The following is a 144179-nucleotide window of genomic DNA, read 5'->3' as shown; positions in this document are numbered from 1 at the left end:
TGTTTGTCCTTCAGCTTGACATTCCTAGTGGCCAGAAATATATCAATGCAGCTTTAAATAATAAATTATCAGGGCAAACAATGTGGTTGTGCAATAATGTGGCTATGGAGGGTGGGGGGGTCAGGTGGTCTCGATCACCCATGGCTGGCTGAGAGACAGTAATGGCCCTCCATGTTTTCCTTTGTGCAGCCTGTCAGTCTGTGCTTCATTAGCTGTCAGTCCGTCTCTGCAGTCGTTTTGTTCTTCTGTCATTTTTAAGACTCATTGCTTTTCTCCTCACCTTGTCATATTATCACCTTCACACCATGTCACGCTCGATTGTTTCTTTTCACTCTCTCCTTCTTTTAAAATGTCTCTCTGCTTTTTCATGCCCCGTTAGCACTTAGCCACTAACATCAGCACGCCACGGTGTAGCTGCTTAGAAGTGTCTATATAAAGCCTCTCTCACCCCTTACCCATCCCTCCCCCCCTCCCTCTTCCCCTTCTTCCCACAATCCTCTCCACCTCTCAACCCAGCCGACCGACGCAGAGTTTCCTGGCCTCGGTTCAGGAAACTGCCGCTCCAAAGAAGGAGGAGGAAAAGGAGGAGGAGGATGGAAACTTAGAGACGGCTGCTTTGCCTTGGATACAATAATAAAACACACACAAACACACACACTGACTCATGCACACATCCAGAGAGAGAGAGAGAGAGAGAGAGAGAGAGAGAGATAGAGAGTAGAAGAGAGAGAGAGAGAGATAGAGAGAGAGAGATAGAGAGAGATAGAGATAGAGAGAGAGAGATATATGATAGAGAGAATTGAGACAGCGAGAGAGAGAGAGAGAGAGAGAGAAGAGAGAGAGAGAGAGAGAGAGAGAGAGAGAGAGAGAGAGAGAGAGAGAGAATGCACACACTAGCTGCCTTTATAAGTTAGTCAAAGTGTCTGGATGTCTCTGTTATCAGAACATAGTGTGGGAAACTCAAGACGCTCAGATGAACAAGGGAAGGAAAGGCAACATTTAGTTTCTGTTCTTCTCTTGTTGCCCTTTTCTTGCTCTCCTCTCTGATTCTTGCTCACCTCTCTTTATCACTCTAAACCTTTTCAGACATGATTTCTGTGACACTGCTACAGCTTCAGCTACCTGTTAAAGTAATGCTCCATTCAAACTGAATGTAATGTATAAAGCTCAATGCTAATGGAGGATTAGCACTGATGGAGAGTTAGAAAGTAAAACTATTAAGAAGCAGGAGTCTTCTTAGTCCTATAACATATCATAAAAGTCCATATTTATTAGTAATAATATAGGATTATGCTACTTATTAACCTACGTATAGGTAAAAATGACAAGATCTTAGGTTTTATTTAATTTTGCTCACCTTGTAGCCAAACTGTGTGCTGGACATTGTGAGCATTTGGCATGAATGAAAGTTGCACTGTGAGAAACTTTTTTAGAGTTTGATCTATGGTACGAGTCCCCTGCCTGTCACGTTGCTCCCCTGTTTCTCTTTATTAACACTCTCTCTGCCTCCCCTTCCCTCTCCCCCCTCTCTCCCCAACCTCTCTTCCTCCTGGTCTTGTGGTCCTCCACGGTGAAAGAAGAATTGCGTTTTTCCTCTCTGGTGTTCCTCAGTTCTGGTGACTCAGTCTTGCCTTGAATAACAGAGTTCCCTTCTTCCTTTCTGTAAAACCGGCCAATACAGTATGTGTGTTCTCAGGTCCCTTCAACAAAGAGAGAAACAAAAGAACAGTGTGTGAGCTTTGGTTTAACTGTGCAGCATACAATTATATAATATAATATATAATATAAATATAATTTAGAGAGTGTAAAAATGAATGTGTCTCAGGAGTTGCATCTTGGACATGTTGTCAATGCTCATCTTTGTTCTAATGATTTAATCTGAAAGAGTTGTCTTCATCCAAAATCCAAATCAGCCAAATCCTGAAAATCTAGTCACCTAAATAAACTTTTGCTTTGTGGAAACCTGGACATCTGAAATAATGAATAGTAGTACTACTACTACTAGTAGTACTACTACTAGTAGTAGTACTACTAGTAGTACTACTACTACTACTAGTAGTAGTAGAAGTAGTAGTACTACTACTACTACTAGTAGTAGTAGTAGTACTACTAGTAGTAGTAGTAGTACTAGTAGTAGTAGAAGTAGTAGTAGTACTAGTACTAGTACTAGTACTAGTACTAGTAATAGTAGTAGTAGTAGAAGTAGTTGTTGTAGTAGTAGTACTAGTAGTAGTATTGTAGTAGTAGTAGTAGTAGTAGTTGTAGTAGTAGTACTAGTAGTAGTAGTAGAAGTAGTAATAGTAGTTGTAGTAGCAGTAGTAGTAGTAGTAGTAATAGTAGTAGTAGTTGTAGTAGCAGTAGTAGTAGTAGTAGTACTAGTAGTAGTAGTAGTAGTTGTAGTAGTAGTAGTAGTAGTACTAGTAGTAGTAGTAGTAGTAGTAGTAGTAGTAGTAGTAGTAGTAGTAGTACTAGTAGTAGTAGTAGTAGTAGTAGTAGTAGTAGTAGTAGTAGTAGTAGTATGGATATTACAACGATTACCTCAAAACATAAGATTTCCCATAGACACATGGAGGTTGGGTTTTCGGTTTGGTTTGTTTGTCCGTCTGTCAGCAGGATTATGGAAACTACCGGCCCCATTGGTGGAAAAGTTCAGCATTTACCTTGTAAAATAAGGCATCGTGCTGCATTCATTTGATGTCAGAATAATCTGAAAAATGTGTTCCCAACAGGGAAAATTCAAGTGATCGTGCCCTGAAGTCGGAACAACCACTCAGACACAGTAATCGTCTTGTTTAAAAGCTCTGAGCTATGAAATACAACATCTACTTTGTAGCGTCCATGTTGTTTCCACATTACGACTTTGCAACCTGGGAAATAGGACCATCCGAGGAGCATGTGAACGCACCATTAGCCTTAGCGGAGGTCTGCGCTCTCCGAGTGCTATTCTAGTTTCCACTGGTCTTCGTCTTGTTGTGTGGGGTTTTGATTCTGGCGGTTGGTGAGGAAGGTAAAAGGAAAACGCATCATATCAGCTTCATGTGCTGAAGCAGGATACACAATATAGCCAAATGGGTACAGTAGCTAGTAAATGAAACATGCATGCAAGATTTAATTTAGTTAGTAAAGTAACAAAGAATCATCCGTGGCAACAAGAGGAAGGCTTTGGTGACAATGGTTACTGGAAGTGTTCTTCAACCAGTCATCCAGCAGCGGCCATCTTTAGTTCTTGGTCCTCACATCTCACCTCTCTGATGCCAACTGGGCTTCCTCACTCACCATGACAGGAAACCACAAGGCCTGGGTCCACACTTAACTTCTGAAAACTCTTACACACATGCAGACACCAGGACAACGAATGTGAAGCAAGTCTGTACGAGCATGCATCCTCTCTGATGCACGCACAGTGCTGTCGCCAAAAACACACCAAAAATGTATACTCATCCACAAACAAAATCCACTCAGATTAAACATAATAACCCCCCCCCCCCACACACACACACACTCTATAAAACCACAATGCATTGAGCCAGAATACTCTGCAGATGACGTACGTCCTGCTCTGCCACACATACCCCTCCAAGCTCCTTTTCTGTCATCACTGGTCCCCCCCCCCCTTTCCCCTCTAGTTGTACGTTGTTGGCAGCAGGTTGCTATGACAACAGTGGTAAGGAAGTTACATAACTCAGGGATGACTGTCCCCCCTCCACACACACTCCCCTCTTTGCCGGTTCTGTGGGTTTGGATACTGGGCTCTGGGACAACATGGCTGACTCACACCAGACGAGTTCTGATCCAAAATCAGAGGAAAGAAACGTACTGCTAAAAGCTTCTTTATAGTTTACGGGCCAGAATTATATTATTTAACAGAAAATTATTCCTAAATGAGGAACCTTGTTGGAATGTGAAAGTTGTGAACAGAAGAGAGATGAAACTGAAGAGACTTCCAGGGGTTCTGGGGAGGATTAGTCACAATATATACACTGGACTCAACAATTCAACAATTGGACTAAACAAGTAAAGTAGTCCATGGCATAGAGACTACTTTCTGATACGAAAATCCCACAATGCAATGCTCTGCAATTTATAGATATGAAAATGAGTGACTCAACAGCTGTCAATGATGTTGCTAAATGCTGATAAGCAAGTGTACGAAACCTCCATTCCCCGCTCACAATGTGCGTCTATGATAAAGGGAGTGGTGAACGAGAGTCTGGTTTTCCAAAATTAACAGAACTACATGTTTACCTTGCAGAGAAAGCCTGAATGTGGCTAGTTCTGACTTTACGTTGAGATAATATTCTGGAAAAACAAAGAAATTCCACTGAGATTCAGCAGCTGGACACAACCATGGTAACGACTTAAAAGCAAACAAGGTAAAAAATAGACTTAGCAAAGCTTCCAAGTCATCAGTCAGTCAATTAAAGAGTGATCCAGGTGCAAGTTTATTACAGTATGTCTACACGTTCCAATCGGGGTATACTACATCATAGCGAGCTGCCTTCATTTTGAGCCATAAGTAAAAAAGTGCTTGACAGCGACTGTAAACATCTGCTCTGCTTTAAAATGAAATAGAATTGAGGAAGAGAGGGGAGTTACTTAGTCTCATTAATTAATACAGAGAACAGAAAACCTTAAAGTCAAAGAACCTGAAACAAGCAGCTTTTAAGTGCCATACATTTTTGTTTTGGACAGTTAAAGATTGTAATGTGCCATCATTCATGATTATAATACTTACACACTCTTTAGACCTCTGAAACAGAACTACAAACTTTATATTCACATCTAATCATTCAGATCTTATGAAGGACACGTAATAATTCAGGAAGTCAACAGAAAAAGTGCAAAGACTGGCGATGTCGTCTGCCACATGTGAGGGAATTCCGTAGGATGTAGGAGAGTTTGTCAAACGCCTGACAGGGAAACCCTATCATCCCATGAAATTCCTTCCAAAGCCTCTCACCACACACACACACACTGAAATGCACAAACATATGCATTCAGGAGGCCTCACACACACTCTTTCACATACTCATGCTCTCTTACACATACCCAATATAATTCAAATGAAAGACATGCTTGACAGTAAATGTAAAGAGGGAAAACCCACGGAGAAACAGACTGGATAGAGGCAGCCGATTAGCTAATGGGAACGTCATGATCCCTGCCTGAGGACACCCCTATGGCCACGTGGTGCAGTCCAGATGGGCGAGTGAGTTTAACATGTATGTCTGGACACGTATGGGTTCGGGAGCAGGGATTTCCTCAGCCTGTTAGTGGAAAGCTGCTCTGCTAATGGGGCTTCAGTTGATGTGTGTAAATCTGTCCATGAGCCCGGTCATGCACACACACACACACACACACACACACACACACACACACACACACACACACACACCCTCATCCTCTGGCTCACATTGTCCCATGTCAAGAGTATTGTATGCCGCCTGCTAACAGAGAGGATATGACGGCATGTTTTGGAGCTTTGGAAGTGAAAACGATACCCCTGAGTGTTCTCTTGTTACCCAAATAGGCCTCAGCTGGCTGCTTCCGTGTATTGTCACCACGAGAGGAGTAGAGGAGAGGGGGGGGGGGTACAGTGGAGGGGCTTGACAAGGACTCCCCCAATAGATTCTCTTCAACAACTCAATCAGGAGGGAAAATATCAAAACATAGTGGGGGAAATGATCCCAGAGGGCGTAAACTACACTGTGTACTTTTTCCTTTGAGCTGGCAGGGGAAGCGATGTCATGGATTCCTATAAAGGTTTGATGTGATTGGACAGGCTCTCCTTGCTCCTGAAAACAGTCATCGCAGAACAATCTGTATCCTAATGGCATAGCCTTGCAGGATTTCCTCTGAATGGTTCCATAGATATAGAAGTCAATGAGAAAATGACCCGACTTCTCACTTGATTTATTACCTCAGTAAACATTTTCTTGAGTTTATGATCTCAATCACTAGTTTCAAGTCTTCTTCAATGCAGCATGATGTTCATTTGGTAAATTATGGTCCCATTTAGAGTTAAATAAAGCAGGGTATGCTTTCGGGCGTGGCCACCTTGTGATTGACAAGTCCTGTCTTTGGCTTTGTCCAGTCAAAGAATGAAAAATGAAAGAGAAGCTCAAACCCTGCTTCCTTTCTCACCTGCACACCTGGTCAATCATTGTGTGACGTGAGCGTGCTTGACGGAACGTTCACCCAATTCCAACATTAAAAAGTTGTGGGGGAAGTTATTGGCTTTTTGACCATCCAACCCCCTTGTTGACAACTTAAGGTTTCTGCTACACTGAGTAGCTATCTCTTAACCTCTTTACCAATCTGAAAGTGGAACAGAGAGTAAGCACACCTGAAAGGTTAATTGCTCATTCCATGAAAGAACTGAAGTACACAAAGTACAGCAGGTGAAAGTTGAACCAGGAGTTCCATCTGCAAAACATATCTTTAATGTTTGCAATGGTTTCCTCCTAAGAATACGTTGGTGTACAACCTGTCTGATTATGCTTCTTGCAGTCTCACCACGTCCCAGACCTCAGCAATGAAGTTATTGAATCAAATGTTTTCATAAATGACCAAAACTCCAAAATAAGTTGGAATAAACTATTTTTGGACACATATCGGTATCAATGTCTAAATGACTACTCAATACATTTACACTGGATAAACACAGGTTGAAAACAAGCTATGGCAGCATGAGATGTGGGTGTACCCACATGTGGTCGAGATCCCCCGTCTCTCTTGTTAGTGGGGTAGCTGGCCTCAGGCCCAGATCAGACTTGGTTTCTAATTAATTCACTTACTTGGTTAATCTTGTTCTGCTTATAATCTTAGTGTGGCCTGGTGTCCCCAATTGACCTGCTGATTTACTCAATGTTGCGCCACAACCAACAACCAAACTTCTGGAGGTAATTTGGAGGTTTCCATTGCTGGATAATGTCTTCCTTTTCTTCTGCGTAAGTGCAGGGTATGGGAAATTAAAAGCATTGCCTTTCTGTTACCATAAGTTAAGATGTGCATTTTCTGGTCCAGGATATATAAAACTGTGACATATATTGGTGAAACAGTTTCTGTATATAATTAAGCTGAAATTCAGTTTTGAGTTGGAGTAAACCAAACACATTGAACATTGAAGTTGTGTTTTGTCCTGTAGCGCTGACATTGAGTGCTACACGTCAGTAACAGATCTGAGTTCTTCTCCACCTCTGCTGAGACTCGACTTTGAGCTGGGACTTGATTACAGACTTTATTGGCAATACCTGAATCTGGATCTGAGTTGCTTTCTGAGAAGGTTACTAATGATTAGTCTTTTGTTTGGAAGAATCACATTGGTGCTCTAGAATCTATGACACATCAGCAGAACTTTGTATCCCAGACTGAGGGTCACACCAGAGACGACCAAACTACTGCAGACTAGTGACTAGAAAATGGAAGAACCATAAACATGTGCCGTATCTGAAGACGATACAACAGAGACAATCCTAGAGGAAGAGAGAGAGAACAACTCTGAGGTCACCTGAACCTGAAACATCTATGCAGTCGGCGGATCCTTTTGCCTCTGCAGGTTGTGAGTCTACAACCGAGGCAGAAAGTGAGAACCAGTTCTGGTTGTTTGTTACTCTGCTGACGGTGAGAGTGATGACCAAGTGTCACGCTCTCCAGAACCGCAGCCAGGAGGAGCGGATCTCCCACACTAAGAGACTTGGTGAACCAGACAATGGAGGGACTCACTATCACTGAAGGCTTCTGCCCCGAACGTGAAGAGCACCAAAGAAGTGTGCGAGGCTGTGCTGAAAGACCTGCAGAAGAAGTTCTGCATCCACAACTGGATCCTGTAGTATTGTTACAGGATCCAGTTGTGGACGCAGCCGTCGTCAAGTCTATACAAGCCCAAGTCAAACAAGTCTGCCTCCCACTGTTGGTGGAAAGATGTCCTCCAGGTCATGGCTTTCTCTGCAGGTATACTGGTTGCCTTCTTTCTCATTGCACCACACCAGCAGCTGCAGGTGGAGGAGGTGTGCAGCAATGAAGGGAGGTTTATAGGGCTGAACACAGGTTCAGTGGTTAACTCTGTGGCCTCAAAGCAACAAGGTCAGAGTCAGGTCAGGGTTTACTCCAGGTTCCTGCCACACTCCCAGATTGGACCATGAAAACATTGAATTGTATTTTTGATGTCTGAAGAACTTGAGAACTTGAGAAGATTTTCTGAAACACATATACGATGTTGACTGAAACAAAAAACATATTTCGATAAATGAAGATTTCTGTGATTATCTCAAAAAAGTCAATCCTACTAAAAACTATCGAAGCGTAATGCACTCACTTCAGAAAAAGATATTTGCTTGAAAACTTGAAAACATGTCCCTCCTGTTTAGTTTTATTTTCAGACTGGCTACGTGGTGACTCAAGACACAATCAGGCAATTGCGCCTAAATTGCACTCACATCGTAATGCATAATGTTTTCCTTTTTCCCCCAGGGAGAACTTTTCTCATAATTCAGAGATAATAATCCTGTTAGATCAGAGAAACAGAGCAGATTTTATTTTATTTTTGAAAACGTTTCTCAGAATTCTGACATAATCTCTTTAATTCAGAAAAAATGACGAATTCAACCATTAGCTACAAATAAGCCAAACCAACAACTATAACACTATTGTACACATGTAAAGAGTCCCCTGTGCGCTCCATGTTAGATGAGCATATGTACCTGACACAAACCTCGTGTGGTGGAATGCAGAGAATGCCCTCGACTGACAGACTAACAAGCTGCTGAAATAATAGAGGTGAGATAACATCATGGAAGACACGCTCACCAGCTTCAGTCTGCTGGGTTCATCTGGAAAGCTTTGCGTGGTGGGGTGTGGCACAAACACTCATTCACACACACACACAATAGGTGTAAAGCATTTACACACACATTCAGGATACATAAACAGGAATGAAGACCCATATGCATTATTCACCACCTTTGCATGCAGGTCCACACATACAAACATGGATCGAGAGTGCCCGCAGTCTGAACCCCACAGTGAGAAGCATGCTTGACCTCAGAGACTGCAAGAGGAGCTACGGGCGTTAATTCCTTCCATGGCTCCATGGTGCTCCGCATTGTCAGCAGACACGATTTATTACAGCGAGAGGGGCCGAGTGTATTCTCCAGCAGCCACACAGAAACAGTGAGGCTCCTGTTCATGTGTCATGTCAGAAGAGAAATGGTGGAGGCTTTATAGTGGAGCTAATAACAATCCCATCTCACACACAAGCATACATCGTGGGAAAAACACAGGGTGAGAGGGACCCTCACACAAAGAGGGGCAACTAGCTATCTACATCTTTCTATTTAAGATCCAAATACAAGTCAGTTGAAAGCATGTTGTTCTGCTTAATGTAACCACTTGTTGTTTCTGATATCGCTCTAATTTGATGATTATTTATTGAATCTTATGTTTTACTATATGTGTGTCTGTTCCGTCAGTCAAGCAGTGAGTACATTAATCAAACATCACCTTTGGTCTACTGTTGACAGACAAGAGATTGTATTTAACACAGAATTCCACTTTTAATGTCTGAAGTGTGGCGATTGAAGATGAATGTGTGATTGAGAAGATATCAGGATCCACACACACACACACACACACACACACACACACACACACACACACACACACACACACACACACACACACACACTTGCGTGGGCCTGCACAGCTTGTGCTTGACTACCTTCCCCTTCACTCTCCTGTTGTTGTAGTGTTGTTGCACCTGAGTGGATAAGTCTTGGTGGTGACTTCTTTCATTTCCCAACACACTGTAGCTGCACATCTTGAGCAGAAGTCTAGTTAAGCAGAATAAATGTGTGCATGTTTGCAGTTATTCAGTTTCTTTGTAGTCCCAGGTTAAATAGTCTCTGTATGAATTGAAATGTATTGAGAGTACATGTTTGCACGTATGCCTGTGCATGCGTACAGTACCCTCCGACCCCTCATTCCAGAAAGGTAATTTGAACACTGCATGGAATATACTCGTACCAAAAGTACGAGAGCAATCTGTTCAACAGTGTGAGATAACAGCTGCATCGTTTCACCACCACAGCTGTCCACCTAATGATAGTGATATGTTAGGACGTTCCTAATCTGCCCGGTCCATCCCTGAACTAGGACGTCAACAGACAGTACCATCTCGAGACAGGGAGAGGAGAGAAAGGGCAACCCAAAGGCAGGGTGGGAGCGTTAAATTCCTTGGTACTGATGATGTTCTATGTGTACGGATTATCTTTTGCATGGTTTTAAATCCATGAGTACATCTGGGGAATACCTTTTATAAATAAATCAGAGGGGTTACAGTAGAACTGTCCAGTGATGTACGGTGTTCCAGCACAAAACACTCGTTATCTGACTCACCGGTGTCCACATCAATGCGTGTGTTCACAATCACAGGGGGGGGGACTGTTTTCCAAACATCACTAGAGGATGGAGCTAAAGTACAGCAGTAAATCATCATAATGCACAGTGTGGACATTCTACAATGACATGTGTCAGTGTTTGTGTGTGTGTAATGGCTCAACACACACATTATACTACTATAGGTGTACATGTGGGATTTCCATGCTTTCATGCCTCAGTGGCTTTAATTGAGTCCAATCATGAAAGGAGAGCCCCACTTTGACATGAATCAGTCCATGACAGTGTGGAAAGTGTGTTGCTTGGCTGAATAGACGCCTGTTTTCGGGGACACCAGGGGGTTGTAACGGGCTTCAGAGCGCTCGCTGTCCGTCTAGACGGCTGGTTGGGAAACACATGACCCAGTCAGAGCAGGAGTCAGAGCAGGAGTCTGCCAGGGTCGCCTTCACACAGATCCGGGCTCCAGATCAACATGTGAAGCAATTTGTCACGTTGAGTGAGATCTATTTAGAAAGAGGAAACATTTTTTTTGCAAAGTGCTTCAGCAATCAAGGACTTAAATACAAGAGGAGTGTAAACACATTATTAAGGAAAATTACGTTGTTGTTATTTTACAACTTGGGTCTTATTTGTGTAGTTCTGGCCTTTTAAAAAAATGTCATATCCAATTACAACCCTTGCACTACATGAACAGTCCATTAAAATCATCCATTGCACAATAAAACTACAGCGGGGGCAGTTATTCACAAAGTTGCTTATAAGAGATTAATAGTTAAATTGCCTTAGTTTAAAAATCCAAACTGAACTTTGCGTGTCCGGCTGCTCGTGTTTGTCAGTTGTCATGGAGCCTATTTTCTTGCAGTAAATTCCTTGATTCAATGATGCATGCTGGGAGGAACTGATCATCTGATCAACATTTAAATGAGTCGTGAACTTGTGATGTTTGAGAAATGCTTATTCACTTGTGCTTGAAGAAGAAGGAGTGGTACGGTTGCAATAGTTGTTTTTGATAATCAATAGTAACATGCTGTCAACATCTAATATCTAGATACATTTCCTGCTCAGAGATTTCACAAGAGAAGGTTACAAAACCTCTGAGTAAACTAAGCACGATCTGTTGTCTCATCATTGTTACTAAATGAATAGTTAAAGTTGTTGTCTGTACTCTCGATGCCTTGAGGAAGTTATGCAGCCGATGAAACTCTAAATTAGAGACAAGCTGAGTTCTGCCCATCAAGCCTGAATGTGTCCCGACGATTACCCAAGTCACAAAGAATGGGAGGTAGGATGAAAACCGCTGCCAAGAGAAACCTTTTGATACGTCTCACCTTGATCAGAAAAAGAACAACTCTCAAGACACAGAGAGATCAAAGCAGAGCCTGGAGGATTAACCCTCTATTGTCTCAGTGATCTGGCTTCCTCACTCTGACGTCAATGTTTTTAGTTCCTGGTACTAAAACTACAATATACTTTCTGCCTCTTTGCAGAAAGGCCAGAGGTCAAACTCTTCAAAACCCTGCTTTCACCCCAGAGAGCTTCAACACACTTCCTTCACGTCTTGAGTATGAAAGCTATGCGAGAGGAAGTCAGTGTTTGCCATCACAGCACTGACAGATGATGCAGAGCAGGTAGGTCCAGATCTACAGACAGCCGGAGCTCATCACATATAAGACACTTTGTAAACATGAGAGGCATGCTCAGAATGTGAGCTGAGGAAAAAGGTGCTGTACATTCACTTAAATTAACCTCTTAAAGATTCATTTTGTGTTATTTGTGTGCTTGCAGCTCATGACAATATCATTTGTTTTAGATATTCTGCTACTACAGAACAATATTTTCTTATAATAAAACTTAAATAACATCTATAAGTAAGGATCCTGGCCAAAAATAACCCTAACCCTCATTCTGGGGCTGTGTCCAAAGTGCATCTTCATGCTAAAATGATTTTTACATGCAGATTACTGGGTGCTTCCTGTCCAGTTGTAAAGGACTAAAAGGGTCTTCAGAAGTGCAGCTACCTGCAAGAGACACTGACCCCATGTGCACCTTGTGCCTCATGGGCAGATTAAAGAGCATTTAAGAAGCATTCCAGGTGTGCGAGTGAGACCCTCCGGAGAAGTTTAAGCAATCAGATTTCAATTGAAGATGTTTAAACCTAAAATGGGCCCAACCTAACAAAAGTTAATAAGCGTACAAAGGCTTAGACAGCTCGGTTAAGGGGAAAACATATTTTCTTTTCAAGAACTTTTTTTGGTCATGTGAGTATGAGGATCAGTCCCTGTGAACATGTTGAGGTAGACGAGGGAGGCAAGAAATCAAATTGAAATTGTTTTAGTGACCCTAATGCCTAAGCGATGTCCCTCTGCTTAGTATAGTTTATATCTAAAAAGGCTTAGGTTGTGCATTACTAGGGGAATTAAAGATGTGTTAGTTTGTATCCATCTTTTCCTCCTGTCAAGAAAAGATGAGCTACGACATCCACTTCTCAGGTGCTTATTGAAGGTCAAAGTTCAAGGATCCTCGTTATTTTTTCTTGCTTCGGGTCTTTGTTTTCCTGATATTTTCTATCAAAGGAAAGACTACAGTGTGCAATAACAACATTCCCATGAACACATTCTTTCAACAAGTATCGACCGGCACACCAAAAACCACACATCACGAGTCAGACCCAGGAGCCGGTGTTTGCAGGAAGTCACGAAGATAAGCAAGTGTTGAAACAAGTCGATCATTTTGATGGGATAATGTCTAAGGATTACATCCTCGAGATGTTCAGCAGGCAGTCGTGTAATTATGAAGAATTAATCTCTTTCACAGACGTTAATTGAAACCCTGTACTCATGCAAGGAAAATGAGAGATATACAAAATAATTACAGAGCTAATAGTTTCCTTCAAGTCTTCTTATCTCTGTACATTTCTCTCCATATGCTCACAAATTATTGATGAATGAATGTGGATTTGTTTTGTTTGACTCATGGGAATTTCCTGCAGCTATCCATCAAAGGCAGCAACGCTGGGCTGTGCATGGAACTGTTCCCTCTCTCAAACAAGAGAAGTGTTGCTTTTGGCACTGACCAGCGGCTAGGAGGGTGGGTGTGGTCAAAGGTCAAGGGTCACACGGTGAAAGCCGGGCCAGGGCTTACACCAAACCTCGCTCATGGAATTTGTGAGTGTGGAATGATGAAATGAAGTTTGTCTTTCAACTTCCTCTGATGAACAAATAGATGATCAAATAAAAGAATGGAGTAATGAAAGCAAGGAGGTTGTAGCTGATTACTCAACCCTGAAGTCAGCATTAAAACAATGTACATATACTTAAAGGTTCAGTTGGTGGTAATTTACAACGTGCATCAGATGGAGATACACAGATGAGGTTCCTCTGCTTCCTCCCGTGCTCCAAATGGTATTTACAAGATTCCACTGCGGTCAAAGGAAAATAACCAATGAGAGGCGAGGAGTCTCTAACGCAGGGTTGATCTCTGCTCGTAAACTCCGATCAATCTGTCAAACTAGGCTCATCAAAGGTTACTGCATTGCATATTTCTCGCCTCAAATGTTATCAGGAACATATTTCAGTGTAATGTTTAGCTGTAAAATTAGATAGTTTGTAACCTAATATGTTTACAAAGTTCCTAATTGGCCATAATTGTTCTCATGGTTTAAGTTAAGGTACCGTAAGGGGCTCGGGAATGAATGTGACCAACAAAATGTCCCCATACGGACAACAAGACAGGAGTGTGTTTGTGTGTGTTGTGCAGAGAGGAGATACAGAAAAAATGATCTTGAACAGATCTGTAAACATCACACTCTCCCTACCACTCGGCCTGCTGCTCACTCACACACACACACACACACACACACACACACACACACACACGCACACACACACACACACACAGACACACACACACACACACACACACACACACACACACACACACACACACACACACACACACACACACACACAAACAGCTTGGTCTCGGACCAGATGCAGCTACTCACTGATCTGTGGGAGGGTTGATGAGGCACGTATAGGCATTTTTTTACAAAGATCAAGACAGCAAGAGTGTATGTGGGTCCATGTGTGTGTTCTATAGTGTATAGCTGACCTCACTTACAACTGAGTTTGTTTGTTTAAGTGCAAAGCAGAGATTGACTCTCACCATTTCTCTAAATCATCTGGTCTGCTTTCACATGTGTTTACTACAGTTTCCATTCGTGGTGCGCTCGCTTCCTTATCAAAGTGTTTACTACTGTTGCCAGGAAATCATTGGGAGGCCCATTCTTTCAAATATAGGCAAAACCAACCGTACGTGGGTGGAGCCAGGTAGTAATGAAAGAAGCGGGGCTGTCTGTACAGGTTGCAAAGAAATGAACAACAAGCGACACTCTTCCACTACCCTGGGTGGAAAGAATATCATGTTGGATCTAGTAAGTTATTTCTCCACATACATCTGAGTCATTTTAGCTTTTGTTTTAACAATGCAAGAATGCCACTAATGATATTGTCATGACATGAACATGAGGATCTGTATTCCTGCTGGAGTTTGGAATGTGTTTTGAATGCAGAAAAACAGTTCCACGGTTCACTGCAACAGACCACCTGGTTCAGGTGCATCTCTGAGGTGCTTTGCTGATTTAAATCATTTTGTATTATTGTAATAATGTTAATAATAACATATTTTTTATGGGTTCAAACAATCAAATAAGTGATCACATAACACCATTTAAAAGGCTGTGTTGTTGCCCCTGCTTCTGATTGTCTTCAACCTATAGCCTACTTGGATTAGGCTACAATTAATTTCTATCTCTTAAGGCCCTGTCACACATATCCGTATGACAAAAACGTATATGCCGGCGCATACCAAATATCAGGTAATACGTTGATATAAATTAAGGGTAAGTTGTGATCGTTTGAAGGACGCAAACGTTACGCCGAACACGCCAGACACACGGCCCTGTCACACAGCTCCGTAAGGCTGTGTGACACAATGAAAATTAGCTAAAAATGTGTCAGAGTCCAAATACGTCCAACTTTTCCACAGCGGTGTTGTAGCTGACACATACATAACGAATACATAACTAATTATTATACGTATGTCAAACATTGATAGCGTATCACTTACCTATTTAAAACGTATTAGAGCGTCTGGCCAACGGAGCTGGAAAAGTGCCATCTGGTTCACGCCATGCTGATGCTGGAGAACGGGTAACATGCTGAACGCTAGCTGTACTGTAGAAACACGTTTAATAAGTTACTCCATCGTCATCATCTTAACATCGGGTAGGAATAGGTTATCCACTCGTTATCAATAAGTTGGCTGATTCACCGTCAGCCGACGTAGCCTATATCTAACGTACCTCTAACGTAGTCACGTAGGTATTCACGTACTGTATTTACGTAGGTAAGTATTCACATACTATATTTACATAAGTATTCATATACTATATTTACGTAGGTAAGTATTCACGTACTGTATTTATGTAGGTAAATATTCAACTACGTATTCCGTATTCACGTATGTCTAACGTAACGTAACGTCTGCATATCTTATGAAGCACACGTTGGGTACGTCCGGTAATTTTGAACATGCTCAAAACATCAGCGTTCAACAACGCACCCCAGCGTAACACCGCCTGCTCTTAAGGAATACTACTTATACCTTACCTTATATCAACGTACACCAGCGTGTTGCCGATATTTTGTATACGCCATATTTTTGTATACGTTATGCATTCGTTGGGTATTCGTCTGATATATTTTGTATTGAGAAGTGATACGCTATCAATAGGTTAGACATGCGTATCTGTATATGTTCACTTTTCCGATCCAATCCGATGAAAAGTTGGACGTATTTGGACTCTGACAAATTTTCGTATGCGCGACATGCGTTTCTGTCATACAGATATGTGTGACAGGGCCTTTAGCCTACTGGTTAAACCAATTTCAGTGATTTCATTACAACTTTAGTCCAAACTTCTGACCTTTTTATGAGGTTGTTAGCTCAACATTAAGCTCAAAGAGGTATCTAATGCTGTATATAACAACAGTGAGGGGCACTTAAATGCAAAAGCTAATGATTTAGTGAGTGAGAGTCACACCAGCAATGAACATGTCCTTGCAAAAATAAGATTGGTGACATCGTGGCTGTTTGAGGAGTTAATTTGTGAGCTATTGCAGTTGGCCAGTTAAACGTTAGCATGCTAGCTAGCAGTAGCCTACATGCGGGCACTAGCTAGGGCACTAGCTAGCAGTACATGCAGGCACTAGCTAGCAGTAGCCTACATGAGGGTACTAGCTAGCAGTAGCCTACGTATGCAGGTACTAGCTAGCAGTACATGCAGGCACTAGCTAGGGCACTAGCTAGCAGTAGCCTACATGCAGGCACTAGCTAGCAGTACATATGGGCACTAGCTAGCCAAAAAAACACTTGTAAAGTTAAGTCAGCAGTTTGGAAGCTAGCTCAGTTGCTAACCTGACGATAAGTTAGCAAAGTTTATTCAAGAGAAGTTATGCTATTTGTCCCATTTACTCCTGTCTCACACCTGACTACAGACCATGGTGCATTTGTGTTGTGGAGCAACCAGCAGAGCAGGTTTATATAAAAGCAGCTAAAATACAACCTTCCTCCATTTCTGTCCGGCTCGCCGTTCCATCAAAGGAAAGCACTGTCAACATGGTTTGCTATTAGTCAATAGTGCAAATCCGCAAGCACACAAAGAAGTTCACCAACGTAAATGCAAAAGCTGTGCAGGGATTTACTTGCCCCAGTAATTGAATCCACTGAATGCAAAGGGTCCATTGAAATTTATTAATTTTGGTCAACAATTCTGCTGTTATCAATGCTTGCGTGTGACGCTGATGATTAAGTTGGTTGAGGATTTATGTTCTAGACATGTGGACTGGCATCTTGAATGGCGTTCAGAATGAGCATGCTAAATCTTTAGGCAAACCACTCCCAGATTTGGACTTTGGCTGCCAGTGGGAAATATATTTTCGAAAAGCTGCCTTGTCTTTGGCTTGAGTTAGATAGCTTTTTGAGGTTATCAAATATGCACTTTTAGAAGGAATTCATCAGCTAAAGGTTTGCTGAACTGTCTCGAAAGTAAAGAAAGTGGTCCTTCAACTGAGGTTAGTTGGACAAATGTATCGTCCATTTGGCGTCCATCACCCCAACCTCTAAACTTTGATGGGAGTGTTCAGGGAACCCACCCTTTATCGTCACCTCCTCCTCCACCACCCTGCCTCTGTGCTCCTCTGTGAAAGTGTATCAAAACCAGCCTAGGTCCTCACAGGGCAAAAAAAGACACGGGTGAGTATAAAAAAAGAATCAGCAGTCAATTCTTATGACCATACAAGGCAGCCCCACATTCCTGCCTCGGACATTTACTGGCTCTTAAAACTCTGTTCCTGGTGCTTGCCAAAACTCTGGGGAGGGATTCTTATCTAGCTACAGTACAGGAGACATTTATCCTTTTTTAACTTTAATGGAAGGAGTTGTGGGAGCATGGAAGGAGGGATGAGTGTATGTAAAAGGCTAATGGGAACAAATCAGGGTGGAGAGAAAATGAGGTCAAATAGATGTATGGGAGTGTAAGTCTGGAATGAGAAGTTTCCTCTTAAAGGCCTACTGACTCGGATGACTAATTGGAGTTAGTGAAAACACGCTGCATGTGTAGATGATGATATATATCTATTGAAACAGTAGAACGAGGATTGTCTCAGAGGTCTGCAGAAGGCCAAGAGCTCCTACTATAGGCAATGCATCCACACACCGGAAATCCTGGCATAAAGAGTGATTTAGGATTGGTTTGAACACAATCAATTAGATTTTTTAGTATTTATTGGGTGTTTCTCAAATCCCACAAAACTTGATATCATCCAGATAAGATTTATGAAATCTCTACTTGCAACACCCCGTTTAAATCATCTTCATTCCCCCTATTTAAAACAATCCTGCATATTTCCACACTTTCCCATGAAAATACCTTTTTTCTATTGATTTACAGGGACCACAATCTTCTGTGCTCACACACATGTTAGTTATGGCTTTTTTTAATGATGTCAAAAAGGTCATAATTTCATATATGCGTGTCAGTAGGTTAATCCATGTTAGTTTAGAGAGAGACGCTGGTATGTCAGCTTAAACTCCCCCACACACCTCTTCAGTATACGAGTGCTGTTCCATGTCATGAGTTAAGAGTCTCTTCTCTGTCTCTGTCTGTGTGTGTGTGTGTGTGTGTATGTGTGTGTGTGTGTGTGTATTATTTTCCATTGCTCTGTTCTGCTCTGCCTGGCACAGCAGTGGAATCCCCTCATTAAAACCAGATGTAAAAAAAGACAAAGCCAACAGCCGTTTATACCGACACACACACGCGCACACACACACACACACACACACACACACACGCACACACACACACACACACACACACACACACACATACACACACACACACACACATGAAGGCATTTGTGTGCAACTGGCATGCAAGTATGCACCTACAGTGAGTTTGATGAAACCTGTTGCACCTGTTAAGGGAAGACACTTTCTTTTTTGTTTGTTGAGTTCTGTGACCTTATATAGAAGCCCGTCTTGGTCAGCGCAACTTCAACTTGAGGTCGAACACCTATGTGGGTATACAGAGCCATCTGAGTTAACTACCAGCACTTAGTATTCCTTCATGTTACACCGCTGCCTGCTTCATAGTAAATGTAACCCCCTTCAACGCCCCCGCTGTCTCTTGTACTGGCATTTAGGTGTATGTGAAAATTAATTTCTGCACCAAACAGCAGAATTACAGTTGCCTACTAGCCAGTGAATACAATGGAAGCAGCTAAGGGGCCAAATATTTTTGTTGGGAGATCAAACTAGTGCTAAAAGGACAGTAAATACTGCACTGCCATTGGTTAAGTGGACAGAAACACGACTCCAAATAATCACTAAGGTTGCTCTGTGTCTGTTGGACGTGGAAATAGACTAATTTCTGCCAACATGTTGTAAATCCTGCAGTAACTTTCGTTGTTGGCCACTAGGGGGCAGTGAAGACACGTAAACACAACACCGACATATCATCACTTTTAAGGTGATAAGGTGAACTTGTTAGCAAATAGTTTCTTAATTCCGAACATCAGCTTTTGTTCTACTGTTGCAGCTAATGGTTAAAACCTTGGCATAAGAGTCTTGACTGAAACAAAACTATTCGTAGAGGAAATAAGGAACACAGAATGTTCAGCCATGATAAATGAATGAACTTCTGCTGGCACTGGGGGCTCAGGGTAGTGTATGGAGATAGATTTGTGTCATAATTACACTGTGTAGTGCTTTGTGTATGTTGAAACCTGAAAGAATAAATTAAAAATAAAGAGTTCACTACTGTCCCCCAGAGGCTAGATAGGCTAACTGCTAACTGAAGAAGCATGGAGCCCATTTGCTGTTTTCAGCATGTATTGGTATTTTCTTTGTGCAATCAGTTGGCAGTTTTCATCCGGACTTGACGTTAGCATCCACCAAACGCGGGTAGAATTTGGCAGCTGGTGTGTCACTAACAGAAGCACTAAACTCCACTTTATTATGGGCCTTTCAAGCAGCGGTTGAAAAAGTTCTGCTACTTTAATTGGTTGAGTCAGAGCTACAAATTAAAAAACTCACAAAACCTCACTGTTGCATCGTAGTGAATATAAGTTTACAAGTAATGCTTTCAGCTTTCGTCCACTTGTAAAGGTGAAATTGTAGATACTTACAAAACTGCAACAGAACTTGAGAAAAACCCTTAAAAATCAATGTTTTTATAAAGGCAATTGTTGTTTCTTTTGAGCAAGCTGCTACTTTGACCTGAATTAAACTTCAGTGTTTGGGGGAAAAAAGGATAGTAAATGTGTAAGTGGTTGGAATGAGTCATGCACATAAAGTAAGGGCCGGATACCAACCCCTTTGTTCTCTCAGTTGCTGTTGTTATCCACCAGTTAATTACAAATTCCTCAATTATATTTAGTATTTACTACGGGATGGAAGTCAAACCCGTGCGGATACACTGTGACGGTTATATATTTATAACAGTCTTCAATTAAAGCTTTTAAACAATCATTTTTGTTGCGTGCCCTCTAATCCAGATACAGTCGTATCACCATCATCATCATCATGTCATCTTTTCATATTGTAACCTTGAGTGGAGCACTAAGTACCTCTGTGAGAATTCAGATGCAGCTTTTTCCAGCGTACAGCGTTGAAAAGAGGAAGAGTGTGGTTGACAATGGCAGGAAAGGGAAACTTGTAAAGAGAAGTTTATCTGCAGCCAAGACATTAGCGGTGAGGACAGCGCAGTGGTAGTAGGGAAATCATTTGCACATTTGCACATACAGACAGTGCAGTCTTATTCTGGACAACATAAAACATTAGGATGCCATGCAAATATACTGTAAATGATGCTTTTTTATTATGGTGCTGGTGACACTAGTAATACTTTTAGTGTGTCTAATTATATACACAATTCTTTGTTGCTGCAATTATGCCGTTTCTGCAGGTATGATTACATTTAGTTTAATCTAGTCTAGATCACTAAGTGTACATCATCCTGGTAAGAAAGCATTGAGAACACAATAATGCATTGTTTCCTGAAATAACATCTTCAAAACACTGTGTATAATGCACTCAGGTACATCCTCAACCTGTTAAACTCTCTCCAGGATCGCCTACACCCTGCTTTACAACATGCTAAGGTCACATGATGTGTACTTGACTTAATGGGCGGCTGAGCTTCATGTCATGCTTAGAGGTTTGATTCTGTGCGTTAATAACAATGCAAAGAGGTCTGTATTCATAATTCAGATGACTGTAAACACAGCTTGTACTGTCACCATGTTTAACTGAAACAAACACTGCCATCTGTAAGACAGAGTCATTAACTGGTGAACTTATCATGAAATGCAAACAGTAACCAGGAGACCCAAAGTCAACACGAAGCAAGTTTAGGTCAATAAAATCCTGCTGAAGCCAGTGAGGATCAGTTCCTGTCAACATGAAGCTCTATGTAAATATAGGAAAATCACTCATTACTTCTATTCCAAAGTCCATGGGTGCCATGAAGCTCAGAGACAAACATCTGCCCTGAAAATATTCATTACAATGCCCTTTACATTATATACTAAATTGCTGGATGGGTGAAAAATGGAAAGACAACTTTGCTATTTTTTAATCTAAAAAATAAATTGCTACAGGGTGCCAGAAGATAAAACATGTTGTTCCCTAAATAAATAAAAGGGTTATAAATAAATTAAATAAAACCCTGCAGATGTATTCTGATGGTTCCCATTTATTCCCAAAAGGTTCCCACTGTACAATTAATAAACCTTTTTATCCCCCTTTTACAAGTCTAAACTGTACTTTCCCCGCCTGTTAATCTGCTAATGTTTAGCCTGTAACATTGAACATGCTAACAGGGTAATATGAGGTTAGCCTGCAATGTTTGCATTGATTTCAAATGCTAACATTACTGAGGCTGATGTGAATAGATGTGTTATGTTGTGTATCTGTGTGTTTCATTGTCTTCTTTGATTATTTTGACTGTCCTGTAAGACCCAAAGAGACATTGTATTTCATATTGAATAATAGACGAATAAGCGTGACTTGACTTGACACTAGCTGCTGCAGGGATTGAACACAGGATCCTTCAGTGACTGAATGTTCTCTAACCACTAATCTGCCAGAAGTAAACACAATCATGATGTCTGGGCCTGTCTGGGCTGCTTCAGCAACATCAGCTTCCTGGCAACCGGTTTGGATTCCTCAATCAAGGGTGCTAATTAACGAATGCTAACTAACGAATGCTAACAAATACTGGCCAGTGTTTCCAAAAACTGAAAAACAAGCAGAGCCACCTCTCTGTCTACATTGTTAAAAAGTGAGAGATCAATATATAAAAAGTTTGACAAAGTGAAAATTAGAAGTCAAACTCAGGTTTTAAATGTTGTTGATTTTTTTAAATGTGAGAAATTAACATTTTTCTCATTCTCAAAATGGAGCATGAAGTATGCAGTCAGAGCGGGGAAATACTTTGGCTCTGCAGGCAGGATTATAGACAGCTGTAAAGATGGGGATCTTTTACACATTTGCTCAACAGGTGCGTCCACACTGTCAGGGAGTCTTTTTTAAATCCTCAAAGCCTGTTTAGTCCAACACCAAAGCTCTAATTCATAAAGCACATGTCTGTAGGGAAGACTGACTGCTACTCACTACATGTTTGAAGGTTTTCATGTGATAGACCCAAAAGTAGATCCCACAAACTCTCATTTACTAAGACGTTTTTTTTAAATAATATTATGCAGGATCATATGAATGTTGGTATGATTAAACATAAGTTCTGTACTTACAATATGTCCCTCCTGGAGATACTGGAGCCTACAGTATACGACACTAGAGGAATATACTGACAAGTGACACAAAGAAGTGATTTATGCAGGGATGGAACAAGAACTACGATATTTTACATTTAGTACAAGTACAATTACTTGTGTAAAAATGTACTTAGATACATGTAATAAGTTTTCTATTCCTTTTCTATAGACAATGCAGCCTGTGAATACAACTTTAAATAAACAACCACCTTCCTCAGTGTAGCTTTACTAGAATAAACCAGAAAAGACTAAACAAAAATGGACACCGTGGCCGGTGCAACAAGCATTATTAAGCCACATATAGTATATACTGTGTATATATATATATATATATATATATATATATATATATATATATATGTATATATATATATATATGTATATACAACCTATGTTACAACCTTTACATTGACGTGTTGTCCTCAGCTTAACTGTCCCCTGATCGGCATTCTTTGAGTCTTGAGCTTGAAACACACCATTAACGCAGAAATCAGCCACGAGCTAGTTAGCATTTAGCATGTTAGCCAGATCCAGAATGCAGCTGTTGGTCACGTAACAGGGTGATTGTGTTTGATTTGTGTCACTTGGTAAGCAGCTGGCCGGCTGGAGCATTAAAGCATTGATAAGTGAAGGTAGATGCATCTTATTTTTAACCTATACCGATGCACGATACTGATAGGACCCGCTCAATTGTGACTGCTCCCCCCCAAACCACCTGACACTTGGCCCGTCGTCGTCGAGTGTAGCAAAATCTCTGTGGAGCTCTGCCCTCCTGTGGCTGCAGACAAACCTGGAGCTCTCTGCTGCTGCTTCTTCATGTTTTAAGTTTTAAGCATCAGCTGAATGTCTCCTTATCTCTGCTAGCATTGCTTTAATATACTATCACATAGTTGCCAGCTTGGTAAACAGGTACAGATCATAATGTCAACACTGGGATCACAATGTTCTGTTGGCTTCTACTGATGATTTCAGTAAATCTGGATGTCATCTGATCCACAGATATCTGGCACCTCAATGCTTAATATCTGAGTCTATCTCTGCCTTTGGGAGAGATCAGGGAGACAAAAGGTTATAACAACAAAGTGAAATGGGATGATGTAATTCACATCAAAGCTCTCCTGTGAGGACCTTAGTGTTCTGAAAGAAATGAGGACGAGGAGGACGGAGTAGAGGTGTACGGGGGAGGATGCTGAAGGATCTCAAAGGGAGAATATGGATAGTAAATAGCAGATACAGGCTCAAGAAGAGCATCTCTGACATGGCTTATTGTATAAATGGGGGATAAACCACAGCAAAGAGGGAATAGGAGGAGGACAATAGAGAGGAGAAGAGAACTGAGACATGAGAACTTTACCAATAAGGACTTGGGGAGGAAGTGGAAAAGAAAGCAGGATCTGGACAGCTTCAGTCGACACCGCTTCTTCAAAGTCTTGCAGGTAACAAAAAAACACCAAACAGACTCAACAGTCCTCCCCAGTCACATGAACTGACTCCGAAACCCTCCAGGTGATGAGCAAATGCAGCATTTCAGTAATTATAATGTAGCAGCACTAGTAAATAATTGTTGCAGTTTCACAATGCTGCGCTTCAAAAGGAGTCTCTGAACTCTACCGGATGCAGGGATGCTTTGGTTTTAGTAGCAGCTAATTTAAGATATTTGTCTCTTTTTTGTGGTGCAAAAAACCACAACGGCAACATTTCTTTCCAAGATTCCTGCAGTTCAGTTCAGATTGATGGAAAGTAGTTCCAATGGAGAATGTGAGGTGTGTTGATTAACCGGGCATTACAAATATATAATATTCTAGTTTACCCTTTAGCGTGTAAAGAGGACTGGCAATTGTCCACCGTGCTGCTGCAAAAAGTTCAATAGTTACAGCGGGTGAGAGAAGAAGAAGAGCTAGACTCAATTTGTGAGCCACACTCGCACACAGCTTGTCTGTATCATTAAACATGATCGCTCCCGTTGGCTGGATCACAGCCTGTAATACCAGGCCTGCTCTATAATGACATTCCATAAAAATGAATTGCTCCTGCTCACTCCCTCTCTGCAGGAATGTGGGTGGTGAGTTATCGAATTTTCAGAGAGCTGGCATTCATACCAGTTGTGTTGAGATGCCAGCCGCGGCTGATGTTTCTCCTCGTCATAAGAGTTTTTAAGATTCCGGCGTACAGTACGTCTGTGTGTAACCTGGGATGGATCTGGGAAATATTTAACATTTTTGATTTAAATCTCAGCAATAACTTTGTTTCTTTGGAGATTATGAATATTTGCAGTGTCTCCCAAAAATGTGTTTTACTTGAAGATGAAAAAAAGGATAAAGTGCATTATTCTGAAAGCTGCTCAGTCTTTCTCCATCCTTACAAATCTTCGTTAACTTCTCTGATCTGAGATCAGTGATTTTCTCTTTGCATGCCTGAACTGCTGTCTTATGTTACAGCTGTGTAACCAGAGGTCTGACTCTTTGTCTCTTTGTACTTTGTTCCCTCAAGTAGCTGAAGCAGATTATTAAATTAAGTCTAATAACTGGTTTTGATTTTGCACTGGGGACAGGAGCTGAAGAATGTTTGAACGGTTTGAAAACACAGTTTGAAAACACTTCTGATAAAACATGAACTCACCTTTGTATCGCTTGTAAAGGTTTTGTTACAATATAGTTTACAAGGCAATGGACCGAGAATTTCATTTTCATTTTCATTTTTTTTAGTTTGTCTGAATCAAATATAGATATTCACACAAGTCAACACTCAACCGATGTATGGTAACTTCATTCTGACACCTGCAGTAAACTGTTATTTATATGTTATTTCCTGCTCTGCAGCCTCTACTAGATTTTAGACTACACATAAAACATGTAAGTAGTCTGTCAGTGTTTGTGTTCCAAGAACTGATCAACGGTACATTGTGTTGTAATCCAAGCGTACAACCATGAGACACTTCTCGGCTGTGAGCGGTCTCCGTGTTGGATGTGTCTCCACCGTGCCCGACTGGAGCTGAAGGCTACAGAAACTTCAAATTGACAAAATCACATCTTGATTTAATCTCTTATCTCTCTTGGTGTGACTCTGACTCACTGTATTGGATACGGTTTGCGTAGACAATGCTCTACATTCATGCATTAATAACTTGGATTTATGACGTGGACTTTCTGAGTATGGTTTATGAAGATTCTACAGAATCCACTTCAGGCAGCTACTCTGTGCACTCATATCAGGACACATACAACAGGATGTTGTGGGAGGTGAAGTGTGTTGGAAGAATGGCTCCTTGGCATGGACTCCAAACCTCCAACTAGTAAGGACTCAGAGTGCGAATACTTCACCAAGGAGGCACAAACCTCCTAAATTGTAATAACAGAAAATGTTTAGATCAGCGGTCTTCAACGTTTTTCAGGCCAAAGACCCCCAAACTGGTGTAGCGTGGAGCACAAACAATTTTGCAACCCCCCCTGCAGTACCTCCGCGGACCCCCTGGGGGTGACGGACCGTTGAAGACCTATGGTTTAGGATTTGAATCTATTTAGCTGTTCAGCTAAAAATGTGCTTAAAAATAGCCACATGGTAACACTCTGCACCAACACGTGATCAGTTCCTCTTTGGCACATTGTCTTTTCTTTCACTGAAATCTTTAACTTACAGACAACAAGTAAAAATGGAAGTCATCATTCTTGGTATTTGTTTTTGACAAGAACCCAAGCGGTGCCAGGTAGGTGGAGTTAGAGACCTCACTGACTGTCCTATGACTGACAACCTTTTCCAACTCCTGCAGTACCCCGTGAAGTCACACATGTCGAATACACTTGACGTAGTGACTCTTAAGACTGCTGCTCTTGTCTGTCATCCATTCTCTGCCACACATCAGCTTCCTCCAGCTCCCCCAGGAGAACCATTAATAATGTGTTGGTATTGGTGGGGTAAACCACAAGCCAATCAACATTTGAGCATCTCAGCTCCATTTTTCTATTAGCAAGCATAGAGCTGAAGAGCAAAACAAGACGCTGGTATGTGAGATGGAGTCAAGGCGGGATTCAGGCCAACTTTAACACGATGCAAATTCTAGAGAAACGAATCACGATGCAAATTCCTTTGTTAAACTGCAGCATAAGGAAAATTCAAGTATGAAACAAATCACATGCAAATTCCAAACAAGCACACAATACTACAGGAAGACCTCACCCTTCTCCACACTGCTTTCAGTGAACTCTTTTCTCATGTAGGTTAACGGTGGAACAGTTCACATGCAAGTCTCCAGAAAACAAAAGCTCTGATTCTTAGATCAATACTCAAGTCTGATGCCAAAAGTGCTCTGACTTCCTGTGATGGAGGAACTGGAAAAGCAAGGAATGTCCGACACAAGAACATTAGAGAAAGGACGCAGGAGTATGTTGGAGAGGGACTGTGATGAGGGATCCTGGAGCTGGCCAGGCGATTAGGTCACATCAGGTCTGGTAGAGTTGTGGTTCAGAGGGGAAACAGCAGCACAGCTTTGGGCCGACTGCCATTTAAGACAATGGGGCTTCTCAGAGATGGAGCTTCCTTGAATTGTGCTCTGTTTCCACACAGTGAATGAACATACGAGCCCCTCGAAGGTGGTTTTTCCATCATGGCTACAAAGTTCCCATCAGAGTGTAACAGCTGATGCGTCAGAGCCCTCACCCTGAGCTGTACTGATAATTACAAAGTAAAGACATTCTTGGATGAGAAAGTACTTCACCTGCAGGATGTGAAATGTGTTTCTTGATGCTTTCTGTGTCTTTGGGCCAGAAGTCATCAACAAGTTCACTTTAAAATTAGCTGAAGGTAAAAACGATATTGTTGTGCTCTCTAGTGCTCTATTTGTCTAATTAATTTCTAACTTGGCAAAGGAATTACACTTAGAATATTACATTTAGCTGACACTTTTGTCCAAAGCGACTTACAATAAGTGCAAGCAATCATGAGGATACAACCTCGTGCAGAACAATAGCTTCAAATAAGCCAAACAAAAGTGAAACGCATCTTTTTATTATTGGCCATGGTGCAGTCGAAACAGGTGGGTTTTCAGTCTGCGACGGAACGTGTGAAGAGTTTGTTTGCAGCGATGTTGGCACTGAAGGACAGCTGGTCGTCCAGTGTCACACCCAGATTCCTTGCAGTCAGAGTTGGGGAAACACCCGAGATGCCAATGTTGACAGTTGTGAGAGATGTTTGCCAGACAAGCAGACATTTGTGCATCCACATGGCGTTCAGACCTGGGAAAAGACCGAATCAGTTGAGATTCTGTCAGCATGCACTGGCGAACCTGCCGCAAAGTGAGAGTCCAGAGAGGAGGACGAGACTAGAGAGGAGAGGGTCTGTGGCAGAGCTGGCAAGCATGAGGGAGAAGGAGCCAGGAGAAGGAAGGACCGAGAGGACAGCTGAGGCACGAGAGGAGGGAGAGAGGGAGCGAAGGTTACGACGGAGAGGTTCAGAGTTAGAGGAGTTAGGTTTGTTAGATTGGGAGAGGAGGGGAGAGTAGGGTATGAACAAAAGATCAGAAATTCGAGCAGCTTCTGGTGAATATGAGGTCGAGGTGGTTGCCAGCTTTGTGAGTAGGTGGGGACCTTCCTGTTCCTGTACACAACGGTAATAGTCTGTATTCCACAGTAATTAGCACAGTGTATGTGATGGATTTACGATATAGCTTATTTCTTAATTAGCGGTATGAAAGGCACATACACACAGGGGTTTTCAGTTACACTGATTAAATCTCTGCTCAGGCTGCAGCCATGATGGGAATAACATGAGGTCACCGCACTAATTGCACCAAGATAAACTTTTCATGGAAGACATACGTCATAGCAGGAAACGCACAGGTGTAATTACTAACATTAACGATGGCTGTCTTCAATTTAGGTAAGCCTGCTCCAGTGTCCTGGTATGTTGCAGACTGGCTCACTGTAAAGGCTATGGCAAATAAAAGTGGGTCACTTTTTCCATGATCTTGCAGGACGGCCATGTTGCCACATCCCTTTAGCTGCTGAGCTTCAATGGCTACATGAAGGTTAGGTCCTCGCAGTGTCCACTACACCAGTAGGTGTGTTCTGATGCTGCAACAGGTGCAAACACACTCAACAGGATAGCCAATCAAGCTGTCCGTACACACAGGAGCCAATCAAGCTGTCCGTACACACAGGAGCCAATCAAGCTGTCCGTACACACAGGAGCCAATCAAGCTGTCCGTACACACAGGAGCCAATCAAGCTGTCCGTACACACAGGAGCCAATCAAGCTGTCCGTACACACAGGAGCCAATCAAGCTGTCCTGAGAAGAGGCCTAATCAAGCATGAGTGAAAACACCTGTGGGGTTGGACCATAGCTGTGCAGGTGCTTTAATTAGTTAATTAAAAACTCAAGTGTAAGATTTATCAGTAATTTAGCTCATGCCAGGGTGGATTAATTCAAAGTGCTGTTTATTGCATGAAAGGGAAAGTACATGGCACAAAGAACGAAAGTAAAGGGACACAAAATGATTGTATGTGTAGCAATGTCCAGTGTTTTCCCTGAATTCATCAAGTCCATGCCTTTGTTCCTATACAACAACTTTACAGTGTTTATATTCTGATTTGATTGATTTAACTTTGTGTGTGTGGAAGCTGATGGAGATCTGTACAATCACATGCAATCTAATAAAGAAGCCGAGTTCTTGTGAGGTCTATTCTACAGCGCTTTCTGAGGATGTAGTTTACATTACATTACATTACATTACATTAAACTGCAAAGTTAATGCAATCCAACATCCTTGCAATAATTCATATCTTTGTGCACCTTTTGTATCCACATGCAATCACCAAGGGGACGGTTATAGAAATACCTGTCATGCACCGGTCAATATAACACCTCTTGATTTTAGTGCTGTTGTTTTGAAAGCAATAGTTAATACAGGTGTACCTCATAAACTGGTAACTGGTGGTGCATACTGGAAGGTTTTTTACATTGTTATATATATATATATATATATATATATATATATATATATATATATATATATATATATATATATATATATATATATATATATATATATATATATATATATATATATATATATATATATATATATATATATATATATATATATATATATATATACATACATACACACACACACACACACACACACACCTCATTGGATTAAGTGCAATAAAACAATCAGTTATCAGAGTTGGGGTGATTTACTTCAAAATCTCATTCTCAAAAAACTTCAAATCTGCTGCAGACTACAAGTTTGTCAATATTATTATTATTTTATTTCAGTTTGATCTTCAATACAGTGCACTGGAAGCAAAGCCACCCCAAACCTGTATATCATAATGTTCATCATATTGCTGCAGGACAGGAGGACAGTGAGCATCAGTAGTTTGTGTAGAACAGCACCAATACATTTAAAGACACAGGTTTAACCTCTGACCTATACACAATTAATCTCATCAGTAAGAACACACAGTGCAAGAAAAGCAACAAAATAAACGTACTTGTTGAAAGAAGACGATGATTTTAAGGCAGATAACAAACTGGAAGGTAGAAGTTTATCAATACTGTGATGTTCCATGGACAGAAAGATAAGAGCACCCAAATACAAACGCACGCACTGTTATTGCACAAGCACAGTCCATCTCTTCCCAGGCGCAGCTGCACCACTGTTTGTTGTCCCCGCTCTGGTTCTAGCCTGAGCCGAACCTCCTCCCGGTTGTGGAGAAGACGGAGGGAGTTGCTTTGGGCCCGCTAAGCCACGATCTTCTTCTTGCACTCCACGGAGCAGAAGAGGCAGTTCTGCACGGCCATGAAGCGCTGGCCGATCAGGCACTTGGAGCAGCCGGAGCACTTGAAGCACTGCGGCTCGGCGTGCCAGTGGAAGTCGCCGTAGGAAACCCGCTGGGCCTCGGGCTCGACCAGAGTTTGGCAGGCTGCGCATTTCTGAGAAGACGGAGGATATAATGATGCTTTTAGTTTTAGATTTATGCATTATTGTTATTGAAACTTTCCATTTAGTTTTAGCCGTTTTGTCTTTTCTCAGTAAACTGCTGAATAAAATCAGAACTTCACTGTAGCCGCCTGCACGTGTGACCATGAGACAAGCATGCACACATACAGAGCTTTGGCACACGGTCTAACAATATTCAAAAACCTCACGGATATTTTAGGCATTTTAAAAAAGGAATAGTGGAGCTATTTTACTTATTTTGTCTTTCTTTGCTCAGAGCAGAAAAACACTTTGCACACACGTGTCAGGCGACAGGTGCGTCGCAGAGGGATGAGGAGCTTGACTGATGAATGTTGTTTCTGCATGTACGGGAGCTTATTCGCAACTTTTAAAGTATTTATTTGTGAATAACGGTTTTGTAACCGAGGGGAATGTCTACCTTTAAATACTTACAGGATCGTTCTTCACGTTTACGTTGTCAGAAGCGAAGACGAGTATGAAGTTAGATAACAACAGTGGCTTTGTGGGGATTATGTTGGATGAATCGTGTATACACATGCTGAGTGCTTCACATTCTTGACGAGGCAGCCAGCGTTCATTTACAAACGTTCTCCAATATCAGTTTTACGCTTTGGTCTGACCAAACCTACTGACCCAAGGAAGCCTGACTACTTCTACTTCTGTTGTGAAGAAAGTCTACACATGCTTCTTTTGGATCAGAATACGACTTTCCAGGGTTTTCACTTGGACCACTAAAACACTGGTTTGGAAGACATCATGCACCCGTAGAAAGAAAGTCTTACCACAGCGTAGCTCTTCATGTAGCACGGCTGGCACACCGGCTTGTCGTTCTCCATCACATACGTCTCTCCGGCGAGGATGCAGTCACAGTCAAAACAGCAGAAGTGCTTCAGATGCCAGTTCTGGCCCTCAGCCTGAGTGTACTCATTACTGAAGATCAACTGCAGACACATTAAAATGTAGATTTGATAGATGGAAACAAATGCATCCAAAAATCCCACAATACCTGATCCCATCGTCCCTCACCTCATCACAGCCTCCGCAGCGCGGCTTCTCGCTGTCTCCGTAGTGGCGTCCACAGTACAGCTTCCCTTTCTTCCAGAAGTAGATCATGTCCACCAGCAGTTCGCTGCAGGTGCAACACACGAAGCACGCTGGGTGCCACATCTTGTCGTAGCCGGCCCGCTCCGCATACACAGCTGGCTCGCCCACACGCATCGGCTGCTGGCAGTGATGGCACGACTGGGAGGAGAGAGGAAGAGACTTTAAGTCAGTCACTAACACGTGAACCAGGAGTGCATGTCTTTAAAGTGCTTCTTTTTGTTGATTTGATTGACACAATGCATGCATCACATGTGGAGTGTCAGACTGTCAGAACAGTCAGATGCTTTCATCTCCTTTAATAAGAACAAAGAATTATTATGTACTTCCAGACGTTTACACAAAAGCCAATATCCTACTCTTTGAGTCCATTTCAAAGTCAGTAAAGCTTCCTTCGATCTGACAAAAGGGAACGTTTGAACAGTTTGCATTAGACCCCAGAACTCCCTGACTGGTACAGAACTCCCAGTTCACGGCTGCAAATGGACGGAATTCCCCGTAATAAACACAGAAGCATACGGTGACCTGACCACGGTGTGATCAATCAAGATAAGACGACTGCTGCTGTAGTTTAGGTGAAAGTAGAGATAAGTAAAGACTAAGAAGTTAAGACACTCCCTGCCAGGAGAGAAGAGTGTGTTCTTGACATTGTGCAGTCAAGGAGTTAAGATGGAGGACAAAGCTAAGAGAGTAGAAGAAGAGTCCAACAGGGAAACACAAGCAGCTTGTAGCAGAAGAGAAACACCATGGAGACACAACTTAAATCACAAGACTCAAGGACTAACTGGCTGCACATGGTGAGGATGAGGTCTTAAAGAAAGCTCCAGTTGTGACTCATGATCCACTGTGAATTCTAATTATATTAAATACATCTGAAGGATTGGTCTTATAGCGCCACCTAGTGTCTTCATCAGGAGTTACACCGTTCATTAGAATCATTACTGTGGAAACATCAGGCTGTAAATCTCTCACAACATAACATGTTTCATTTAAGGTATTTTTATTTAGTTCTATGTAGATGCTCATAATGTAATATGATTTAGAACTTTAGTATATTTGTTTGCCGAACTGTTTTGCTTAATTTTAATAATTAGTTTAATTAATATGCATTCAGTTAAAAAAAACAAATAATAACAATAATAATAATAATAATAATAATAATAAATTAAAATGAATAAAACTTAATAAATAAAGTCTGTTGTGACATTTCAACTGGAGCAGATTGTTGCTCAAGCAGAGGAGTAACAATACAACATAGTTGCCTGTAACCTACAATTTTGAGCACCATTGCATTATTATTATTTATTGTATTTCGTGAGTTCAATATAGAACAATTCCCCTGGAGGTAGGAGGGATTCAGTGTGTCGTACAGGGAACCTGCAGACTGGATCTCTGCTGTGATTCTGCTAATACAGAGCAGATGTGCAGGAAAGTGTTAGATTGATAAATAAATATAAACTTCTTACAAAGGCCTGTTGTGGAAGTCCGGCTGGCTGAGCTCCAGGGACGCCTATAGCGCCGGCAGTGGCAGAAGTACCCATGGCTCCTCCAGCGGGTCCAAAGCCAGCAGACTGTCCGGTGCCGGGCCCTGAAAGTGCTCCAGCAGCTCCAGCTCCTCTACCTCCTGCTCCAGGTCCAGAGCCAACACCGACTCCAGTCCCCGCCATAGGCCCGACACCAGCGCCTGCAGCCCCTAGCCCCGGACCAGCAGCACCACCAGCAGCAGCAGCGGCGCCAACCCTGGCTCCCCCAGGTCCAATGCCAGCCCCTCCAGCACCAGGTACACCTCCAGCCCCAACACTAGCTCCTCCCTGCCCTCCTGCTTGAACCAGAGCCATCTCTTCAGGCAGTATAACATCTCCGACCCCCAGGGCCTCATCCTTGTACTTGCGGACGAACTGTTCCATTTGCTTGACCTCGGCGGGGCTCAGCTCGTGGCACATGGACGGGTCCTGGTCGTGCTCCGGCAGCTGGCGGGCCATCTGCTGCCTACGGTAAGCAGCTCCCTCTGTACCGGCCACCGGACGTTTCTCTGGTGGGAGCAGCTCAATGTAACGCACCGCCTGGAAATCAGAGGGGGAAATGAGAAGAAACGGGATAGTGAAAGATTGTGTGAAGGACAGAAGAGAAGTTCAGGACCAATCAGAACGAGAGTAAGAGGAGAGACTTGTAGTGAGAAATAGATCCAAAACAAGTCCTGCAGATACAGTACCAGACTCAACACAGACAGAGTTTAAGGTTCTGACACTAACTCACGGCAGGAGATGATGTACAATCACATCACAGATGGCAACAACTTCCTTTAAGGTTAATTGTTCAATGTTTTTCATGGTTATTAACTACGATCCTTCCTGTAAACATCTATAAAAGCAATAAGACTGATTTCAGAATCACTTCAGGGGGGTTTTGGGGAAATGCCGGAGCTTTCCTGTGACCCTGGTGTGTCCTGTCTACAAAACCAAACAAGTGGCAAAGAATAATTGATAACAAAGCCTTTAAATAGAACACACACTCATGTGAGCTTTAACATAGTGGCAGCAGAGCGCAGACACAGGCTGCCAGTGAGTAATGGCAACAACCACAGTTATGTTTTGTGTCTGAACACTAAATCGTTAACCGAGTTTAAACTCTTACCAGGTACTTATTGGCTACTGGTGGTGCCCACTCATAGGTGACAGACTTCATCGGCACATCTTTGGAGACTGGTATCAAATTGGCTGACGTGGCGGAGAGAGGGAGCAGCACTTTGTTAGCCTTGACAGGCGTGAGGCCGGCCGGTGCAGCCGGAGCCGGAGCGGAGCCGGGTGCCGAACCTGCAGCGGCTCCGGCAGGCTGCACAGAACCGGCCGTGGCAGAGGGGCGCACCACAGTGGACGAAGCACTCGGCGGCACGACGTAAGCGGTACCAGAGCTGGGCAGAGTGATGGTCACCATGTTGCCCTTGTAGCTGGGGATGCCGTCCGTCTTCAGCTTGGCGATGAGGCCGGTGTACTTGGTGTCCTCGAACAGCTTGCCTACCTTCTTGTTCTCCTCCGAGTTCATCTGCACGTTGTGCTCCGAGAGGCCACATTTACAGTTCCGGCAGATCTTTCTGCAAAAAAAGAAGAGGAAGACATTTAGCATTAGCATTAGCAAGATCTGCTAACATGTTCAAAGCTGTTCAGTGTGAAAGAGGGTTTGACTGTTTCATGCGTGTTTGTGTTGTAGACGTTCAATATGCTGTCTTCCTCTGATATATTGTGTTGCTTTGGAAATGTATTGAAAAGCCTCCAACCCTTTATATTCTCTTCACTTCACTTAAACAAACATGCTTTTCTTTTAGAATTTTTCTTACTACAACAATTACTATCTGCTTAAACTTTGTTACAATGTCACACAAATTCAACAAGCCCCGTGTTGAATTCATATTCAGATATCTGCACTTCCTTCATTCTTATAATAATTTATTCACAGATTTCTCTCAGCAGTGTCAATCTTTTTAGACCCAGTTTAAAACTGCAATAAGCGTTTATATATATATATATATATATATATATATATATATATATATATATATATATATATATATATATATAAAATATTATAGTGTTCAAAATGCAGCAGCACGTGTATTGACTAGAACAAGGAAACGGGATCATATTACTCCTGTATTAGCTGCTCTGCACTGGCTCCCGGTAAAATACAGAATAGAATTCAAAATTCTTCTCCTGACTTACAAAGCAATTAATGGTCAGGCTCCAGCATATCTTAAAGATCTCATAGTACCTTATAAACCAACTAGAGCATTGCGCTCCCAGACTGCAGGGTTACTTGTGGTTCCTAGAGTCTCTAAGAGTACAATGGGAGCCAGAGCCTTCAGCCATCAAGCTCCTCTCCAGTGGATCCAGCTTCCAGTTTGTGTTCGGGAGGCAGACACCTTCTCCACATTTAAGAGCAGGCTAAAGACTTTCCTTTTTGATAAAGCTTATAGTTAGGGCTGGCTCAGGTTTGCCCTGGATCAGCCCCTAGTTATGCTGCATTAGGCTTAGACTGCCGGGGGACACCTCCCTGCTCTCCTTCTCTTCCTCTCTCCTCCCCTCCCTCTCCTCCTTCTCTTCCTCTCTCCTCCCCTCCCTCTCTTCTTCTCCCTCTCTATCTGTATGCATTAAGTAAATGTATGTTACTAACTCATCCAGGGCATCATCCCCGGAGTTTCTGTCTCTCATGTGGCAGGTTGCCACTGATAAAGTTTACGTCAGGATCATGAATCGTGGCTGCGCCTGCTGCCCTGGTCCTGCTGGACACCGGGAAGCCTTATTGACATTTTCCTGGATTCATCCAAACTTTCTCTTTTTCAACACAACATCATTTCTGTCAAATGTTGTATTTGTACTATGTTGTTTATCCTGTACACACGACATCTATTGCACGTCTGTCCGTCCTGGGAGAGGGATCCCTCCTCAGTTGCTCTCCCCGAGGTTTCTTCCATTTTTCCCCTTTAATTATGGGGTTTCTTTTAGGACGTTTTTCCTTGTGCGATGCGAGGGTCTAAGGACAGAGGGTGTCGTAACCTGTACAGTTATAAATTAATAAATAAATTAATAAATAATAAATATATATATATATAATATATATAATAAATATAATAATTTATATATATATATATATATATATTATATTTTATTCATATATATATATATATATATATATATATAAATAAAATATTATATATATATATAAATTATTATATATAATATTATTTATATATATATTATATATAATATTATTTATATATATATTATATATATATAATATTATATATATATATATATATATATATATTTCATTCTACAGATGTTAAAAGTATACACATAACATTCACTATATACATAACTTATAATTCATTATTAGTAGTATTATTATAATAATTATAATTCAGTATTACTCTCCAGAACTCATTGTGTGGATCTTATCAAACCCATGTTTACTATCTTGCAGGCTTCTTCTTCTTTCTTTTCTTGCAGCTTATTTTAGCAACTCACCGCCACGCGATGATCAGTGGAATAGAGCGACAACATTTTGTGCACGTGTGTCCTCGTGCACGAGACATTCAAAGTGGGCACCCACTTATAAAAACTGCTCCATCGTTACTCGAGGGGTAAAATATGAATATGCAGCATCATTTTGGAGTTGAGGAAAACTTTAACTAGGTGGAAAACATGTGTGGCCACTGTTTGACTGCAACGGCACAACATTCCTGGCTGGACGTCCCGCAGCCCCGTGGTGGGCCATTGTGCCGGTGCTGCGGAGGGTATCTGGGCACCTGTTGCTGTCTTCAGGAAAACTAACCAAGTGTGGATGATTGTCCAGACAGAAGAGTAATTCATGAGCCACTGGTCCAAATACATGCACATATTGTGACAGAGAACCCCGGGGAGTCAGCGTGTCTGCTCACGGTTTGTTTTCTTAAACAACAAAGCGTCCACTCTGTAACTAATGTGAGCATCTTTGTGGAGGCGGGGCTTAGAGGGCAGTTCTCAGCCTCCTAATACAAGTTATTGTGTTGAATCTGGACCATGGAGCCATTTTACTGCAGACTCACACTCTCCATCATTTTTGTTAACAATAAGCTGACGGGATGTTGGACTCTGTTCAAAGACTCTGTGACCGGGAACAGCATGTTCCTCTTAGGCCATGACGACTCCTGCTGCTATCGGAGTATTGTTAATTAAGCAGAGGAAAGTGATGTTATTGACCAGTCTGACCCATGAATGGAGGTTTTATTGTTTCTTCTTGAAATATTCCAGGAGAAATCTATTCATAATCACACAGCGACATGAGTGGTCGGGGCTCTGCTCACTGGGACCCTTTTAACCTTCGTTGCTGCTCGTTTAAAGTACTTTAATTACCCACATATCTCTCGTCTAGACTAAGGGAGTGATTGAGACTGTCAAACTTGTTTTTTTGTTCTGCTTGACAGAATCTGTACAAACCTCCAGAAATGAAGCTCGAAGCCTTCGCACTTGTCCTTGCATTTCAAACAGGCCGCTCCAGCTCCAAACTCGTGCCCGAGGGTCATCTGTAAACAGAGCACATGAGGGAGATTAAGTATCGCAGCTTTGCTAAAAAGGAAATGTTGAGCTTCCGTTAGGGCAGGGCAAAGTCACTGGGACGTAACATTTCAAACGTTCAAGAGGCTGTTATTTGCTCTAAGAGGAATGACAGTGTGGTTCTGGTGCTGCACACTACACACTGATATCAGGCTGGGAACCACACTTTTAGAGAAGACCGAAATATGATTTTTGACAATATAACTTTAGTTTGGGGGGGGGGGGGGGGGACACGCCTTCTCCTCGGGGCTCAGATGATTTGTGATACAAGCAATTCCCACAACTGCAAATGATGAATGTTCTGCAGCTCTTCTGCATCCTTGTCCCAGGCTTCAGTGTCAAACAATACTCAAGTCCACCTTAAGGCATTACTGCTGTTTAAGACCATATATGGTCAACTATTCAAAGCTGGGGAGGGCCTCGTGGAATCTCAGCGTGCACTTCTTTTGTCAGAGACGTTTTTGACCCAAAGGATTCTCACTACTGAAGAATGCAGACAGTGACTCCTGTTTTCAACGGCAGAGCCAATAAATTGCACCTCGGAGCGCAGTGAGACGTTCCTTTGAGAGGCAGGATAATGGAGTTCAAGAAGATTTGTTATGGTAACTAAAGTGCTAAACACATTAAGGATAACTTATTATCGTTGTGCAACACAGGGTTGCACAACCACATGCAGTGGGAGCCCATCAGCTACACAAGACAGACGTGACAGAACAAACACAGTAGTACATTCCTGCAGTGCATTATTTGAATTTGCATTAAGATTCTTATACTTTCACTTTGGCACGAAGCATAAATAGAATTTTAGAAGTAAAAGTTTAGCTCAGTTTATTGTAGACATACAGTGAAAGATTGTCAAAGAGGCCTGGAAAACCAAAAAACAATAGTACTTTAATTTAAATAAATAAAGTTCTCCTCTGAGTTTGACTTTCTTTACAATCTACGATATCCCTTAAATAAATAAATATATATATTTTTTATTATATATATATAAATAATTAAAAATACACACACACACATAAAAAAATAAAATACATAAAAATAAGTACATAAATAAATATATACACACACACATTATGTATATGTATATATATATATATATATATATATATATATATATATATATATATATATATATATATATATATATATATATATATATATATATATATATATATATATATATATATACACACACACACACACATTATGTATGTATATATATATATATATATATATATATATAAATATATAATATATAATATATATATAATATATATATATATATATATATATATATATAATATATATATATATATATATATATATATATATATATATATATATATATATATATATATATATATATATATATATATAATAAATAAATAAATAAATATATATAAGTAGAAAACAGTAATATGGAATGTGTTTACAGTATGCTGCTAAAAGTTGCATATTGAACGTTTTTTAACAGCATTCCTTCCTTTGACAATTCTCTCTCTCATGCACTGGAACTATTTTTTGGTAATAGTGCTGATCTAGTGATTTATTTTGGTTTAACCACATTTTGGAGTCACAAATATGAGCAGATGCAACATTTCAGTGCCAGATTTAGATTCTTTGTGCAAGAACAGTATGGAAGTTAGATAAGTTCTTCTTCTCCGACTCCTGTGAACTACATACTTGTGCTCCATCTTGCTCAATCCACTGTGATCACTTTAAGACTCTCTGATGAGAGCATCAGATAAATACTGCACATTCAAAGTAAGTGTTGGGAGTTAAAGCGAATCGAGCGAAGTGTTCACTTCTTGTGGAAGTCTAAATATTAGTCTCGGGCATAGTGAGGACGCCTGGCCATGTTTGGCTCAGGTCTCTCAGTGAGAGTGTGTGTGTGTGTGTGTGTGTGTGTGTGTTTCCTTGGAACACAGTTTCATGAAGTGCATTAGCAGTTGACGTTCAGTGACTTGGTATTATGACTAAGCCTGCAGGCTGTATAATTACAATGACGACACTCTGCAAAGAGGCAGTTCAGACACACAGGAAGCAGTTCATGAGTCACGTTCATGAGTCACGCTGTAGCAGCAGGCCTGAGCTGCAGAGTGGCAGCTGCAAGGATGGAAGTCACTACCTTTCAGCAGACCATGTGCAGATCCCAGATGGAGGTCAGAGCCTGAGAGAAATATCACCGCAAGCAACTTCAATTAAACAGAATTGCACTGATGTTGATTTCCACGCCGGTACAGTGTGCTCACTGTCACCATTTATTACCTCAGCCTTCTTTTTGGATTGCGGTATGAGCCTAATTGAGCATAATATTACCTAAACACACAGGGTGCTTTTCTTATTACAGTTTGACAGTAATTACAGCAGCCTCTCGCTGACTGAGGCGCGCCCGGCGACCTGCAGCCGCAAGACACCCCCGCAGCCCCTGAAGATATCTTCTCCAGGGATTAAAAGCAGATGTCAGACTGGGTGTGTCGGGTCATCCAGCTGATCACACACACTTTCCAGCAGCAGCAGCAGCTCACTGTATATCGTAAACACTAGTTTCCTGCATTATAAATGGCGTTGACTTGATTAAGTTACCAACAGCATATAGATCTGCAAAGTAGGAGACAGACAAAAAGCTGTTTGGTGATCCTGCTCCAGTCAAAAAGAGAATCAAATAAGTCACTGGTGAAGCGTGGACTAGGACACATTGTTGGTAGCAAACCATGCATTAGTTCCATGCCACAAAGGCAGTACGGGCACAATCATGTGCTTCACCCACTTTTAATTGACAGTTTGTCTCTGCACTTAAAGCAAGAATTACTGCTTCGTGTGAAACTTACTGCAGCTTCTCTGCTGCACACATGACATCATACTCGCCATCTTTTACCCCTGCAACAATCTGCAGGTCTGTGCAAGGATCACATCGCTCAGGCAAACATGATTACCAACTAAATCTGCAAGGAAAATTATCCAAGTCATGGCCCCTGGGCCTCCAAAACAAAAGCTTTTAACTTTTTTAAACTACCAATTTGCTGAATTAATCCAATTTACATACACTTCAGCTACGGATTATATATTTTGGATTGGTTTCCAGTACTTAACAGGGAGAATTTAAAGCAATTATCCAAGTATTTACACTGATTATCCATAGGTGAGAAGCAGAATTAATCAAATATATGCAATAAATCCAAAGCATGCAACATATGCTCTCTGGTCTTAAATGAATGAACATGCATTGGACAACCTATTGTAAATATAATCCCTCCATGATACAGTAAAACACACTTTAAGTCACATTTATAACTTTCCCTCCTCCCATTTAGGACCAAATTCCATTAAAAACTCCCATAATTCTATATCCTGTTGCTTACAAGCCTAAAGGTTATGAAGAGGAATACATAACTCCATATATTATAAGCACTGCTGAGAGTAACAGCTGTAGAAACTCTCACTCTTTGGTAGATTCATTTTTGCAACTGGTTTGCGTTTTACTGTCAAATTCTGTTGTCGTTATACATCAATGCCACTAATAAAGAAAGCCTCAATGTTGTATAAACTGGAAGGTTTTGGGGAACAATATCAATGCCGAACTTTGCAGTGGCTTATATAGTTTCGCTTAATAATTGCTAACTTGTTAAAGGAGCTTGTGAGTTTTGTTAATTCGCAATATGACACTATATAGTCGAAATTTCAAACGCAGTTTGGCATTGAGTTCTTTCAGATGGGAACACATTCTCAAACGGAAGTTATCTTGCTAAGAAAGAAAAGGTACAAGATATGTTTTGTAAACCAGTAAACAGTCACGTGCTTGTTTATCTTTCATCTAGGTATTGCTGTTAAGGTAACTTGTATTATTTAATCATTTAATTCCAGTTTTATCAATGAAAACGCAAAGACGTGGCTCTGAGAAAAAGTTCGAAATGAATGCAGCAAAACAAACACGAAAGTGTGTAACTTGTGTCGCCACCTGCCCCGGGTTCGGCACACCTTTTCAGGGCGTGCCCCGGTCCGTCCGAGGTACGGAGCACACCGGGGGTGAAGTCTTACCTTCTTTACTTCCTTCTCTATCTCCATGTTTGCGTCAGTTCAGGAGTTTATTCGGTCCAGACGAAGCGAACAGATGAGCCGCAACTAAAACAAATGTCAAAACCTAAAACTGAAAGAAAACGGACCCGAGGAATTATCCGAGCCCGGTTCACGCTCCGTTTGTTCTTCGGAGGTCCTGCTCCGCACGGGTGTCAAGTTAACAATAAACACAAATAGTTTCCGGCAAGAATTTTCAAAATAAAACCCGTGTTTGCGAGGATCACCTTTTCTTAAATATAAACCTACTTTATGTAAACGGGCCACTAAGTTGATAAATACTATACATTTAAGTCATTACAAGATTCCACATAATCAGTGTTGTTAAAACTACTTTTGGCAAATAGTTACATATTATTATATACATTAGAACCACAAGTTAAAAGTAGCTTTGTTAAATCTACAAAAGCCAATTCAAATTAGTTCAAAGAAAAATCGCAGTGATCCTGAACACAGTACACAGCAGCTATTTCTATTTTATTTTGCTAATTTAACTGTAAATGAACTGGATTTACATAGCGCTTTTTATTAAAAGTGGTTCACAAAATTGGAGCCTCACAACTATTCACACACAGCTAACCATCGGAACAAATCAACCATCAAATTAATACACATTTGAATTTAAACACTAAAACATTGCATGTATGGTGAAGGAGTAATACGGGTGTGTTTGCCTTTTACTTTGAAGATAAAGTTTCCTTACATCCGGAAAAATGTTTACGTCCTATTTCCAGCTTGACGCGGCTCTCACTCTGGAGGTCTCGTTCACTTTTCATTGATTTTCAAGGGGGGGGGACATCATCTATGACAGATCTTCATATTGACCAATACAAATAGAGGAAAGAGTGCAATAGAGCGCACGGCGACCAATCAGAGAGCAGCAGAGGCGTGTTCTTATCATAACAAAGGATATGATAGTATTTTGACATATTCAACCTGCTTTAGTCCTGATTCAAGATTTGCTTTAATTTTAATTTTTATTGTTCTTATCATGATGTTGTGAGTTTTTTTTATAAAAGGCATGTTGTAAAAAAAACAAGAGAAATATGTCAAATGTGGTGGAGACTTGTCTTTGTTTAAAAAAATAAACATTTTGGTAAGCCTTGGGACACAGAGACACAAACTACACACTGATCTGATGTTTTGTGGTTCTTAAGAAAACTGAAGTAAAATATGTTGCTTCAGAGACAGGAAACAATGTGGTTAGCAACTTCCTCTGTGAACTGCTGCTGGCCTTCTTAAAGGAAACACTGTCCCAGCCTGACAGGTCAGATGGTGTTATGTCTTTGGGCCGGGTTTGATGATGTTGTTTTTTCTTGTATGAACATCTGTAACACAGAATTTAGACTCTCTGACAGCTGTTTTCTTAAAAGGAATTCTATCTTAAACTAATGCCTCTATATGGCAAGGTCCCATCAAGGCAGAGTGTTTGTGCTCACATTACAACACATCACACAGCAACCCTAGTGTTTGTTTATATCGTTGCTGCTCTTGATGTTAATCATTTCACTCAATAATATGTTGATGTTAAACGATATTTCAGACATTTTAACTGCATCCCAAAAACAAAAACAAAGACTTTCACAAATTGTCATTAGATTCTTTATCATTTGTGTCGTAGTTCTAATGTGAAAAAAGTTACGTTTGCAGCTTTAAAGTCACTTTCAAGCTTCACAATATTTACCAGCATCGTTTCATCCAACTGGATATTAATAGTATTACTTCAACTTCAGTATAAACACACATTTAACTGCTAAATAGTTAATCAAATGTATATTTCTTGCATTTCTGTAAAATCTATATGATTTTTATCGATCAACAGGGATATATAGAGCTGATTTCCTCTCCCATGCAGTACATATGTATTGACATGTTTGAGCAGAACATATTACATCAGAATAAGGAAGTCTAATATTCTTAAAATGCTGTTTCACTGTGACGAAAGCAGTGTTTTATGGCTTTAGGTGAAGTGATGTGTACATGAAGCCGGTAGGAGCTCAGTGTGTTGCTCGAGGACACTTCAGCAGGACACATGGATGCTGCCGGACACACTGTCTGCTTTCTGTAAGTCTCTGTGAACCAGCAGGTGTTTTCCACTCTGACTCTGTCTGTCTCGCCTTCTGTCTCTTTACTTTTCCACTGCAATGTCCTTATCAGCTGTGTTGCACAACACAAGCGTGCAGATTCTGTGACAAAGATCTTTACTTCTATGGCTTTACATTCTCAAGTGTGTGTTCAAGACACACAGGAAAGTATCCATGTGAGAACAGAATTGGATTTTAGGGTCATTTTTCAATGTTTAAACATTCTTGACGACTACACCCACGAACATGTGAATGTTTTAGGAGTAGAAGACAACAGCAGTTATTAATGTTAACAGTGAGATTTGCTTTGATGCAGCTTTTCTGTTTGTTCATCACATTTTCTGGTGGAAGTCTCATTTTGAAATGAAAGCATGCGAATGCACCAGATGTGGATTTTTGCACTCTGACATCTCAAGTTGTCTCATATCTGAAAGTGTTTTAGTGCTAACATGTGGAGTTTACAGGACATGCAGCCAAACAGCTGGTTTAAATGTTGCTTTCTGATTGCAGTCTTTCCCCAACAGTAACAAAGAGGAAGCTGAAACACACTGGGGACGTCCGCGGCTTCATATTGAGCAGTGAGACTCCATCTTGATGGATTGTTAAGAAAATTTAGACGTGCACGGACGATGACCTGCTATTGTTTCATTGTACTGTTGGAACATTTCCATTAGAAACTCTCTGATTCACACAATAACAGGAAAAAGTGGCACAGTGACAAAATATAGAAGTGAGATAAAGACATATTGGCATAAAACAAACTACAAAGAATCAATAAAAACACACCATATTGGTCAAATAAAGTAAAAGCTCTTTAATTCTGACAACAAAAATAAGAGCCACATTTATTGATGAGGGAACTTCAATAAAACAATGTTTAAAAGCAAATATTACAGCAAGCATGTCATATACAATGCGCAGAACCCTTTTTGATGCTAGAAAGAAACGTCTTATAAAATAAATCTTACCTGATGACATTGAGCTGCAACAGTTAGTTCATTGAGGGATGTTCAATTTAAAATAATAACCAACTTTAAACTAGTGTTTTAAATGCAACGTTTTCTGGCTTTTCTCTGTTTTATATCATCATAAAATAAATACAGTTTAAGTTTTGATGTGTAATTTGTGAATTATTCATCAAACATTTTACAGACTAAAGGATTAAACAACTCATCAGAACGAACACCGCAAACAGAAATGAACCCGGCCGACCTTAAACAACCTTCCGTTTTCTTTGTAAACTGATCTACACTCCAGATATTTCATAGACGTGCATGGTGCAACTTTTAGGTCTGGTATCTCCAAGCTGGTGTGGGAAAGGAACCAGCCGCTGACTCTTTAAGCAAAGCTGTGGTTCAGACACCTGACCTGGGACACTCAGACATATAAGCCTGCGTTCGGCCCGGCCAGGTTCACACTGTTGGTCATGATGAGGGGGCTGCTCGCACTCACCGCGCTGTTCGTGGCCGTTTTCGGCAAGGAGACGTTTGAGGGGTAAGTGTGGGCCTGCCAGGGCTTCTCACTGCTGTGTAGCATAGAAGTGATCTGTATCTGTGTGCAAGTGAATGAATAATTGCTCAATATGTAGTTCCTATAATAACACACTAAATGCATCCAGTTGTTGCCTGCACATTTAAACTGCTTCAGATACCTGTAGTGATAACTTCACTTTTATAACAAATGCAATGGCTCTTATTTTTCTGAGGAGGTTTTTAAGACCAGCACAGGAAACGATGTGCATGCATGGTGTACATATTGAGAAATCTAACGTGGGCCAACGTGAGCCATATATGTGCCAACTTCTAGCTTGAGAAGTTGAGTTGAGTTAAAGGTTGTAAAACACGATGGTTCCTTTGTTGCAGGCATCAGGTGCTTCGCATTGTTGCAAAGGATGAGATCCAGCTGTCTCTTGTCAAGAACCTGGAGGACATGGTGGACTTTGAGGTCATTTATCTACATTTATATTTATATAGAGCAAAGCAAACCCTTATCTTTATCTCTGCTTCGTACCAAACTTCTTGAAACTAAATATTTTGTATGATATCTGTGTTTTCTTTCAGCTGGACTTCTGGAGAGGAGTGACTGATGTGGCCACTCCTGTGGATGTCAGAGTTCCCTTCCACAGCCTGCAATCCGTCAAAATTCACCTGGAGAGTCAAGGCATCGAGTACTCCATCATGATCCAAGACCTTCAGGTACGAGACCGGCACACGGCTCCGACTCTCATGTCCAGAATTTGAAATTTGAAAAAGAAATATGAAGCAGACTTCGGGCCAAAACTCAATCTGACAGAACAATAGATTTTTTTTTTATAAATGTGTTGACCTTTAACTTAAATCTGAATGATGTCACTGTCCTGCAGGTGATGCTGGACGAGGAGCAGGAGGAGATAGAGTCTGCTGCTCGTGTCGCTGAGCCCAGAAGCACGGACAGCTTCGACTTATCCAGGTATCATCCCATCAACGAGGTTAGTGCTAAACTCACTGTCATCCTGCATTAATACCACAGACAACTTCTACTAAAGAGTTTTCACTTAATCCTTGGTTCTAATGTGTAAAAAGAAAAAGTAATCAGGATGGTTTTTTTTATCTTTCATACTAATTAAGGATTTGCTATAGTGTCTGATTTGAACAATTACAGTGGTTGTATTCCATGGAGGCCATATTTCACTTGTACACCCAGTACATTTTTGGAAACAAATACATAAAGGTCCATTCATTATCTGGGGCTTTGTTGCTATGGCAGCAGGCTAAGCAAGGCAGTCCAGATTTCCCTCTCCGTGGCAAAGTTCTCCAGTTCTTCCAGGGGGATCCAAAGGCATTCCCAATCCAGATGAGATATAGTATCTCTCAGTCTCTCAAACAAGTTGGACATGCCTGGAAAAACCTCCAGTAGAGGCCTCCGTTTGACCCTCACTTGTGACGAAGCCCCCGAGATACTTAAATTCCTTTACTTGTGGCAGCAACTCACTGGGGATCAATCCACCATCTTCCTTCAGAGAACCATGGCCTCAGACTTGCAGGTGTTGATTTATATTGCTGACCACTTCACATTCGACCGTCCGCGTAGTGAACGTCCCGGTCTGATGAAAACAAACAGAAACACATCATCTGCAAAGAACAGAGAAGCAATTTGGAGGTCTCCAAATCGGACACTCCCAGGGCTGCGCCTTGAGATCCTATACACAAGCAGAATCTGTGACAAGAGACTACCCTGGTGGAGCCCAACCACAAAGCTCTCACTCAGGTTATATAAGGACCGGATGGCTCGTAGCAACGGCCCCTGATGATCTACATCAGAAGAGCACTTGGCTTCTAATTAGATTATTATGTTGCAACCCAACTCACTCAGGATCAGCTAGCACTATACAGAGTTCTGTAATTTTTATGTGATTTTGTCTTTGTTTTAGATCTACAATTTCCAGGACATGCTGGTGGCTGAGAATCCCAACCTGGTCAGCAAGATTGTGATCGGTCAGAGCTACCAGGGTCGTCCCCTGAATGTGCTCAAGGTAAATAAAACAAACAGGCCGGGGTTCAGCAAAGGAAGACTCTTTACTCATCATTCTTTTACTCTTTGTTTGACTGATCCTTTCCTCTCTGGTGTCGTAGTTCAGCACCGGTGGAACCAACCGTCCCGCCATTTGGCTCGACACCGGAATCCATTCCAGAGAGTGGGTTACTCAGGCCAGTGGCACATGGTTCGCCAAGAAGGTGCTTTGATAATTCTCACATTGGGTTTCTTCACTGCTTCTGCAGGTCTGACCACGAACATGCGGCTCACTGAACATCGTCTTCTTTACATGTCTGTGAGTAGATCGTGACTGATTATGGGCGTGACCCCGCTATGACCGCCATCCTCAACAAGATGGACATCTTCCTGGAGATTGTGACCAACCCCGATGGCTACTACTACTCTCACACCAGCGTGAGTTTCTCATGAATACTGACTGATGACATGATTTCCTGCCACACTATTCATTCAGGGTACCTTTTAAAGGTTCTCACATACAGACAAGGAAGGTGAAAATGAGCCCAAAGTATCAAAGTGACAAATTGCAACTGCTCTGATGTTTCCAGAACCGTATGTGGCGTAAGACCAGAAAGCCCAACCCCGGCACTAGCTGCGTGGGAGTCGACCCCAACAGGAACTGGGACGCTGGATTTGGAGGTTTGTCTTTCACTTATAGCTGAAATGTACCAAAGCACCACGTTTTATACTCAACATTTATTTTTGAAACTCCAAACCTATCGTCTAACGTAATCATCAGTGAGGTTTTTGTTTTGTCGTTTTGTTTAAAAAAAATTCAATAATTGTGTATCATTTTACATTGCGGTCTGCCAGTGTCATGCTCAATACGACCACCTGATGGTGCCAAAGTACCGAATGTTTAATTCCTACACACAGTGGCTTTAAACAGGAGGGTTCACAGGATGGTCCAACCATGAGCCTGGTCCAAAATAGCAGCACAAATACGCAGATATGCCAGAAACATGCAGAGGACACGATACAAATGATATCACATAGGCTAAATATTACGGTCACTGCATGACATGTTTTATTCCGTCCCTACTCTATGGAGACACCATTTTCCCCCCCAGTTTCTCTGACTCTGTTGCCATCTCTGTGTAGGAGCTGGTGCCAGCGGAAACCCCTGCTCAGAGACCTACCGTGGACCCAAGGCTCACTCTGAGTCTGAAGTTAAGTCCATTGTGGACTTCGTGAAGGCCCACGGTAACATCAAGGCCTTCGTCTCCATCCATGCCTACTCCCAGATGCTCCTGTACCCCTACGGCTACACCAGGACTCCAGCCAAGCACCAGACCGAGCTGGTAAAGATCCCACTCTTTGCCTTTTAGGACTTCTTTCTCCAGAACTGTTCAAACTTGGAAACCTTACGTAGATCTTTTCCCTTGGCCCATCTGTTCGTTGTAGTTTTGCCTGTAATCTTAGAAATGTAAGAATATGCAACAGCAATATGAGAAACTATGAATACTGTAGATATGTAATCTCTTCCCACAGCACAATCTGGCTAAGAAGGCTATCACTGACCTGGCTTCCCTGTACGGGACTCGCTACAGATACGGCAGCATCATCAACACCATCTGTAAGTCTGAGATATTTAAATTGTACACACTGGTTTTAACTGTGACATAAACCAAATCCATTGGAAACTAATGTAATAAGAAAGACAAGTTGTACATGAATAAATGTCAAAACCTGTTTTAATTGTAGACCAAGCTAGCGGCGGCACCATTGACTGGACCTACGAACAGGGCATCAAGTACTCCTACACCTTCGAGCTGAGGGACACCGGCCGTTACGGCTTCATCCTGCCAGCCAATCAGATCGTCCCCACTGCCACTGAGACTTGGCTGGCTCTGATGGCTATCATGGAGCACACCTTCAAGAACCCTTACTAAAGTGTGTGTTTTTGTGCATGTGTGTGTGTGTGTGTGTGTGTACAAGTGGAAGAGGATATTGTTGGCAAATGTCACCTACAAGGCTGATATCATCATCATCATCATCATCGTGACTGTTTAGACAGAGAAAATCACAAACAGACAAATAAAAGAGCATATTTGAAAACTGCAGTTTCTATTTCTTTATGATTTTAAAGCTTTTTAAATGGGAACACGTTTATACACACACACACACACACACATATATATATATGTCTTCACACCTCTGTCTGCATTATTTCATTACTAAGACTGTCATGAATCAATCTTGTTCTGCTTTTTAAATCATAAATACATATAAATAAATACAAACATAGTTTAAATGTTAGTGTGGCACTGTTTGAAACTTAATTCCTGTCTTTGTTTGATTTTTCTTCCTATCTCATCCTGATGCTAATGTCACTTTCTGTGCAAATCTTACCACATGCTCGTGGGAATGTAGTCTAAAAGCTTAATTATAAAAAAACCCCTCAATTTTCCACTCTGGGCTTCTTCCAAGGATATTGATATTTTATATGAAACAAATTTAATTAAAAGTTATTCAACACAATAAATAATTTACTCACTTTTGCTAAAACTGTTGTATTAAGACCTGGAATCAATTCTGAAACAATTATACACTTTATTTGACATTAATTTACAAACAGATAACGTGAGTTAAGACTGACATCACAATAAAGGGCTGCGTAGCAGTAGTCCACATTTCCATTAAAAGCACTTCATATTATGTTTGTATCTCGGGAATGTCGACCGAGAAAAATGCAATAAGTCACTAACATGGCAACAAAACAAAATCCCAAACATTTAGCAACACGGTCGTTCAAATGCATCTGAGGCCGCTTGTGTTTCTGTGACAGCCGTGACAAAACGCCCATTTCCCTGCTTTAGTTTGCGATTTTGTGATCTGTGAGAAGATCTTAACTAATCAGTTAGTGCTCACAACTTACAGTACTTTGATCCACACACACACACACACACACACACACACACACACACACACGCACACACGCACCAGCATAAGCGGATGAAAGTTGTACATAAAGGTCGTCAGTTTAGGAATCACAATAAGAGATCATGACAATGTGGAGGAAATTACAAAAATACAACTTTTCTTGATTTTACAAAGGGGATCAAGTTCTGTAACATCATTTATATAAATTACATCTCATGTAATACGTAGAGTCCCAGCATATTCATATCAACATTCAATTATTCTGTCTGCAGCGGGAAAAGTATTTTAGGAATGCCATTTATTTAGTGGCCGTCATACTGAAACGTGAACGTTTTGAACATTCAAAAATGAGAGATGAGATGAGAATAGTGTTACAATGAATTTGAGTGCAAAAAGATCCGTTTTCAGGGTCACAGGTGAGGCTCTGTGCAAACATTCAAATACACACTATTTATTAAATATTATAGGAAACATAATAAAATAATATCAGGGGGGAAATACTTGAGTCTGACATGAATCTGTAGAGGTGACGATGAAGCGTGCAGCTGACGAGGCCGAATACAAATGTATTTGTTCCGTTCCTGCAGATTCTTAATTAGTCTTTAATATCATTCTGTTGTCAAGTCTTAATGAAGTCTTAATTAGAGTTTTAAATATTTTTGGTTGTTGATTATGTGTAGTGTTACTTTCCCAATGTGTGTGTCATTTTCAAAATCCAGAGGGGCGTCAGAAAGAGGATTATTCTGCAGACAGGGTGCAGAGGTGTGTTTCTTTACACTTGAAATGTAACCTGAAGTAAATGGATTCTGCGTCAGACGTGTGTTTGTTTATGTACATCCATTTGTTATTTCCAGGGTCGACTGCTCTGAACCCTCGCGCTGTCCCTCCCGGTTGCAGAGGAACTCTGTTGACTGCGAGCGCTGGACCCTGTAGACCGGGAGCTGCTGCTGGACATGCGGCCTGCGGGGAACACACATGCAAACAACACTGAAGGGCAGCAGAGGAAAAACACAACAGTGAGTCTGACTCTCTCTCAGTGAGTTCATGCTCTTAGATTTAGATTCATGACTTCAATCTGTATGTTAACTAAAAGCTAAACATATGGGCTCTAAATCATGGGGATGGGGCATTCTGAACTGTCCCAGCAGTAAAAGTAGCAGAACTTTCCTTTATTTCCCCCGTAAATGGTAAATGGATGCTTTTATATGGCGCTTTTCCAATCTTTACGATCAAAGCGCTTTACAACACATTCATACAGAGTGAGAGGACCATACAAGGTGCACATCAGCTCGTCAGTAGTGATAACCATTCACACACACACACACACACACACACACACACACACACCATTGGGAGCAATTTGGGGTTCAGTATCTTGCCCAAGGACACTTCAACATGCTGACTGCAGGACTGGGGATTGAACCATCGACCTTCTGACTGAGTACTGAGTTGTTCCCGGGGAAACGCCTCAACAAGAAAACGAGTTTCTGACAGTGGGGTCTTACTGTTGGAGTTACTGGGGATGAGCATCTCCTCCAGCTGATCCTGGATCTTGGCGAGCTCGTCCGATGCAAACCGCCAACTCTTCTCCGCGGCTTGCGACGGCTGCTGCGGCGCAGAGATCTTCTTCCCCTTCGATGATTTGGAAGAGGACAGGCAAGAGTTCGGGATGGAGCCCGTCGTCAAACCTTCTGGAAACTTCTGAGCGATTACCTTGAGACCTGGGAGAGGACAGCAGAGTGGGATGAGCCCTTTTCATACCCTTTCATCAGTCCGATGCACAGATGCCAGCTCTCAGCTCTCGCCCCACTCACAACCACATACTGGAGATTTATAGGACACCTGAGACGACAGCTCCACTATGGATTAGATTACTTTTAAAGGAAGTAGACGAGACAACGTGATGCCTTACCTCCAGACAGCAGAAACAGATTCTCAAACCCTCGTTCACACATGATGGTGGCTGCCTGGCTGGCTATCCTCTCGTCCTCATCGTACACGATGACGATCTTCCCTTCTGTGTTCTTCTACAGTTTGTGGGTTAAGTACAGACAAGTCAACAATCAGTGGTAACCGGGTTTCAGAAAGCCTGGACAGTGATTTTGCTACGTGAAGAAAGCAGAACGTTATGTTTTGTGTTGAAGGATACGTATTCCAGCACGTCTTTGGTGAAGGGGTTCATTGTGCGAGACAGCATGGCGATTGGGAAGCTGTGTGCTGCGGGCGAGCGAGAGGATTAGAACAATAGATACTTCTTTTGCACGAGAAGCTCGATGCTGCAGCTTGACGTTCTGGCCACCTACCACTGATGATGTGGCAGCGGTCGTAGTGGTCACGGTCCCGTGCGTCCAGCAGCAGGTAGGGGCAGTCGGGGTAAGGCCGGTCAGCGAGCTCAGGGCTGCACACCGGCTCGTTCTCCATCTGCTGATGGTTGCTGTCGAGGTTCATTTCTCCCACACCGCTGATGACACTGGAGAGGTAGAGGGGCGACAAGCCGCAGCACCGTGGTCAGAAACACAGGCTCATCTGTAAATGTGTTTAAATTAATTCATCAATAATAATTATAATCTTTTTTATTATTTTGGCATTTTGTGTTTCTCTTTCCATTCTTTGTTTGTATGTTTTGCTATGAACAACTCTTTGTTTATTTAAAGGTATAAACAAATAAGACTTTTTATTTATTTATTAAAATACTAATATTTGGGTCGTTTTCTCGTTTCTGCCACTTTAGATTTAGTCCAATAAACAAACTAACGTAACGTCACTCAGACTACAGCCCCGTCAACATCAGTGAGCAGTGAACACAGACGATCACCTGAAGACTAGAAGACAGCAGAGCTTCTGACCGGCTCTCAGAGTTTCAGCAGTTTGGTGGAATATTGGTGCTGTTACCCTGCGGACTGACTGACAGGCATCACATGTGAATACAATAAATGTGCCAGACACCTACAACTAAAACATGAACACTAGAGATCGTATGGATGCAGTTTAGAGGTGAAATAGTGCACCACATTTCTTTGAAGCAGGTGGCTCGGAGTTACACACTGAACCTTCACAGGTGTCGAACCAGGTAACGTGAAACCAGAGCCGAGAGGAAAACGTATGGAGCTGAGCCAAACGCTGTACAGGCGCACCACTTTCCCCTTGTGTAGGTCTACCCCAGCGCTGAACTACTTTCTCTCTCCATCTGTCCTCCGCACACAGTGAAGGTGACCTAAACTCTCTGCAACTAGAGAAGCTGTGGCCCCCCCGGAGAGCCCACAGGTAGAGTTACACTCCTGGGGCTCCTGTTCAAGCTGAAGGGGGGGGGGTTACTGTGCGGTATACAGAGGGCTGGTACCTTAGCAGTGTTGACCTGGCAGAGTAGCACATGTCCCTCGTGTCTCCTGTGTCCTGGTGATCTGAAACAGGTGACGCCTGCGGGGAGCTGCCGTTGGTGTGTTCAGACAGATACTCCAGCTCTGCATCAGACACCACTGACAGACCATCTGAAACCAGCAGGCGGTGGGAAGTCAACACACTGTCAGCTGAAGCACTGAGAGTTAATGTTAGTAGTCCAAGTTTGGTATGAAGCCGGAGATAAATGAAGTTTCACAATGTTAAGTGAATGAGTAACTTTGCTAGTTACCTTCCGGGCAGTGCGAGTCGCCGTCAATCTCACTTTCATTCAGGTCTGATACGGAGGCTACCTGAAGTATCTGGTGTGGAAGACAAGTTGAGAAATATAAGACGCTTCTGCTACGATGACAAACTGCAAGAAATGCAAAGAGAATGGCTTCCTGTCTGTAAGTGAAGGTAACGAATCAATGAATTCTGAGCCGTCTGTCCAAAACTATTCACACAAGTAGTCACTTATTAAGCAGTGAATCATTAGGACATACACATCTTGCAGGACGTTACAGTATTACAAGGAAATAAACATCATTACTTACCAATTGTGCAAATGTTGTCACCTTTAACCTCTTGAAGATTTCATCTTTTCGATACCTGTAATCTGAACAAGAGGAGCAATAAAACAGACTGAAATCTAAGAAAGGTTGTGAGAGGAAGGAGCCTCGAAGCCCTGATCACTGATCTGATAATCACTTCAGATATTCCACACAGCCGTACTACACACACAACACACACACACACACACACACACCTCACCTGGGTTTCGTAGGTCCCCGCCACATCCCCGTCTAATGCTTCACTAAACCTCGGCTCTACCTTTTCTGTTCCCACGCTACCTCCCAGCCAAAGCCTCCACTAGTACACCCAAACCAGGCTGCGCAGACAGTTTTATCTGTGCTTTTGATACCAGTATTATCCACAGTGTGACCTCACTGGCTCAAAGAGCCATGCTGGCACCTGACCAGCAAACACCATAGTTACACAGAGGAATACTGGTGGACTGCAGAACAATCCTCCATTGGAGGAGTGAAGGAATCAGTGTCACTTATCCCTGAGAGGACAGATCAACACAACATGACCACTGTCCACAAATAACTTATTCAACTTGGAAATATCCGTGGGTTAGAACGTCTCCAGAGAAGAGAACCCCACAGATACTTGGGGAAATGAGGTGCCAAGTTGGCAAATAATTCTAATCCACATTACTCTAAGAAAACCGACCTTTAGGAGGCTGATTTAGCTGTAATTGGATTTTACACAATCCTGCCATATTGGGCAATTACAACTGTTCACATTTGGGCAGAATGGAAAGTGTGTATAAGACGCTAACACACTAATGTCATGGGTCCAGTAGTTCAGTGTAGCAGCCCGATGGACAGAGGAACTGTCCAGGCTATATGTGCCCCTGTGAAGTGTCCTTTAGGAAGACATTCTTATCTTGAGATACATTATAAATTGTATATTTCAGTCACAGACGTCAATGTTTCAAAGATATCAAATAATCAAATACCTCCAGCTGTTTGAGGTTTACGTGTTTACTCTGACATTAAATATGTTTTCTTTAGAAGCCGGATTCAACAACAAGGAAAACCCTCAAGCAAAACATCTAAGATGTATGAATGCATTAAGCAAAGAGCCTATAGTTAGAATATAAATATTAACATTACTAACCACTTCTTCACTCTTCAAATGAGGTACTCACTTTTTTTAATGTCCTCCAGTTTCTCCATATACTTTGTGAGGCTGCATCCTATGATATAGAAACGACAGTAACATACATTATAAAGCATTTATAAATGATTTTAGTCATAACAAATGGATCTAGTTAATAACATTGTAGAATTGTACATGGACAAGATACCTGTGTCCAGCCTTGTTTTGACATGTTGATACTTTTCGCTTTTCGGTATCCTTTTCTTCATGTACTAGAAGGAAAAGACAACCATGGCATGGGTCTGTGTTACTGTTTGACCAGAAACAAAGACTGGATATCAAATTCTGACGGAAGTTAAGTTAACATGCAAACATAGAAGCTTTAGAAAGAGCTAACTTAGCTAACAACACAGGTCGTTGATATGGTAACTTAACACTGACAATAGCTAACTAGCTAGCTTGCTAGGATAGCTACATGTATTTTGTGTTGGCTCACGCTGCATTGATAAAGCATTATATTATAAATAGTGCAATATTACCAAATAGCGGATAAATAACATAAGTAATGTCATTTTACTAGCGTTACCTCCACACTGCCGATCTCTCTTTTTAACGACATCTTTTCAAAACCGGAATACCAAACATCAATTTCCAAGTTTAACAATCTCGCTGCTGATTGGTCGGTGATGTATTGCGGGCCAATCAGAGAAGCTGATACTGTGCCGCTTCTCCTTCAGAGCAGCTTCATATGATATGAGTGGCTAGTTGCTTAGCAGCGGAAGACGCTCCACCTTTATGACGTGATGCATTCATGGCACATAGAAGAAATCGGACCGTTCATGTCAAGGGTCACAAAACAAAAGTCCTGGCTCGTTCGCAGTGCCTTGGAGATGTTTACACATTTAAGCCAAACTTAAAATAAGCCAGTAGATTGACCATTCCTATTTGCAACTTGAACGTTGTCGGAAATGCTATTTTCGAGTTGTGAATGGAATTTTCATCTTGGATTCTCTCATCTACCAGTTTTCACAAGTTTCATAAATGCATCATCACTCTCTTCGTTCCAACGAGATCAATCCACAGGTGGCCTCAGATATTTAGTTATAGAAATAGCGGGTGTTATTCGGCTGCTTATGCAAACACAAACGTCTGTTTTCATTTAAAGGTATTATGATTAAAAGATAGCTGAGGTTGCTAAAAGACTGGAGCAGAATACTGTATTATCTGTGTTCGACAGGTCAGGTCTGACACCGTTTCTGAAGGCGCACTATTTGACAGCCATGGATGAAACGTTACAGAGCAGCGGGGCGGTTCAACTTTCCATTTAACAACATCAGCTCTTTTAGCAAATGCCCACAATGGCGTCTGTTATGGTAAGTTAATACTTTCGTACAGGCTACGAAAGTTTACTTTGATAACCTACACTGGTGTTAATAGTAGCTGAGTCGGCGCTAGCTGCATCCCTGCTAAGAGGATTTGCTGAGTGCTGCTGTCACACACACTTTGGTTCCTCTCTGTTAAATCTTTACAGCCTAGTACACTTGCTTGTTGGTGTACAATTTAGCTTCTTAAGACAAAACCACGTACTGTCTTGCTCGGACAGACAGTGTCCCATAGTGAGTTCCTGCCCATCCCTTAACTTCTACTCTTCAACCTAGACATACAGTTAGAGAGCAGAACATAGTGCAGAAGACACACATGTCTACTTCTAGTTAGTGCTGTTGTTTCATCACTGTGCTATCCATGGGACCCTTCACCCCACTTTATAAACTTCTGGTGAAACACTTTGTGCAAACTATACGGCTGAGGATATGCAGAGTTTCTCTGAATGTCGTTGCAGGAGGATCCAACCCTAGAGAGACACTTCAAGGGGCATAAAGATGCTGTTACCTGTGCAGACTTCAATCCAAACCGCAAACAACTGGGTAATTTCTTCTCAGATGCTATTCAGCAATATGTAGACTGTTGCATGTAATCATATTTCCTGCTTTTTGACTCCCAAAAGATCAACATTTTAACATCTACGCTTCTGTCCAATTGACAGTTACATTGATGTACAATGAAGTAATCACGAGTCTGTAGTATTTAGTAAACCTCTTTGAATTCCAGTGATTTAAATCCACTGCGTCCTGACTGAACGTTCGTCTTTCCTTGGTCTCCGTCTAGCCTCGGGGTCAGTGGATAAGAGCCTGATGATCTGGAATCTGGCTCCAAAGGCGAGAGCTTTCCGCTATGTTGGCCACCAAGACGTCATCACTGGGGTGCAGTTCTCCCCCGCTGGTAACCTGGTCGCCACTTCCTCCAAGGACAGAACGGTCCGACTGTGGACCCCCTCCATGTAGGCCCAAGTCTCTTTTCCCAATAGGTGGACTTTAATATACAAAGGTCACATGCTATGGAGGCCGAGGCTGCACGCTGTGTGTGACTGGCTAACGCTTTGTTTATGTGTCTGTGTGTCGTAGGAAAGGAGAGTCAACAGTGTTCAAAGCCCACACGGCGTCTGTACGCAGCGTCGCTTTCTCCCACGATGGACAGAGGCTGGTGACGGCGTCTGACGACAAGTCTGTAAAAGTGTGGAGCGTTCACCGGCAGTGCTTCATCTACTCGCTCAACCAGCACACCAACTGGGTGCGCTGTGCCAGGTACATTCAGTAGTCTCGTGTGGCTGCAGTGTGTCCTGTAGGTGCGTGTAACTGTACGAGTCCTTGCTCCTCACATCGTCAGAGAGTTTCTTTCTCTTTATGTTCCCACCAGATCACAAAGGTTAATGTTCCTTATGTGTCCCATGAAAGAGTGCCTTCTGTTTTCATGCCTCTAAACTGTAAACTATGTTCAAATGGCAAGTTCTATCTTTATTATAATCAATATAAGACAATGACATACTTTTTAATCTGGCTTTTAATTTGGTTTTAATTAATTAATTTTATTTTATTCTATTGACTTTTATTTATTGATTTTCAACATTTTATTGTTTTATTGCTTTAACTCTTAGTCTTGTTTTATAGTTTATTCTTCTACGTGAAGCACCTTAAGCTGCACGTTTGTATGAAAAGCTATATAAATAAATAAAGTTAAGTTGAGTGTGAAGCAAGGAATTGCCGATAAAGTTTTTTGTCCTCCTGCAGGTTTTCTCCAGATGGACGGCTGATAGCGTCCTGCGGAGACGACCGCACCGTCCGGCTGTGGGACACGTCCACCAAACACTGCATCAACTGTTTCACTGACTCTGGAGAGTAAGTCCTGCGAGTGGATTCTTCTTCGCTTTAATTACAACTGTACTAATATCTTTATGATTAAATTCTCTTTGTTGTGTAATTGTACTTGGCGAAGTCTCTGGACGTTATATTTGTACCTTGTACTGATGCATTTCCACACAGGAGGTTTACAATGTGCTTCCTTTTCTCTCCCATAGATGGCAGTGTTGAGTATTATTTACACACCTTTTTATTTATTTTATTCCAGATCAGCAACGTTTGTTGGTTTCAACTCGAGCGGCACCTGCATCGCCTCCTCGGGAGCCGACAGTTCACTGAAACTCTGGGATCTACGGACCAACAAGCTGATTCAGCATTATCAAGGTATGTCAGAAATGTCAGCGCTATAATAAAGTTAATAATATAATATAATGTAATATAATATAATATAATAAAGCTTTGTATTATCCGTCCACGATGGATCCATGAGGCTTATTTGTTGTGCATCTTGCATCAGTCCACACTGCAGGAATCAACAGCTTTTCCTTCCACCCGTCCAACAATTACCTGATCAGTGGCTCCAGTGACGGCACTCTGAAGATCCTGGACCTGTTGGAGGGACGTCTCATCTACACCCTGCATGGACACAAGGTGAGCGTTCTCCCCCAGACGTCAGACATGATCTGAAGTCTGAGCAGAGTCATTCCAGGCCTAACTTTTACTTTGCTTCTCAGGGCATTGTAATCACGGTAGCGTTTTCCAGAGCAGGTGACCTCTTCGCCTCGGGGGGAGCTGATGGTCAGGTCGGTGCTTCATTACCCATCCTCTCAAAAGCTCGTAACTCAGAGGTTACGTTTCTACTTCCTGTAGTAGAACATGTCAGGAACTTTGCTCCTGGTCCCCCCCCCGCCCCCAGGTGCTGATGTGGAGGACAAACTTTGACACCAAGTCCTACCAGGATGTCCTGCAGCAACACAGCCGGAGGTCCACCCCGGATCCCCTGCCCCACCTGACCGACATCCACCCCAGAGCCCCCCACCTTCACCGCCCGCAGCCCACAGACATTCAGGTCAGTTGAGTTCTGATTAGAATCGCGAGGTGTAATATAAATAGTGCTTTACAATCCAACATGAAGGAGGTACGACATGACGACACCAGGATAAAGAAATGTTCCTCACGCTGCACACACTAAGTCACTTCTCTCCACAGATCAGCGCAGCCGTAGCAGACACGCTGTCCACCGATCCGCACGTCATAGAGCTGGGCCAATCTGTCCACAGCACCACGGTAAGTAAATACATCTCACTTATGGTGTATAATCATGTTACCAACTGGAACAATCAATTACTCACAATGTCCTGATTCATGGCAAACGGAAGTTGAGGAGGAAATGGGCTGTGGAGTGAAGACGGATCACAAACAGGTTTATACAGAAGGAGGTGTTCACGTGACCACCAGGGGGCAGTGCAGACCAGTCTGTAGTCTCACTGAGGTGATGCCTGTCTTTACTCTTCTGCATTCATCCTTAATAATAATCATAATAATTAGAATAATAATAAAAAATAGTAGTAATAATATTATTAATAATAGTAACAATTATTATAATTATAATAATACAAATAATAAAAAGTAGTAATACAATTATTAATAATAGTAACTATTATTATTATTATTATTATTATTATTATTATAAAATAATAATAATAATATTAGGTTGCACTTTTCAGGGAACCCAAGGACGCTTTACACAAAGAGAAAAACATAAGAACAGAAAATAGTTGCAGGAATGTTGTTTAGAAAGCTTTTTTTACGGCGTCACAGAAGCACTTCCACTCCAATCATACACTTCTGCACATTCACACGTCTCAGTACAACAACTACATTTATTTATTTATTTATTTATTTATAACCTTTATTTACATGTTGAATTGACTTTGAAATGAAACAGTGGACTTTTTGTGTGGGTTTTTCATTTAGTCAATATTGCCCAATACACAGCTGATACACAGCTGGCCTCTGAGGGCCAATATACGTCTAGCTTCAGGACACTTTGTCTTCACGAGGCTATTTCTCCATCTTCTTCAGCTGTCCTCTTGTACTTCTTCATGACCTTGTGAATGCCATGTTGTGTTTTCCACATCGTTCCTTTCTGTGGTTTCGGCTGTTGCTTCGGGTCCATCTGGGAAGGAAGTGACCTGTCCTTGAACTTGAGTAGCAAGTTCACATTGTGTCGTTAGGTAAAACCCTGGTCATGGATGCTGTAAACTCCAGTGTGTCGTGTATTTCTACTAGAACACTTCACTGGCATCTAAATAACTGAATCTATTCACTAGATTTAAACACATTTATTACAACTTCACAGTCAGCATGCTACAGGTCCCTGAGAAGTGACAGGTAGTTACTGCCCCCTGCTGTTGCAAAACAGAATCACAGGACGTAAAAACAAAAGTCTCTGTGTCACAAAATAAGGAAGACAAATATACTCTGGTGCTTTATCCACCCATTCAGCAGGATGTAGTAACAGGAATAAGATCTGTATAAACTGTTTCAACGTAGGACGCCACGAAACAATCATAACAACCAATCAGGAAGCAGGCGTTTAATAACTGATAACGTGCTCATGTGTTTCCATTAGCTTCATGAGTTCGGCCGTGTTTCTCTCTTTGGATATGGATATAGTTTGGAAGGTGAAACGGTGCAGTAGTGTGAAGGTCTTCTGAGTTCCATGAATTACAGCTTCTATCATAAGTTCATGCAAAACGTCTTCATGGAGCAGGTACAGAATGTTGTGTTGTTGCTGTTGACCTAAGACTGCTGTGTCGCCAGCATCAGGGTTTGGCTCCTTCGCTCTTGTCCTCTCCTCCTCCTGCTCTTCCTTCGCCGCGCTGCTTGAAGCGTCTTTGCTCCCTGTATGAATCGCCCATGCGTGCCTGAATGGAGAGGCCCGTGAGGGATGGGAGAGAGAGATGGGGAGAGATAGAGATCAGAGACATGGGGAGAGAGCAGGAATCCATGTGCCGCTGCCCCGGCCCACGGGGGCCGCAGCAGCAGCCGCAGCTCTAATAATAGACCAGCTGGAGTTCTGCCTGTTTAACTCACTGACTAACTCACTGCAGCCTCACACACATTCATATATATTCATCACTTTTATCTTTGCCACAAAAGCCCAGATGAAAGCTGGACCCTCACACACACTTACTCGCTGTAAGTGTATCAGCTCATTGTGTACAACACACACACACACACACACACACACACACACACACACGTGTCATTCATGCACATCCATCCCTTCTCCGTGCCTCCTGCAGCTTGACGTAGCCTCTCTGTTTGTATGCATGTCGGTGCAGTATGTGAGTGAATGTGTGCGTGTGTGTGTGCGTGTGTGTGGTGTGTGTGTGTGTTAACATATAGCGCTGACATGCACATTTGCTAAGTTCTGTGTATGATTGAGTACATGAGTCACTGGGTATTGTGTAGGAGTGTGTGTGTGTGTTTGAGAGTCATCCCTGGTTAAAGCGGGTGGAGCAGGGAGCCCCCAGTGCTACTCCTCCTGTCAGCTCTGATTTCCATCAGTGAGGAACTCCTCCTGCTCTCCTCCCGTCTTCCCCTCTGGTCATCTCCTCCTCCTTCCACTGTTGATGTCCTCAGAGTGCTTTCCCTTCCGCCCTGCGTCCGTGTTCCCCCCCCCCCCATCGCTCTAATGGGTTCAAGTGTAGGCGGAAGAGAGAGAACGGGTAAGAGAGCCTGACACACAAACGTGCAGAGAGAGAGAGAGGCAGGGAGGGAGAGGGGATGGATGGGAGATGCAAATGGCCTGAGGGGGGTACGTGGGTGGCTGAATGGGGAGATTCCTGCACTCACAGTTCTGGCTGCCATTGTTGACCTTCATATCCTTAGTCTTCCATCTCCTCTTATAACTTATGCTTTTGACTTCAATGGCTTTGAAGTGGAGTTTGTTCCCAGTGTTGTTAACACTCACACACTGATGCAATAACAATAACCTTTGTGTAATGTTCCAGTGGCCATTAAGTGTAGGCAGATCCACTAATAATACCAATCACTAAGAAACAATAAAGTTTTGAATGGTGTGCACACATGGGGCGACCGTGCACGAGGTTACTGTGGAAGCAAATACTATACATGAGGCCTGCAGGGCGTCCTCCGCATTGTGTGCATTCAGGAAGTGTGTATGGACAGGGAGGTGATGTCAGTAATGATGTGGCACAACAAGGCATCAGCTGTGGCCTTGCCGCCCCCCCCTCCCCTCCCTCTCCCCCCCCTCTCCCTCTCTCTGCATTAACCATTAAGCTCTGCGGTGAGCTAGCGGCACTATCAGGGCTCAGTGCTTCTGAATGGAGTGTTATCAGCAAACACTACGTCATTGCAGAGCAGACAGAGGCTCGGGGTGCTGCCCTCGCTCCACACTGACATTACCCTGCTTTGAGACACACACGCACACACGCGCACACACCCACACACACACACACACTAGCAGCCATGAAGTGACGTTTCTTATCTGCGCCTGCAGCCACAGTGTCCATCAGCTGCTCTCTGCGTGTCCTTGAGCGCCGAACCCTTTCATACGTTCTCCTTGGAAACTACTTACGATAACAGATCAACGTACAAAGCTTGAATATCACATTAAATGGAAGCAATCAATGTGACATTATTCCGGTTTTTGTCCGGCCCCAGAGGTCATCGAGTGGCCTCCAGATTGCACCGGAGCAAAATGAGTTTTGTTTGAATCAAAGGGCTCGCAGAGCGCCAGCTGAAGAGTTGCTGCTTCTTTTCCTTCTCAGTGCGTCTAAATGTGAAGTCTCTCAGGCATCTGAGTGACAGAACATGTAACGGATATTAATGTGTGGTCATTCTGGTGTTTGGGTTAGTAGTTAGTGTAACTTACATTAATATGCACAACCTGCACATTGTGGTGCACCACTGCTCTCTGCTTTAGCTTCCACACAGTGTGTGTGTGTGTGTGTGTGTGTGTGTGTGTGTGTGTGTGTGTGTGTGTGTGTGTGTGTGTGTGTGTGTGTGTGTGTGTGTGTGTGGTGCAGTTCAACACGTACGTTTAGAGTCAAAGGATCAGGTTGAGGTTCTGCATCTATTTAATTAAAGTTAGCGAAAGGGTTTTAATAATACTGCTGATGAAGCTTTAGCGGAGCAAATGTGTGTTTAAGAGGTGATTAGATATCAGGAGGTTAGATTTGGTTACTGATGCCGTCTCTCGTGTCTCTGCAGACGTTAGCTGTGACGCCAGTCTGACCAGACAAGGTGTCCTCTACTGACACGCCTCGTGTGTGTGTGTGTGTGTGTGTGTGTGTGTGTGTGTGTGTGTGTGTGTTTCTTTTGTGGTCGACTGTCCTTCCGTCCCGTCATGCGCTCATGATGGGATTTGTGTAGTTAATTTACTGTGCTCCGCTGTCACTTGTAGCGGCTCTATTCAGGCGCATCCATCAACGGTCCATATGTAAGGGCCATGCATGTTTGTGTAATTGCAGTGTGTACGTGTCTACATTTACACACATGGCCCCGCCCCCCCACCCCGCTCTCGCTTCCTGTGCAGGGGAAGTACAGGATATTAGATGGCCCGGAGGTTGAGATACCAGATTTAAGTGCCGTAGAGGAGAACACGAGTGACAAGACATGACGGAAATGAGCTAAAGATAGTAACAGCTCCGGGGGAGGGAGGGGGAGGGGGGGTTCACTTTCCACCAGGACAAGGACTCCCAGAGGCTGCATAACACCCTCACACTCACACACACTGGTGCACTCAGGCCAACATGCTCGTGCACGATCAAACTTTAGTTTCTGTTAGAATCACACACACACACACACACACACACACACACACACACACACACACACACACATGCAGAACCAATCTAAGGACTCCTGTTACTATAGTGTGCTTAAACTTGCTTTTAGTGATTTGTTTTGATATGAATCAAAAGGCTTGCGGATCAGTCGTAGTGCTGGACACGCTGAGAATCGACCCCCGACTCTGCAGACCCGCACAGTTTTAAGCCTCTTATCTTATTGATTTGGCGTTCCAGCTTGCACGTAGGAAACACTCGTACTTAATATATCACTGTTCAAAAATACAATGTGCTGGTGAGGGCTGCAGCTACATGTATGTTTCAGATACCTGAGTACATACTGTAATAATCTACCAGCTATGTGCACGTGTTTTATTGGGCAGCGACATGATGATATTACAGTCCATCGGCCCAGTGACGGCAGTAGTCAAAGTCTCGGGGCGCCGCTCACCTCCCGTGCTGCCGTGTGTCGCTGGGAGACTCCCTGTGGCGTCTCCAGACGTCTTGGCGCTGGCATGCGAGTGTTCAAAAAAAACTTGATCTTCCTCATTAAAAAAACAAGAGGAGGGTAAGCCTCATCACTGATTCAAGAGGATTCTCTCTTCGGATTGCCAGCCCCCTCACCCCCCTCCCTCACCCTTCCTGTCTCCCCCCCCCCCCCCTTTTCTCTCCTGGTGCCTTTATCTCAACCTTATGCAACGCTCACTTATGGGCAGAGGGCCGTCACACTTTGTGCTTCTGGTAGAAGAAAACACAACTTTTCTCAAATGCTGCAAACCACCACTGTAGACGGTGAAACCTCTCTGTCTCTTTAAAAGAACACATGAACCACAACAATGTCGACGTTTCTAGTCTTGAATCTAATTGTAATTTGTGTAATTTGGGTTTTGTAACGTCGGATGGACAGAATCAATCATTAGAAAATGTCCTCTTAGAATCTGCTGTGTTATGACAGGGAAACTCATAAAACAATTAATCAGTAAGGAAAGTAATCCTTCATTGCAGACCTCCATACAGAACTGTGTGTTGCAGACCTCCATACAGAACTGTGTGTTGCAGACCTCCATACAGAACTGTGTGTTGCAGACCTACTCAGATACAGAACTGTGTGTTGCAGACCTCCATACAGAACTGTGTGTTGCAGACCTCCATACAGAACTGTGTGTTGCAGACCTACTCACATACAGAACTGTGTGTTGCAGACCCACTCAGATACAGAACTGTGTGTTGCAGACCTACTCACATACAGAACTGTGTGTTGCAGACCTACTCACATACAGAACTGTGTGTTGCAGACCTACTCACATACAGAACTGTGTGTTGCAGACCTACTCAGATACAGAACTGTGTGTTGCAGACCTACTCACATACAGAACTGTGTGTTGCAGACCTACTCACATACAGAACTGTGTGTTGCAGACCTACTCACATACAGAACTGTGTGTTGCAGACCTACTCACATACAGAACTGTGTGTTGCAGACCTACTCACATACAGAACTGTGTGTTGCAGACCTACTCAGATACAGAACTGTGTGTTGCAGACCTACTCACATACAGAACTGTGTGTTGCAGACCTACTCGATACAGAACTGTGTGTTGCAGACCTACTCAGATACAGAACTGTGTGTTGCAGACCTACTCAGATACAGAACTGTGTGTTGCAGACCTACTCACATACAGAACTGTGTGTTGCAGACCTACTCAGATACAGAACTGTGTGTTGCAGACCTACTCGGCATACAGAACTGTATGTTGCAGACCTACTCACATACAGAACTGTGTGTTGCAGACCTACTCACATACAGAACTGTGTGTTGCAGACCTACTCAGATACAGAACTGTGTGTTGCAGACCTACTCACATACAGAACTGTGTGTTGCAGACCTACTCAGATACAGAACTGTGTGTTGCAGACCTACTCACATACAGAACTGTGTGTTGCAGACCTACTCGGATACAGAACTGTATGTTGCAGACCTACTCAATACAGAACTGTGTGTTGCAGACCTACTCAGATACAGAACTGTGTGTTGCAGACCTACTCAGATACAGAACTGTGTGTTGCAGACCTACTCACATACAGAACTGTGTGTTGCAGACCTACTCAGATACAGAACTGTGTGTTGCAGACCTACTCAGATACAGAACTGTGTGTTGCAGACCTACTCAGATACAGAACTGTGTGTTGCAGACCTACTCAGATACAGAACTGTGTGTAGTGTGTTTAAGGACAGTGAACTGTCTTCTTCTTCTGTGTATATTATGCAGTAGGAAGGTGAGAGCATGATGGGATGATGATGTAGTGAAATACCAACAAGGACAAATGTTTATTTCCCGTCCAATTAAAATACTTTAGTGTTGATTTGATGTTAAATTCACATGATGGGGAAACTTCAAATGACACTTTTATTTTGACGCAATTCGACTATTTCCGAGCCGTTTACCTCCGTGTCCCGCTGCTCTTCGGGCTTCCCTTCTTCCTCGACACCTCCGCAGTCCTTTCCCATCCGACCCAGCCCTGTGAATGTGCTCTCTGAAGGATGCAGCTTGTGTCTTCAGGGGGCTCGGCTGGGAACGTGCTGACAGTCGTTCCGCGCAGGAGGCTAAAAATAGCTCGGCAGGGCTATTGCAGGTGCCAGGGACACCTGAAAGGCAAATGAGGATGTGTCGTGTTGTCTTCCCTGCTTGCTGTTGTCCCGGCCTGGAGAGATGGCAGAGAGGCTGAGAGATAAAAATAGAATTCGTAGGCACGAGATCTGATTTTGTTGTCGTCATCTTGCCCATAAGGCCCTGGCAAGAAGAACGAGCGAGAGGGAAAAGACAACAAGAAGTGGTTCTTCCTTCTGGGGCGGAACAATATAAAGTCAAATCCGCAGGCGCCGCAGTGTTTGTTAAAAGACAAATATGTGTGAAAGTACTGCTCTGATAAAGTATTGAGGTGCTGCAGAGATGTCCCGGCGTACACATCGTATTCTACACACAGATCCTCGTTACAAAATACCACCATAAGCATTTTATGGATTTGTTTTTCACTGTTAACAACAATAATGATGCAAAAACATCAAGTACAATGAGCCCCAGTGAAGGTTGTGTACACGGATGTATTTATTATGACTATTTCTGCTTTATTTGTACGTTTTAATATGCTGCTTGCTAAACAAAATTAGATGATCAACCTAGAAATAGACCCTGTTCATTAGGACAACATTGAATTTAAAGATGTTTTAATAAGACTAATAGTTTTAGCTTGTCTGAAAATGTAGTTGATATTGTTTTTAAAGCTGCACCAAATCATTCCTTTCACTGTGTTTGAGTTTGTCTAACTGGTGGACAACTGCAGCTACACCAGTGCAACACTAGAGTGTATGTGTGTGGAAATAACACCTTTAATATCTGGCAGTGTTGCTCGCTGATGCTATTTTCTCCCTGAGTGGAGGCTGAGAGGATGTGGCCCGGTGAACCGCGTAGGCAGATCAGACGCCTCTCGGCTCTGTTGCCGGCCAGGCTTTACTTCTGTGCAGCTCATCCAGGCTCGCAGGAAAACATGTTGTTGATTTTCCTTCACATTTTCTGTAATGTGATTTATTTTTCTTCTCCCGTTGGGAGGCATCTACCTGCAGAGTGATTTGGGGCGAAGGTTAGCGAAGACAGAACTATACTTTTTAGTGGATGTTCAGTGGGAATGGATTTTGTTTTGCTATTTTTAGTCGGGGTGGTGGGTTGAGAATATCGTGTGCGTCTCATCTGTTTGCTAGAGCTAGTAACACTGGCTTATTTATATATTATATATATGTGTGTATATAATATAATATAATATAATATAATATATATATATATATTATATTATATTATATTATATTATATATATGTGTGTGTAATAATAGGCCCTATACTAATCAATCTTATATATATATCTACATATACTATCTCATACTCTTGTATATGTGTATGTATATCTCTCATGTGTGTATATCTCTGTGTGTGTGTCTATATCTCTATATATATCTCTCTATCTCTACTATCTTATCGTAGTCTGTCATGTCTGTCTGGGAGGGGAAGAGGGGACTGTGGGGTAACTGATGCTACCGAGTGTCTCTCTCTTTCTCACTCCTATTGCGTCTGATGCCGCTCATTTTCTCTCTCTCTTCTGTCTCGCTCTTATCCTCTGTCTGTTCTCACTCTTGTCGCTTCCTCCCTAATGTCTCCCTGATCTTGATTACTCTTATCTGTTCAGGTGAAGGGAGGAGGAGTTAGGTAAATTTCTCTCCGTGTCTATCTCTCTGAGGGGTGTATTCTCCTGGATGTATAGCTTTTATAATATAATATATGTATATTCTGAATATATCTATAGATAGATATATATATAGGTTATGTATATATATATATATATATGTATTATCTATAATATATATATATTTATATATATGTATGTGTATGGTATTATATAATGAATGTGTATTATTATATATACTATAGGTTATATATATATATATGATGTATGATATATATCTATATATGTTGTACTATATTGTATGTGGATGATATTATATATATGCTATATCTAGTATGGATATATATATTGTATATATATATGTATATATATATATAGATATTATATATATAATATTTATATTATATATATATTATATGTATAGATATATATATAGATATATATATATATTATATATAAATATCGTGTATATATATATATATCTATATACATACATATTATATATATATATATTGTGGTATATATATATAATTATAATATAGTATATTATATATATGTGATATATAATATATGTGTATATATATATATATATGTGTATACTATATATATATTACTATAGTATATATATGTATGTATACTGTGTAGTATATATATCTATCTAGAATATCTATATAGTATATGTATATGTATTATGTATAATAATATATATACTACCCTCGCTAATATAGTATATATATGAGATGTATATATGTATATGTATATACATATATATATGATATGTATGTGTATATTATATGTATATATATATGTATATATACTAACATAGAGATATATAAATATATATAATAATAAATACGATATAGAAAGATAGATAATTAATATACACATACATAGAAGATACATAATATACAACATACATAATAATTAATTAACTCAATATAATATAATATAACATACAATACATATATATAAATATATTATAATACATATATACATATCATATATATATACATGTATTATATGTGTGTGTGTATTATATATATATAATATATGTGTATGTATATATATATATATATATATATATATATATATATATATATATATATATATATATATATGTGTATGTGTGTGTATATATATATATATATATATATATATATATATATATATATATATATATATATATATATATATATATATGTATGTATGTATGTATATATATATATATACATACATACATACATACATACATACATACATACATACATACATATGTATGTATGTATGTATGTATGTATGTATGTATATATATATGTATATACATATACATACATACATATGTATGTATGTATGTATGTATGTATATATATGTATATATACATACATATGTATGTATGTATATGTATATATATATGTATATATACATACATATGTATGTATGTATGTATGTATATATATGTATATATACATACATATGTATGTATGTGTGTGTGTATATGTATATATAGTACATGTCTGTGAAGGAATGATTACTGGGAAAACAAATCCACTTCCTGTGAGTTGAGAAAGACACGGGGTCATGGTTTCTCTCCGGAGGTGCAGCTGTAACTGGACACTGCCTCCGTACCAGGTTAAACCCCACCTCCTCTCCGCTGCTACCCCCTCCTGCTAAGCTCATAGTCCACCTGTTAGGAAGTCATTCATCTCTCTGTTCCCCGGAGAGGGATAACTTGATCCCCCACCTCTGACCACAGCTGCTTTGATGGATGGCTTTAATGGGCTTTTATTGTTTGATGTTTCCACTCTTTTGTTTTCCAAATTTAATCAGATGTCTTTATAGCGCTTCACTCTGTTTGTTCAGGACTTACCTTTGTACTTGCTTTTCTGTTTTCTGTTTATCTTCCATTTCAAAGATGGGATCTGGCCTGTAGGCCAATCAGCAACCTCTCCTTAAGTCTTCAGTCACTTCCATATGTTTCCTGGCTGATGTCCAATCACAGACATTTGAAAAGCAGAACTTCTTTACAATACAAGGCACTACATAAAGAAGTGCTGGAGTCAGGGGTGCCCTGGAAATACTCCAGAGAGGAACCAATGTTAGGAAGAAATTGGCAATAACTGAACTAGAGAGTAATTAGAGTTTGGAGACGACGAGGGCTGTGATTTAGTGAGATCATTGGATTTAAATCTACTTCTTTTTAAAGGAAAAGACTTCAATTGAATAGTAAAACATCCAGAACTCCAGACATCTTCACCAAAGTGCACCGCAGCGAAGAACGCAGCGTTGTCCGGCAATAAAGATAATCCCAATGGGACCTTTGCTGTAGAGCAGTCCAACAACATCCAGTCAGTTACACTGTTCACACACTTTAATATTGTTTGCCTCTTTGTTTCTGGACTTTGCTGATACCTTTTAGATCTTTAGAGAAGGTCCTGTCTTAATCAGATGTGATTATGGGGTCCAAACTAAACCGTTTTAATATTGTTAGACTCTGAGTACTAATAGCTTTTTGTTGCATGTTTGTTTTTTTGGTTTGATTGTCTGTCAAGGTTCAGATGTAATCTTCTTAATTTAAAGACGCTTAAGTGTTTTGGGGTGGCCATGAGCCCGGTATGTGTGGGAACGTTAGGTCGCTAGCGCAGTCTGAGAGGGGGATTAGGGCTCGCCTTGAGCTTTCTTTACTTTACAGTGGGACAATTAGAATTTAGCAGTGGGGTTACTCTGAATGGCAAATGAGTTTCCCACAGGTGCTTTGCACTCCTTTTGGTATTAGCTTAAGTGCTAAAGCAGATTAGCAGGCATTTGTGTAGCAATGCAGCTCAATCCAATTTCCCTCATGTATTCCCGTTTTGGCTTTTTTGTTGTTGTGAGAACCTCCACTTTTCAGATGTGAGCTTTATTATTTGTGTAAAGATGTTGCTGGCTTTATTGAATTTAGAGCGTGTGACCGTTCACAGCCATTCAGACGATGTGGTACCTTTCTGCTCTGCCAGCTGATCACGGTACAAAGATGTTCTGTGATACTTTCGATCACTATGTCTGCTGGCTTGTTCGTACGCTCTGTCACTTCTTCTCACCCTCCCGAGCTGCTCACCTGCTCAGTAATCTCCAGCTTGGCTTTCCCGGAGATAAAAGGATGCGAGCGATGCTTATGGTTGGATATGTGTCAAGATTACGCGGAAAGATTAACATCCTGCTGTCCTACATACACCTAAGCCCTCCATATGTCCACTTGTTTCTTCCTCGAATGCAAAGCCTAATCGTCTTTTAGTTCAGAGTTCATGATAAAATAACAATTACAAAGGGGTGTAATTGATTTAATTAATTAATTGATTAATTAAATGTGGGACAAACATTCTTCAAACACACGAAGATGAAACACCTTCATGTTTCACAGTTTTAAGAATTCATCTGACAAAGCATTTCCTGCAGCATGGTGTGATGCAGCACTTGTTACGTCGTATTCTTAATTTAACTAGTCAGGTAATGCTAGCACGTCCAGCGTCTGTAAAAACACTCCATTCTTGTGCACAACAAGATATAGCAATATAGCGAAACAGCTCAAAATGTCTTTTAATTTACGACAAATGACCGTTTGTGGCAGTTTGAATCTGCTGGAAATCAAATTCTATATAAGAGAACTTAAAACTAAAATATCTGATGTTACATATAAGTAACATTTACATCATCTTTACAGCAAAACTAAACATTAACATTGGATTCCTTCAGTGTCACATGATTAACATTAAACTATGAACTCACTGTGACAGAGTGTGTGTGTATGTATGTATGTATATGTATGTGTGTGTATATATATATATATATATATATATATATATATATATATATATATATATATATATATATATATATGTGTATATATATTATAGCCTATAGTACAGAGATAAACTGTATAAATGGAACACACTTCATTGTCCTCACTCTGACCCACCTCCCTTCTCTCCGTGAATATGTCTACACGCCACCTTTGTGCTGCATCTCCCCTCGTGACCGGCTATATTTGAACACTTAAGTGAGCCTAATGAAAGGAAGTCACCCATTTATTTCCCTCTCTACCGTTGGTTATTCTTAGAACGTCCCTTTGCTGCTCTGATGAATGAGTTGCACTACTTCAAAGAGTCTGAACTGACATCCATGGCCCTTGTCAAGAAACATCCAGTAATCTTGTGTCACACAACAGGAGCTATGTGTGGAATGGCTCATGTGAGGGCTGGTCAAGTGACACATTGATGGATCAATTGGATTAGGTCTCAGGAATCCAATTACTCTAAATGTTTCCCTTGAATGTGTGTCATTATCTATGTTCTTATGAAAACAGTGTGTTGACTACCTTTAGCAGATTCTCTGTGAAGAGCAGCATCTGGTAGACTTTTAGTTTCATATTCAGTAAAGAATTAGGAAGCTGGCGACAATGGAAAGTTGGAAACTTCCCAGCGCAGTCGTGTTAAATGATTTGCATAAAGGTGTCCAATTTCCTGCTTATTGCGACTCTGCATCATGAACGTCAACACATCTATTCTCCCTTCTTCTTTGTTCACACTCTCACACAAAGGCAGCCAATTTGCACGACTCAAGTGAGGTGAAAATGCCTCTTTCTAGAGATTGGGTTGAGTCAGGAACTATTGCTGATACAAGAGATACTTGCACGTTTTCAAAAAAACATTTCTAGAGCATTTTAATTGGAGGCCTTTTATCCAGAATTCGCACCGAGAAGGAAATGAGATTCTGATGTCTGACTTTGACAGAAGCACCCGAATGCTCCAGCGAGTGGTCTTCCAGTTGCACTATGGTTTCTCACAGCTGCCACTCCTACACTATCCTGTCTTCTCCCAAAGCTTCTCTCCTACGGTCTTATATTCTGAAGCAGTAGGACTTTGCTGCCTCCAAGATAGACCACATTTCCTCTTTCCCTGCCATTCATTGCAGAGCACAAAAGCCTTGGTGTTTGGAAGTGCCCAGGAGGAAACACTTGACAGTCTGTTGATCCACCTGTTCAAGAACAGAGTGGGCTTGAAGGTTTGCCGTGTTTGACGTCAACCCCTTGGACCTTGTGGAGGTGGTACCATGAAAATGACAGAAAGGGCTCCACTGTTTGAAATGTTTTCCTCGTCTCTCAATGTTTTCCTCTGGTTCTCAGAATTCTCCCCATCAGGACCTCTCCTACTTCTGGAGTGTTTTCACTCCTCTGGAAAGTCTTCTTTTAAAGCTGTAGTTTGCATTTCTCCCTCCTTAAAATAGCAAATGAATACAATATATCATAGATTACTGTCTGGTACCACCAACACAAACACTCCAACGCGCCTGAATGCCGATGAAATTGTTGTTTCAGGCTGGAAAGTAGTTTCAGCGTCGCTGCAGTAATGGACCGGGAAGATGACCAGGAAATAACTTGATCCTTTCGTAATCCTGTAGTGTCAGCTGTGCTCATAATTTTGCATTTTGGACAAGTCAAGAATGGGTGTAGTATTATATTTAGAGTTGGATAACATTTCACTGTTTAATGTTTAAAGTTTAAAGTTAATGTTGTGTTTGAAACAGAGCCTGAGCAACTGTTCCTTCCTGCTATACAAGTGTCTTTGGACTGGCTGAGTTCTAGCATTCTTTAGACTCCTCAAAAGAGCAATTTATCCCAGATATAATAATGATAATAATCTGATGTAAGTATCCCTTGTGGTATCTAGACTGAACGCCTACATAACATCCTGGCTTTGATGTTAGAGGAGGTGGGTGAGTGCAGGAATGTCACAGGGTTACCAAAAAAACATCTCCACCGCCAGCTAATCTCATCACATCTCATCACATCTCCACAAATTCAAACGGTAGATTCTTCTGCCTCAGAAGGATCCACCTACACCACCCACGTCCAGCTCTGCTTGGGTCTGAGCTCACCTTGACACTTGTCTACACAGCTGACTTGAATGATTAGTACATAGCTCACTTTATGCTTGTGAGCGATATATCTAGACGGTGACAAAGTTCTGTTTAGAGAAATAAGCCGAATATGGCTTTTGCTATTTGGATTAATCAGCTTTGGACACTTAATTGCTGATCTCCTTTTGTTTTTGGCAAAAGCGCATAGTATGCAGGCTTACCAGTGTGCAGACAAGACGTCCTTTAAAACTACAAACTAAATGATCAGGAAGAAACCCTTAAATGTTGTGTCATGGTAGGCGCTTTATTCAAACTGAGTCTCATTTTTGGTCACATTGTGTCTGATGTGTCAGTACACATATTAACATAACTCCTCTTAACAATATACACACACACACACACACACACACACACTTCATGGAACCTCCTGTTCTCAGGAAATCTATCATGGTCCTGATGCATCCCATCGTTTGATGTGTAAGGTATTAGCAGCGGATGTCAGACTAATTTAGCTCTTTCAACCGGGGTCTAATCTGACCCCTCAGTGCTTCCACCACAGTCGGATGTTCCAGAGGATGAGACTCAAGATGAAGAGAACAAACAAACTACCAAAGGCTTCTTGCAGACACTGTCATTTGAAATGTTCTACACATTTCTTTGCTCTGGCAATTGGGCTGCTTAGAACATGGTGATGTTTCTGTTACATTTTCTATATGACTCTTATTGTCAGGACAGGCAAGTACAAGATTACAACACTCTTATGTGGGACAACCAATGAGAACCAGTCATGATGGATGAGGAAGTCACGCTTTATGTCCTTTTGCACTCCCTCGGCACCAAGGATGAGATAACAGGACGGCCCATTGGCATGTTGCAGTAAATGTTACCATGTGTACACAAACGCTTTTCATATCATTCACATTCTACACATTTGCAAAGGCAGATTTGAGTGTCATAACTTACCACCGCTCTGATGCAAATCACCATATAGAGCATTCACTCAACAACAAAAGCTTTTCGTAACATTAATAGGAGTAAAGATGTGAAGATGAACACATGTACATGGAATCTGACACACACGGACAGATACGCCTGCCTGTTGTTTGTCTCTCTGATAGAGGACTGAGAGACTTGGTGCTATAGGACCCATGATGACAGAGCACAAAGCCCACCTGTGGCTGCCAGGGCCTGGGGCAGCTCTCTCTGCTCCCTCCTGCCTGTACTGTGAAGGGCAGAGACACAACATGGCCTCTCACCCCCCACTGCTCCAGCTGTCAATCAAGCAGTCCAGCAGGCACCCACCTTCCAATGCTTCCTCCCTGTGATGCGACTTAATGGTGGCAAGACTAGTTGCTTTCTCTTTGAGGGCCTCTCTAGCCCTTCATTTAGCCACCTGCTATGAGCGTTTCCCACATATTTGCTTTATGGAGGAGGGCCGGGGAGTTGTCTGAGGATCGTTGTTGACATTTCTGTCCATAAGCCCAATATATCATGTTCAGCCACGATGGATGGCTCTCAGTTAATTGCCACCACAACATTATTTATTACATCTAGTGCTGCTTCTGCCTTAGTGAAGTGGAACTGACTGCTAATTAAATCAGGATACTTCTTCAACATAGCATTTAAACAGACGCTTGTGTGGGAAGGTTGGCTAACTTAATTTGTCAAAATGATTGCAGAGCCCAGTTCACGGCTGCCCAGTGCTTTGTGACCTGCAATTGGTCAATAATGTCATGTGATTGGTTGCGGACCGGATATTTTCTGGTCACTAGGCCTCTTAATTTACTGAAGGCAAACTTGTGCGGCAAGTGTCTGACAAAATAATATTTTTCGTTTCCAGTGGCACAAACATAACCCTGGTGCAGAATGGCACAAACTGGCAGGTGCAACTGATTGGTGGAGTTAGGTTGGATCAAATCACATCAGTTCCTCTCGTCTCCTTTTAAAAGCAGCAAACTGTAGTTTAATACAGCACAAAAAGGTCCTGATGTGAAATATGTAGGTGGGGAGACTGTCCAAGAGTGATTCCCCTGAGTGTTTTGCATCTAAGAATGACATTTGCTGCATGCTTCTTGTTTGCTCATGCTTACTCGTCCAAACGGCTACAACACCAATGTGTTTTCCCCATTTCAATAATGTCAATACTCCCATTGTATCCGCACAATACTCACACTTGAGTGAGGTCAATGAACCTTGAAATTTCCTCCCTTGCATTAAGCCTGTTGCCGCATTACTTCATTGCCACGGATTTTGATTTTAGCCAGCATGTGCATGTGTGGGTGGGAATGCCCATTAAAATGTGAATAATGTGGGTAAATCTTACTTAGGGGCTTTAAATTGGGCTAATCCCATGCAAAGCCACAATGACGTTCATTCACTTCCTCATTGTGAAAGGATTCGCCTCCACTTGAGACTTTGGTGGGAAAGAAACGGAAGAAAAACCTCTGGTTGGGATATGAGTTACTGCACTTCTCAGCAAAAGCCTTATTTTCTCTCTAGCAAGAGACGTGTCTGAAGAACGTCTGCTGTGTGAGGCCAATCCATTCAGAGCTCATTCAAACAACTGCTATTCTAAAGCTATAGGTGTAAATCATCAACACTGACTGTTCAGATTGGTTAAATACAAAGTGTTTTTCCTGGGTTTGTACTTTACTTTTAGCTAATGCCGCACGCAGCATTCGAGTAATCCCGGTTTCCTTTCACAGGACGGTTAAACCACTGACACTTTGTTTTCCTTTTTCATGAACCTGAAAGATGGTGGTTCCTTTGAAACATCCAAACACCTCGCTTGTTACCCCAACATGAGTAATAGAAACAGTTTGCTGTGCCATGAAGATAGCAAGAACATTGCTATTAAACTTGAAACTTAACTTGGCTTGTAATGTCATGAATCATAGCACGCAGGGATTTTGAAAGTTTTTAAATATGGTTTCACTTTGTTGCGATGACAATAACTAAACAAGAGACATTAATCACAAACACGATCTTCCCATTTTTGTGTCTGCGCTGGTTAGTCAGAGGCGTCCTACATCGATGATAACGCTTATTGTAGGGCGTACCCATAGATACAGGGAATCAGATAACCAGAGAGAGCCACGGACACTTGGCACGCAATAGAGAGAAAAGTGGAAGTATAAAGAGGAAGTATGGAGAAACCAAAGTTGCTGACTGACTTATAGGATGTACAAAGAAGAAAAACAGCCAAATAAAGAAAGGAAGTGAAAGTTACAGCAAAGGGAAAAAGAATATCCCTTTTCTCCGGTGTCTGGGTTGATGACCTAAATTTATGGTGTTCATTTACTTTTGTTAAATGTGTGCGCCTGAAGTCATGCTTTGCTCTGCTTAAGGTTGTTATTTCATTTGTTGGCAGGAAGGTCACTCTTAAATCCTATCCACATGTGCTACATTGATTAAATCTATCCACCAACAAGTGAACTTGGAGAGCCATGTTTCATGTCCGAGTGTCCATGACAGTAAACATCCTGCACAAGTGCCCTTGAGAAAAACACTGATTATTTCAGGGGTACTGTTCTGCTGCTGACCCTGACCTCTGACCTCCCTGGGGAGCACTTTAAAGAAAAAGAGGATATTCCCTTTCAAAATCATTACGTAGGTACAGAATACTACAACAGTAAGTAAGAGATAAAGAGAAGTAGAAATAATGTCTTTATTACTGATTGACCTTTAGACGAGAGAAGGACATAAAGGTCCAGACTTGTCGGGGCTGTCATTGAGCATCTGTGACTGACCATCAGCTATAATTCTGTTCTGCCAGGCAAATCAGTATTTCCCCCCATTCCACCCCATATCCACTGCAGGGACTGTTCCAAAAACTGAGCCCCTTCTTGGGATGTCCGGAACCCCGGAGCAATCAGGGTCTAAGTTGAGTTTCTTTGCCACACTTCCTGGTCCCCCTGCTCTGGCATTGTTACTTCTGATGGCCCAGAAACAGGTCAGAGTTTATTTTGCGGAACATAACATCACGGACTATGTCAAACACAAGCCTCAGGATGTTACAACTAGGGTATGGGGCAAACGGTAATGGATAAAAATACTTTTAGTTCATAATTAAGTTCCTGAGTTTAGTTCATGTTGCCCCTAGATTCCTGGAACTATGTTTTTTGCCAAATCTTGCAACTGAACATATGTTATTTATATTTTTATATTCAGAGTTTGTAATAAGACCGATATGCAGTGCATTCAAATTGTAGGTTTGTCTTTGCTGGCGATCATGGCCCTTGAGGTTTTATTAGCTTAGAAACACACAGCAAGTATGTACTTTTCATGTACTTGCTAGCTAGATGCAATGTGTCCATGTAGAACTTTTAGATAAAGATGGAATGAGACGAAAATGTTTGATTGGTCGGGCTTTGTCGCACTACTTCTTTGCGATTATTTTGGTATGTCAGGGCCCTTCTACGAGAGGATATGGGTTATAATTCAGGGTGCCTGGTGCCTGGTACTTAATTTACAGCCAACAAACTGGTTGAATTAGCTGGTTTCACAGAGCAACCAGATACCCAGAGGCTTACCAGGACTCCAGACTCTGAAATAAAGACATATTAAAGGCAGAGGCAATTCCTCTTCGCCCGAAGGCAAGAGGAAGTGTGCAAATACAAAAAAACTGTCTTAAGTTAAACACATTAAACTGTGGCTCTGTACCTCATGGTAAACACAATTAACAGCATCAGGAGACGAGCTAGAATTGTGTGTGTGGGTGTATTTGCATTGGTGGGATCATGTATGAGTGTGCACACTGTTGTCGCAGGTGTTGTGTGATCGTGTTTGTGTTAAGGCCTCCAAAGCACATGTTCACTTAAGGATGAGCTTATTTGCTCTGTTTGGGGAGTGGGTGTTTGCAGAGAGAAATACAGCCTAGTCATGAAAACCTCTCACCACAACTCTTGTTAAAGGTTTACTTTGTATCTGTCTCTCCCCCTTGCCTTTGCTTTGTGTCTCAATCTCTTCATCCATCTATGTCTAAAGACAGAGAGGCCCTTGGTAACTTGTAGTGAAGTTGCAGTTGTCGTCTGAATGTCTGATCAAAGTAAAAACAGGAGATGGAGCTAAAGTTTTCCTTTCACAACTGACCTACTGTAGTTGTCTTGTTGTGACCTCGACTCGGTACATTTAATCTTACAATCAAAACCTTGTTTGGTGCAGACGTTTCAGTGCCCTTTTGTCATTGTCGTAATCCAGGTAAATGTAGGTTATGTTTGCTTTGTCCTCTTATCTGAAGAAAGTCGTGGCAGTGACCCCCGACTGTGTTTGGCCTTAATCATCAACAACCTTTGTGTTGGATGATATTTACTGTCAGTCAGTACAAAAGTTTAAGATATTGCTGACGTACCTGCATTTTAAAGTGAATTGTGAGTCTTATGTTTGATATTGCCACATCCTGTATCTTAGATGTTCATCACAGCCTGAAAACCTATTAGTTTCAGTACAGTTAGCTAAAGCAGGAAACCTTTTTTGACACCAGCATGGTGAAAACCTCACATGGCCAACACTCTAAATTAGATTAAATGTGACACCATTGGTTTCAGTCACCATGTTTCAAAACTGTTAGATCCTCTTGTGGCACGGGGAGGGCACGGGGGCAGCCTTTTTTTCAATATGGGTTAAGTCTGAATGCCCGTAGTTACACTTTGTCGTTTCTTTGACATATCCAGTCACACACTCGTCACACTGTATGGCTCATGTGCCAAGAGCTTGTCCTGGGCATTCAGGCATGCAAAACTTAAAAACAAATGTATATCCTAAAGAGACAAAAACAAATCAGCCCTCAAAGCTGACGATGAGTCTGTGCTTTCAGAATCACAGGAGCTGTGGAAAGCCATACATAATCAATTACCCACCATGAGGGAGGGCTGGGACACAACCTTCTCAGAGGCAGCCAAATTTAATTTCCTGCCCCTTGTTGGTCTGGTAATGCCATGTTAATAGCTTCCTGCTTTCATGCATTCACTGCCACACATGCTTGTTTATTTCCGCCTGCTAACCTAACTGTTACATGACCTGTGCTCAGCACTAACATGTACACATGCAACACATTCATATGACTCAGTAGTAATCATTGACAAGATTACACTGTACAATTGCTTGTGAAGATCACACTTATCCCCCTGTGGTGGAACATAAAGGCAAACCCGTTCTCAACCAAACTGCATTCTGTAAATCTACATGTTCGTTCCGGTTTGACCTTCTGTACTTGTTGTTGCTTCCACAAAAGTGGTGTAGATAATGTGGTCGTGCTGTGAGTCTAGGATCCCTTCAACAATTTCAGTTCAAATGTGTACATAGTTGTTTCAAATGTGAGGAATGCAATATCTTCCACATTTACAAAGTCAATTAAAATAATGAATGTGTTGTTTGTATTGGCTAACAGCCTTCTGTCCTTACTTTTTGCTGGCACATTACAACATTTCTCTGCTTGTTACCACCACCGTCATAATAGCAGGGTCACTGCGGATCCTTAAAAAGTCTTAAAACTTCTTAAATATAGTTTTGGATATTCAAAATGTCTGGAATAGTTGGAAGGGTGGCATTGAATCTGGGTCTGCATTGTTCTCTGGATGCTCTGGCTTCGGCCTTGCTTCCCTCTTGTCGCTCTCTCCCTGGTGCTTCTGGGCGGGCGACCAATGTCGCCTGGGCCTCTCGTCGCTTGACCGTGTCCGGGCTGCACCTGTGCTGCAGGCGCCACGTTTCCTCCAACCCCCTGGGAGTCTGGGACTCGTAACGACCCCAATGCACCCCAATGTCCTTGTATCTGTGTATGTTCTCTGTTACATCCCTAACATGGAAGCATTGCTGCTTTTCATGGGAGCTGCAGGAAGCTTAACATGACGCTGACTCATCTTTGGCATGATGTTATTATATAAGCGGGTGGAGTATCCTCTTAAAACCGGCACAGTGACAGCAGATCAGAGGCACACACTTTTTCATTAACACCTTGCTGACTTAAACTGAGCTGTGGTATCGGATTCATTAGACCACCTGAACACACAGTTCTGACCTTATTCCAGTTGCAATCTGTGCTGTGTGCAATTTTGATTATATTACGAACAGTTTTAGTTTTTTCCATCATGCCTTTAGTCTCCCATGAGTATATGATTCAGACATGATGTTCCTAAAGGATTGCATCTATCCACTGCCACTGAAGCACACTTTCACAAGTCTGTTCTCTGCAGCCATTGTGAAACCTTTCAACCAAACCTTTCCCTTTTAGATCGGGTCTTGACTTGAATTAATCAAGGGTTTGTAGTTCCTCATGAACTCTGTTGTGTTTGAGACAGACTGCTGATAATGAGGGCTTTTCACCAGGCAGCGGTCCAGATCACGACTTGTGCTCCAGTGTGACTCATTCTTCAGACCAGAAGTGGGGAATGAAGAGAGGGTGGATTAGATGTTGCTGTGTCGTGGTCCCAAAACAATCCACTTCATGGCCAACAAAGCCTGTTACCACACCAACGCTGCGAGTGCTTGTCCATATCTAATGAACACTGAGCAATCCTTTTTGGAGGATGCTATCAACCAAAGCCCTCTACTGTCAACACTGCATCCATTATTAGCACGAGTGGGAACGTGTAACCCTACTAATGCATTGCTATGTTCGTTCCATTAAGCGACAAAGGTTTGAAAACGCATTATTTAAAACTGCTGATATGTTATCTACAACTTCCTAACAACAGGTTTGCAAAATGTAATATTTGTATTGGATTATAAACTGGTGAGCTCACAAGCATGTTTCTTTAAAGGTTTTTGGCTCACAGCAGCTTCTCTGAGCACCGTCTGGTACACTAGACTGGAAATGCCATGTGAAAGGATTGTATACAAGCCAACACTTCTCAGTCAAAAGTAAAATATGCTCCTTCTGGTCTCCTCATGTCTGCACAAAGCCTAACGATGACTCTCTCCTCCTGTTGTTTGGCTTCACGGAGAGCAGCTCTTTGTACATTTGGTACTACAGTTTCTTTTCCAATGCAAAGTATTGAACAGTCTTGTAGGTTATTTTAGGATCTCTAAATGCTCTACACTCTGAGCATTCATATAGCAGCAGAGAACTATTTTCTCTGTAAAGATATAGTGGAGTAACGAAGTCACTCTCACTCTTTGTGTTGTAATCCGAGTTTCTCTATGCTTTGTTTGCGTAGCTGGTCCGGCTACACGATCATGTTGATTGCCACTTGCACAAGTTGTAACACAATGTCGAAATAATATCACTTCATGAATTTGATATAGTAAATGTTTTAGCAAAGAGTTGCCTATTTACACTTCTAGCAGACCCGGAGCAACATGTTATGTTTCCGGCCACCTGGCAGTCCCGATATTTAACCTCCTTGTGTCTCTGTTTTGGTCTCCACACACTCCTGAGGGAAATCGGACTCCAGAACTGCGAGTTAAGAGACACTTCTCTGTAGGTCAGTGCAGCTTTAAAGATCCTAATAGCTCTGTTAAGAGAAGAAGAAAATGAAACAAGATATCTGGTTAGAGCATTTCTGGTAAACACTGGTGGGCGTGTAGTCGTGAATGAAGTGTTGTTGGAATAGAAGAGCAGTCTCAGTTGTAAGCTTTCTTTGGGGATTAGTGTTTTCAGATTTTCCAAAGGGTAACACTTATCTACATCTTCATAATTTCCTTTGATAAAATTATAACCATCTTGCTCTTAAATATGAGCGACAAGATTTATTAGAAGGAAGATGTTGCAACTCTCCGTCTCTTCATCTCTCAACCCTTTTCCACCGGCGAGCAGAGCAGGGCCCTGCAATGACTCATCTCCCTTCTTGGCGGGACTCGGCGACAGATGCTCACTCATTCAAACAGCAGAAGTGGGTCAGAGTGTCATTTTCACATCAATATATATATATATATATATATATATATATATATATATATATATATATATATACAGCGTTCCTCTTCTTTCTCTTTTCCTTTCTTTTGCTTCATTTATCCATTCTCTCATACTGACTCACTCAGATCAGTTCTTCTTTCTCTGTCTCCCTCTCTGGACCCAGCATCTTATATCCTGAGAGATAACCAATAGAAAACTGGAGGATTACAGTTCAATCCTGCATCTCCAGTGCATTTGAAGGATCACATTGATTGGACTCCACTCATTGATCAGAAGCATGTTAACCCCAGCTGATCCATTATGTTCGTTTTCCACAAAGAAACAATACAACATGACTTTACCTGTTATTAGGGAAGACACATTACGCACTACTGCAAAACCGCTCCAAGTGACATGTTTGCATTATTAAGTATTTTTGTCTCCGATCTTAAATATATGGCATCTTTATCTGAATGTGGATTTAAACATGTATCTGACACACTTGTCTACTTAATATAACAAACCTTACTCTTCACAAACTACTTGATCCAAACGCTGAAGGTTCGGATTCAAAAGGAGAGGATGCATCACTATATATAATAACCTTTCAAATCAACACACTCTTAATTTTCACTCACACATGCAGTGAAATACTCTCAATGTAGAGCCCGGCTGTCATTAAGGAGAACAGCGCTGCAACACCAGCAGGCTGAGGTGGACAAACCACATAATACATTCAAACATGCCCTGATCGGGTGTGTATATAAACATGGAAATATGCAGGACGTGCTTTTTTTTCTCATCAAAAGACTTTATAACTCATATAATCTATATTGAAATGATACATTAGTCGGTCTTAGAATACATGTTATACATAATTCTACATATTACATAATAAAACTCTCACTTTTTCTGTCCCAGTCTGCTGTTCACACATTCATCCACACCTTTTGTCCCGAAGCTGCATTCATGCAAAACGTATGAGATAGATGCTGACCCCTGTTACATAAAGCCGTGAGGAGCATTTGTTATGAATGAAAGGCTGCGGCACCACATTCATTAAATATAATTTGTATTTATGGAGGAAATATGGTTCATGTGTTTTGGATTGTTTCTTATGATATGAGAATCACTTGCATGTGTGTATCCTTGGAAACTGATTTCATGCACCTGTGTTTGCATGATTGTGTTGTTGCCGTTCTACACTATGTGTTAGTCTCAGGAAGAAGATACAGAATGTGTGTGTGCACGTGATTTCTATCACGATCTAGTTTTGTGTTAAGTAGTTGTGTTGTGGGGATTTTTTATCTGATTTTTTCGTGTGTGTGTGTGTGTGTGTGTGTGTGTGTGTGTGTGTGTGTGTGTGTGTGTGTGTGTGTGTGTGTGTGTGTGTGTGTGTGTGTGTGTGTGTGTGTGTGTGTGTGATGCGGTCAGAAAATACACTGTGTTTAATGGCAATCCAGCGCCAAGCAGGATATTTTTGACTCGATGTGTGGGTGGCTGCTGTGCGGATGTCAGCGATAGACAGATAGGGGAGAAGGATGGAGGGAGGGTGAGAAATAAAGAGGATGTATCCACTTCCTCAAAGCCACATGAACTTCTCTCTGCTTCCTGCTCGTCTTTCAGCTCAGACATTTAAAAAAAAAAAAAAAAACGTGAACTTGGCCGCACCTCTGACAAAGATCCTGTTGGATCAGATGAGTGGTTCCAGCTAAATTATAGTTACATGACTTGTGTGTTTGGGTTCATGTCACTGTCACTGTGCCTGTTTTCCTACTCTGCACATGTGTTGGTGTGTCAGTTTGTGTGTCCATATCTGAGTGAGAACATCCTTCACTGTGTGTGTGTGTGTGTTTTGTTTGAAGAGCTACACTGCATGGTGCGGGTGTGGATAGAGCACCTGGGTACATGACAAGTAGGTGTGACAGAGATGAATGGAATATGAATCCTGTGATGTGGTGTCTAGGCAATACCGACAGGAAACGAAGCCTTCAGATCTCTTGCCAGTTATACCTGCCACCTGACTTCCTGTTTAAGGTTAAAGGTCAGGGATGGAGGATATTGTGTTTGTGTCTGTTTACGACCACACAGGAGGAGGAGGGGTAGTTTTTAAGGACTGTTCTACATGATTCCTGTACATAGAGCACTACTGCAGCTGCTACAGCTCTTAGTACTACTAGAACTTGTGCCACTGTTCCCTCTTCTGCTATAACTGCGACAAATACCATCATTTAGCTCCTTCTGCTACTAATACGCATTGTGTGTACTACTACTGCAACTAAAAAAGTAACTTCTACTGGTTCTTTAACTAACACTACTACTACTATGATGAAGTGGGCATTCAGACCAAAAACTGTTGGGTGTGTTGTTTCAAGTACCGGTGACGCGATGAAATATGATCCAGGAAGTCCGGTTTGAGTCATAAATACCTGAGTTTGAAGCTTATCAGATGCTAAAACACTGCACAGCAGTTTATAAAACTGTAGCCACTTTCACACAGCCTGTTCAAGGTGGTGTTATTCCGCCTCGCTGTATAAATGGCATAGAGACAGAAGGAGTTGTACGACATGTACACACACATCTTTTGTCACGACAATCGCGAGTTACGCAGTAAATATATTTTACATAGTAATCTACCAGGAGTGTACGCTTGTGCGTATTTCCTTGCGGCAAAAGTTGAGCTTGGTTCAACTTTTTTGCCAGACAAACCTGCGTTTCTTAAGCGCACACTCTGTGTTCTGATCCCTGATCCAGCAATGAAGTGGTCCCATTCAAATAAATGAAGGTACTGTGTTTTTCAGGCAGAGCTAATGACCGTATAAACTCTGGCCTAAGATTGCTGCCTCTGCAACCACAACTTGACCGCAATCCACTGTTTTCTTGTTTCCTGTAATTCCATGCAGAATGTTATTTCACCTGAAGGGATCATTTTAGTTTTTGTTCCACATCTGTAATGCAGTTTGTACAACATTACATAAACATGTAATGAACACTAAAAGGCATGACTTGAATCGAATTGCTGGTATAGAGAGACTTGACAGTACATTGTACTTTAGATATTTGTTATTTCCTGTCTTCTCTTGCAGCGATGTGGGCCCCACCACCCTCAAGGCAGCGGCCTCAGCAGCCCCCTGTTTTCAAAAACTGCCCTTTTGGACACGTAATGTCACTTCTCTTGGTGGAGGAGCTGGAGCAAGTATGTCAGAACGCAAATCATTCACACCAGATTCAAATCAAAACCAACTCGCAGAGAGAGTGGCTTCGTTGATCACGTTTCTATCGCGTTTCCATCGCGTCTGTCGTAAAACTGGAAGAAACCGTCATATTCAAGGTACGGCAAGAGAGTGGTTGTTTATGACCAAATTACGAGCCGGCTACGTGACCGCGCTGTAATCCGCGTCATGTCTTGCCTTCTGCACGCTCTACCCGGGTCCCATCCCTCACATAAACCAAACGGAGTGTTTTCAGTTGGTGCGAACGCTTCTGAAATGTGTGAACGGGCGACTCTAAGAAACTGCTTTGGCGTTTCCCAGAGTTCAAGAAGTTGTCCTCTATATGACTGAGAAGAGTAGGGCACTGACTGCTGTTAATAATCAAGGGAAACATTCTGGAGAGTGACTCCAGCTGTGCGAGTTGTTGAGTGAATAATCGTTTGTGTGTGTCCATCCTTTGGTACGGATGGCAGCCAATAGTACGCGTGTGTACGTGCCACAATTAATCCTCGCTTGGAACGCATGTTTGTCCAGAGGGCAACCATTTGCTTGCACGTGCACGTGTGTGATGGTCTGCAAAAACAGAAAAGTGAAACCAGGACGGAGGGTCAGGGCCAGCTAATGCCGCCTTTTGATTTTTAACAAGGATTTCCTCCCTCCATGGAGCCGGCTTTATTAACAGCATTACATGGCATCCTGTGACCGGGAAACACTCCCTTACCATTACAGGACCAATTTCAGTACCACACCAACCGTCTAATACAGGAAGTGGCGAGGCTACTTGATGGGTACACATTAGAGTTCCACAAATACAAGTTTCAAAGACCGATGCCAATATTATTGGTCCAGTTTGTTCTAATTTGACCATTTTTCTTGCCGAAAACCTTTTTTTGCAAAGAATTTGAAACCCCAACAACAATCTTGTTTATGTTTTTATTAGTATTTGTTTTTATGAAATTGTCCAGATAAAGCCATGCTGCCGTGTCATCGTGAAATACTGGATAAAAGGCTCAGGAGGAAGTCAAGCAGTGGTTTATTTGCTTCTCTCCTAACAGATGGAGCTTGACAGTCGCTAATAGTCTGTTTCCTGTGAGCGCCAGGGAGAGCGACAAAAGGAACCACCCGCAGTCCTGGTTGATTGTTTGAGGCACTCGCGCTACTCTGCTGAAAGAGCTCAGAAATATTACTAATTGGACTGTTTGTGTGTATTCACACCGTTCAGAAAGAACCAAGAAGAGATGTATGTGTATATCTACCTGTATGAGACGCAATCACCCTTTTGATTTAGTGAAGCGTGAGCATGGGACAGTATTAACATGTTAACATCATGCAGCATGGAATACTGTGTGTTGTGTTCCAAAAACATGCTTCAAAAGGAGATTTAAAAGTCAGAAATATCTGCAGCTGGCCAGCAAGTCATGGAGTTATTGTCTCCCAATTGCATTTCACTGGGGGTTTCCTGGTGGCTCAGCCCATCATTACACTGCTCATACGGGTAAAGAAGCCAGCTCTAAACCAAGGAATTATAGTAACAATGTCCAACTTGTTCACCTTTAACCTGGTTTTTATTCAGTATGCTGCTCAGTAGCTACGCTGTTATTTGCAGGTCTTGAACAGCTCTTACTGCAAGAGGTTTATTTTACTCATAACTTCCATTTGAATGCATCCATTAACCCCCATGTCACATAGACTATTTGAGTGTTACTATTTATAGAATTTCTGAAGTCTCTCTCTCACCTTAAGTAGTGCTTATGATTTGTTGGTGCATTATGGTCAGCATGTAAACACACCCTCACAGGCAGCTCAGTGTGAATACTAAACATCACGCGGCTTGAGAGCCCATCTGTGTCCTCGACAGTGGACAGACCAATGTGACGGATCCCCTGATGAGGCATGCTCCCCCTGCTCCTCCTAGTCCCCCTGGTCCCCCTGCTCACCTTGCTTCCCCCTGTTCCCCCTGCTCACCTTGCTTCCCCCTGTTCCGCCTGATCGCCTTGCTCCCCCTGTTCCCTTGCTCCCCCTGCTCACCTTGCTAATGTAGATCTACAATTTACATTTTAGCCATTTTAGTTTCAGTCAAAAAGTTTCAGTCCTGCAGCAACACGTACGGAGTGTAAGAGTCTACTCTTAACATGTTGCATCTATGTTGTTGAATATATGGTTGCTGAGGACTGATTTTATTAACTAGAGCTTCATTCTAAAATGCAATATACACTATTTTGTTTCATCTTTCAGAATGATTATTGGTCAATAAAAGTGCATTGCATTGGAAGATCGTTGCTCTCATCATGAGCAGGATTCTCAGTGTTCAGTAATAAACATCAGGCAGGTTTCTGAAGAAGCGTCTGTGACTCCAGGTAGAGCGGGGGAGGCGCAACATCAGAGAGGTCCTTCAATTAAGATCAAACAGCTTTTTTATGTAAGGGTCACAGTGTCTGAGGTTTCCTGCCAACAGACAGAGCCCGGCTAATTCTGATGCTAATCATGTTTTTGATCAGACATCTGTGATTTGATTTAGAAATGGCGGCGAGGCTATTTTTGTTTTGATCTGTTTTCTCTTGAGGATCCTTTTTTATCGTAAACATCACCGCTAATTTTAACATTTTGACACGGGCTGCTCTTCTGGTAACATTCCCATGTTAGGTGCATCTGAAGTCATGTGATGTAGAACAGTATAAACACTGGATTATTATAGATTAGCATCTCTCACTTTACATGTGATTATCGGCCATGTGGAAACATTTCATGCATTGCAGTAATCTCAAGATCGTAGTTGTAGATTGTCGTGCACTTTGAAACATTTTCTTGACTTATTGCACAAAGCGAATCCTTTATGTTGAATCAAAAAGCCCCTCATGACCTGGTAACCTTCCACCAAACATTCTGCACCGAGAATCCCACATAATCCAACGATGTACAATAGGCCTTCGTTCACAACGCCACGTAGACACAACGTGGACATTGTTGCCTCACTATCATCACTGGGGCACTGTCGCGTCACTCCCACTGCCTCCTTATTATCACGGCGGCTGCTTTCCTCTCTGCCATCCCGGCCTAACCACCCACTCTTCTCCCATCGCACAAAGAAACCCCTGGCTGGCAGCACGCCATCCCGCCACTACTGTCCCCTGACATTCCTCAGAGCTTAGCAGAGATGATTTTATCTCAGAAATCAACGTTAGAATTATGAGGTCCCTGTTTTAATATCATGCATGTGCTGTGAAACTATTATAATATAATATAATAATGGACAAAACATGTGATTAAGTGACTGTAGATCTGCATGTTCACATGATTTTGCAGCGATGGTGTAAATCGCTACTAAAGAACACGTGTTCATGCTTCTTACTTGTGAATATCTTGCAATACCTTTTTGTTTTATATTGTTTTGATGCATCATTTTCAATATTTTGATGTAATCACATGTTACGCTTCCTTTTTTCTCTGCTGCTGCTGCTGCTGCAGGGATCATTACTCTCATACAATACACAGTGTGTGTGCTTTTATACGCCTGAATTTGCTTATGTGTGTGTGTGCATTGATTTGACACTCAGGCCAGCCAGGGTACACAGCCTGTTAAATGTTTGATTGCACCCAAACTTCCTGGCGGAGGGGGGGGGGGGGGGAGGTCTGCGTCTGCTGAGTTTAAATGAGCTGAGCAGATGTTGTCCAGATGTGTCCAGGGAGGAAGGGGTGGAGGGATAGAGAGAGAAATGGGCAGAGATAGCGAGAGAGACTCACCATCCACACACTGACAGCTTTGTTCACCTCCACTCAGGAGTTAAGAGTTACTCTCCCTACTCCTTTCTACACACACAAACACACACACACACACACACACACACACACACACACACACACACACACACACACACACACTCTCCTTCCTCTCCTGCCTCCCTCCACGCTCTCTTTGAAGTGAGGACAGTGAGCAGGAAGCGAGCCGGAATCGATTGCTCCATGCATTAGGCCAGGAATGTGTGACACCCTCCTCCTCTTCACCCTCCTCTTCCTTCCTCCTCCATCCTCCTGACATATCCCTCATTTATTCCCCCACTTCGGCCCCCTTCCACCTTTTTATACAAGACCTGACTATTATTTAACGTTTCTTCACTTGGTGCTGTTTATGAGTCTAGACACTGACCTGAGAGCAGCTGTTTGAAGTGTCATGGGTTGAGTGCTGATCTGAAGTAAATGCAGAGAACTCGGAACATTCATTTGACATAAGAGTACGCTGTAATCATTTTAAAATTCATCAATTAAGTCGTGTATCAACCAGAAGTGCCCAACATTCTTAAACGTGAAGATTTGTTGCTTTTAATTTAAAATTGAATTTTCTTTGGGTTTTGGACGGTTTGACGTCAATGTCGGCCCCTTGGTAATTGTGATCAGTTATTTATAACTATGACATTTAATAGACGTAAGTAAGCGATGAATGGAACACAGATTAATAAATCAATAGTTATGGTCCTGACTTGAAGTCTTTATTGAAAGTGGAACTAAAGACTTTTATCTGTCAATCAGTTTACCAATAAATGAACACACATAACTCAGTTTGTGAATCTTTCTTTTGTCTTGCTCGTCATACTAGTTGAAAACTCTCAGTCAAAGTTGCAGCAGAAGTCTTGTGACTAGAAGGTTGTTGGTTTGAATCTCACACTCAGATGTTGTTCTCTGCAACAACGCTCCTCTCCGCAGCCAGCAGCAGAATACTGCGCCTGCACTTCTGTTGTGCATGTGTGAAGGGATTTAAATATGAAGTCATGCTCAGTTGTCTCTGCCCGGATAAATGATGAACGAGGAAAATGTGTCCCTGGTTAAACGGAACATAATGTTCTCTCTCTTTGTTCTGTCGCCCAACATGTGTTTGTCTTTACTCAGGAAAAGGACCACTTTCAATAAAAGTAAAGGTTGAAATAAAATAAAAGGTAGATTTTCTTTGCTGTGCTCTAACCTCGTGAACTTGTCTTCTGCCAGCAAGTTAGTCAGTCGGTCACAGAGTCTGTCGTTAAGTCAGTAATCCAGCAGTGAGTCATCCCCCTCCTTCAGTCTGCCAAGTTACAACACGCTCAAGGCCTCCTGCACTGACGGCACAAAGAGACAGGAAGGATGTCGGTTAAACCTGCAGAGCATTATGTATCACCGATGCACACTAGCCGGGCTAATTGAGACTCAGACTGTAAATAAGAAGTGGACGTGAAGTCACCCATCAGTTAGTGGATTATGGTTTTGAAGCCTTCAGTTTGGCCGTCGCCATCTTGGTTTTTGGAACCAGAAGTGACACAAGACAAGTCACATTGACTTTTATGCGAATGCACCTAAACCGGACAGTGCTATGGTAACAACCTGTCAATCACGAGGTAGCCACGCCCTAAAGCATCGCTTGCTTCATCTTCTTTTTACTCTGAAGGGGACCATAATGTCCAAAACAACAACATGCTGTATTGAAGAAGACTTTAAACTAGCGATTGAGACCATAAGGAAAATGTTTATTCGGGTAATAAATCAAGTAAGAAGTCATTTTCTCATAGACTTCTATACAATCACACTTCTTTGCTTGCCTTTAGAGAGAGCGTAGCTTCTGTTGTTGGCGGACTCAGAGATTGCCTCTCGACTGACGCTTCAACTCCGTGTAGTTCTTACACTTCAATTCAAATTTCAACTACATCCAGTGCTTTCACAAAAGCAAGAAGCGAGCACGCTGACAGAAAACAATCTTCAGAAAGATGTTTTTACCTTTTCTCTCTCTCTCTCTCTCTCTCTCTCTCTCTCTCTCTCTCTCTCTCTTTGTGTTGCTTCAGACACTTGCATGTCCTCAATTAAATGTCGAGGTATCACAATGGGGATTTGATTTAGTGTGGGTTCTGGGAAACAAAGCATTTGATGAGAGAAACATTCATGTCAGACCTGAGCATATAGGAGAGCACAATGCACTGGAAATCAATCGTCTGAAGACCAGTCTTTCTTTCTCTCTCTCGCTTTCATCTCTAACTCCTAAACGGTCGAACACACTTGACGCCCATGCAGGCCGCCGCCGCCAACAGCCACCACTTCAACGGTTTGTCGACACATCACATGGCCACTTCAAGAGTGGGAGGATGGATGGGAGAGGGAAGCACCAGCAGGGCAGGTGCAGCCGTTTGGAGCCAGACTGGGGACGGCGGGGGAGGAAGAGGAAGGAGAGAGGAAGAAGAAGAAGAAGAGAGAGGGCAGACTCACTCACTGGAGGTTCTCTCCGCTCAGCCATCGAGACTTGACTCCACCCTGCGGCACATTGTTCAACAGTTGGATATTCTCACGCAGGTACGATCAACTCCAGATACTGTCAGAGTGTGACACAAACGGGAGGCGGGCCAACAGGTCACTGTTAGAGGTTAAACCCCAGCGTCCGCTCACCTTTACTCAGCAAAATGTCTCGTTCTGATGTATTTTTCTTTATTAAAAAGTCAGTGGAAGCAAGTTATTAATCCCCTCGCAGCATTATTCCATCCAAGTCGAATAAAGAAAGTCATAAAAAACAAACAGAAGCCACTAGTTGTGGGATTTATGGTTGATCTGCACCTGTTTGTGTCACTGGGAGGGTTCTCTGACTACATTCATTCATTACATTCAAAGTATTTCTCTTATTTAATTTCTTCATATCTTTTATTAAACTCTTAATTCTTTTTTTTAAAAGATATTTTGTTAACTTTTAAAAGGTTTTTGCTTTATTTAAATATTCATAGACGACAAACTAATCATGAATTGTGGGGAATATACAATGCAAAGTATTCAGCAGTGAATATGACTTACTGTAGCCAACAAGGTTCTGATGCTCTGTGTTTAAAATACTTTCCCATCTCACATGTTTATTTGCTGAGAATTTTAATTTGAAAATCACCTCCAGAAGATGCACAATGACTCCAACTTGCTTCTGGATTCATTCTATATTCTGTATTATTATGTTTTTATGTGATGAACATCAAGGCCAAAAAACAGGAAGCCTCTCCTGCATCTTTTATTCCATGTTTCAGATCACATTGATCTCTGCTCTTCACATTTTCTACTTGTATAATTATTCTATGACTGCTTTATAATTATTGTTCTCCCCTTCAAAGACTGTCTCGGTGCTGGAGGAGCGTCTCTCCCTGACTGAGGACAAGCTGAAGGAGTGTCTCCTCAACCAATCCCAGATTCTCAAGGACGTGCGGTCGTCAGGAGACCGGCGGAGGACGGAGAGTGAGGAGACGGAGGGATCACCTGTCCATTTCACTTGAGGACGACCTCGCCATCCCTCACACTGCAGCTCACACACACACTGAGTTGTACTGCTGGATATGTGTGTGTGTGTGTGTGTGTGTGTGTGTGTGTGTGTGTGTGTGTGTGTGTGTGTGTGTGTGTTGTGTGTGTGTGTGTGTGTGTGTGTGTGTGAGATTCTAAATATCCACCTTGGTGGTCTCTCTCAGGGGTCAGTGGGTTAATCAGGATTTGGGCTGGTGTGTGTGTGTGTGTGTGTGTGTGTGTGTGTGTGTGTGTGTGTGTGTGATATCAAGATATTTCCATGTCTTTCTTCACCTCTTAAGGATATCCAGCTGCACAGCCAAGCACAGTCAGGCTGGGACATTCTGTGTGTGTGTGGATGTTAAATCCAATCGGGACAGCTGCAGCTATGAAAACAGACGGGGCTCGTCTGCTGTATGACCTCTCTGTGTGTGTGTGTGTGTGTGTGTGTGTGTTTACGTGTGTTTAAGTGTGTATTAGCGCATGTTTTAGCAGTTGGTGGCTTCTGCAATTACATCTTTCATTGTAATGTTTGCAACTTTTAAAGCGTGCTACATGTTGCCTCGTGTATAATTTCTATGAATAAATGATATACTATATTTCATTAGTGTCGTCTGCACCTCTGTCCCGACACATGCTGATTAAAAGCCCAACACTTACTAACTTACTAATAACCTTTGAGATGCTACAGCAATTCTAAATTATGATAGTATGTCAAAAATGTTATACTATAATAGGAAGTGTATATCTTTCAGTCAGAATTGTTACTTTATAATGATTATACTCTGAGCCAGGAAGTCGAGCCTGACATTGTTATTTACCATCTAAAGCTTTTGACTCTATACTTGAAATTGACCCTAAATATTGACATTTCCCCCGAACTCACATCTGTCATGTCTGTTTTGCTGAGGACGGCGGGCTCCCCGGCAGCCGTGCATCTCTTGTTATCTGGTAAAAGCCTGTTGATGTGATACGTGTCACGGTGCCTCTCGTCTCCACCGGTGGCTGTGAAATGTTTTGGCTTGCTCTCGCCCAGCGTGGAGACGAGCTGTTGATGTTTTTCCAGCGGCGGAGATGCGGTGAGAGATGCGGCCGGGTCGGGAGGAAGCCGTAAAACAGCCACACAAAGGCGGAGCTCTCCGCTGGCTGCTGTTTGCTCTCCCCACCACATCCTTCGCTTCCTCTCTGGCTTTGCTGGTCTTCCTCCTCCTGCATCTTCTCGTATCTCCCAGTTACATAAAGCGCGGGGGGGGGGGGCGGCCTGCTGACCTGGGAGAACCAGATCCTGTGCATTAAAGAGGCAAGATGCATAATGTCAGTTTCTCACGTTGTTCTAGGCTTTATCTCAAAATGTTATTATGTGACTGAACATGCACAACATTTATATGGTGGAGAAGTTGTGGATCGGACTTCTAACCCTAATGTACGTCACATATCTGGGTCAGTGTGTGCTCCTTGTTGTGCAGTATGGTTTGTTGTGTTGCGTATAGATAGAACTTTGCAACATACGTCTGTCAGACCTATAGATGGATTTCTAAATGACCAAATTGGAATTGAACTTGACTCAAGGTCCATTTGTTCTGGAGCTTTTGACCATATCTCATGTTCTTGAAAGCGCCAGAAAGAGTCTTTAAACCGATAATTCCTTAAAGTGCTCTGCAGAATAATACGGATTTCCACATTTTTAAATACACTGAACACCATAAAATGATGATTTCATGGACTGTTGATGTAAAAGTAAATTGAACCTTTAAAGTGACTCCTTGAAGAAGAAACAAATCAGCCAAAATGAGCTCACTTTGCACAAATGTTTCTTCTTATTCTTGTGTTTCTGTTCAAGTGGAAACACAAGAACACAAACAAACAAACTCTGTTGCAAAACCTTTTGTGTACAAAAGCAGGAGAGAGTCGCAAGCAAACGTTTAACCACCAATTTCCACCTTCACTTCCACTTCTATCTCTTTAAGTGCAAACAGGCCTTGTTTTACAGTGCACACACATCGTGTGTGTGTGTGTGTGTGTGTGTGTGTGTGTTTTGTTAATAGCTTCCTGGAGAAGGAGCTTCCTGTTGGTATTGATGAAGGAGCTCTCAGTGCTGCTGAACTTTGTGTGTTTGTGTTTATTTGTTTGTTCTTGGGGTTATAATCCAGCAACGTTCTCACATCTGTTAGTGATTAGTCAGGTTTATACATCAAAGATCTGTTGGTCTGTGTCTGCTGCTGCTGCTGTGATGTATGTTCAAGAAATCTTTCTTTTAATCTTTCATATGTGTTTGTTCACTTAAAGCAGGGATTCTCAACGGCGCTGCAAGCAATATTTTAGAAAGGGGGGCGTTCACGTGTCTTTGGGGGGGCGTTTGTGTGTACGGCCCGCGAGGTAATTCATAAACACACAAAGAATCTACTCCAACAAAAGAAATCCAAATCTAGTCAGATATAGAATATAATCGGCGACTGACTGTTTTTCCTGGCCAAGGTCAGGGTCCTTGAACACAACACGAGCGGAACATGTCATCACGTGGTCACGTCATCTCAAAAACTTCAATATTAAACGAGACGGTCATTGACATCAGCGAACACAGCATGGCGAGTGTAACAAAGAGAAAGGTGGATGTGGAATGTTCCAGGAGAAATGGACGAACGATTATTTCTTTGTGGAAGTAAAAGGCCAGTGTTTGTGTGGACGCACTTGCGGTCATGAAAAAGGCACTCGAGCTGCATTACAGCACGAAACATGCCGAACTGCACGAGCTGAAAGGACGAGTCGAGTACGTTTGAATAAAGTTAACATTGTGTGTTTTTAGACTTTTATTTTTATTTTGCTAAGCGATAAAGTGGTGCTTGAAAAACAAAAACAAGCGCCGTCCCCCTCCCTGCTCGAAAGCATTAATGTTATTCCAAAGATACAACATGAATAAAACAAATCTGAATTAATGTTAAAACACTAACACTCTGGTCGGGACATGGACCAGCAGCAGACGAGCTGCACTCTGGCTGCTCGTAGCAGTAGAGCTAACACCTGCAGAGCTAACACCAGCAGAGCTAACACCTGCAGAGCTAACACCTGCAGAGCTAACACCAGCAGAGCTAACACCTGCAGAGCTAACGTTATAGCAGAGCTAACACCAGCAGAGCTAACACCTGCAGAGCTAAAACCAGCAGAGCTAACACCAGCGCTAACATCAGAGCTAACATCAGAGCTAACACCAGCCTGAGCTAACACCAGCAGAGCTAACACCAGAGCTAACATCAGAGCTAACATCAGAGCTAACACCAGCCGAGCTAACGTTATAGCAGAGCTAACACCTGCAGAGCAAACAGCATTTTATTTAATTTAATAAAAGAGCACATTTGGCGCTATATATTTATATAAAATAAAACTGTTAGGGGGGGGGGGGCAGCGCCTCAGATTTGTTCCTTTGTGCTCGTTTATTGTTGGATCACTTGTTTCACATTTCTGAGGCTGCTGTGTTTAACACCGGTTACAGTTTGAATGTCTGACCCGTCTTCTGATTGGCTGCAGTCTATGACACCGATTAAAGTTTGAAACTCAAACTTCTTACCGTTGCATTTGTTTAACACTCCTGAATATAGTCTTTGTTTGCTCCCTGGGTACATGGTGTATCAGGGCAATTGAAGGTAAAAACAACAAAACATTTGTTTAATAATATAATATTTATTATTATTTTGAAATGTATTATGTAACTTCAATCTCAGAAAAAAGTTTTTATAATAACACAATATAGCAGCCTAATAATAAGACAAATATAAGAATTGAAATACTAAATTAATATAATCAATATGTAATTATAAATACTAAGAATAATAATTAGAATAATACAAACAGAATAATAATCAACATTAAAATTCAGGGGAGACAAACAGGAAGCGCAGATTTTATTTGATGGGGGGGCGGTAAGGGACCTGGATAATGGATAGGGGGGCGCCGGCCCAAAAAAGTTTGAGAACCACTGATTTAAAGGGATCAGTTCACCCAAATTACAAAGACGATGTTTCTCTTGCCTCCGTGGTATCTAAACATGCACGTTGTTTTATTTGTCAAGGACCCTAGAGATATCAGCCTTTACCTCCAACACAATGTGTGTGTGGTGCTCACATCATTGACAAAACCGTAATAATGCCCCCGTTACTCTGGATAATCTACAGATTGCAGTGCCAACAGTTTACATTGGCAATTTAACTGTTCAACAATGTTCCGGGTCGGTTTGAACGTCCCCCTGTAGTTAAAAAGGTCAGATAAGTCACCTTCCTTTTACAGAGCTGAAGCTTTGTAACAGTGGAAAGTGTTGTCTGTGGTCGTAGATTAGATGCTGTTTCAGAGACGACTCTGCTTATGTACAAAGATATTTCTTTCTGCTTTTAAAAGCTAATAATTGAGCACAACTCTACTGTGTGTGTCATCGTTTTACCCCACATGGTAAAGTTGTTGCCTCATAGCCGCCTCAAGACGGAAGGCAAACATTATCTTTAGCTCCCAACTGAATCAACAGACCACCTCCTCCTCCTCCTCCTCCTCCTCCTCTCTCTCTTCTCCCTCTTCTCTTTTCTGCTGCTTCCTGTCTCTGAAAAACAGGAGGATTATCTTTTCAGAAATACCCCCTTAACCCCCTTCAGGGGGAAGAGGCGATAAACGGAGGCCGGGGACAAAGGAGTGAAACCAGAAAGATGAAGACAGGCAGGAGAGGAAGATCCAGCACCCACGCTTATTGAGTTACAGTGAGTGTCACTCTGAACTCAGGATATGGCCCTAACAATAATTGATTGTAGTTTACGTACTGTGCACACCTATTCACACACACACACCTGTTCAAATAGGTGCAGAAGGAGACAGGTAAACAGTGCAACCTGCACACTTTACAACTAATGGCTCCTCTTGTTTGTTTCTTTTATGTCTGTGTTTGACTTTTTCACCACCGGAAAAATGCCGCCTGTTTGCCAAAAGGGTTAAACGGCCTGCATCCGTTGCCACGCTCATAAAAACAAAACAGGTTTGCATTTTAACATGATTGGCAGTTAAAGTTCTTAACCGCTGATCTGGTCAAATTAAATCTGTGTTCACGACACGAGTGCACAGGATGACCCTTGTGCTGCATATTGTAACACTTACAGTATTTTATGATGCGCATGATGTGCATTATGTTAAATCTGTGGATTAAAGGTTGAGGGTAAGATTGACACTAAAAAGATAAATTACAGCAGAAGTCCTGCAACAGTAATCAGCTGCTCATATGAATTTAATAAACGTACTTCCTGCAGAATCAGCATGCTTGATAATATAAACAAAGATTAAATGGGGCTACATGTTAGCTAACTGCCATTTGTGTGTGTTTCTATTCTCACACAGTTCAACTTAATGCTATAAAATCACATTATTTATTAATAATACTATAACAAGGGGTCAAATTCAGATGGATTCTGTCAATCGAGTAATTCACAAGAGAAACGATTGGAAAAATATACATCATTTGTGAAGCAGACATCTTTTTTTCTGCAACAACTTGTAACACGTTGTTCTCTTGGCAGAACATTTGAAAGTAATCTTCGTGGAGCAGTAACACCTGCTTGTGCCACCATCATGTCGGGCTCTTCATCAGCTTGCTGCATTTCTCCCTTGATGATCGCTGCAACAGTGAAGACACATTAAGGACACACAACCAGAGGAAACACATGTTTTGTCAGGGAGACGCAGCCCTGAGCAGCAGCAGCCTGATGCATGCTGGGATATCTTTGCGGACTGGTCTCAGCTTTAAACACTCGTGGCCTTTTTTACAGGGCTGAGCGTGTTGAAAGCTTATCTCCTGTGAAATGGAGGTAGCAGTGGGTAAAAGAAACCTGTGGGGGGGAAGAGAGAGAGAGAGAGAGAGACTTCCGCACGGGGAAAGTTCAAAGGGACCTCTGCTCCTGTGTGATCTGTGTGTTGTCATTTGATCTGTCTGTCTGTATCTCTCTTTATATCTCTCTCTTCCTCGCTGTCTCCCTCCCTCTCTGTGTCTCTCTGTTTCTCTCTCTCTCTCTCTCTCTCTCTCTCTCTCTCTCTCCCGGTCTCTCTCTCTCTCTCTCTCTCTCCCGGTCTCTCTCTCTCTCTCTCTCCTTGTCTCCTCTCTCTCTCTCTCTCTCTCTCTCTCTCGGTGCATGCTGGGAGTTTGGTTGTGTGAGTGAGACGCTGAGTGGATGCTATTTCGATACTTTCTTTTTGTTTATTTATTTAATAATGGGTTTGATTTAACTTAGTTCATTGGTGACAGTTTGATTTAGTTTACTTTTTGGTGCGTTTTGATGGATAGTCGGGGTGCTTTTGGGTGTTTTTCTCCTGCTGGTGTTCTGCCGACCTGCATCTGACATCATGGCAAATGGAGACTACACCAAGCTCACGAGGAAGCACGGGATCATAATATCAGCCGGCTTCCCGTGTAGCATTGAGGAGATCGGGTTAGCTGTGGGAGACAAGGTCGGACACGGCAGTGTGAAGTCTCTGGCATGGATGAACGGGGCAGTTGTCATCTTCCTGGACCAGGTGGAGCGGGTGCACCGCGTCATCGAGACAGGTTTTACGGTGAGCGGAGAGTTTGTGCACTCTGCCCGCAACCAAAGTTGTAATATCAAATGTCCCTCCGTTCATAACTGATGAGTTTCTCAGCAGAGAACTATCCAGAGACGGGAAAGTTGTCTGGATGTAAATCTCAGTTGCTGAAGCACGTAGTGTCTCACCGAAGACGGCTGTATATGATACTTAATAACCGAGATGCGTAACCTCCGCTTCCACGTTAAAGTAGATGATTATGAATACGTGATATTTGCCACTTCATCGGTTATGAAATGTTTTGGTTGCGGGGAGGAGGGACACACCGCGAGAGCCTGTCCGAAGCGCGGGGATCCAGCTCCGCCTGGTCCTGGAGGAGCGGCTGCCTGCTGCTGCCCTGACGGGGGGCTCTTCGCTTTTAAATGCTTTGTCAGCAGCACACCCTCAATGTCACACATGACATGACCAGATCTATGAAAGACCTGGAGGGTGATATAGTGGAACTAGAACAAATCAGTGAATCCACAGGAGATCGAGGATATATTGAAATCCTCAAAGTAAAAAAAATGACATTAGCCGACCTGCTGGACATTAAAGTCCAGAGCGAACTGGTCCAGTCCCGGTTCCAAAACGCCACCGAAATTGATGCTCCATCTAGCTTCTTCTTCGGCCTGGAGAAGAAGAACGGACAGAAGAGGGTAATCCACTCACTGCTCTGTCACAGGGCAAGAAATAATGGAACCAAGCCAGATCAGAACACGGGCTGTGAGTTTTTATTCCTCCCTATACTCGAGTGAGTATGAGGGGGAGGAAACGCTTTTAGAGGGGTTTTTAGGGGGACTACCTCAGGTATCCAAGGAAACCAACTCACAGCTGGAGGGGCCGTTGACTAGACGGGAGCTACAGGCTGCTCTGCAGAAAATGCAAGGACGGTGGGCTCCCGGTATCGACGGCCTCACTGTTGAGTTTTTTAAAGAGAGTCTGGCCTCTGATTCCATGCCGATGTCCTGCTGCAGGGCCATGAAAAAACTCCTGCCCAAGAAAGGAAACCTGCAGGACATCGGAAACTGGCGCCCTGTGTCTTTGCTGTGTGTGGATTACAAGCTTCTGTCCAAGGCTCTGGCCACCAGGCTGGGGGGGATATGGAGCAGGCCATCCACCATGACCAGACCTACTGTGTGCCCGGCAGGTCCATGGTAGACAATGTCTACCTAATTCGAGATGTTTTGGAGGTCTCCAGCTCATTGGGCTTTGATACTGGTCTGATTTCTCTAGACCAGGAAAAGGCCTTTGACCGCGTTGAGCACAACTTCCTCTGGAAAGTAATGGAGAAGTTTGGGTTCAGCGCTGGTTTCATAGACAAGATCAAGGTGTTGTACAGTGAAGTTGAGAGTGTGCTGAAGTTCAATGGTAGTCTGTGTGCTCCTTTTAGAGTGTATAGAGGGGTCCGGCAGGGCTGTGCTCTGTCGGGGACGCTCTATGCGCTCTCCCTGGAACCTCTCCTCTGCAAACTACGCTCCAACCTACAAGGTCTGGTTTTACCTGGTTTTAATAGCAGATTTGTTTTATCCGCATACGCAGACAACATTATTGTTTTTATTACAAGCCAGATGTGGACATTTTAACAGATATAGTAGATAGTTTTAGTGTAACATCGGCAGCTAAGGTAAATTGGAAGAAAAGTGAGGCCCTCGCTGTCGGGGAGTGGCGTGGCGGTCTCCCAGTTCTTCCCCAGAGCCTCACCTGGAGAACTGATGGCCTGAAATATCTTGGTGTGTTTTTAGGAAAATAAATTATTGTCCAGAAGAACTAGGAGAACGTCACAGAAAAGATTCAGAGAAAGCTTTCCAGGTGGAAGTGGCTACTCCCTCAGATGTCTTTTAAAGGTAGGGTTTTGGTTTTAAACAACTTTGTAGCATCCCAATTGTGGCACCGTCTGACCTGTGTAGACCCTCCTTCAGGTATTTTAGCAAAACTACAGAAAGAAATGGTGGACTTTTTTTGGGATGGTCTACACTGGGTGCCACAGGGGGTGCTGTTTTTATCCAGAGAGGAGGGGGGACAGGGCCTAGTCTACCCTGGCCATCCGAACAGCCACTTTTAGACTTCAGTTTTTACATTAATATCTTACCGGCCCGGCTGATTTGGTGTGGAGAGATGTGACCAGGGGCTGGATGCTGCTCTGTTTTTAACTGATTCTAATTTTTTTAAGTTAAATGGGCTGCCTCCGTTTTATCAGGGTGTTTTTAAGTCTTGGGCCCTTTTTAATCATAAAAGGTGTCCAAAGTCGGACTCTCTGCACTGGTTGTTGAAGGAGCTGGATGTCAGCAGCAGCAGCACACCCGGCCTGATGGTGGCGCTCTGCAGGTCCAAAACCCTGTGCCTGCAGCAACTGGTGGATGCAGTGGGGCCGGTGCTGAATGATGCCCGGGCACTGGGCTCTCTGCTGGGTCTGAACTCTGTCCAGGTGGCTCAAAGAATCCTGCAGCTCTGGAGCCAGAGGCTCACTGGAGAAGAGAGGACCCTCCTAACCACATACAGCCAGGGAGAGGCTGATCCAGACCCAGCGGACCCCTTTCCTGAAGTCTTCCTGAGCCCAGGGCTGGGAGAACTGACCGGCCCCCTGCTCAAGGTCATTAATCCGGAAAAACTATCGCTGCACAGAGCCGACAAAAAAACGTCCTATACTAACTGTGTCAAAAGCATCAACAGAAAAGGCCTGTGCAGCAGACCCTCCATTGTGTGGAGCAACGGACTTGGTGGAGAAAGCGGACCAGGCCCACAGTGGAGGATTTTATATAAACCTCCCCTCAAAAAGCGGACTGCCGACCTTCAGTGGAGGATTTTACATGGTGCTATTGCCTCAAACACTTTTCTGCTGTTTTTACCAAGTGTCCATTTTGTAATCTCCAGTTTTCCATGTTTTTAGCGAGTGTAAGAGACTCACAAGTTTCTTCTCTCTTTTAACATTGGTTTTTAGTCTCTTTGATGTAGTTTTTACTGAGAGTGTTTTTATCATGGGAACTGACTACAAAAAGGCAAACAAAGAAAAGTGGCAGCTCCTAAATTTCCTCTCAGGAGAAGCAAAAATGGCGATATAGGAGAAACACCGTAGAGAACAGAGAAGGGCAGGAGGCCAAAGCAATATGGCTCTGTAACATCAGGGCCAGACTCTGGCTCGAGTTCAGATTTTTTAAACATAGTGACGATTTAGAGACTTTTAAACACCGTTGGTGTTTCAAGAATATTGTTTGTTTGATTGATAAGGATGAGTTGCACTTTGCACAATTTTTGGTTGGATAAAAAAAGAAAATGATGTGTGTATATGTGTGTATATATGTATATATAGAGATATGTATTTTAAAACAGAAAGGGATTTTCTTTGCACTTTATTTGTAAACTGTTTGTGAGTTTACATTTATTTTTGTAAATAAAGTGTTTTTTGAAATATCTAAATCTCTCTTTCTCCCTCTCTCTCTCTCTCTCTCTCTCTCTCTCTTCCTCTCTCTCTCTCTCTCTCTCTCTCTCTCTCTCTCTCTCTCTCTCTCTCTCTCTCTCTCTCTTCCTCTCCTTCCCTCACAGGAAACAGGGGGATGCATGTACACAAGGCCTCTGACAACAGGTTCAACCTTTTCCCTTCCTTTGTGAGGCTAATAAAAAGTTATTTGTTTCTTCTCAAACTTCCTGTATCCTGGACACATAGTGTTCTGAACCCTAAATAGTTTTACTTTCATGACATTATAAGCAGCTCGTGTTTAAAGCAGTCTTACAGTCCAATAAGCCACAAAAGGCAATGTTGTGCTCTTTTTTTCATTTTCTAGGAAAAACGAATCAACTGTGCTTTTTTTTTCTTTTCCTACTTGCATTCTTTTGTTTAAGATATTTACATAACGTGTCCAGTGACCATGAAATGTTTTCTGCATACTTATTGCTTAGTGGCACAGCAGGGCGTATACAGCTATCTTAACTACTTTAGATGCTTCAAAACCTTTCACTTTCAAAATTAACCTGGAGTTAACATACACAGTATTCACAGTTTTGCTTTTGTTTGTGAAGAGATGAAGAGATTCCTGCAAAAAAAAAAATAGGCACATTTTAGGCCCTTGTCGTATTTATGTGAATCAGTATCAACACAGCTTTGAAAGGAAAGTTTGGGGTTCCTTACTGGAGCTGCTGCCCCCACGACCCGATAAGCGGTAGACGATGGATGGATGGATTCAGAGACCTGGAACGCAGGTTGACTTGCATGTTGCCTTGCATGTTGCCTTCAAAGACTTGACAAAACAAATCACCAATCTGTCCAACTCCCTTCCCATAAGCGCTGCCGGGCTTCCGACATGGCTCATTTTTCATTTGTTTTATCTTGTTCCTTTTTCTCTGGAATAAGGGACCAAACGTGGGAACAGCCCGTCTCCGTTCCTCGGATAAGGAAGTGGTGTACTTCCTGGCATCTTGGCGCGTTATTGGTCCAAAGCCATATGGGTCGAAGGTCACTGTTGTGGATCACACGTCCTTCCTTCCTGGCCGTCCACAACCTGTTTGGTGAGTGGGACTCTTGTATATCCACATTCATAATTCAAGCGTTTGACTTTAATATGAAAAAATAATATTTTGTACGTTATATTTTTTATTTACTTTTAGTGTATTTCTGGAGAGAAATTCTAGTGGCCGTTAGAGGAACTACAGCTTAAGAAACTTCTACCTACTGCTCCCAAAAGGTTAGGTGTGTGTGTGTGTGTGTGTGTGTGTGTGTGTGTGTGTGTGTGTGTGTGTGTGTGTGTGTGTGTGTGTGTGTGTGTGTTGGCCCCAGTGGATTCTGGGGAACATTTATTTACGGGAAGTTCCATCTGGGATGTGGGTGACAGCTCTGACTGGTATATCCTATTTACCTTTCACACACATACACACACACACACACACACACACACACACACACACACACACACACACACACACACACACACACACACACACAATTAACACAATGCTCATCCGCTGCTGCTTTATGTACATTCCTTGTTCTTCACTGTATTAGGAATGGTCTTATAGACCCTGACGCCATAGTGTTGCCAGTACTGAACATACATTGGGACAAAATCTGATAAAAAAACTAAGAGCAGCCAAGTTTTTCCTCACAATGTTACCCTACATGGACACAGTCTACCTTCAATATTGTTTCTCTGTATTAATCACTGTGAAAGCACGTCTGTAATATCTGCCAATGTGTTCTGTAGCCAGTTCACTTCCACCATGATGTATTCTTCTGACGTCAGCGGGTGGTAGACGAGCTACACGAAGGTCCGTTTTCTCTCTTCTCCATCTACACTAATGAAAATTAATCTGAAAATGTTTCCCGGTTGTTTCGACTTTCCGACATATCGCCAACATTTTCCCCCTGTGTATCGCCGTGTGGATGTGGTCGACACTCTGTAACTGCTTCCTTTCTTTGGTTTGTAAGATTTTACTTTGACTGTTTATACAACAAACATCATCCACACCCGTTACATAACTCACTGTCTGTAGACATATAGCACACTGACTAGCAAACAATAATATAGATATAATCTGATCATTCAGATACTCATTATATGCAGCTCTCAACTAGTGATTCACAGAATTCCAGGAATATTTTCTTTCCATTGGCAGATGTGATAAGAAGCTTACCTGTCAGGTAAACATCCTCACCAGCTTGCCATTGATAATCTGCTGGAGCATGTAGGCTCTGTTCCAGAAGGAGAAGAGAAGGCAGATTCATCTTTCAGTCTTGACAGGACAATAGTTTTAATGAAGCATTTATAATCTGGCTGATGATATGATGAACTAGTCCAACATAAAGCTAATTGTCCAAGCTTGTATCTGGATGGAAACCTCAGACCTCTCACACATCGTGCACGCTGTGTGAGTGACAGGTGGTCTGATGCATCCTGAACGTGTGATGCACTCTCTCTCTCTTCCTGCGAGTAACTGTGTCATATCTCTGTCCTTCTGTGTCTTCTTCGCTTTCTTCTGCCCTTTCTTCCCTCTCTCATCAGGCCTCCATGTGTCTGTTCGGTCATGTGTTTGGCTCCAGACTCGAGGATCCTCTCCTGGTTAATGGTTTTTCTCTAAGCCTGTTGTCAACGCGCTCCTGTGCCTCACCTGCATGTTGAGGAGTAGAATCTCTGTAATCAATGTGAGCTTGAGTGCTTCTGCAAATGTGCAGAACATGACACATGTCCTCGATGATGTGAAAGTCAATGTGGTGCCAAAGAAACTACTAAAGGAAGTTTTTTTTAATGAAGTAGCTCTTTAGTTCAGGATAAAGCTGGATGCATAGTAAAGAGAAATGTTCTTTATTATTTTATTTTTTTAAATACAGGACATGGAACTGCTGTCACTCCAAGGCATCTGTAAATATCTTTCCAAAGTGGATGAGAAGCATGTAGCTGTGTTGTTCTGTGCTATTATTACAATTTCATATAATTAATCAATTAATAATTGATGCTATGAAAGTATGGCAGCCCTATTATGCACATTTCCTTGTAAATTGTGGCTCAGAGACCCAAACCTATCAACTGCTAAACACAGTAAAATACTTATTCTTGTAGATTTTAGAGGTAGGACATCACTGATGTATACATGTTGAGTCTTTAGTCAAAACAAATCAATAGAAATGTTCCAACTTGAGTCCTATAAAAACCTGTGACTCCATAGAAAATACATTGAACATTGATTCAGATAAAAAATAAAGGAAACATTCACTATGAATGAATGAATAACGTACAGTTTACTGTGTATAATGGCCAGTAGTATTTTACAACAACAGCCTGCAGCTGGTGATAATTCTGAATGGATGCTTCAGTTCAGTTTGACCATTCTAGTAGTTTCAGCACCGCACTAAGCCAAAGTCCTCTATTCAGCATGTGTGGGCCTCCGGGTCAGCACAGTGCACCTCTGGTATAGTCCACTTCCCAATGCATGACAGTAAAGTTTCCTGCTCTGATCCCTGGTTTCCTCCACCCTCTCTTATCCCTCCACCCTCTGCACCTTTACTGATTGGATTGACAGGACACCTGCCTGCTTTCATTCTGCTGTCTGTGAAAAGCTTTAGCTACTGTCCTTCACAATTGACCTCTCTTATGTTGTTTCTACTCTTCTCTACAGTCCCTTTGCTCATTGCTTTCTTTTATCCTCATATTCCAGTTCTTGTCCTCTTATCGTAACGTTTAGCTTGTGATGTGATACTATAAATATACAGCGTATCCACATACAATGGTTTGTATGTTATCCTACGAAAAATGTGTTATTTTTCGTGCGTTTTCCAGCAACACAAGTGCGCATGTGCAAGCTGCTGCAGTGCTGAACCTGTTTAGGCAACAAAAGTACTTGGTTAGGTTTAGGAAAATATTATGGTTTGGGTTGGAATAACTAAGGAGGTTGTGTTACTTAAGTACGGAAGTTACATAACAAATAAGTCAGCGTTGACTTCTAGTTTCACACGGGACGCAAACAGAGATCTCCTGTAAGAGAGTCCTGAGTTTTTGGACCCACCTACCCACCCAAAACCTCCTCCCTTTGCGAACTTAGTGGCTCTTTATACTACGTCACATGTCCTGGCTCATAAATACATGGGTTATATACTAATTATAGTGCATTACGTTTCGTAGGTATAAGTACATGCATTTGGGTTAACATAAAAAGAAAGGTGAAGTAATTTTTTTGTGGTTTAAACATGTCAACAACTCTACTGTACATCCTTGCCGTAACCAAGAATGCAATTTCCCCTGTGCAATTAGATGTGTTTGTGGGTCTATGTGGGTTTGAATCCTCCAATTTAAAATCAGAAAAAAGAACACAAAACATGGGTGCACCATGCTTAATGCGCTGTTGACATGGTCCAAGCAGGCTGATTGCAGACAGTGTGAAATGCAGTAAATCTTGAATCCAAAATTCCAATGGGCTGGATTGTTACTGATATTCCACCACTTGGCCTTTCCTTCCCATTACAGCACACAGCAAGTCACCAAAATATAAAAAAATATATAAGGAAAAACAACCCACTGTACCCTTTTGCAACGTACCTCTTCCGCACAAAAATAGAGCTGTAAGTCTCAAACACAGCCCACAAATCTCTCTCCATGTTTTGCTTTAGCTTGATTCAAAATGACATAGTTTTGTGCTCAAGGGAAAGATTTTTAATAAGCAAGGCTTTAGTGTCACAGCCACAGCTGGCTTCTTGCCGTCTCACCAATGGTTTGTTGACCTTTCCACTGAATGTCAGTATAGCAGAGTCCCTCCCAATCTTGTGCTGTAACCTCGAACATCTCCCCTGCCACCTAAAAAACCTCATCTTCTCTCCACATCTCAAGCCCCTTTCAGAGTCCGTAATTTTGCTAAAATTAGACACGCAATATTGTATGGTGTGTTTTTCTGTGAATCAGTAAAAGCAAAACCAGACAGGTTTTGACAGCTGGCCTTATTAAATAAGGAATTACCCCATAAACGTTCATTGTTATGTAGATGATACCCAATTATATCTATCAATCAAGCAGATGAAACCAATCATTTAGCTTAACTTCAAGCATTCCTTAAGGACATAAACACTTGATTGTCCTGCAACGTTTTGATGTTAAACAGACAAAACTGAATTTATTGTTCTTGGCCCCAAACACCTCCGAAACACATTTTCTAATGACATAGTAACTTTGGATGGCATGGCCTCCAGCACCACTGTAAGGAATCTCGGTGTTATCTTTGATCAGGATCTGTCCTTTAATTCCCACATAAAACAAATTTCAAGGAATTCCTTCTTTCATCTATGTAACATTGCAAAATATCCTCTCTCAAAATGATGCTTCAGTTTATCCTAAAGATCTCATAGTACCTTATAAACCAACTAGAGCATTACGCTCCCAGACTGCAGGGTTACTTGTGGTTCCTAGAGTCTCTAAGAGTACAATGGGAGCCAGAGCCTTCAGCTATCAAGCTCCTCTCCTGTGGAACCAGCTCCCAGTTTGTGTTCGGGAGGCAGACACACTCTCCACATTTAAGAGCAGGCTAAAGACTTATCTCTTTTATAAAGCTTATAGTTAGGGCTGGCTCAGGCTTGCCTTGAGCCAAGCTCCTAGTTATGCTGCTGTAGGCTTAGACTGCCGGGGGACTTACACCTCCTCGTTCCTCTCTCCTTCACGGGAAGTAGTCCCCAGCAAATACACTATTTACTCCTGTTTGAGTAATGTTTGCTGAAAACTACACTGTTTTAGGAAATTACTGAGCCTATTTAAAAATGTAACTATATATTCAGGAGCTGTTTTTTAAAGATTCTTTTTTTTTTGCCATAGACAGGGTAGGTAATTCAGAAAGTATTGAGAGAAGTGCAGAACTCATTGTTGGATTTGAGATTTTCATGGGATTTTTCAAGAAAAATATAGAATAACGGTATTCTCATCCTTTAATGAAATCCTTAAAAACAATAATAACCTTTCACAGCTCTGATGTTTGTGTGCGTGAGTGTGAGTGTTTTGGAAAAGCCCTACCTCCTGAACATCCACTTCAAGCCTCTAATCTAGCAATTTGCCAAAAAAGAAAAAAAAGTCTTTCCCCCAGAAGAGAACAAAGCCCCCCCCAACTCCCACCCATCCTATTCCCTATAATCCCCTCCAGGTGTTGGCAAACTCAAGCCCGTACACTGCCCCCCTCCACCCTCTCAGCCCTCTCCTCCTTCCACCATTTCATCATCTCTCCATTCCCGGATTCAGACATCTTTCCATCGTTCGCAAAGAGAAACACTTTGTATCTGGCATCGCTGTTGTTGTTCCCTCTCTTCCTCCCCTCCCGTTCCACCCTTCTCTTCCTCCTCTCTCTCTTTTCTGTACTTCTTCCACCCTCCCTATGCTTGCGTCCGGATGTCCTCGGTCCATCTGTCAGCGTGTCTATCCCCAGACTGGAGAAAGGGAGGGGAGCGAGGAGAGGAAGAAGATGACAGACGAGAGAAAGCGAGAGGAGCAGCCAAAGGCCTCAGATGAGAAGGCCCTCTCTGTCATAAAAGGCTCCTATCTTCTCCCTGAAAAGATAAACAGGAATTTTTATTCGCTCAAGAAGTGAACGCCCAAGCACCTTAGTCCTTGCTTTGCCAACAACAGAATACCCTGAACATCGAGTCCTGCTTTGAAGTTGACTTTTATCTGATGGTTCGCCAGCCTTTGTAGATGTAAATGGTTTTTCAAAGAGCTTTTGCGTAAAGGCACGCTTTGGCGAAACCGTGATCTTCCCATGGGAAGATGAGAGTGTCTTCTCCTGTTTTCCCCCTCTGAAGCCTTGATTTCACGCATCATCAATCCTGACCTGTGTAACCCAATAAGAACCCTTTGTTCTTTACATCAAAGAGGTCCCGGCGGACCAGAGATCAATCAGCGATTGATAGCGCAAAGCGGATTCCACCCGTTTGGAAAGCCATCAATACCGTGACCAAAGGAGGGGGAATCCCTTTTCAGTGAATTGATTGATTGATTGTCTCTTCCTCCCAAAACAACCATATTCTTTCACTGATCATCCATGTGGAGATTTTGTAACCAGGATATCTTATTTTTATTTGACAGTTTTGTCCTTGACAAACTAACTGGCCTCACCAGATTGTTCTGGTTTTCCAGGAACATATTTAGTCTGTCTCTATAGCTGTTAATAATGTTCTGTGCCATCATACAAAACATTTTCAATCCACATTGACAAAGTCATAGCAGCAAAAACATGCAACTTAAAGAAAGATTGTTGTTGTGTCTCCAGGTAAAATGTCAAGGAGGCTTAGTTGAGTGGACATTTAGTACAGACCCAGTTTCCTCTTTGTATGTAATGAAAGACTTATGAACTATTTGTTACTTTCTATCGGGGGCCTCCAGTCCTGTCATACCCGTAGAGCTTGGCCATGTCTCACCTAGGACCAAAGTCCCTCTGCTAAACAGGCTGCGACCTCATGACCTCACAGTCGGTCTTCCTGAACAGAGAGCGGAAATGGAAAAGGAGGTCTGTGTTGTGGCTAAGTCATGATCAGGCGCCAGGAAGGCAGGAAGTTAATTTTTCACATAAACACTAAAGATTCAGCACTTTTAAGCAAGACACAGAACTGTTTGTTCACATGAAGCACATAAACAGACAAAATAATAATGATAAGCATGTAGCGGTGGCCACACATCAGCTTTGATGTACCCAGGCAAGCCCACAACTTTATCTGAAAAGTTACGTCACTCACTCAGTGGTGTGAATGTTCAAATTTAATTAAGAAACCAAATGCAGCACACAGAGAAGCTACAATAAAAGCCCAGGTCACACACATAGGTCATTCTAACTCAGGGCTTAAGTCAACATTATTACCCACAGGAGTAAGAATGTGCACTTGCTTGGAGGGGGCGGTCCGCTACATGAGAGACCAGGGTTCAGTCCCTGGCAGCGGGTTTTACTCTATTACCCAGTGACGACCTTTTGTACTCCAAAAGGTAGAATTTTGCTCTACTGTTTTCTTTCAGTATACATGTTTGTACACATGTTAAGGTACAGTCAATTTGTATTTGTACTACGTCGTTGGAGGGGAAAGTAACAAAATGAACAGGGTAAACCTTTGTACACGTTAAAGTTAACAGTATTCCAATAACAATTACTTTCTTTTGACCTTAACTCAGAAGTTTACATAGACTAAACAAAAATATCACAGGCTGCAGGACCTCTGATCTGCTGAGCATCCCATCCCATCAACCCACAGTCTTGCTTTGCTCTCTCTCTCCTCCTGGCAGCCTCTTCTAGCCAATACACTCCGCCTGTCCTGGCAGCTTGCTGTTGTATGCTGAGTGGGCAAAGGGCTAGCCAGCAAGTAGCCGGTCGTGGGACGGTGACGTTTGATCTTCAGGGAGGAACTGCCAGCGTTCAGCCTTCCTCGTCTGAAGCGCTTTGTGCTTAAGTGGCATTAGCAGCAGGGAGATCCTTTAAGACGGAGCAGCTACGCACGAGACCTACGGGCAGCTGGCCCTCCGCAGGGCTGATGGGAGTGAAGGAGCCAGGGAGTGCTGGTTACGCCAGGAGGAGTCACGTAGGACGGGGAGAGTGAGGGAGGGAAGTGGAGGTGTTTGCCAGCACTGCCAACTCTGGCCTTGTTCAAATCCCAAATAACTGGTGCAGGGGTGGGGGTGGGGGTGGTGTGTGAATGCCAAGGATTAGGGGTGTTTGGCTTTTCAGCCACAGTGGGAATGGAAATATGTGTGTGTTGGAAGATGTGTGGAAGGAGGGGAATGTGTGTGTGTCTTTGGATTGGTGAATATGACGTATGAATGACTATAAGGGGGCTGTTTATGGAGTGGAATGAATGCTTGAGTTATTGTACTTTACACATATTTGTGTGCCGGCCCGTCTTCTGTGTGTGTGTGATATGGCTCAGTGTAGTGACAGTTGGTGGCCCAGGTTGCCGAACAGTGACAGTGGTAATCGCTGCATCTCGGTCATTTAGCTAATGGCTGTCGACTCTTAGTGTAAGGCGGCAGTCTGTTCAATGTCGTCGTGTGTCACTGCCGCAGCTGCTGGAGCGCTGAAAGAAAATCTGCTGTCAGTTGACTTAAACACACAATGTCTGTACTGCAGGTCTCAATGGATATAAGTGACACAAAGCACAGAGGCTGATGGTAGATGTTGTGGTTAAATTAGACATTAAGGTTGTTTTGTGCACTTTATTGCAGTTTGGTGTAGTTTTGTTTCAATTTAGTGCAGTTTGGATCACTTTTATGAATGTTAAAAAAGAATTTGGGAAGAATAACAATCAAGAAAAGAAAGAAAGAAACACACAACAACACTATAAAATGTGTCTGCACCTTTACCTGACAATAAAATGAACTTTTCAGGGCAAGATTTGGAACCTTTGCTTTGCTCTAAGATTACACAACTACACTAATATGTGCTATAGCGGATTGACTCCCAACTAACAAAGTAACAATACTTCCACAGCAAATGGACACTAAACTACAGGTTATGCTTGAACTGACATCTTAAAAATGAGTGTTCAATCTTTTGTAGCAGCATTTCCTCAAGCATGCTTTTCCAAAGTTCAGCGGCTCTGAGTGCAAATGTTGGATTACCTTTTTGTCTTTGAACTCAACTTTTTAGCAGTTAAACGGAGACCACATCCTCTTAGCTGAAGCAAATGAACCACTCTCTTCAAAAACCCTAGTTATTGTTTATCTTTAGGAGCGTGTAAGACTCCTGGCTTTGTGCTCCTTGAAGCTCATTTCTTCCCCACCACTCAGTTGGTCAAAGGTCATCCCTTGTGCTAATTGTTCCAAAGAGGATGGAGTGGAGCCATGCCTGTTCTTCTGGACCGACTCCCGACAGCTTAACAATGGTGACCCACTATGTGTGTGTGTGTGTGTGTGTGTGTGTGTGTGTGTGTGTGTGTGTGTGTGTGTGTGTGTGTGTGTGTGTGTGTGTGTGTGAGTGAGTGACAACCTGGGTGGCCCACAGCTACGCAAGTCGAGCAGAGTCAGTTCTTGTTTTGCTGTATGGAGCAGACCCCCTAGCTTTTGTGGACATAGAATGTATAATAATCTTATAGATTGGCGACATGAATTGTGTTTTCTTTATTTAAAGTTTGATAAGCTTGACAGAAATTACATTAACTCGCAGTATCATCAGTCTTAGAACTATAAAATCCATCCAAAGGCGACAACGTGTGTCAATGATCCTGCTCAAGCCATGCTGCAACACTTTTATTCTGTGTGTTGATTTGATGTCACACTTGTGGCTTGAGGGCGATGTGATGTGTTTCAGCATAATGCTACATGTGAAGGAAATGTACTGTTGACTTTGACTTCCTTTTAAATTCATACACACACATTAACTTGCAACAGTTTTTTACCTCTGGTTTGTCCCACCAACCAGATGCTCATAGTAATAACTGCAACAGCGGCCTAATTACAGGGGCCTCCTCACTTAAGGTCACACAACAACCAGCAAATCAGCAACAAACAACCACATAATGGCCCTCATCCTGCTCGCCATCCCATCATCCCTACTCTGGGGGTTCATTACCCACGCTGCTTCAGGGCCTCCTTCCTTTCCCAGTGTTTACCGCATTCCTCCCATACTTCAGCAATACTTGCATGGGAAGCTCCAGAGCATGCGAGGACACATGTGTGTATGTGTGCGCGTGGGTCTGAAACAGCCGTTGAATAGCGAGGGGTTCTTGTCTGAACTTGCGCGTCTCGACTCATTTCCTGACGTGTGGTTGTCGTTCTTAGGGGGGGTGGAGATCGCTGGGATGTTATGAAGGTCTGAGGGAGGCCACGCGGCGCCGGAATGCAACAAGCTCAGACCTCATCATCTGATATCACGCGGAGTTTGTTGTCTTTTGTTCTGACTCTGAATACAGGCACTTATTTGTCCTTGTAGAATTACCTCTAGATGTCAGTTTGAGCTAGACGTGGACGGACCACCTGATTTGCTGGTTTACAAATATGGTTGTTAAGTGAAAATGTTACTAAATGACTAACTTTCTTAACAACAAATCCAGTTGTAGAATGATAAAGCTATTCACGCTGATGTTCTGCCTGACAAGCTTTGATTCCTGAATGTATTTTCTCAAACAAGGTTTATTTTTTGGGTCTTGCTGAAACATTTTCCTGTACTTTTATTTTTAGTCCACATTCTGAGTTAGAGTCTGTAATGCATCAGCATGTGCACATTTGCACTTGTTGTCTCAGTAGCAGCTGTTGACTGATTAAGTCATATCAGGTTATTTTTAAAAGAAAGTCTGCTAATGGAAGCATAATCACAGGAAGCAAAGGAAACTGTTCCAGATAAACAAAAGCAAGCTCGTATAAGGACAAGATAAACTCTTTTGTGTGGATACAGTGTGTCTGTATGTTTTCCAATGCTAGTGGTATCTACCAAATACAAGCTGGTCTAATACAAATAACATTGAAAAAAACTAATACATTTGGAAGGTTACACTCTCAATGAAATGGAATACTTCCTAAAGATGTTTCACATTAAAAGCCTCGTAGGAAAAGAAGAATCAATGCCCTTTGATCCGCTGGAAGGCTTTTAATGTGAAACCATCAGGAAATAATTAGGGAGTGAGGACAATTACAAACAGAAACCCAGAGCAGTACGTTGTTGAGAAGGATATGATAATGTGGTTTTACTGATGCAAATGAAGCTGTGTGAATGTGAATGATCTCGAATGTTGCAAGACAACAGGAAGACGTGCCTGGTTTAAACTAACAGCAAATTAAAATAGGAGGCGATCAGAAAACAGGATGGCTTACAAACATCTGCTAAATTATACTGTGGCATAATTAGATTTATTAACTCTGCTTTTGAGATAAATACGTGACCCAAGTCCTTGATGATGCTGAATTCAAGTCAATATTTGAATCCGGTTTTTGAATATACAAAGCAAAACCACAATCAGCCTGTGTACATGTCCAATGTCTTGTTTTGATGGTTGCATGTACATGGAGTCCACTGGTTGACGTTTGTACATGTCTGCACAGCTGTTTGGAAATTGAATCACACCCGTTACCTTCTCAGTGGCCTTACAAGGAATGTCTGTAATGTTTTGCTAAGAGAAACATAAGGGATCAATGCGAGAGAGCGCTAGAGAGAGGGGGAGAACAAGAGAGAGAGAGGGGGAGAATGAGAGAGAACGAGAGAGAGAGAGCGAGAGAGAGAGAGAGAGCGAGAGAGAGGGGGAACCTTAGAACCTTTTTTGGTCAAATTGTTACTCAATTCCATACAATGGTGTCTCTCTGACAACCTTTTCCTCTCTCCCTCTTCCTCTGTCTGCACACAAACACACACACACACACACACACTTTCACAGCATGTTGAAATTCTCTCCATCCGCCTCCCCATCAGTGTTTCCTGTTTTCTTCATGCTTGTTCTCGTCTGTTTCCAGCGGGTCTGTTTGTTTGTGGACCCGCTGTCCAAGGACGCCCTTCTGTCCGACGCTTCCTGTTTTCACTAGACCACAGAAGTCGAAAGTGCAGAGCAGCAGGAATTTTGCGAGCAGCAAAACATCTTGACTTTTCCATTACAACCATGTTGCTATAAATCATGATTATTGGCAGCAATGAAAAGAAGCATTCCATCCCAATAGATGCAACACATTCATTCAAGTGAAGCTGATTGATTTGAGCTATGACGCCCTCAAAATTATTTGAACAAAATCCAATGTTTTTACTAACACAGAATGAAAAATATTCGGGCAACTTCACTCCTCAAAGGTTACAAATACACTGATGATGTTATGTAATTCAGAAAGATCAATATTCCCATTGTAAACATCCCTCTCTGTTTTTCAATAAAGCCCACTGACCGCAACAGTAGATACACTTCTGTTGCCAAAATAAGATGGAACTTGGTGCCAGTCGACAGTGTTGTGGGAAGAACTTGGAACCTGCAATATGTGTGATACTGTCTCACAGTTGGACACATTATAAGAAATCTCACCTCACCTCCAAAAATACCACAACTGAGACATTGAAATGGATTTTGAAACGCTTCTTCTATTGTATTTTGAATGTAATTTCTAATAGACGTCATATGAACAATTACTTGACAATGTGATGTGTAGTAATACTTCAAATACTTCCAAATCTAGAGGATCCATTTTAATTGCCACAATCATATACTGTTCAATATTAGAATAGAAAACAATATTCTGCTTTAATGCACACTATCAATTTTTACTAAATGTTTTTAATGGAAGCAAAGGGAAAAAAAATCATTATTCAATGTCTGAAAACACCAGTGAAAACTCTAGACCAAGCTACAGGTAGTTCTCTTTAACACTATACTAACTAATGTACTGTATAGTACTCTTCAGTTTATAAATTATACTGGAGCTACTGTGAGTAACCTAATTTGTGTAAAAGGTTTGGCCTAAAACAGGTAACGTTTCTGGTGATCTTATTTTAAATCATTATGTATGCAGATGATGTGGTTATATATATTTCTTTTTTTCTTTTTTTTCTTTTTTCTTTTCTTTTTTTTTTCTTTCTGTCTTTAGGATGGGGGAGGGAGGGGGGGGGAGGCGTTTATCTTTTTTGGGGGGGGGGGGTTTTTTTCTTTCTTTCTTTTTTCTTTCTTTCTTCTTTCTTTCTTTCTTTTTTCTTTTTTTCTTTCTTTTATTCTTTTTTTTTTCTTTCTTTCTTTCTTTCTTTTTTCTTTTTTCTTTTTTCTTTTTCTTTCTTTCTTCTTTTTTCTTTCTTTCTTTCTTTCTTTTATTCTTTTTTTGCTTTCTTTCTTTTTTGCTTTCTTTCTTTTTTCTTTTTTCTTTCTTTCTTTCTTTCTTTTTTCTTTCTTTCTTTCTTTCTTTCTTTCTTTCTTTCTTTCTTTCAACAATGCTGCTCTTCTGTTTCTTTCTATTTCCATTTAGCGGCACAAGGAGCAGCAAACATGGTTGAAGGCTGAAGGTGATAAGAAAGTGCAATACCGCTGATGTTGGCTCCATTCGGTCTCCAAACAAATCTACAATTACGACTACAAATCAAAATCTATCATCTACTACATCTACTGCCATTAGGCGGTATGATAGACCGACTGTCACTTCCTCATAAAGGCAGATTCAGAGAACAACTATTCAATCTGAGCTGATATGTATAGTAGATGCTAAGTGCTAAAAACGCCCGAAAGCTACAGAGTGAGAGGAAAGAAGCAGTCGGCCTGTTTGTATTTGTATGCGTGAATGCCGAGTGACAGACAGAAATGGGCCAAAGGCAGAGGGAAGTGGACACCCAGTGAAGGGGAAATCCTCTCTGTGGGTCTCTCTCACTCACTCACACACACACACACACACACACACACACACACACACACACACACACACACACACACACACACAGCATGTGAGCGTGACCCTTTATTGAAGCTGACCAAGCCCTCTAAACAATCCCCAGCCACTCATGTCTGTTGTAACACACACAGATACAGTAGCAGGACAGCAGTGAGGCGATGCAGAGCAGAGACAATGTGATGGAGCTGTTGATAACACTGGAGCCACCATTGTCTTCCCAGAGCTGAGCCCAGTGTGTGTGTCTGCGTGTGTGTCTGGGGCTGTCACGAAACAGCTGGAGGGAACCTCCCTGTAAATGCGTTTCTATATCACTCTGACAATGCATATATTATAATATTAAAAAACCCAAAACTGCAACTTAGTAAATAGTCCCCACTGTCATGATAAAAAAGATATCTGTTTCAAAACATACACATGACATAAAAATCATAATAACTTGAAAATCTTTAAATATTTAGAACATAGTGTCATACGAGTCCACAAAGCAACTGCTCTTTACAAGACAGGAAATGAGTTTGTGCACACATAAGCGTGGATGTAAGAACGAGACAAGTTTGCGCAACACAGGAAACATGCGCGCCTACTTGTCTGTGTCTGTTTGTTTGTGTCTGCCTGTGTGCTCCTCAGGTTGGAGGTGTGAATTGTTCTTGGATTAACGTATGAATAGCGTGTGGATGGGCGGTGGAGACGAGATCTCACTGTGGGCTGGAGAGGTCTGAATCTCCACCTCAGCTACGTAAATACATGAGAAAGTGCTGTTCTTTAATAAAGATGTGTCACTTACACTGAAGCTCAACAAGTGCTTTATATATTCCTGGGGACAGTGGCCAGTGCTGACGGGTCACGCGTGTCATACAGCCGCCAGGTTGACTTCAGCCGTGTGGCTGTGTTCACACTACAAGCAGATTTGGCCCAAATCTGCCCATTTCTTTTCCTCACATGTGACACAGATCAGATTTTTTCCAATCAGCTCTGGGCCACTTTCATATGTGGTCCTAAATCTGTCATATTACAATTCATGTGTGTTTTTCCACCTCATACTTCACCGCGGTGCAGCTTGTCGTGTTTGGGAGCTGACAGAGATTTGGACAACTATGGATATGCTAAAGTTTTTGGAGTAACTGCCCCACCACTCCTGACTTCTCTCCAGCACTCACACACCTGTCTCTCCTCTTTCATCTGACCTTTGCAGCAAATCATTCAGGGGATGAACGCTATTCTGTATGTGAGGTTATTGGTTGCATGTGAGGCGTTTCAGGGCAGAGACGTCAGATTGTATCCCAACATCAAATAACAACAACATGATACATTGTTGTATCAACAATTACGTCTCATGTAAAGCTGTCAGTTATCTTTCTGATACTGAGACATCCCCCATAACCCACAGCATGGACAGGACAGTGTTTGCAAGAGAACAGCATGTACTGAATGAGCTGTCCAAGGCATTGCATGGTGTGTGCGTGCGTGTGTGTGTGTGTGTGTGTGTGTGTGTGTGTGTGCGTGTGTGTGTGTGTGTGCACTGCTCTGGTCTTGCCCCTGTACAGATAGAATCAGTGTGATAAGAGACGGAAGCATGTGGTTGTTATCTGTGAGCAGGAGCCTGGAAGCTCCTCCTGTTTAGTCTCTGCTTATCTCAAAGCTCTGCTGCAGCCCAGAGCCTTCGAAATAATTTCTTCTTCATCACTAAACGTCTCTTCGTCTTCGTGCTGTTTGGCTTTTTTCGGCTTTTTGACTTCATGACGTTTGGCTTTCACACGGCATTGTCTTGCCTTTGCACTGCGTTGTGCGTCACGCAGCAGTGAACACCTCTGAAGATAAACATTTGAAAACGTTCAACAGTCGATTGTTGACGCACACTTTCACCTTCACACACTTGTATTTATAATCTACCAGAACAAAGCTTGGCCTATTGAAGAACAAGATCCAGATGTAACTTCCTGTCATCGTGCTATGATGTTGATTGTGGTGCGTTTAGACCCAATTTACAGCAACTATTTCACTTTTTCATAACATCCCATATCTTATGTGATGGAGACACGACCTCAAACATACCTTTGGCAAGATTGGTTCATAATATTCAACATGCCAATGTATTGGTAGGGGTGTAATCTGGATATGTGGCATGCCCTGGAAATCATAAGCATGCACGACCTTCATTGTTTGCAGAGGAAGGGCTCGTCTGTAGCTTCTTGCTGCGCAGCTTGAGCCAGCAGAGATTTAGCTGACCTTTCACTTGTTGGGCAGATTGATGTGTTTTCTTCATGCACTTCACCTGCATTGACATTTGGTTGCATCACATGTTAATACCAGGTGTAAATGGGGAATACAAGTACTTAAAGGTGAGATACCTGGTTCTTTAGATTCCACAAAACTTTATTCTGAGTGTTTGTTTTCCTGTTTGTGTGTGTAGTCATGGTACCTATCGCTTCTCATACTAAATACCCAGTTCCTCTCTCTCTCTCTCTCTCACAAACACGAAGAGTCTTCCTGCGCATCATTCGCCAACTTTCAGATGTTGCAATGCAGTGGTGAACGCAGACACTATCTCACTGTCTTCCTCTTTCTGTCGTTCTCACACAATAAATTCCATGATAAGCCATGCTCACTTCCTGAGTATGTGTCATGTGAACACACACACACACACACACACACACACACACACACACACACACACACACACACACACACACACACACACACACACACACAGACAGGTCTAGCTCCAGACCTGATTAGTGCATGCGGTGAGTCTTTGTTGGAAGACGAAGGATTTCCCTGTCTGAGACGAGCAGCCGGGGACAAAGAAAAAAGGAGGAGGACAAGATTAGCTGCTGAATGAGGAGTGAGGGTGGGGGTAGGAGGAGCAGGGTGGGAGGCAGTTTGGAAAAGATAGTATGAAACAGCACCGACCTGCCTTTTGTGGTGATCCGCTTTGAGTTTGAACTCCACTCGGACACTGCTTACCTTGTGGGAACTTACCGTCTGATATTGTATTAAATATTAAAGACATTTGAACACCAGAACTGAAACGTAATTGTTTTTGGCTCAATGAAGCCACAGTAGCAGACTGGAGTCTATCATCCAGCAGGTATTAACCAGAGCTAAGGGACAAGTGTCCCTGACCTTTAAACTCCCTGCGTTTTGGTCACCTGGTGATTGAAGCTCATTCTACTCACTCATCTTCAATCATGAAGTCCTTCATTGAGTCGGTCAGCATGGAAATGTGAAGTGATTGAGATGTAAACGTCTGGAGAGAAGGTGAAACAGAAGCATGTGAACAGTGATGCACCTGTCACATATTCAAGTGTCAAGTGATTTTGAATCCAGAAACATAAAGTGAAAATAAATGCCGGCACCGCAACAAATTGGACATGAAATCCAGCGTGTCGGAAAATGTAAAAGAGTGCTATCACATGGTGACAGGTTACGTCATACGCCTCCTGCACGACTCACTTGTACAGAGCAGAAACGTGACCTCTGACCCTCCCTGGGATCGTTCTCATGGAGTTGACACCAGAGTAAATAACCTGTAACTTATATTAGATTATAAACACTATGTCCACACTTGGGGCAGGTACATTTTAAAATATTTTTATTTTCATTTTTGGCTTTCCATTCGCACTAAGCTCCCAAAACTGTGCTTTTTAAACTCAGATCTGAAGAAAGCTAAGAATCCTTATTTCTGTCGCCTCTCGACTCTCTGTGTGCCAGCCAATCGCACAGGTGCTGCTCATCACCTGGACTTCTGTTTGTCAGTCTGTAGTTTGTTTGTTAGACAACCCAAGGACACAGAATATGTTTCTATTGTCTTCATGTTATTCATTAAACTGCCTTGTTGTTGAAATGTGCAAGATAAATAAACCTGCTTTACATGTGCAGAGAGCGATCACACATTTCATGACGGGGACAAAGAGAGAGGCGAAAATGAAACAGAAATGTTGAGAGAGGAAGGCAAAGAGGGGGCCAAGGGCAACAAAAAAAAAGGGGCAGAAACAGAATAATAGGGCGAGCAGCAGGGAGGAGGTAGTGAGGGGGGGGGGGCTGCTGGTGAAAGAGAGCAGAATTCATTTGAAGGTGAATAGAAACAGCTTGGCTCCATTCAGAGAGACTTCTGTCACTGCTGAGGCGGGGTGGAGGGGGGGCGTGCTGCAGGGGCAAAAGGGCCAATGTTAACGCCGGGGCCGCTCCACACTTCATATGCTAACACACCACAGAGACACTGACAGGGTGTGTGTGTGTGTGTGTGTGTGTGTGTGTGTGTGTGTGTGTGTGTGTGTGTGTGTGTGTGTGTGTGTCTGTGTCTGTGTCTGTGTGTGTGTGTGTGTGTGTGTGTGTGTGTGCGTGTGTGTGTGTGTGTTTCTCCTACATACATTTAAAGGCAGCATAATGTATCTGCAGTGTCAGCAGAGAGTTTTATATCCATGTCATAACTTTTGCTCTGTTTATAGATTTTCTGCCTTCAGATTGTGATGAAGACAACAGATTTTCTTCACATGGAAATGGAAATGTTTTGAGGTATCGGTGAGCAACAGGTTTATCAGCACGAGTATCAGTTTGAGGAGATGGAACAAATAATACACTGAGGTGCGAGAACAGGAAACTGTTGTGCTTTTCCTTCCACTGCATTTACCAGACAGCTGCAGTTATTCTGAAGATGAAGATGTGTCTATCAAAAACAACAGAGATGAAGAGATAATGAATACAATAGCTGCTAATACGAGCGTGTGTTATAGAGTCTACATGTCATTGAGTGTGCTGTGTACATGTGTGTGTGTGACCATTTACAGAGCGGTTGGTGTCCGAGGTGTGAGACAGGCAGATGAGTTCAAACACGTCGGTGTTTGGATCAGAAAGGTTTTTAAAATAAATCCACATGCAGTATTGTTAAACTGTTTATTTCCATTAAAACACAGGAAGGTCTGCACTGTACATGAGGGAAGCTCACTGCTGTATGTTCATTATTTTTGCCATAAGGACATGAATTATGAAAAACAAAACTTTATTTATCTGGCATATTTACCCACTTTTATAGACTCGCTTTGTGATGTCGTATTTGTATTGCTTTTTATTTATTTTATTGACATACTGTTTGTATCTATTGTACTGTTTTATCTTTCATCATCATCTGTCTTCATATGTTAATTTTACATTTATTATTATTATGTTATTTTCTGCTTTTCTTCCATATTTCAGGGATAAATTTAAACTTTTCTTTCCACTTTATTTTTCCAGGCAGCAGAATACATGCAACATGCTGCCAGCAAAACAAACAGCATACATAAATACTAATAAAGTAAACATTAGTTTATTACATAATACATAATATAACACATGTGATGTAGCCCCGTTGTTTCTGCTCTAATCTGAACAAGGTCAATTAAAACCCTCCGTGTGCGTTCACAGAGGTGCAGAAGATGATTTAACACGGTGCAAATGCTCCTTTCGTTTACTGAGCAAATGCATTGAGGTGTGAAGGTCATTAACGGGCCGATGGGCGGCCATCCCTTTGTGTCATTACGAAGAAATAACTATAGAAATCCCAAATATATTTAGCTCCACGTTGAGAAATGTAAATACCACACAGGCCTGGACTCCAAATGTGACATTTTAGGATAATCTTCCCGCAGTAGCCTGCAGCAGTACAACAGTGATATCAAAGTGATTGTGGTTAGTCTGCTGAGTGTCGTTAGTGTGAGAAAGAGACAGTTGTTGATGCAGCACCACCCACACAACTGAACCTCTTCAGTCCAGTGAAGGCTGCACGGACACAAATAGCTTCAGTGCTGTTGTGTGCTCACAGAGCGCTATTGTTAAACTGTTTATCTCTCATGCTTTCCATTAAAAAGCTGCGCTGTACATAAGGACATGGAATAAAACCTTAGTATTGTATTGTATTGCTTTAGCATACTATTCCTATAGAGACTTGCATATGTTGACGTTTTCTGTGTACTGAAATATCCAACAAGAGGGCAAACTTATTAAGTTTATAGGAGATGAAGGATTTCCTGTGCACAGACAGTTTGAAGATTCTGGTAGAAGCTGAAGTTGTTGTTGGACTCACCTCTGACCTTCCAGGATGGAGGCGAGAGAAGAGATAGTTCCTCCATCAGCAGGGTGTCTGCAGGTGGAGCACAACATGTCAGGAGTTGTGTCATTAGAGATACACCTGAAGCTTTTAAATGTCATTTTAAAAATGTTTTTCTTTTTCTTAATGAATGGTTGTTCCAGTGGGGAACAGTCACATATACAGTACTGTACTTGTTTTTATTTTATATGTTACAAATCTATTTAATTATTTGTTCTTGCTCATAAGGCATCCCAAAATAATAAATGATAGGTTTGATATTTCATGTATTTGACTCTCTGTTGTTGAGCAGTTTAAATGCATTGCACTGTGAACCTGAAGTGTTACCAGCAGGTCTCAACTTGAACTTTATCAAAGTTCAGGCAAACTGAAAAATGTAAAGCACATTATTACAGGTTTGTATTATTATAGCCGAATACCTCGCGCTCTGATGTGATATTGTTTCCCCCCTTTCTCTCTCAGTCTGGGTAAAGAGCCCCCCCTCGCCCCTCCCTCCCTCCCTTCCTTCCTTCTCCCTGCAGTTCTTCTGTTTGTTTGCACTCACTTGATCCGGAGCGGAAATTCCTCTCCGTTTTGTGAATGACAAACTCATTAACAATTCATCAACACGGGCCGCTCCATCCGGCCCCCGTTTCCAAGGCGACCGCCGCTGAGGCTCCTCTGATTGGCCGGCTGACATAATGTATCCAATGAAACGCCTCCAGTTTGTAGCCATTCAGCAGCCTGGCGCCGCAGAGAGAGCACCTAGACAGACTGCAGAGCAGCGATTCACACAGCAGACAGAGTGAGAACAGTCCGCATCCGCAGGCAGAAATAGACGCGCATAACCCGCATGGTTCACATCCAGAGACACTGAGCACCGCACATACTCCGCATCTCCAAAAAGGACATCAGAGGAGGAAGAGCAGTTGCGTTTGGAGCCGTGAAGTTATATAAGAGCAGAGCTGCTGTGACTCATTGATAAATAACACGGGCTTTCTCCGACCAGATGCATGAATGACCGCCAGTGAAGGCAACACGCAGTCTGGGAATCTGTGAACGAGACGCGCGTTTTGTTGATCCGTTTACGGGACATTGAAGGACATTTGGAGTGAGATTGTATGTGTCTTATTGTATGCACTTTAGATTTTTTTGACACCATTGTCACTAGTGTTGCTGCGGGCCCTCCAAGCAGCGGACTGAACAAGAAATCCCAGACAGATTTTGTTTTGGTGTCTTGCTTCCCTCCCGCTGCAGCCAGGACCTCTCCAAACCTCGCTTCTTCAGATCATTTTCACTCCTGCTTATAAATGCTGGACAGGCTCAAGCCCGTCATCCAGATCGACTCAGTAATGGCGATCAGCAAGACTGTGGGATGGCTCCGGGAGCAGCTGGAGACGCGCAGGGACGGCCTGCTTGTGATGGACTGCCGGGCCCAAGAGCTCTACGAGTCTTCGCACGTCGACACGTCCATCAATGTGGCCATACCGAGCCTCATGCTCCGCCGGCTCAAGAAGGGCAACCTGCCCGTGCGGTCACTTCTCTCCAACGGAGAGGACCGGGAGAAGTTCGTGCGGCGGTGCAAGACGGACACCATCGTGCTGTACGACGAGTATAGCCGGGAGTGGAACGAGAATGTGGACGGGGGCTCGGTGTTGGGTTTACTGCTGAGGAGGATGAAGGACGAAGGCTACAAGGCCTATTACCTGGAGGGTGAGTGCGGTTCATTCACATTTCAGGGCCCCGCGGCTGCTGCGGTTCATTCACACCCGCAGATTATTGCGCAGAGACAGAAGCATGCGCTTTCATTCTTATGTTGTTATCAATTGAGTTGTAACGTAAAGAAAATAAAATGGCCTGAACGTGTAGTTTTATTCATTTGATGTGAAACTGTAATCAAAACAAACTGTTTGCAGACATTTTCAAGAAGGGAAAATAAATAACATGCAGTTAAATTACTCTGAGTTTCAAGTCGAATCCTATTTCTGCAGCGCGACACGCTCACCCAGCGGCCTTGTATTAAATGCTTTTCTGTTACATTTACCAGGTGGCTTCAGTAAATTCCTGGCCGAGTATCCAACTCTGTGCGAAACCAACCTGGACGGCTCCTTCAACACCAGCTCCCCCACCGCCCAGGTGCTGGGCCTCGGCGGGCTGCGGATCAGCTCTGACTCCTCTGACATTGAGTCGGACATTGACCGGGAACCGAGCAGCGCAACAGACTCTGACGGCAGCCCGCTGTCCAACCCGCTGCCCTCCTTCCCGGTGGAGATCCTGCCGCATCTCTACCTGGGCTGCGCCAAGGACTCCACCAACCTGGACGTGCTGGAGGAGTACGGCATCAAGTACATCCTGAACGTGACTCCCAACCTGCCCAACCTCTTTGAGAACGCAGGGGAGTTCAAGTACAAGCAGATCCCCATCTCGGATCACTGGAGCCAGAATCTCTCGCAGTTCTTCCCGGAGGCCATCAGCTTTATTGGTAAGTAATCCTGCAGAGCTGGAAACACACGGCAGCTGCTCCTGCTGCAAACTATTAGCCTCTGGGATGTTTACATGCTTATTAACGATTAGGGCTGCAAATAATGATCATTTTCATGGTTGATTTTAACTGAATTAATTTGAGTTTTTGAGTCGTAAATGCCAGAAAATGTCCAAGGTGATACTTTAAAATAAATAAATATTATTATTATTATTATTATTATCTGACAAAGTCTAATAATTGAGTTTACAATGACACAAAAAGGAGAAAAGCTGCACATCCTCACATTTGAGAAGAACCGACTTGTCATGTGATCATTCCACCAAATAAATCCTCACCTGATGAACATATGTGATTAGTTTTGCATGTTTGCAGACAAACTTAAGGGGCAGAAGTAGATAGTCACGGACATAATCTTATTAATGGGATATGTGTTATCACGGCCAGGAGGTTCTTAGGTTCTTATTGTGCTATTGAGATTAGATGAGGTGTCCCTGGCTGTGATCTTATCAGTCAATAGGCAGAGACACACAGAGCAGGCAGATTAAGGCATTGTGTTGAGGCAGAGGAATACAAGTCTGCCTCAAATGGTGCACAGGCTGAAACGCACTGTGTACAAATGATTTGACTTCAATGGAAGACATCCTGGCCTATCTCTTGTTCTGGGGCTTGTGTAATTGCAGCACAAAGGGCAACGTTGAAACAGGAGAATAGGGAGAGTGAACAAGGGGAGGGTGGTAATTTGAGCGCAACAGGAAGGAAGTGGCATTGAAAGTAATCTAGGACATGGCATTGCCCCCCCCCCTTCACCCCCCCTCCTTCCTCCCTCCACATCACAAAAGGAGCCATTTACAGGCCCTGTTGACATCCTGTTCGCCTTGACAGGGTGCCCTCATGACTCCTACGTTTACACGCCCAAATGGCACCATTGTCGGAGTAACCCTGGCGAGCGGAAGAATGGTTTAATAGACCGTAATAGTCAATTTCTCAACCGGCTACTCCAGGCCAAAAAACTAAAGAATGTCGGCTCTGTTTATGTGCGCTACTGCCGCAGCCCCTGTTTGTTGACTGACATGGCTGGGAGATAGCCAGGGTAATAACTTCCGCTGCTCTCCCTCCCTGGACCCGCTCCAACACCCAACACAGCTTGACTTAAATGTCACAGATGTTTATCACAAGTTTTATTCTGTCTGTGTGGAAAGGGGCGGCGTTCTTCATCACTTGTAGGACTAGTGCGTCTAATATGTGCAAACAATGCCCCTAAAACCGTTCATAGCATAAGGCCGAACAAGCAGAAAATACCACCATGGACTTTTCTGACATTTTATTGATTTAGTGCTCGTTGCAGTCCTAAAACTGTGTCGATCTAAACCGGTTGTGTACTTCTGGAAGAGGTCGATAACATTTCCAACCTTTTTTCTTTCTACCAGATGAAGCTCGAGGTCAGAAGTGCGGCGTCCTGGTACACTGCCTGGCCGGCATCAGTCGCTCCGTCACAGTGACGGTGGCCTACCTGATGCAGAAGCTCAACCTGTCCATGAACGACGCCTACGACATCGTCAAGATGAAGAAGTCCAACATCTCCCCCAACTTTAACTTCATGGGCCAGCTCCTGGACTTTGAGCGCACGCTGGGTCTGAAGAGCCCATGTGACAACCGTATAGCGCCGCCGACACAGCAGCTCTACTTCACCACCCCGACCAACCACAACGTCTTCCAGCTGGACCCCCTGGAGTCCACGTGAGGTCTGCTGTCACCACCCATCTCCTTGCTGGAGGATTTGTGGGCCTCCTGTTGAAAAAGCTGCAAAAAGTTTCTCTTTTTTCTGCCGTCTGCCATCGGACTGGGCTCTTATTGATACAGCTGGTTTGAGGCGACTGCTGCTGAGCGTGGTGACTGGAGGGCCGAAGCTGTCTGGCCAAGCCGCCGCTGCCGCTGCTGACTAAATGAGGAGAGACAGTTAAAGAGACAGAGACGGTAACGAGGAAGAGAATCACTTAAAGAGTGCAGATACGTTCTTCAACCTTATATCGCTGTCGGACTCCTGAGGTCTTATATCTCTTATTGTCATTGTGTCTGAAGAAACTGAAAGTGATTTATCGGACAGCTGTCCGTTCTGCTTCAAAGCTCCCGGGCTGGTGTGCCAAAGAGACGTGATTGTTCAAACTGGACACATCTAAAAAAAAAAAAAAATGAAACTCTTTTTGTTTTGGGGGGTCCAGCACTGGGCTCCCCCAAGACGCCAGGGTGCGTTGTCTCCTTCGTCTTCTGAGAAGACTTGCCTGTGTGGGGTTGATGCACCCCAGCTTTAGATGGCACACTATATACTGGACTCAATTTTGCATTTGTGGAGTCTTTTCAAACATTTATACATTGTGTATATATCTTAATATAAATGACAATACAGTAAAAGCCTTGCTTTAGTGTATACCCTTTGCAACAAGTGGGTACAGAAGATGCTCCTATGTTTCATATTCTACTTTTATGTAAGCAAACAAACTGCATATTGATCAGTATGTTTAAGTTGATTATGCCAAAAATCAAGTAGGCTTTCTAAGAATTGTGCAAAAATGTGTACATGTGTAATATATTTGATAATCGCTTTACGTGTGAACTCGGCCGTCGGGCCTTGTTTTTGCACCCACCCTCTCACAAATCAAAGTCACCTCGGTTGTTTGCCTTACTTTTGTGCTCAGAAGGTTTTTATTGTGCATTAGCCTTCAGAGAGATTCAAGTGTTCTCAGCTCTACAGTATCCCAAATGTATTAATGTTCACACAAAAAGATTTAATGAACATGTACTCACTGGATCTCTGAAGGTTAATGTGAGTAATCCTGATCTGTGCACAAGGGGTGGAAGTCTCTGACATGTGGACAAAGATAGGAGGCTTTGCTCACCGCGCCTCTTCAGGGAAAACTCTGTGAAATGCAGTTTTTATTTGTCAAGATGAAAGAAAAAGAATCCAGAGCTTTGGAGGGCCGTGTTGCCCCTCTACAGAAAAGGCCATTTTCCAGAGGAAGCCATCTTGCTGACCTCTGCCAACCCCCTCCACTTTCCTCTCTTACGAATGTAAAGAAAATATAAGTTATTAATAAATTGCTATTTTGTCTACACTTTCTGCTTTCTATGCCTGTTTGTCCATTGACATACTTTTTGGTGTTTTGTCTGTTTCCACAGTGACACGTTTATGTAAGTGTCTCCTCACTGAGTTGAGCGTTAACCAGCGTGCCGAGTCACGACAACAGAAACAGTCCCCGTGAATCACCAAGCTCTTCACCGAGCTCTCGCTATTTATTAACGACAGAACTCGACACATCTCGCACTTAAATTTCCACTTCAGAATTAACATGTCCTGTCACACGATGCTTGTAAAGCGAAGCGTCGTGCACGCTCCTGTCCTCTGCGACAATCATTCACAAACACAATGCTGCCCAACAGATACAAAGTGATTCCAGTCATGCCGTAAACAACCACACTGCTTTTACAGCGAGGGCGTCGGGTTCACACAGACACTCCCTCGGGCTCTTCCGGAAGGCGAGGCCTCCGCATTCATCCATCAAAGGGAGCTGCAAGCACCTAGATATGATGTTATTTGATAGCAAGTGCAGTGGCATGACCTGGAGGCCCAGGAGAAGAGGATCCTCACAGCGCAGGAGAGGGAGGAGGAACACCGTGCTCTCACGCGAGCACAAACTCTCTTCACAGCTCTGCAGAGACCCGCCTGCCCTGCACCAACGTGTGTGTGTGTGTGTGTGTGTGTGTGTGTGTGTGTGTGTGTGTGTGTGTGTGTGTGTGTGTTCTCCATACATCATAGTTATTAGACAAATGGTTGTCCACTGATTATCATAAGGGATTTTCGAAGACTGACCCACTTCCTGAGGAGCACTTGAACGCACCATTGGCCTTGGCGGAGGTCTGGTCAGCAACAAAAACAAACATTTTAAGAGTTCAGAGTCTAGGGTTTCATAAAACCACAGTGCCAACAATTCTGTACTTATCGAAAGCAGACAATCTTTAATATACAAATCAGAATACAGAGAAATATCCACGCATATATTTATATTTGGAGCTAAAATAACATTCAATAGAGGTAGGAAGCTGAAGTCTTAAATAAATTACAGTAATTATCAATAATATTGATAGATAAGAAATTACTGGACAAAATAATGAAATAAAAGAGTTTCTGATTCGTCTTTTTCTTTTTGGTTTATACTGGAAATACAATCTGGTGTGCGGCTGAACTACGCGAGTGAATCATTGGCTATGTAACAAAGGCCTGAACCTGCACATTCATGGCCTGACGTAAATGATTTATAAAAAGACTCCTACACTCAGTAGGGCGCAGCGTTCTCCCCTTTTGCCCACTTTCCAGTTTCCGTGATATTTTCCGTTTCCTGGTTAATCATTTCATAATAATATGACTCCTACGACCCAACTGTAACGGCAGAGTACACACAGTAATGAACAATGTGCGCATTAAGTCTTTTTTATGGATCTTAATTTGCCATTTCACCCACAAGGGGAAAAAACAGGAAACAGATAGTAGTTATATATATATATATATATATATATATATATATATACAGTGTGGTATATCTGCTATTTGTGCTGTATACAGTGGTATTCATTGCACCCTGTCATAACAAGTAGTCCTGTGGGCAAATCAGAGATGTTACACTGATATTTATTGGCATCATCATTCATTCATTTCTTTTTTCTTCTTCCTCCTTAATAGTTTTTTAGGCTCATGGGATCTGCTCGATGCACAGAAAGGAATGTCACAAGTGTATCACGAGATTAATGTCGACATACTGTACAAGCAATACATAATAATACATCTAAATTGTAGAACTAAGCTCAGGCAAACATTGGATAAACATGCAAACTCCCTACTGAAAGGCTCTTGGCTGGGAATCAAATTGAAGTTTTGTAGCTACACAACAAGTCACACAAGCAAAATGTAACAAAGATATCCTCTGGGCATCGTGAATGTTTGTAGACAACTCATCCCGTACTTATTTATATTTTAGTAGGTGTAGAGCTCTGCTTAATAAAGAGCAGATAACATATATCTATTAGTCACAACATTGAATGAATGAAGTTAAGATTGAACCTGTTTGAGAGGTAGAAGCGCACGTGTTCAGCGGTGTCCTCTGACTGCATGAATGTTCAATGACACCGTGACAGATATGGACTCACTGGCTGCTGCAGGGGATCAAACCTGTGAACCTGCAGGTGAAGGGACAGGTCTCTGCAGACACCCGGATATCGTCCATCAAACCTAAACCCAACTATAGCCAAGCCTGGGAAGTTCTCATTCTTAGAACGGGTCGGCTGTGATGTCATGGCAGGACGGGGATTGACAGATAGGGTCGGAGGGTATGTGTGGCATGCCGAGCGCCCCGGGGGCTCTCATGGCCGTTCTTCCTGTCTGCAGCTTGGCCTTTCGTGGTTTTAAAGCCTAGGATTAAAGGGCACAGGAAACGACCGACTCTAATTTTAGACAGGCATGTAGATGGGCTTGGCAGACCCCATCAGCACCTTCATCACAGCGGCACAGTAGCCATGACAGGGCAGGCCATACAGGGATCTGGGAACACGTATAGCTGGGTCATGGCGAGGGCTGTCAGGGGGGTCGGCATGTGGACATATGGTCAGATGACAGATAGGCCCAGAGTTGAATGTTCAGTAGTGAGGAGATAAGCAGGCGTTCAGACATATAACAGCAAAGCATTAACACAAATGTAAGAGTTGGTGGGTGAGCTGCAGGCGAGAAGACTGAATACAATCCTGCAGTTTTAAGGTTTATCAGATGCCAAAACTTGGTTTATTGAGATTAAAGGCGTGTTACTCTGGAAGTTATAATCCTCTCTCTCGATGAGAAGGGAGGTAAATAACAGAAATGCTTCTTTTGTGTCGCAACATTCTGAGAATGTTGCATTTTTATTTGAAAATGTATTTAATGATTGAAAGAAATTCTATGAAGTGCGCTTCTGGCTTAATGTCATAAATGTAGCCGCCTCACGGCTGACGATTGGGAAAGTACTGCGGTCACAGACGGCTGCTTGCAAAATAAATCATGAACCCTGAACATCCTTGCTGTTTGGCTCTTGTTGGATGATTCACATGAGAGAGATATCTTGTTCTGAGACATGACGGACAGAAAAGTAATGGCGCTAATTATAAATATACATATATGCTGTATATCTGAAATGATTAGGAAGTGATGCATTACTTCGCTGAGTTACAACAGTTTTGTAACATCAGCTTTGACCTCTACTGTCACCAGTAGGAGTTGTTGCAACATCAATTTTCCATATACACACATATCTTTTCACAGGAAAATGAAATAAAACCAGATCCAGATACCACCGTGCTGGAATAATAACAGCTTGACTGCTATTTTGGCTGAAGAATTATTTTTTGTAGCAGAAACGGCTCACGACTCCAGGTGCCGGCTAATAACGACGTCCTCCAGTTGGTGCAGCTAAGTTGCCAGTGTGTGGGAAGCTTTTGTTCCAAAAACAAGAGGAGCACAGGCCAAAAAAAGTAACTTTTGAAAGTCTGAAATCAGCACCTGGACAAGTAATTGTTGAGTCTCTGGCACTGAACACAGACCCAAACAACCCCACTTCACTTTGTGCTGCAGAGCATCACAACTCATGCTTATTTCTCCTAACATGTGTTGCAAAGTAACATCCTGCAGTGTTGAAAGTGCCACATCCGTTTTGTGATTGAGTATGGACATAACATCCAGCTGTGGGCTCGGTCGGACCGCGGCTGCCCCAGTTCCCACTGGCTTTTTGGCCATGAAAATAAAGGCAAGAGGTTGCGAGGCTAAACTTGGCACGCCTGCTAATCCTCTGCTAACGGTTCCTGTCCCTCTTACCCTCAAGCGACAGCTTGTTGACAGCAGCCTCTACCCCCTTCATCTCTCCCTCCTCCATCCATCCCTCCATCAGCTCCCCCCTGCACCCCCCACCCACCTGTCTCATATGTCACATTGCTTCCCCCTCATCCACTCCAGCAATTTCCTGTTGCCCTCGCAGATCGTGTTACAAGTTCCAAAATTGCAAAGGCAGACACACACACACACACACACACACACACACACACACACACACACACACACACACACACACACACACACACACACACACACACACACAGCCTACAAGCTCACTCTCAGAACACACAGACATAAAAGGGCGCAAACACTCTCACACACACGCACACACTCACTCTTGCATTCTAGCCATGATATCATTTTCACTGCCAATCCTCACAATCTCATCACTTACACCATCACACTTTCAAACTCTCTCTTGCTCTCTCTTTCTGTCTGTCTGTCTATCTGTCTGTCTGTCTCTGTCCCTCTGTCTGTCTTACTGTCTGTCTGTCTCTGTCCGTCTGTCTGTCTTACTGTCTGTCTGTCTCTCTTTCTGTCTCTCTGTCTCTTTGTCTCTGTCCGTCTGTCTGTCTTACTGTCTCTCTGTCTCTGTCTCTGTCTGTCTGTCTGTCTGTCTGTCTGTCTGTCTGTCTGTCTGTCTGTCATCTGTCTGTCTGTCTCTAACCAGATTATTAATCCCGCTCAGAGAACAGGCTGTGACCGAAACCTCATCTGAAGCAACAGATGGACCAGCTCACAAAAAAAATACAAAAACCCCAAAACACACACACACACACACACACACACACACACACACACACACACACACACACACACACACACACACACACACACACACACACACACACACACACACACACACACCTCCCATGAACAGTTATGATAAGGGGATTGGTAAGGACATTGTTGTACATGTTCTTCCATACAGGCAGCAGTAGGTGTGTAACAATGTCAGCTGATGATGCGGTTATAAGTAAAAGGTAAAGATCACATGTTGCATTCTTGTTAACAGACGAGCAGATGTTTCCTGACTGAAAGTGTGTGACATGCTGTCTGCTTGTTGCCATCACATTTGTTTTCCTCAATTGCATTATCAGATTTAAGCCTACATGTCATGTCCTGCCCCATCATTTCTTATAAAGTCCAGTTTCTTGCCAGTTATTCAGAAATCATATTGTGTGCTCACTGGAGCTTCATGTCTGTCTGACGGCAGATGGAGCACCACAGGTCGACTATGAGAAAGCAGGAGACACTCTTTATGGTCTCAGCACACTTCCTCTCACAGCGTCAGACAGTCTCGCCTGTTGCTCCATCGTGGCCTCTCAGTCTGCACTGCTGTACTCCAAACCTCCCACATGGACAAACATCCCCATCATTAACAGCTGATGTCCTCCGCTCCTGTATGTCCCACTTCACCTTTGACCATAAACTGAGCTTTTGTACAAATATCTTAATAAGTTTTACATTTTCCAAAACATATTTAAGGTTTAAAATGAATGCAAAACACACTTCAACTTCAAGTATTGTGTTAAAATCTGCAAAAACTACCCTGTCACCTACAAACAAATTACATTCCCATACAACTAAACCGCACTCTCAATAACGTTTTGAGGGAAATGTTGTAAAAGACGACAAAGCAAAACAAAAACGATACAAAACTACTTGGTTAGGTTTGGAGAAAAGATCATGGTTTGGCTTGAATAAGTATTCTTGATACATTAATTTATAGTTTCACACCAGATACCAACACGTGGGTACAAGTCCTGTGTTTGTTTGACCCTCATATTCACTCCGACCTCTTCCCTGTGTGTACTTAGCTGTAATTGGACATATATCTACACACACCAGCCCGAGTCCATTCATTCCCTGCGAGACAGTTGCAATGTGGTTTTCTGTCACTGAGCTAAAGCCGGCTGCAGTCTTTGTTCATCTGCCCCAAACAGCGAACGCTCCACCTTTACAGACAGCAACTGTAGTTTGAGAGCAATTTGTGGAGCGCAGCTGTGTATGTGTTTGTCCTGCTGTGACAATTAAATATGTCTGCTTTGAAAAATACACTCATACGTTGCATTTTTGTGGGCTTCATAGCGGTAAGTAATAATAACAGACTTATCTTTTATTCCGGTATCTGCTTTGTAGCAGACACCACCCTCGTTGTCTGTGTGTGTTCTTGCACTATCTTACAGTTTGGGGACATTTTGTCCTCACTTCTTCACAGGACAGTTTGAGAGTTAAAGGACTACTTCACCCACAGTATGTCAAGTTATATATCAATTATTCGTCCTGTGATACCTTGAATCTGTGAATAAAACTTTGTTTTGGTGAAGTATTCCTTTAAGACTTGGTCGTAGGGTTAAGATTAGGGTTAAGGTTAGGGTTAAGGTTAGGGTCAGCGGCGAGGGAATGCAATTATTATTAATTCCTCATAAGTATAGATTGAGTACAAACATGGGTGTAGGTTTTATTAACATGCTTCCCCACTGTTAAAATCATCACTTTTGTCGTTGGGACCTCTGACCCCACCCACGCCCTCTGGAATGCTGGGAAGGAATGTCTTAAGTAGGAGGAAAGTCAGAATGAAGAGTTTTGTTTCGAGATTCAGTGTTTGGCTCTCCCTCTGTGTGTGTGTGTGTGTGTGTGTGTGTGTGTGTGTGTGTGTGTGTGTGTGTGTGTGTGTGTGTGTGTGTACAGTATAATACAATGTTCTCAATTACAGCCCACACAGTTTCCACAGCATGACAGTCTTTTCCCCCGGTGTGATCAGAACCCTACCTAGACTTTTCTCTGGAACAGTCTGACATTTTAACACTTATTAACCTTTAACGTGATCTAAGTTTAACTCTCACACAAATTAATCTTTCCTTTTTTAATTAAAACATTTTCAGCTGCAACAGGATTTTGTAACTTTTATCCACAAAGTGTCTTTGGTAGCAAAGTGGATCCTGAAATGGTCTGGTCTGGACTTGTCCGCTCCCCAACCCCTGCCACAGTGCCCGTGATCACAGGGCCTTCAACTGCTGCAGATTGTGGCCTCCGGGTTATTATGAATTTCTAACTCAACGCTGCACCACATCACCAGCTGCTCTTCTGGCTCGGCGACTTCAACATCCATGTCGACTCCACAGACTGCAAAACCACAACGTACCTCCTGGATATACTACACTTCTTCAACATCATCCAACATATTAAATTCTCCCACTCACAGAGAAGGACACACACTGGACCTGGTCTCCACCTCTGGCATCACCATCAATAACCTGACCAGTACTGCCCTTACCATCTCTGACCATATGGCAATCACCCTGTACATAGACATCCCCGCACGGCTAAAAAGATACGTATTGTAACATTCCATAACCTCAAGTCCATCAACCCCTTCTCTCTCACCTCCACCCTGGCTGCCACCATCTCTGACTCCCACTGGTTAATACTTACAATGATGCATTCTCCTCCTGTCTTGACAATATTGCCCCAATAAAAACCCAACCCGTCTCCTTCACACACTCCACCTCACAGTACACTGACCAACTCCGCCTCCTCAAAGCCAAGGGCCGTCAACTGAAAAGACTCACAAATAGAACTGGTGTCACTGTACACCTGGATGCCTACAAACTCCACCAACAACAATACAAAGATGCTCTCCACAGCGCTCGCTCTACCCAGCAATCTGCCTCCAACAATCTTCAAACCCTTTTCTCTACCATCAACAAACTCCTCATGTCCATGGACATCTCCAACTCCTTCACCAACAGAAAATGCAACTCTTCTTCTTCCTTTCATTTTTCAACACCAAAATTGCCACAATTCACAAACAGCTGGACTGCTGCTCCTACACCCCCCCCCCCCAATCACTTGACTCTGATATTCCCAACAACTACCAGCCCGACTCCAACCTCCCCTTCGCTGCGCAACTAAAATCCCACCTCAACTCCAATAGCCTCTAAGAACCCTTCCAAATCTGTCTTCTGTACACAGCACAGAAACTGCCCTACTGAAAATCACCAACGACATATTTCTCTCCGGCTTCATCGCCATCTTCATCCTTCTCGAGCCCAGCCTTTGACCCCATCTATTCCGTTCTCGTCTCACGCCTTCAACATAACATAGGAATACCTGGCACCGCTAACTGGCATATCTCTCTGACAGACATCAATACATCTCCATAAATAACTGCAAATCCTCATGGTGTCCCTCAGGGTTCAATCCTGGGTCCTCTCCTCTTCATCCTTTACATCCTTCCCCTCGTACAATTTCTGCAACAACATGGCATCCGTTTGACACTCAACTTGATCTCTCCTCCAAGACCATCACACCAACCACCCACTCGACCCTCATCTCCTGTCTTAATGATATTAAATCATAGATGCAACAGAACAATACTTATATTATTATTATTATTAATAAATATATTCAATCTTTCTTTCTTATTGAGCTCATCCTTCTCATTTCCTCTTTGGGCCTTTTTTTACTGGTTTAGCATATTTTCACCGTGATGGCACTTGTGAGATTTATTTGTCCAAGTAAATATATGTTTATACTGTTTATTTTCCTAATTAAGAAAAATAAATCTATTTACTTGTTAAGGAGACTTCTCATTATTTAATAGTGTTCGTGTTTTAAATTCAAAACTACAATGACAAAAATTGGAATAAAGACAGATGGTGTATTCAGGATGGAAACGGGAACACTCACGTCCACATCGAGCTGAATGTAATACGTCTTTATTTAATCCTGACCTCTGCCCTGCATGTGGAGAGGAGTAAGCTAAAGCAAATGTAACTATAGGGGGAAATGATTATTCTATCTTTACTTGACCGTCCACCTCGCTTGAATCTGTATAAATTGGTGGATATGCTCGCATGTCTTCATAACACCCACCTTCCTGTCCCTGCAGTTCCCTCATCCCCCATCTCCCTCTGTGATCCATGTGCGGATCTGATGGATTTGCAGGGTGCTGATATAGCTGGCTGTCAAGCGCTGCACATGCTACTGTGAGCTGTCCCAGATTCAGGCAAAGCAATGGGGGGGACATCAGAATTTCATGGTTTATACCATAATAGGCTTTTACCATTATAGGCATCCGGGCCGAACTAGCTTGGATGGTAACAGGAGCGGGAGTTTGATTGGAAAACTGTTGGTTCCACTTCCAGACGACACAAGCTCTTTTTCAGCCACAATCGACCGGCTCCTCACATTCGAACCGAAAAGATCCCCCACAGTCTGACAAATAAGTTACTTTTAAGTTTTAACAGCCCAACAGGCATGTACAGTATATCTCAAAAGTGAGTACACCCTTTAGATTTTTGCAAATATTCTGTTATATCCTTTCAGGGGATAACATTATCCTACTGAAACTTTGATATAACTTAAAGTAGTCAGTGTGCTGCTTGAATAACAGTATAGATTTATTGTCCTTTGAAAATTACTCAGTACACAGCTGTTAATGTCTAAACAGCTGGCAACAAAAGTGAGTACACCCCATAGTGAACATGTCTAAATTGTGCCCAAAGTGTCAATATTTTGTGTGACCACCATTGTTATCTAGCACTGCTTTAACCCTCCTGGGCATGGAATTCACCAGAGCTGCACAGGTTGCTTCTGGAATCTTCTTCCACTCCTCCACGACGACATCACGGAGCGCACGGATGTTGGACACCTTGCACTCCTCCACCTTCCTCTTGAGGATGCCCCACATGTGCTCAATTGGGTTTAGGTCTGGAGACATACTTGGCCAGTCCATCACCTTAACCTTCAGCTTCTTCAGCAAGGCCGTTGTCATCTTGGAGGTGTGTTTAGGGTCATTATCATGTTGGAAAACTGCCCTACGGCCCAGTTTCCGAAGAGAGGGGATCATGCTCTGCTGCAGGATGTCACAGTATATATTGGAATTCATGTGTCCCTCAATGAAATGCAGCTCCCCAGTGCCGGCAGCACTCATGCAGCCCCAGACCATGATGCTGCCACCACCATGCTTGACTGTAGGCAAAACACATTTGTCTTGGTACTCCTCACCAGGGTGCCGCCACACACGCCGGACACCATCTGACCCAAACAGGTTTATTTTGGTCTCATCAGACCACAGGACATGGTTCCAGTAACTCATGTTCTTGGATTCATTGTCTTCAGCAAACTGTTTGCGGGCTTTCTTATGCATCGGTTTCAGAAGGGGCTTCTGTCTGGGGCGACGGCCATACAAACCGATTTGATGCAGCGTTTGTGCATTTGTGCGGCGTATGGTCTGGGCACTGACAGGCTGACATCCCACTTCTGTAACCTCTGCAGCAATGCTGGAAGCACTCGCACGTCTATTTTTGGAAACCAACCTCTGGATATGACGCTGAGCACGTGGACTCAACTTCTTTGGTCGACCCTGGCGAGGCCTGTTCCGAGTGGAACCTGTCCTGGAAAACCGCTGTATGATCTTAGCCACTGTGCTGCAACTCATTTTCATGGTGTTGGCAATCTTCTTATAGCCAAGGCCATCTTTGTGAAGCGCAATAATCCTTTTTTTCAGCCGCTCAGAGAGTTCCTTGCCATGAGGTGCCATGTTGTCCAGCATTCAGAGAGAATTGTGCCCAAAACACCAAATTTAACAGCCCTGCTTATCATTTACACCTGAATCCTTGTAACACTAACGAGTCACATGACACCAGGGCGGGAAAACAACATCATTGGGCACAATTAGGACATGTTCACTATGGGGTGTACTCACTTTTGTTGCCAGCTGTTTAGACATTAACAGCTGTGTACTGAGTAATTTTCAAAGGACAATAAATCTATACTGTTATTCAAGCAGCACACTGACTACTTTAAGTTATATCAAAGTTTCAGTAGGATAATGTTATCCCCTGAAAGGATATAACAGAATATTTGCAAAAATCTAAAGGGTGTACTCACTTTTGAGATATACTGTAGATAGAGATGTGATGCAGACAAAACATAATCAAGATTTAGGTCAAGCAATGAAAACATAACAATATTGCGAACGTACGCTTGGGTCATCTTTAAAGAAAAAGGAAATGTGATTTCTGATTCATAACTGCTGATTTATTATGCATTTTAATATAAGCTCTACTGTACCATTGGCTGCCATGATCTAATATACTAACGTTCACCTTTTTACATTGAATCAAATGAGTGTGTGATGTAAAAGCCAGATTTACAGAATCATCAGTCTGTGTGTCATTTTAATGCCATTCAACAACAACATATCCACTTTTCTTATTTTAAACTAAGGTTTTGTTGTTTCTCATTAAGTTAAGTTAACTTTGTCTCTAGTGGTGTCCCCGTGAAAAGGTCCATTTGTCCCATTTATCAATATATTCTGATTGTTCAGTACATTTTTCCATTTCAGACCGATGCTGCAGCAAAGTAATCGTGAGTCAGGCAGGACACTTATGAAACCTTTTCTTCAAAAGCTATCTTTGGCTCAATCATGAACCTTGAGTCGACGTGTCCTTCCACCCACACAGCCTCCACCTGACTACAGTGATCTTTCTATTATCGCACTGCTCAAGAAAAGAAATGTAGGCCGCACGATATTAAACTGAGACAGAGAGACAAACTGAAAGAGATGGAGATTCACAAGAAAGAGAAGCTGTGTTTGACAAAAGTCGATCTCTTAGCGGTTGTGAATCATGCACACTGTCTCCATCGAGCCCACGCAGCCAACTCAAGAGGAGTATAAATAGTCATTATCATTTAAAAGCCGTTTTTAAAATGACAAAATGAGAGAAACAAGGCGAGCAAACATCACATCTCGCCCACACAGACAGACCTGCGATCAGGCCCATTTAACTGATACTGATTTTATTTCCCCCACTCTGCTGTATGTAGGCTTCAATTTCTCATTTACACGTTCGGCATCGTGTCAGATGTGGTTTGACTCTTCTGCAATGTTCTTAATGTTTTAGCTTCGGAATGAAAGATTACAAGATATTCTGGAGGATGAAAAAGCTCCACGAGACAATTAGGAATATTCAAATGTATTTGGGAAACTATGTAGACAGAGTTACTTATGTTGTAACTTCATAAATATACAACTTGGTTACATGCCACGATCATATAAACACAAGCGAAAGAGTTGTCAGGATCGAACCTTTGGTTCTGCGGCTCAGTGGGAGCACTTGGTGCTGCTGGGTTAGCTCGCGGGCCGAGAGTCTTTAGCAGCGGCTCTTTAAAGTTCACCCGGCTCTGATGCACAACTGCGCATGCACCATACAGAAGAAGGATTTTGGATTAACTCTGTCTTGCAAATTGAGCTACCTGGTTCCTCTTTAAGTTTCGTTCGCGACTCTAACATCACAGTGCTTCCACTCATCATTTACATACTAGTGTATTAGTGGCTGGGAGTTTTTGGTATTTTGTACGCTTAATATAAAGCTACAGCTAGCTGCCAATTAGCTTAGCTTAGCATAAGGGATATCTATTTCTATGTACAGACAGGAAGATACGTGTCAAATCAAACTATCTATCTTTGAATAAAACGGTCTTGTAATGAGCATCACACAATGTGCACAACATTCTTGTTTCCTGTCCTTGAAATCTTTCATTCATTAGTGCAAAAGAACATCTTTTATCTGACTGTGTGTGTTCTTACAGTGTGTTGACTTCAGACATCCGCTCCTTTTGTTCCCACTCTAACGCTCCTATATTAGTGAAACTATAATAATACCCCAGTCAAGTGCTCCCTCGCTGGTGCGGTTGTGCTGTTTTCCCGTCATCAGTGTCCGCCCACGGCCGGTTGTTGGCATGTCGAGAAACAGGAAGTGGAAGTGTGTGATTAAGGCAGATCCAGGCCTGCCTGCCTGCCCGTTGCATCCAGCCCAGGTATGAGTAATGCTGCTGACACAACTGTGCCACTTCAGCGGCAGAACAGGGGAAAGAGTGCTAATAAGGGAGTCAGTGGGAGGAAATAGCACTTCATCACTTCAGCATCCCAGCACACTTCACCAACTATTGGGCGATAAACAGAATACTTCACAGGACTGTTGACATCTACCAAAATAGAGACAATATGTAACTCATACATGATGCTGCTGTGCATGTAGCCCCATTATACTGCTGCGGTAACTGCAATGGATTAACTTATTTTGGTTGTCAGCATGGTATGAAGAACTTTAAAATGTGCTTTAATTGAATAATTCATCACAATAAAACAATAAGCAGCTTTAATTGGTCTTTCCTTTGTCATAATGTTGCTTCTGCAGCTACAAGTGCTGCTTGTGAGAAGCTCCAACAACTGAGACTGAAGAGTTCCTGACCTCAACGTCTCGTTATTCTTCATCTTCTGGATTTGATTTTCGAACTTCGAACAAATACAAGAATAGGTCATAGGTATCTGGAACAGTATTTTACTTTATGGTCAAAACAACTAATTTTTACACTTTGCAAAGTCATCCCGTGGGCCGGATTGGACATTCTGGCGGGCTGTTTTTGGCCCCCGGGCCGCATGTTTGATACCCCTGCCCTACAGACTCTTTTGATACTATATTTTTCAGCACTTTGACTTCGGTGCTCATGGGTTGAGGAGAAATCCATCAGTGACCATTTCTTTAACCTCGCTTCACTCCCTCCTCGTCAGTATCTCTCCACGTTACCTTTAATATTATCCTCATTCAGAGAAAAAGAGATAAATATAGACGACCTTGTGTGTTTCTTTGTGTGTGTCCTCTCTGTTGTCAGGCCAACGGGGGCGATAAATAAATAAATACACATCATATGCGACCGTCAGGCAGCAGAGGCTTGAAATGGAATCAAAAAGACACACAGAGCCCGACCCTGGTCTGAATGAACCCTCACGTGCTGCCTGTGAATGGGAAGAAGGAGGTGAATGGAAGCTGCTTGTCATTTTTAGAAAGAGTTTTTTGAGCTGCATAAAGGTCAGCTGTATTCTGAGGCGCTAATGTGCAGCTTGTATTGCTCTGCACCGAGCTGCCGACTCTGGAAGACCTTCAGAAAAAATGAGGAACAGATTCGATTTTATTTATTTATTTATTCCTGCAAACATGTTCGGCTACACGGCCTTCATCACGGCCTTCATCACGACCTTCATCACGGCCTTCACGACCTTCATCACGGCCTTCATCACGACCTTCATCACGGCCTTCATCACGGCCTTCATCACGACCTTCATCACGGCCTTCATCACGGCCTTCATCACGGCCTTCATCACGACCTTCATCACGGCCTTCATCACGACCTTCATCACGGCCTTCATCACGGCCTTCATCACGGCCTTCATCACGACCTTCATCACGGCCTTCATCACGGCCTTCATCACGACCTTCATCACGGCCTTCATCTCATCACGGCCTTCATCACGGCCTTCATCACGGCCTTCATCACGACCTTCATCACGGCCT

General features: G+C 42.4%; 5 protein-coding genes and 1 long non-coding RNA gene across 11 annotated transcripts; 3 read left to right on the top strand and 3 right to left on the bottom strand.

Annotated features, from left to right (window-relative positions):
• Positions 1-29962: 29962 nt before the first annotated feature.
• tes (testis derived transcript (3 LIM domains)) lies at positions 29963-42194 on the bottom strand. Its single transcript, XM_029433641.1, has 7 exons — positions 41983-42194; positions 37825-37910; positions 34487-34943; positions 33319-33915; positions 31778-31993; positions 31534-31692; positions 29963-30723 (listed from the first exon to the last, which is right to left on the bottom strand). The coding sequence occupies exons 1-7, from the start codon at positions 42007-42009 to the stop codon at positions 30532-30534; spliced, it is 1734 nt and encodes a 577-aa protein (XP_029289501.1). The 5' UTR covers positions 42010-42194; the 3' UTR covers positions 29963-30531.
• Positions 42195-43994: 1800 nt separating this feature from the next.
• On the top strand, positions 43995-49691 carry cpa5 (carboxypeptidase A5). 3 transcript variants are annotated; one of them, XM_029433644.1, is made up of 13 exons: positions 44018-44082; positions 44627-44680; positions 45393-45596; positions 45965-46046; positions 46163-46297; positions 46465-46569; positions 47512-47613; positions 47714-47815; positions 47919-48029; positions 48182-48272; positions 48735-48934; positions 49125-49209; positions 49338-49691. In XM_029433644.1, the coding sequence occupies exons 3-13, from the start codon at positions 45529-45531 to the stop codon at positions 49523-49525; spliced, it is 1269 nt and encodes a 422-aa protein (XP_029289504.1). In that variant the 5' UTR covers positions 44018-44082; positions 44627-44680; positions 45393-45528; the 3' UTR covers positions 49526-49691. The 3 variants fall into 3 exon arrangements, with proteins under 3 accessions (XP_029289505.1, XP_029289504.1, XP_029289503.1); XM_029433645.1 differs by lacking the exon at positions 44627-44680 and having other exon boundaries at positions 43995-44082; XM_029433643.1 differs by lacking the exon at positions 44018-44082 and having other exon boundaries at positions 44104-44680; positions 45255-45596.
• A 475-nt stretch (positions 49692-50166) lies between these two features.
• cep41 (centrosomal protein 41) lies at positions 50167-56275 on the bottom strand. 3 transcript variants are annotated; one of them, XM_029433646.1, is made up of 11 exons: positions 56149-56275; positions 55771-55834; positions 55612-55659; positions 54449-54510; positions 54145-54214; positions 53857-54004; positions 52820-52986; positions 52666-52733; positions 52429-52543; positions 52022-52237; positions 50167-51476 (listed from the first exon to the last, which is right to left on the bottom strand). In XM_029433646.1, exons 1-11 carry the CDS (start codon positions 56179-56181, stop codon positions 51361-51363), a joined length of 1107 nt encoding a protein of 368 aa, XP_029289506.1. In that variant the 5' UTR covers positions 56182-56275; the 3' UTR covers positions 50167-51360. The 3 variants fall into 3 exon arrangements, with proteins under 3 accessions (XP_029289506.1, XP_029289508.1, XP_029289507.1); XM_029433648.1 differs by having other exon boundaries at positions 55771-55872; positions 56149-56188; XM_029433647.1 differs by having other exon boundaries at positions 56102-56166.
• A 372-nt stretch (positions 56276-56647) lies between these two features.
• On the top strand, positions 56648-94608 carry poc1b (POC1 centriolar protein B). Of its 2 annotated transcripts, XM_029434054.1 has the most exons (13): positions 56652-56727; positions 56800-56935; positions 57403-57487; positions 57729-57900; positions 58025-58204; positions 58688-58795; positions 59025-59140; positions 59274-59407; positions 59491-59559; positions 59673-59825; positions 59966-60043; positions 92777-93052; positions 93847-94608. In XM_029434054.1, exons 2-13 carry the CDS (start codon positions 56912-56914, stop codon positions 94003-94005), a joined length of 1554 nt encoding a protein of 517 aa, XP_029289914.1. In that variant the 5' UTR covers positions 56652-56727; positions 56800-56911; the 3' UTR covers positions 94006-94608. The 2 variants fall into 2 exon arrangements, with proteins under 2 accessions (XP_029289915.1, XP_029289914.1); XM_029434055.1 differs by having other exon boundaries at positions 56648-56935; positions 57388-57487.
• Positions 94609-118351: 23743 nt separating this feature from the next.
• LOC115009627 (uncharacterized) lies at positions 118352-132311 on the bottom strand. The gene is made up of 3 exons (XR_003832383.1): positions 132019-132311; positions 124421-124477; positions 118352-121606 (listed from the first exon to the last, which is right to left on the bottom strand). It is a non-coding gene; the product is annotated as an uncharacterized LOC115009627 (long non-coding RNA).
• On the top strand, positions 125049-130018 carry dusp6 (dual specificity phosphatase 6). The gene is made up of 3 exons (XM_029433763.1): positions 125049-126136; positions 126471-126905; positions 128336-130018. Exons 1-3 carry the CDS (start codon positions 125734-125736, stop codon positions 128647-128649), a joined length of 1152 nt encoding a protein of 383 aa, XP_029289623.1. The 5' UTR covers positions 125049-125733; the 3' UTR covers positions 128650-130018.
• Positions 132312-144179: the final 11868 nt, after the last annotated feature.

This window comes from Cottoperca gobio, chromosome 6 (assembly GCF_900634415.1).
Source record: "Cottoperca gobio chromosome 6, fCotGob3.1, whole genome shotgun sequence".
Taxonomy (NCBI): Eukaryota; Metazoa; Chordata; class Actinopteri; order Perciformes; family Bovichtidae; genus Cottoperca; species Cottoperca gobio.
The sequence above is the reverse complement of the archived record's forward strand: the minus strand, read 5'-3'. Positions and strand labels throughout refer to the sequence as shown.

Coding starts and splice junctions, on each gene's coding strand:
- poc1b (XM_029434054.1), top strand. CDS start 56,912: ATGCCCACAATGGCGTCTGTTATG. Junction 57,901..58,024: donor CGACTGTGGACCCCCTCCAT/GTAGGCCCAAGT, acceptor TGTGTGTCGTAG/GAAAGGAGAGTCAACAGTGT. Junction 58,205..58,687: donor AACTGGGTGCGCTGTGCCAG/GTACATTCAGTA, acceptor GTCCTCCTGCAG/GTTTTCTCCAGATGGACGGC.
- dusp6 (XM_029433763.1), top strand. CDS start 125,734: ATGCTGGACAGGCTCAAGCCCGTCATCCAGATCGACTCAGTAATGGCG. Junction 126,137..126,470: donor CAAGGCCTATTACCTGGAGG/GTGAGTGCGGTT, acceptor TACATTTACCAG/GTGGCTTCAGTAAATTCCTG. Junction 126,906..128,335: donor GGAGGCCATCAGCTTTATTG/GTAAGTAATCCT, acceptor TCTTTCTACCAG/ATGAAGCTCGAGGTCAGAAG.
- cep41 (XM_029433646.1), bottom strand. CDS start 56,181: ATGTCGTTAAAAAGAGAGATCGGCAGTGTGGAG. Junction 55,835..56,148: donor GAGAGATCGGCAGTGTGGAG/GTAACGCTAGTA, acceptor TTTTCCTTCTAG/TACATGAAGAAAAGGATACC. Junction 52,987..53,856: donor GCCAGGTCAACACTGCTAAG/GTACCAGCCCTC, acceptor CTACCTCTCCAG/TGTCATCAGCGGTGTGGGAG.
- cpa5 (XM_029433645.1), top strand. CDS start 45,529: ATGATGAGGGGGCTGCTCGCACTCACCGCGCTGTTCGTGGCCGTTTTC. Junction 48,030..48,181: donor ACTACTACTCTCACACCAGC/GTGAGTTTCTCA, acceptor TGATGTTTCCAG/AACCGTATGTGGCGTAAGAC. Junction 48,273..48,734: donor CTGGGACGCTGGATTTGGAG/GTTTGTCTTTCA, acceptor ATCTCTGTGTAG/GAGCTGGTGCCAGCGGAAAC.
- tes (XM_029433641.1), bottom strand. CDS start 42,009: ATGGAGATAGAGAAGGAAGTAAAGAAG. Junction 33,916..34,486: donor CAGTAGCCAATAAGTACCTG/GTAAGAGTTTAA, acceptor TCTGATTTCCAG/GCGGTGCGTTACATTGAGCT. Junction 31,994..33,318: donor GACTTCCACAACAGGCCTTT/GTAAGAAGTTTA, acceptor CTCTCCTCCCAG/TCGTGCCATCACTGCCAGCA.